The sequence below is a fragment of the Anopheles moucheti genome, chromosome 2, assembly GCF_943734755.1.
Source record: "Anopheles moucheti chromosome 2, idAnoMoucSN_F20_07, whole genome shotgun sequence".
Lineage (NCBI taxonomy): Eukaryota > Metazoa > Arthropoda > Insecta > Diptera > Culicidae > Anopheles > Anopheles moucheti.
In genome coordinates, this window is record NC_069140.1 from 103,220,644 (window position 1) to 103,364,822 (window position 144,179).

Here is a 144,179-nt window from a genome sequence, read left to right on the forward strand (position 1 = left end):
TGGTGTGTTCGCCAGTGTGCGCAAAATCATCATATACATACACACCACAAAACCCGACAGGTGCAGCACACTGGGTTCGTTAAGAATGGTGGCCATCCTTTGTGTGTATTACCTGATGCTCTGTTGCGTTGCAGTGTTTTATTAGATTTCTTTACGACTACATGTGCTCAGAAGTTGTTTAGCATATAATTTTATTTCCCTGAGCAAATCAGGCTTCTACTAAAGAAAACTTCACCGCAATATGAACTACTTTTTAAAGATCCCGCGACACCAGCTTGATATCAAATTCAAGACTGTAGCATAATAAATATTATTAAATAACGTTGACATACAAGTGAGTTCTGATATCATAATTTAAATTTGACTACTCTTTTGCAGTAGTTAAAAAAGCAACCAATAATACGGCCTGGCTGTTGCTTTCGAATGAAAAAAACAACCCACTGTTCTACATATTTGTATAGTAAAATGTTAAGATTTTTTACTTTAAATGACTGATATTAAAATCAAGTAACCTAAAGAATATTAATAATACGTTGGCTTCTTTCATTTCTACCAGCGGTGTTACTGCGTACGTCGGATACTCTCTGTACAGTACCAAAAGCGGCATTCTCTCTCAATGTTCCTCTCAGAGATATGCAATACTCGACAGACCTATAGCTCTGTCTACATGAAAACAACCAAGCCAAAAATTACAGGCACTTTTATGCTTTATCGATTTAATTTTTCCGACTTAAGCGATAACATATCTTTACACAGTAGTCAGTTTTAGACATATACAGAATTATCTGTTTTTGCCCAACAGAAATAAAATCGTCACATTGCTAACTGCCATGACGTTCGTGTAACGGGGCCCTAAGAGGCCGGAGCACGCCGAGAAAGCAAGGCCTCTGTGGTGGATACTTTTGTCGTTCGTTAAGTTGGTTTTGAACAGCCGCGGCAAGTGAACCGTTTGCTTTTCTCTCGTTGGCTCGCGCGTTGCAAGTGCTCGGTTCCGAGAAAGGAAGGAAAACAACAAAAACACGCAGTTCGTGCGTGTTTTATGTGCGTATTTATGTGTCTCAAGGTGCAATGAGCGATAAAATGAAATTGAATAAAATCGCATAGTGCAACAGTTTGGTTTTGTGTGTTTACCAATAGCCAGCAGTTTTAATCGCGTGAATTGAGTGGTCAGAAAGTTTGTCTCAAAAAAGGAAAACGAATCGAGACCAAAGAATTGCTTCAACCATTTTGTTGCCGAAAGATTTGGATCGAAAAAAGAGGAAATTGTTAATTATGATCAACAGTGCATGATCACAACCTTGCCTCTTTGTGGTTGGTGAGAGTGATTGCTTGTACAGAGTTGCATGAAATAAATTAATCTACTATATGAGACACGATCTTCCTGTTCATAGCCCCAAAGGCTTATCAAAAAGGCAAAGGTTGCAGAAACATTCTGCTGCCACACACAAGGAGGAGGGATCTGCCAGTTTTCATGGTAGTAGTGAGCGTAGTTTCCTTGCAAATCGCCTTTAAAGCCAGCCCCCCTTTGGACAAGGTGTTAAGTGTCAATAAAAAGCAAAAGAGCAAAAGTGAGAGGTTGCTGCGCGAAGTAACCGCATCCAGTTTTCTGATATCTTCCCTTTACTTTTGTAAAGTTTGATGCTGTTTATAATGTATTTTCGTCTGCCAAACGTAAGATAAGTGGGGTGACGTTTCGATGTATGCAACAGTAAAAGGTTACTAAAAATTATATGTGTGTCCTGTAAAATACCGAGATTTACTGAACAGCGATAAAAAGGAAATAATATTGTTTTGTAAAAAAATATGATGTCTCTTTACGCCCTACGACATAGCTGGTGAAACGTGTGTGCATATGTGTTTTGGTGTAAAATTGTGTGCGACAGTGCTGTACATCTGTGACCTACTTCAGGGGCAATATTAACTGAAGGGATTAGTTTGAGCTTGCTGTCCCCCAAGGAGCGATCACCAATAATGTGTTTGATCTGTTAGAACGAGAAATGTTGGTTTGAAGGTAAAAATAAACTTAAACCTATTCGTTATGAATACGACATTTCGGGAGTGTGTTTCAAAGTATGTTGCAAAACAAAAAGCACAAATAACCTGAAATCGTTTATAGTACCCAGCAACAAGTAGGAAACAATAAAAGAGGATCAAATGTCCATATCAAATAAACAACACGGAAAGCGCATATCTGCGAAACTAAATCGGCTGACACACAAGAAACGATTGCATCTTTCGGAGGTGAAAAGAAAACCAGCGAGGTTTATAACGAAAAAAAAGAAATCAATCGAATAAAACGTAAACGAAGGCATAAAAACGCCAAAACGAATCATTATAAAACAAAATCAATTCCAAAAAGAAGCAGTTTTGTCTCCAATCATGAGGCTTAAGGTGGACATGAAGTGTAGACGATTTAAAACAACTTATAAATAAATGAGAACATTGGCTAGCGAAATATTAAACAGCAGATAATAAACCCAACAGGCAAAGGTAAAAATGGACACATTTTGAGATAGTCTTTGAAACATTCGTTAAAACTACTGTTTTATTTATACAACTATTTTTTCCCGATTATTTGTTCTTGTATGCATTTCGGGTTTTGCAGCATTACAACGTATTGTTTTGTCTACAAATCAACCCTCCCTTTCTGGGGTTGTTTTTGTCAATAACCGTGACTCAAGGATTTTTGAAAAGCTTTTAAACTTTTTCCTGTAGCAATCATTGTGGAGTACGAATTTTGCGGCGAACTGTTTTCCATCTTCTTATCAGTACAGCCGCAGTTTGCCTTGCCGAATAGATTCATTTGTTTACTCCATTTCAATGGAATGGTTATTCTGGGTTCTTTTTTGTGTCGGCACAGACTAAAAAAATGCGAAAGGAAGATTTTTTTTGGTTGAAAAATATTGTGGTTTAGCTCTCAAGAGGGAGAGGGACTGTGGTTAAGAGGATAATGAGCTTAAATATCCTAAGGGGACATCCCTTTACGCTTTGGTGGATGTTATTCTATTGAAAGGATGTAAACAAAAACGAAGCAGTTTTGAATTTGCACCAAATGTATCTTTGGCATCTCTGCGCGTTTAAAACTAAACAAAAACTCCTTGCGATATGTTAAAAGAGAACAAGAAATCTGGATTTTTTTTTTCATATTTTTAGTTTCTGAGGGCTATTTAATCTCATCCGTTGTGTTAAATTGGAATAAACACGATCCTTATGAGAATTATTTTTATAGTTAAGATTATGACTGAAATAATGACATGAATAGCAACAAACCCGTTACAGACGTCACTTTGCGCGAGTTAACTCGATTCGCATGTGTGCGTGGTCATCACCGTTTGGCGGAGGTTAAATTTTATGATCCATGAAGAATGTTTCCCTGCCTGAGTTTCGATACTGGGCCAGTATGCTGTAAACAAACCAAACCAATGGTATGTGGTTTGTGATAAAATGTTTAATACGTAACAGTTGAATATCCGCGAACCATCAGACCCGACCTGTACAGACCAGAAAATTACTGGAAGAAAGCGACAGGATCAGAAAGGTTCTTCGGACATCTTGCTTGTTTGTCCGGTTAGGAGTTTAATGTCCCCGCTGGTGTATGAGGAACCAGTGGAAGCATTATGAGAGGAATGGTGAATGTTTCTCTCCGTTTAAAACCCTGAGGTCATGTACGCATTATAGTATAGACATGCAATTTGATTTACAAATGGACGACATGGATTGTGTAGATTTATTTACAAAAATACCACGTACGCTGAAACACCGAAACCATAAAATGGCACATAACAAAAGGAGCAAGCGAAATTTCGCTATTAAGAAAAAAACATCTGTTTGTTTTGCAATATAAAATTGACGATACGTAGTTGGAGCCTTTTACGTATCGAGCATCAGCTAGTGGATTTGGATGTTGATTTGGAACATTCGAAAAATGTTATTTACTCAATATACACATTCGAGGTTGGTTTGAGGTTTGAGGTTGAGGTTGAGGTTGAGGTTGGTACATGATATTGAGTATGTATAGGTAAGTCGAAATATATTCTATTCGAGCAGCAATTGTTTTCTAAGGATTGTTTTACTCTCAGCGCTTTCAAATAAGCACACAAATCGGTATGTAATGCATTTAAATTTTCTTTGTCATGTTTGTTCTCGTCAATTCAGATTCATTAAAGAGACAGTTTCCATCCTCATGGAAAATTTTTGGCGTTTTCCGTCGTTGTTCATTCTCTGTTGTCAACGGGTGCAAAACGCATGTACGACTTGTGGCAAACTACAGAAAAAACACAATATTCCACGTACAGTAGTTCCCAGGCGAAGGCGAAACACTCCCCTATTCCAATTGCTGCGTGTCGAGTTCACAGCAGAGTGCACTTGACCGTGGGCTCTGTTTCTCGGTCTGATGGACTTGAAGGTACGCTGTATGGTATCTCCCTGGTTTCATTTCACTTCCTTCCCAGATTAAAGCAAACTGCCCGAGCCCGCCAAAGATAGTCAATCGCTGAAATATGGCCATACCATTCTCTCGAACCACACCACACATCCCAATCTAGTATTTGATGAACGACGGCCTCGGTTATGAGGTCACTCGAGCCCTCGAGGGCGATGGCATACAAACAAACCAATGAAACATTATACAAAAAAACTAGACCCACTGTCGGTTCCGCGAGACACAAGCCCACCTGTCGCGTAAAGGTGGAGAAATAGGGCTCCGCGGTTGAACATCGATTAAATCTCGCACGAAAGCGAGAATTTTACGTGTTTGAAAGTGAAAGAAGGCGCCCGGTTCATGGGCTTCTGGCTGGGATGCGTTCAAAGGGAGGGGGAAAACTGAAACCGGACGCTTTCTCTCCACGTCCCGAGCCGGGCTATCCAGGAAGGGAAAGTGAACCTCTGGCGACTACAGGCAAAAAAGAAGAAAGATGTTCGTTATTGTTTTTATTTCTTTCGTCGCAAATCACTCGCAAACGTCTTGGGAGTCCATGTCGGTTTAATCATTTGGCCACTTCCTGGGGTCGAGAAAAAAGGGAAGTGGAAATTTCCTCGCAATGCAAATAGCTACATGCAAAAGGAAATAGGGAATCGAAAATTTCTACCTTTTTATGATAAACTGGCACATTTAAAGTCTTCGATTATAAAATTGGTCTTCAGCTCACAGTCCAGCGTTCCCATTCGCATCAATTTATCGTTCTAATCTATTGCTCGAATCGAAATGTATCCCTCCTGAGCATTATGTAGACGTCGTATTGCAAATAAGTAGGTAAATATGAAACTTTGACATAGGTTTCAGAAAACTTAAGTTTAACGTTTTGTGATGTTTGCAAAAAAAATTAACAACTTGAAACAATTTAGAGTTTTATTACTTTTCTTTTTCACGCTAATGTGTATAAAAGTTGTATCGTGCGTCTAAAAGTAAGTATAGTCACAAAAAGAGTGACATGAAATGCCAATAACTAAATAGACATAAAAAATCATGCGAGTTATAACAATTATTGTTATAAAAATGATTGGTATAGTGCAGCGCATATCTTGCTAAAACTTTTCCACTGTATAAATTTCGTAAATTTCCAGATGTACCGTTTGTACATATTATCCGTGGACTTCATGTGTGTGTGTCCTTCCTTCATGTGTGTATCTGTTTCAATAATCAATTGTGTCTATTGGGCACATCTTGCACTGGAATATTTTGCATAACCAGCCTTTGTATCACTTTCTAAACGGTATTTGCGTGTGAAGCGATCCAGCCCGATTTGTAGTAATAGTCTACGTTCATCATTATGAGCTTGAAAATTGGGGCTTTAACCTATTTACAATCGAATTCATTCAATTTCAGCTCTTTTTGCCTGCGCCATGCGTCTACATATCAGCATGACGTATTAGTTTGTGATGGAATGCATCCGAAAGCCTTGAAACAGAAGAAAAATCGGCTGACATCATGTGCATCCGGATTTAACCATCTCGAGGTAATGATAGGCATCCGTTTCTACTGGAGCACCATCATGTTCTTCTGGATTAAAATTCCCCTATTGTACTGTAAAATGTCCTCCTTGTCAACTTCAACGATGCCGTCCACCACCAATCTCTTCCCTTGAACCAATCGATTGAACACTATGGCTGAGTCATTTGTTATAAAACTTGGCACCTCTTGCTCTTCTACTCTCGTTGCGATCTGCTGGGATGAGTGGTTGGAGAAGAATTTCCGGCATAACCGGATTATCAATAGGAGCATGGAAGAAAATGGTATTGATAGGGCAATGCCACACTATGGTCAGCGATCGATTCTGGATGGTTAATATCTTAAAAAATAATACTACATTTTTTTAATATCTTTGATCTTTTTGATCTCAAGGCCAATAATTTGTACGCTTTTGTTAGCATGTATTTAAGCAAATTGAATTCTGCCCGGAAGAAATCGGTGGTACAACTTTTCATTGGCTAAAAGTTTATGATTTTTGCGAATAAATCCTTTGTTTTTAATGAGAGTTTAAACTTCAACACTTGAAAGTGATAATTTTCCACAATCACAGATTTGCTGTCTTGCATAAATTATGGATTTGATATGAAGATCACTTAGCGTATGCTTTCGAAGCTACGCGAGGAGTTTTTCACACTGTTTCGCATAACAAACATTGAACAATTATTGTGTTTGTGCGAGAGTTATCGAGGTTGCTTTATCTTTTAGAATATTCATCAACGGTTACAAACAGTCTTCTATGTTTAGTTTGTACTATTTATTGTCTAATAGCTATGGACGTGTTTGGTATGGTATAAGCCAATGTCATATCATAATTATAAAACATGTTAAAATATTGTTTGTATTCATTTATTTTTGAGTATGACGGCGTATATAACTGCGTATAATACCTGACTGATGAGTCAGTATGAAATGGATGATGTGCACATGTGTGTGTCTCTATCCCTTAGTGCAATTAAAACCGACAGGTAACATGTTTCGGTACATCCCAGTACCACCCAAGCGTTTCAGCATTCATCCAAACGCATCAGACAACAACATGTGTAAATTGATAATTACAAATGAAGTTAAACCCATAGGGATCTGTGCCGCTTTGATGAATGTGGTTTACCGCTGTTGTACAGGTCAGCAAAAAGGATCGATGAGTTTTGCAAAACCCTTGTCGGCCATTTGGAATCATTAATAACATCATGCAGCTGGAACTCATTAGATGTTGGGAGCCGTCAGTCTTTCAAGTAATGAAACATTTGATAAAATCATTAAAGGTAGGCTTATGTGATGCCTAATGGAAGTTCGAAGGGTTTCAGAAGAAAAATAAATGACTTGTTCAACTCGTGATCTTTTATGAAATGACAGATTGTTTATCACAACAGGTACACAGTGGCGATCGAAAAAAAGTATATACACCTAAACGAAGGATTGTTTAGAATTTATCAGAATTCTTCAGAAGATTGTTTAGAATTGTTGTTCAGCAATTTGACATCAACACGGCAGCAAATACAGTACAGGTACAGGCACACACACGTAACTGGCTTAAGCATATTCGAAAACTTACCCATTGCCAGTACCTGCAGTCCGAAAAGATTTTTAATTTACTCTTGATATCTTAGCGGGTAAATGTCAATTGTGGACATTTGCATAAACACCAGGAGAAGACGATCATAAAATATTCATTTGTCTAAAAAATACTTGGGCACTCATTTTTGCCAGCATCATCAACGTCTTGCAGAATCTTAAACTTGCCTGACGTTCCTTCGCTCCGTCCCATGTCTGATTGAGCCTGCTAAGCGAGCAAGAAGAATGGAGGAAGAGGGAACAAGCCGTGAGAAGATATGCATGCATAATTACTGAATTTAAACCGCCCTGGCTAAAGCCGCAACTTTTTATTCTTTCGTCATTATATTTACGATGGATGATGATGGTTAAACGCACTACCCCTTTTCAGGCGGAAGATACGAAAAACGATCTTTTTAAAAGCTTTAGGGCAAACACAATTACTGAATCTAATTAGTCACATTTAATGCGGCTCCAATCCCAAAACAACAGTTGTCTTCTGCTTCAACGTCGATTATGTTGGGCAGAGGCAGTGCAACATCGCTCTAAAAATTCATTTAAATGGTGTGAACCTACCCAGTCCGATTGGTTAGAATTCTTTTGCTCTGTAATTTATAACCATGCACAATCTCTTATTTTGTCTAATGAATGCCTGATGAATTTGTGTGTCAGTTAAACTACCACCATGGTCACTGCTAGAGCAATCTTCCGGTTTTGTTCGCGATGATCAAAGGCACCTCGGGAATTCAGATATTTTTTTGGATGTGACCTGATGTTTATATTCTAAAATGATTCATTTAGCAGATTCGTTGAAGTAGAAGTGATTTCTGATTTGATTTTGGAAAACCTTGAACAGAAATTAGAGGCATCGTATGTTCCGTATGCTATGTTTTTGAGTGTGAAGAAATGCGTTGTCTGAGGGAAACACATGTCTGTTAATAGAGGAATAGCATTAAATATTCCAAGTTATTTACATCATTTTTGGAAGCTGAGAAGCGTGGAATGAACGCTAACGCATAGAACCAACGGCTAGTACTCTCTATGCGGTATATACTATCAACGGGCAACGAATTCCATCTTCACAATAAAGAACATTCAAATGTTACAATCATCAATCTATTATTTCTCGGCATAAGGTCATTTTCTTTCACTATATTCTATTCGTATCGAGTTTAATCAGGTACATTGTCTGAAAATTCTCAACGGGTCATCAAATACGGCTTTGTAATGATGTAATATACTGCTTGATGCATCTTAAAATATCGATGAAAGGGCTTTGGTAAGGCAAACCGAGTGTTAACGACGCAGTGATGATGTATTTCTTTTTCCTACATAATCCACCAACGCCATCATAATAGGTTAGAAATTTTAATAACCTATAATAAGGCAATTAAATGATATTAAGAAAAGTGGAAGCTTTTCAAAGCTTGACAGAGAGAAGCTTGAGCTTTGGTTCGGTTTTAAGTTCAAGAGGGCAAAAAAGATCAAAACTGAAAGAAGTTTCATTTAACGAGAGACTGCCTTTTGAGCAGTATTAACAGTAGGTTAATCACCTAACTTCTCTCGTCTGCCTCGTTAAAAAAAAACACCAACAGTTTAAGCGATCGCTTTCGCATGATTGATAATCATAACATGGTCTCTAATTATAATGATAATAAATTGAATCCAACGATTTGATTAGCCTCATTCAACTTTCAATGCCGTGCTATTGTGCCCATTTAAAAATATGGGCAAAAACTAAGTGCTTTACATTTCCAAGCACTTACCCAGAATGCTTGGCTTTTGGAATGCATTGCAGCGCAGCACAGTTTACATACCGCAGCAAAGCAAAATCTCTTTTGGTAACCTCCGATTAACCATAAGCGCGTCGTCACAACACATGCATAGGTTAGTTTCGCGTTCCGTTTGGGAACCGGGTGCAACAGCAAACTTGACCGTAATTTTGCTTGACCAGGCCACCCTGAATCGCCTTCAACGTGCGAAGGAGAATGATGGGAAGGGGGGACTCAATGCTTGGGGATGTCGTCAGTTTGAAGCCACACATCGTTATGCACGCAGTTTTCACTTTCAATTCTCACTTTCAGCTGAAACCGGTTTGTGACAATCATCATTTCGAAGGGGTAGTGGTGGTTGATGATCACCCCTTGTTTTGATGCTCCTATTAAAGATCTGAATACAGCAAAAGATCCTGATTGATATGTAAATTGTGAGAGTGTGAAATAAACAGTTAATCTACCGTACCATTTGGAACATTTAAAAACAATTGCAATAATTTAAGATCGATTATTTCTATGGTTCGATGGTAGTTCATCGATTTGAATAATTTTCTGGAATGTTTATATCACAGATTCTATGGTAATTTAATTGTACACATCTTAATACTATCGGCCACGAGTGTAAACATGAAAAACAACCAGTACTGCTCATCTCCAAATGGATGAGACAGCATTTGAGTTTATAGTTTTGCTATCGGCCCATGCCGGACTTACATTACGCACTTACGATACACTCCCACCACACTGAAGTGGTCACTGTGTTTCATAACCGCATATATACAAGGGCCCACAAGATGCCAGTTTTGCGCACACACAAACTTATGTGTACCGGTGCGGTTAATGTTTGTCGTGTGAGTCCCAGGTTTTTGTTGTGCGATGGTGCTAAGTGCACTGTTGTCCCCAATATTGTATCTCAATCGGAGTGAGGATCGTGCGTGGCAAACTTCCCGGAGGCAATGTCAATGAAACTTTCGTGTTACGAAAGTATGACTTGGGGTTTTTTGATGAATATGTTCAGTAATTGCATCAATTGGGCTGAGCGCTGTACTGAGTTTCCAAATGCATGTAGGCGATGCATAGTCATAGCAGTTGGTTGATGCCGTCGTGAACGTTAGGTGGTATGACCGGTTAGAAGGAAATGAGTTTCTGGATGAATGGGAAAATGACAGGTCTGGGTAAGTAGCGCAGTAAAGTGAGAGTGTATAAAACGCGTATGGACCCGAGACGGAAAAGAGTTAGATAATAGTTTTGTGATTGTGGTGATAATTGCTCGTCATATGATGTTTCGCATCGTGATGATGGGTGAGTATACATTGATGAGATTTTTTGCTTAGCTTTTGGAAGGACGATTAGTTGATGTAACAGTGTTCTACAGCACAACTGTACTGATTGTAATAATCGCGTCTTATATGATAATCAAAGCAACTGATTATGCTAAACACCAGCTACTTGTCTGAGTTGGACAGTTTCTAAAATCCGATTGTGTTTTTATATTTTTTTTTGCGTTTGAACTTTAGATTCTAGAATCAGAATCAAATACAGCCATTATTATATTCGACTTATTGTGTATCTCGTACATGTATGTGATTATCGTTGTCTTAAAATTTGTTGAAAAAAAAACCATCACAGATGAGGTTAAGTTTATTGCTTTCAGCATGTTAGACCTAGCACATTGGTTAGACGGTCGAATTTTTGGCCTTCATGTTCAACAAACTTACACTACTTGGATAAAATATAATCTGTAGGTAAAGCTTATGCCTACGAAAATAAACTTTTTTATATTGCAAATTTCGCCACCAATATCGGGCATTGCGCTATAATTCGCAACAAAACACTCAAGGGGTTATAGATTTATAATTTAACAACTTCGTCCGTTAGGGTCATAGAAAACTGAAAAATGTTACACGATGTTAGACGAGCTCGCATACACATACCTTAGAAAGACCAGTTTCACCCATTTTCGCGGAAGGTCATAAAGCAACTGGCTCTTAGGATAGTAGGCGTCGTCGGCAATAATTATAAATCAATCTTCTACATGCGGGGAAACAAAAATGAAATCGACGGATGAAATTTGGCACGCTGGCTAAAGCGCGAATGTACGTACTTCGCTGGTGGAGAAAGGATGGGATTAATTTTGAGCGAAAAAGAGGTGGATTGTAGTTCCTCCCCAATGAAACCATCCCAATTTATTGCCGTGTTGAGTGAGTTTTTGTATCGTTCTACTGAATCGGGATCAGGAATTTTGAAGGCATTAAACAAAGGAATAACAATCATGCAACAACAACAGGAAAGATGGACCCTTTTCTGTTGTCGTTGCATGATTGTTACTCCTTTCTTTAATGCCTTAAAAATTCCCGATACGCATAGGAATAAAAAGTTGAGTAGTAAAAGGGTATAAATAAAACATTACTTCGTAAAGCAACGACAATCGTTTAAGTTGGTTCCGTTGCTTATAAACACATCAATTCATGGAAGCAATAACAACGATTTTGAAACAAAAGAAAAGTTACTGATATCTCCTTCACGTCATCTCTTAGCATTGGCATAAAAAAATATGTTTTCACCGTCTTGCTCGATTTGTTTCTACATCCTGAAGCTCAAACTGAGAGGCAATGTAACATCAGTAGGATGTGTACATTAATCAAACATGAATCAACTCACTGTCACGCGATGTTTTTCAATGTGTTCCAGCTATACGAGATGTTGTTACTGTTGGATGTGGTTGAAAGTCGTTGAACCGTGAGCGGTTTACAAGGTTCTCCTCCGTACTTCGTCGAAGCGCGTAGAGTTTGTGCCACTGTGGATTAGATGCAACAGGTACTAGCATTGAAGCCGGTTTTGTATTAGACATTTCAACGAGGCTCATTTCTCTGTAACCCGCTGCTGACCGTCTGATCACCGTGGTGAAGCATCTAGTGCTTTCATTTCGATTTGATTTTTGATCTTTCATTTACGTTCCGCATGGTTTATTCCATTATCGGACCACCTAGCTGCAACTATTGCGTATTATTCATGTGTTCAATACCGGAGCTTAAAGCTGCATGCAATGTGTATATTTATTCTGTTTTACTCATACGCTTTCTTCTACCTTCTCTACGTTTCAGGATCCCTTTATTGCCTTTTGAATTTAACATTCGTGAGCAGTACCAACTGCACTGTAACCAGTTGATAAGGCTTATTACACGTCCGTCCTAAAGTGTATTAAATTTCTTGTGGATAACTCGTGGAGTGCTTGGAGAAATAAACAGATTACTCAACGACGACCCAACGGTTCAGTGCCAAGTTCGACACTTTAGTGACAGCAAGCGATCGTCATTCGACACGGACACAGAGTGACACACAAGGCAAAACAAAAACAAGCGCGTGTGACAAAAACAGCGTTCGCCACGATCCCCTGCAGCATTGCTTTGGGATGAGAATGATAGTCCATGACCTCCAGCGCAACGGGAGCACTACTAGCAGCGGCCCTGCATTCAAGCATCCACCACACATAACGACGGCTATTTCGAACGGACACCCTGGGGAATGAGCCACGAGAAAACTGGAATCTGATCCATAAATCACCAAATCCGAAGGAAAGAGAAAACATACCGGCACGAGTTAAGGGTGGAAAATAAATAATGCTACAAAAAACGGTGAAATAAAAGAACAAACGACAAACGGTACAAGAGCAAACGAGCAAAGAGAGAAAAGAGAATCGGGAATCAAGATAAGCTTCACGAAAGAGGAGCATGGGTAAAGGTGAAACCCGAACGAGCTATGAACAGTAGAACGAAAAACGAAAAAACGGAATTGATAGTAATTAGACGCGATTTCGACGATCATCGAGCTTCAAGTTTAAGGAAGGGAAAAATATTTCCTTACCAAAACATCACCCGAAGGCACCGGACATCCGGAGCGTAATTGTGTTTAGCAATTGTGTAAAGGGATAAGTGCAGTGTGTGTTTTATCGTACGTGAGGTGTTTAAACACCTGTACAGTGCGTGCTGGAGAGTGTTTGTCGATTGACAGCAATAATTAAAATATCCATACGACCAGATCGTGTGTGCGAGTGAATAATTGTGTATATAACTGTGACGCGAGAGTGCTGGAAAACCTATCAAAGATCTTACTACTGCCCATCCACTTATTCGTATTGAACATCGTTATTGTATAAAGCTGGCTGGAACTCTCTGTCTACTGAAATTTTATTCAAGAGGTAAGTAAAAAATGTTTCAATTTATTTGTTTGTTCATTATTTGTAGATTGAAATCCTATTAAACTGAAAATACCTACAAAGGTTTCAATAATTTTATGCAATGGCTCTCATCGGCTCTAACCAAAACTTATGTGTAAGCATTTTACGTAATTATATGATCACTCAGTGTTACAAATATTTTGTTCGATTTAATTATTCTCTTATGTACGCTAGCGATGATTTTTGAATCACCGATAAGCGTCAGAGTGATTATGTGAAGATGTTCCTGTAGATGAAGAGTGAAGATGCCTGCTTGTTCCTTATGCTTAAGCAACAACATATATTATACAATTCGTAGATCTTAGATTTATGATCTTCCACCGGATGTTGTCATGTATGTATATTTTGATAATTGGTAATTAATGACAATCATGATTTGGTACTACCCTACACTCTTCTGTTACTCCAAATTAACTGAAGAAAGCGATGATTTTTGCTGCCATCTCCCCCATCACTCCAGATCACCACAGCTAATCTTACTGTCCTTTCGTCGCCAATTGTATGTTCGAATCGATGATCATTTCGATAAGTTTGGTTGATTCATTAGCATTGCAAACTCCTATCGTGAGTTGTGTGAAGTGCTCTGTTGTACCGCGAAGTTCCGTGCAAAATTGACCATCGACCTTCGGAGACGTTCGTGCTGAGTCGATGGTTACCCGGTCGATGCGTCAGCTTCGTTGTGACCCATTCGTTGTGTAGAAAATGGATCCCATTATTCGCGTGTGACAGCATGTACGCGTTCTATCGAGATGCTATCGATGAGTCGGGAAGAAGGGTGCACAATGTCTGACCGGGTCGAATTTACAAGGACTCGGTATGCACAAAAAATAACGTACTCGTGTTCGCACATATCGAACGTACGTTCTCGGATCGTTGTGGATACGCCCGTTGGGGAAGGGTCTTTGGTTTCAATTTGTTGAATTCAGTTGTCGTGTGTAAGCCGTGCTGAAAACACTTGAGCAATTCGTCGTGTGTCGTGTGAACAGCGTTGAGTGTTCCATATAAAGTACATTTGACAGTGGGTGAAAAGATTCGTGAAAAATGTAAAAGCTAAATAATCTTAAACAGGAGTTTACAATCGTAACCGTTTACGAAGTATTTGTATGACTGTGAACTGTAACCTATCTATCAGTTTATATTCTTGAAAATAATATAACAGTTGTCTCACTGGATATTTTGTTATGTCAAACAATACAATAGTTGTCGTTTATAGTAATTACTAATGTTATGGGTTCTGTTTTTGTTAAGTATGATAAAAGGTTTGATTGAAACATTATCATGTTACTTTAAAACCTGAAAATGGATTATAATTGCATTTTATGTTGCTTTCGTGATTAATCTCCATTTAGTATTGAATCTACCCGCACAAAATTATTTCAAGGTAACTCTAGAAAATTATCGCATTATCTACATCATCTCTAGTGAAATAAATCAAGTGTAAAATTGTCCTCTCATATCGTATCAACTTGTAGTCTAGACGAACACCCCTCGGATAACATATTCATACCTCTAGCGCCCAACTTTCCGGAGTGCGTTGTTATGTGTATGGTGGTGTTTTTTTTTAATTTTTACCAGCTAACCGTAGCTAACAATCCCTGTCTCGCGTGCATGAGTTGGGGAAAAGTCAAGCATCATCCAATGTCGGCGCGTTCTAATGAATTCTTCACGCTTCGATTACCGAACGTATCGGAACGACATGGCCCATGGGGTTGCCCAGACCGTGCCCATTACATCGTGTCAGTTGATTGATGCATGCATTTTAATCTAATTTCAAGTTAATAGATAACTGTACCCATGCCTTGTGTGGTTGCAATCATACGGGGTTAGTGAACCGCTTTTCCTGCTCGCATCCGCCAAGGATAAGGATGCTGCGTTTTGTTGCCGGTTCCACAAAAGTCAATCATGGGCGGTGCAAAATAAAGGGGATTGAATAATTTTATCATCACGGGGTTCCATTAATATGCATGGTGTGATCGGTAAATAAGATATTCAATTTGTCGATATTGAAAGAAAGAGTAAAAATCTGCTTAAAAACTGTATGAAAATAATGGGGATTCCCTCCAATGCATATAGCAAATGCTTGAAATTGATCAGGAGGTATCTGTGAAGCTCCACACCTGAGCCTGGATGATCCATATTCGGTTGTAAATCAAAAAGCGTGTTGCATAAAATTGTAGAAAAAGATATGCATAAAACTACTACCCATTGCATGTTGGCAGCTGAGCGACGAGCTGTTCGTCGTCGCGCGGTAGTTAAATATAAATTAATGCAATTGCATTGACTCTTGTATGGAGACATGGGCATAAATGCACAGATGAACTTTATGGATTTTTTGTTTGAACGGGTGAATAATAATTGCTTTATTCTTTTCATCGTTAGCATACATTGTAAAAAGAGCAGATTTGAAATCTGGTATTGTAAAGGTTAGCTATGTATAGTTAGGGCAGGAGATGCAAACGGGCTCACATGTGCACGGCTGCAACAATAAGTTAAGTATTTCAGGTTTTATTTAATACATTTCAAATTTTTCCGTTACCATCGGCAGAAATACATGACATTTTTTAATACAAAATTCCTTCAATTTTACAAGGCAACCAGTACATCCTTCTTTTATCCTTTCGTTATAATAACACTTCATCTGCACTGCGCTGATACATGTTTTCAACTACTGTCTAACTCCCCTGCAGAGTAGAAAAGCAGCAGTAAATGACATTACATCCCACTTACATTGAAAACATCCAGAGATACCTCCACTTCCACTTTGGATAACGATCATAGTTTGATCGCTTGTTAAAAAGTTTCTATGCTTATGCCAACTTGTTCATGTGGCTTGGGCCGGAAACGTCGGAAAGTTTACGAGTTGTGTTTGTTTGGCAGCCGAGTTTCCTTCGAATATTTTATTTCGCTTGATTATTTATTCGAGCTCTGGCTTTTGGTGTATGAGATGCGAGTTATTAAATTTAAACCACCGCTTCGAATCTAACCGGTGGACATAGATAGATGCACATCGATTGCAGTGCAGTGCAGTTGAGTGTGACTGGTGTTATTGACGAGAAGATTTCCGTGAAAATGGATTATCTAGGGATGACAGGATAGCGAATAATTTGATTGTAAATATTTGATAAGCTTTGAAAGTTTGCAGGGAAGCTCTTGGGTGTCGTTTTGTGATAGTTTCTGGAGATGATGGGCTTGGTCTTGTGCGCCGTTCTATTGATTTCTAGAGTCACCATCTATTTGATGAGGACCGAGAAATGATTCGCCCGTTGTTGCCGAAGACGATTTTCAACATTGTCGTATTAACTTAACACGATTATTAATCCATTTGGATTTTACGCTAGACATTTTGCAAGCTATGCACTGTGAGCCTTTAATACAATTAGTTTTAAAATCCATCCCTAGGGCTAGTCGTCAATGCATTTTAGATGTCAACAGTCCACCACAGAACTGTTAGGATTCATGTTGCGTTATTCATATTTCATGTTATGCCTTTGGAGAAGTAAAATCACGGGTCGTAGTACCAGTACCAGAGATGGCCAAAAACGTAAGAAAACGCAAGAACAATGCGTAAATTTATCATATCCATCTTCTCTTTGTCTCACCGTTATTTGTGCGGTGAAACATGTGCCAAACAAACATATCATAAATAACGAATATTTCCTGCAAGTACCCTGTGAATCCATCGTGTACTCTACTATATTCGTTTTCCGTACGAACATTGGCAGCAGGGCAGTTCATCTCAGTGACTGACTCTCGCCTACTTTGTGGACGGAAGGAAGCCACCCATTAAAATACAAATGGCGAACAGCTATCGGCGTGGTGTCCGCAATGGAAGACAAACGGGCGACGATTCCGCACGAAATCCTCCGCTTATCGTGCTCTTCCTTATTTCATTTATCATGCTTTTTCGCATGCGCTGTGTATGTCGTCTGTGTTAGTATACGAGTTATTTTTGCACATTACGTTTTCGATTCGATTTCTTCCAGTTTATGATGGGGCCATTCTTTCCAATTTACTGAAAGTTGTATTATTCGATTTTTTCTCGAATCATCTCTTATTTTCTGCGACCCTTTACTTTTTTCCAACGAATTTAATCTTCTCTTTGCTGCTTGAGCTTGCTCAGTTATAACGTGTGGTTTTATTTTTATGATGAGTTTTTTTACTCACTTTTGTATCATTTAATTACAATAAACCGGCCTTTAGCTGATCAATTCTCACTCTCCAGCCTGATTTGACCTTGTTTGTTGGCTTTATGGGATATTGATGCGATGTGTTTCAGTGAGAGGAGAACTTGCTCTATGCTGGCCCATTAAAATATAGATGCTCTCTCAAGAACTCAGTGCCATATTTGTGATAACCATCATGAAACCGTGGTTCCAAATGCGCTCACCAGACATCAATTATCAATTTCCATTTACGTGTTTTCATGTTCGATTTAAAAGAATCGCTTTTGCCAATGTGTAACGCATCCCAGTATTGGTGATAAGTCTGATCTCATGCGCATAGTTTTGCATCTGTTGTGCGTACCCGTTTTGTTTGCTACGGTCACTCATAATTGTCTGCAGCCCTGTAGTATAAAGCGGCATCTTATACGTACGGTTATTTATTATGACCATATCGGAGGGAAGTTGGCAATCGTTGCTGGTGTGCTTTCGTAGGTTCCAGATCATCTTGTTTGACTTGTACAATCAGCATAACAGGAAGGTAGAACCAGAACCCTCCTGAAGGAGCTCATTGCAGATGGTTATGGTATGCGCAAGGCAATGATTTGTGTCTCCTGAAATGATTATTCGTAAACACGTTGTAGCTACTCAACGATCTAGGCAAAGCTCGAACAACCTAAATATTATAAAATCTGTATAAGATTTTCTTTCCGTAAAACTTGTACGTCATTTGTTCCATCAACTTGTTTAAGGTGTATTCGTCTGTTTTCATCGTGAACATGAATCCTATCGGCAAGTTATACTCGTGTTCAATACTTTTTTACCAACAATTGCATCTCAGAAAGCCAACCGAAAAACATGGTCGGACAATAATCACTACTGCAGAAAGTTTCCAATAATTCTAGGCAGCGACCATAAATTAGAGATTTTGTGTGGAAGCAACAAAAGTAAAGACGTTGGAATTGTGGTAACAATTTCACATCTTGAACGATGTACGTCAGTGTTGGGGCTTAAGAGTCTGGGTTTCCCTTGCATCTTACTTTCGGTACACAAAGTACATTGACATTTTGATTGATTTATAGGCTTCAGATAACATTTACACCTGTACCTTGCGTACATGCAACTATTGGTTCTGTTGTTCATTAGCAAAACAACATTAGCAAGATTTCCTTGGAGATTTTGCGTTTGTTGATTTTTTATTATATCAAATAGAGAAAGTGAAAATTTTTAAAAAGCGGAACGATTCTAAAATAATTTTATTAGACTTTCCATACACATATACTGAAAGCCCACTGGAAGAAAGAACAGAGTCATTGTTTTAGATATGACTATATTAGATTAAATCTAGAAAGTAGTCAATCTTGTGCAAGAATTTCTTGTTTTACATACGCTAGTTAGCAATTGAAATATTTCTAGATAAAGCAATCCTTTTAAAGTGCATAATATTTAACCCATCACTTATCTACAGCACATTGCAAAACGTACGCAATGTTTTTCCAATTGTGGTAGTCCGATTTAAAATCAATCGATTTTTAATTTATCATTCCCCTTGCATCTTTCGTTTCATAATGACAGCCATGGAGTGTCAACTGGACAAGATACATCCACGGCCGACATTGGTCCACCATAAATAAACTAGGACGTGGCCTCTTTTTCCTCACGCACTTGTTACAAAATACAATCTAAAACATAACAGAACTATCACTACCATTGGGAGAGAAGGAGAATGCTTTTAAAGAATGCCCTTTCATGTGGTGCACCAATTAGCTGTAAACTGACAAGCAATCAGGCACGTTTCTGGAGTGCTGGGTAGTGATGCTTTGAAAGAATTTGATTGAATAAATTTTGCAGCCTTCAAAAAGTTTCTTCAATCTTTAGTTTGGACCTTCAATGTTTTGCATTTATTGGTGACATTGGTTGGATTTACAATATTTCATTTTAAAAAAATTTGAAATTCAATATGATGAATGGAAGGGTATTGCAAATTAATTTTTCACGTATTCAAGTTTTCACCAATCATCAATCAAGCCAAAACAATCATCATCATCAATCAGCAATTCGTTAAAAATTCCATTTGCCTTATTACTGTAGATATAGCATTTCTTGAAGTGATGTGACAGTCATGAAGCTAGATAGATATGTTTGCTACTTCTCGGCTTCAGTTTGCGACATTAAGGTGCTCGTATTACCAACTAAAATTAAAAACTTTTACCTTGGTACAAACACCTGAGGTACTTTTTTGACACCAGGTATATAATCGGAAGTTTGCTTTCGCTTACGGCATGTTTCTTTAAATGTTGTTTTGTCGCTTTTTCTTTTAGGATTTTTGATAAACACTCTGCGGCAATGAGCCTTTATCCCAGGGCGTTTCGTTCATGATGTTAGTTTGAGGGAATTTTACCTTTGCAAGAAATATGTATGATATTAAGCGATGGAACAGGTTGTACCATTTTAATGGAAAACATTAGTTATAGCACGTAACCAACATGCACTAACATAATGTGAATTAAATAGTATAATGAGGTAGAATTTAGAAACGTTATCAATGGAGTTAGAATCTCTCAAAGGAAGTAAAAAAAGGAAATCAATCCCATTTGTATGAGGGTGCTGGTACAAGTTTCAACACTTTTACCAAACCCATTTAAGAGCCGTATCAAATGAAATGTAAACCAGCATTACTCCCCACACGTTTGGTCACAGCACTTCCAAATTTTCAAAAGTGTAATGACTGGCAAGCATCTGAATCATCGCTCGTTCAAATGGAATTAAAATTGACTATCTCCTTGAACCCTTTCCCAGGTTAATAACATCCCAAAGAGTGTCGTATAAAAGGGCATACAAGCCCGTCGACAGATTCCCCTTACTAGATGATCTTTGCGCCTGTCAACTCGCAATTTGCTTTTGTCTTGTTCGTTTCTCCTTCTGTTGTTGTGCTCTGGTGATCGTTGATGCCGGTGAAGACTAATGTATCGGTGAAGATTCATCCCAAAATGGAACTAAGCAGACTGCCACTTCTGTTAGTGTGCGCGGTATTAAGAGCAAGATTTCGTTACGATCGTTGAGTGTTTTATTTTCTTACTTTTTCAACACGACATACGTCACGGGAAGAAAGATGAGGAGTAGACGAAGTTTGCCATGCATTAGAACACCGGGTTTTACCGTTAGAACTACGACCCTACGTTGTTGGATTCTTGTTGCTAGGATTGATGATTCTTCTTGGTGCAGATGGGTAAAAGGTCGTGTCGATACTTCTTTTTCAGCTCATTTTTTTTAATTCCCTTTGGGGTATAGCAATCCATTGCATACAGCAAGTCGACAGAGTATATTTGCAACTCGAGTACCTTTTACGTGTAATAGTATTAATATTTTGATCATCACCACTCTGAACACCACTCAATGGTGTAATGGTTGGCAAAAATGCCTTGCTTGCCAACCAGTACGTAGACATCGGTACTATACGAAATTTCTAGGCCTATGTTTCTCACGCTTGCAATTTAGATACAAACTCACGTTCTCGACAAAAAATCGAGAAACATGCATAGGAGTATGAGGACAGTTTCGATATGTTTTTTTGCGATCTCAGATTTGCGTTAATTACTCTTCGTATATGAATGGGCTACAATACGAAACGAATGGAAACAAGCCAATGGATCGAATCCTCAGGGAATACAAACAAGCAGTAAGAAATTTCCTTTTGGCGTGGATGTATATATATGCCCGAGATTTTCTATATCGTGTAATGTGATCCGAAGTTTGGCATTAAATCTCACTTTAGGAACGTCGTTCACATACGGAACCAGTTACTTGATATAGAAGACGGACCGTTGTGCTTCCCAGATGCATCTTTATTGCAACGATGCATTTACCGTCAAGGTGATGTCACGTTCAGATGTTAGATCTCGAAGAGGTGCTGTGATCTTCGTCGATCTCCGTGGAAAGTGTTGGGTTACACATCCTATTTTTCGTGTCAATTGATGTAAACGACGACATCTTAGAGTTATGTCTTAAGGCCATCATGTATTTTGTATATATTAAAACATGTATATATTTATATATATATACCGTACCGTAAAAAAAGAAAGGCCTCTTAAATCAATTTGCGCTTGCGAATATCTCCTAAAGTTCGTCCTGTACCATCGAATAATGCAATAACGAAATATGGCTGCACAATATGTTTCGTTCGATTGGAAATGGTTATTAATTACAAGTAAGTCAAGAGCGTTCAAACGCGATTTGTTGTAATAGTTTGCTTACATCGCGCATCATCATCTCGAGGATCATGCTCCGAGAAGGAAGACGCGTTTCGAGATTGCGTAGCTCATGTTTTTCAACACAAGTATGCTAGACCAGTTGCCAATGAGTTGCCACTTTCGCGCCATTCCCTTGAGGTCATCAGCACCGGTTATGAGGTTATCTTTGATGTGTATGAACCCACGTTCCAATAAAATTCAACTCGCGCACATTAGCAGTGTGGTGCGGTGCGTGATTTATCGGTGCGGATGAATGCGAGTGTCCGGGATCGATTTGGTACCGTACCCTACCTCATGGTATTTTGTTACACTCTTTTGTCTCCAGTGGCCGGTGTGAAATTGGTGAAGAAAGAAAGAGGAAGGTAACGGTACGGTCAACCAAGTTCATCGTGGTGCGGAGATCATTGACTTGCAAGTTCCTCGAACTTCTTCTGGAAGTTGTCGTAGGGAGCCGTATAACTAATGAGTTCGTTTCAATCCTTCATTTCCTTTCAACTACACTAAAAATACTCTGATCTTCCAAGGGCTCATTCGATACTGTGGCGACGACATAATCATAGGCCGGGGCCAGAGACCCCTTCATTTTACTAGTTGAAATTGCGTAAAAATGATTGACGCTTGTGTCACGCCAGGTGCACCAGACACGGATGCCAGTTTGCAATCCATTGTAGATCACCCTATCCAGGAGCATTTAGGTGGTCGGCTACACACCTTTTACATGATACCTGACTTTTACAATATCCCTAACAGTTTCTTTAACGGAGTTCCGGTTTCAAAGCTGTTGTAAAGTTATACGTACAGACACACACTGCTTATGTCCATACAGTACTGTTAGTAGTCACAAGAAGAAACAATAAGTGCCGGTGTATGAGAATCACAATTGAGAAACCGTCAACGAAAAGGCAAATGAGTACATGGATCTGTGACTTAGATTTGTTCGTAATCTCGATCAGTTTTTGTGCCACTATAAAACCGTTGGTTGTGGGGAGGACCTGAGAAAAGGCAATGAAGAAGTAGTATAAATTTGAAAATAGACAGACAGGAAACAAAACAAAACTGAAATGGAATGCAGAACGTGGAACCGAACCTCCTCTATGATGGTGTGCCTACAGGGTTGAGTCGCATCAAGAACGATCTTGATTAAAAGTGATCAACGTGAATGGAGTGGTTAATTTTTTCTTCCCAACATTATTCTGTCTCTCGAGGGATTATAAGTGCCTCAATCGCAAGTACACATACAAACACAAGGTTGATGAATATAATTTCGCAATTCATTATCTTATGCGACGGATGAGGATTGGAGAGAACGGGAGTGAGCGAAAGGTGAGCTAACCCACAGTGTGTAACTGTTTCAAAGTGGCTTAGAATAAATAGTCGACTTTAATCGTCGCTTCCGCGTTTCTGCTATGGATCAACGATCGAGGGGCCGTTAGAACAAATGAAACAGTTACAGTTTCAGATCTTGACGAGGCCCAAAAATCCGCTATAAATTATAGATGTAGTTGATTACAATGTTTTGCATATAAAAAATAAAACGCATGCATACTGTAGCATAATCGCATCGCAATATTGTTGATGATCTCGTTTAAAATGTTGTAGAAAATAAATTCAATTCTAAAACAAATTTGAACATACGTTTTTATCATCGGGTGCAAATTCGATTTCTTCGTTTGAAAGTTCAATCAACCTGCTTCCAGCATGATCCAGAATCGGATTGTATTTTTAGACTTCTGTTGAATTTATGTTTCTTTATTGCTATGATATTTGGAGCATTGGTGTTGCCCGTGAGTAGTTTTTCACGCAGAGCGCGTTTCGCAGAGTTTCTTTTGCAGAAGTATCGAATTGCAAATGCGTGTTGTCCTCTGTTGGGGTCTCCCTGTCTCGCATCTTCGGTGTGGCGAGGGATGCGCATCTGAAATAGTTTGTATTTGCACTTCGCTGTACCATTTCCGTAAGATGGATGTATTTTACGACGTTAAATCACCAACGCTTGGAGACCGATCGGTGTCTTATGTCCTTCTGCTCTTGCAGAATGGTTTAGAACATGGAGAGCAATTTCTCTTTCATGTTTGAGTACGTAACACCTACTTTGGTCACGTCGTCTTCCGCGGTAGTGCAAAATTATTCCAATTGGAGCATGGTACGTCGGTATAGTTAAATTTAAAAGTGTTGTAATTTTTATTTTTTGAGTGCTGGTACGATTTACGATAATGACCTCAATGTTTGCACGATGCTGTGGTTTGTCACCGTGATGGATGATACCGTGAAAGCAAATCGAGAAAGATAAGTGGCAAACAGTGATAGTATATTTTTATACGGAAAACATGTAAAAAATAGTGTATAACTTTTGTACAGTGAGTTCGGTTCAGTAATGAGATTCAAATGAAATGGGAAATGATGAAAAAACTAATCTTTGAAATTTGAGAATTTTTAGATACCTTTTGATACTGAGCCGTTTTAAACACACCAGTTTTTTTTGTTTCGTTAGAACGGCCTGGCCGTATCGAACACACACAAGTTCTTACGGATAGAATCTTACGATGAAAGGATGAAAAATTTAATTAACAGTCCGTATTTACTTTGGAAGTTTTTTTTGTAACTTTGTACCTTTTTTAATATATTTACCACAGATTCTTGTATGGAAAATTATCGTCCAAATTATGTTTCTACTTGTAAAAGACACCTATGTAACAAAGGTAACCAGATTCACTGACTGATGTTTTATGCTTAGACGATTTAAATGTATTTGTTTCTAAACTATCATTACGAAGTAAGTCTCTTTGTTTAGTTTACCCTAAATTTTAAATTAAATCAATTACAATTATAAAATCATTATGTCAGCGTGCTGATAACGCCAAAATAATTCATTCATCGCTTGCGTTTCTCTTTTCACCGTGCTTTACTGACTTTTGCTAGCAGTTCCAACTTTTTTTTATCATACCAAGCGTTCGTTCTTCAAGCGGATCCGTAAACGAATTCCGTGCTATATCCACGGCTATTGGGTTACATGTGCGGTGCCATTCGCATGGCTGGCAAGGTTGAATTGTTTTTTTATGCCTCTTCCTCTATTTAATCAGGTCGTTCATATGTTCCAGACGGTCACCAAACGCATTGCGAAACGCATGACATACGCAGATAATTTACATTTGGTCAGTTTTTCATCGTGCAGTGGGAAAAGGGAACAAAACACAAGCTGGTAAAAAATGTTTATCGTAATTTTGGCTACGATACTAAAAAAGTAATGTTGTTATAATGGAGAATGCTTTAAAAATGGAAATTATACATATGGTAGTCGATTGGAAAGGTCATTACAACCAAACAAAATCAAGCAAATGGGAAAAAAAATAATTTCCGGAACAATAGCAACTACAAAATAAGCGATTACACATCTGCATGGCCATTATTCGGAATAAAATAATCTATAATTCCCTCATCAAAATACAATTTAGTATAAAAAACACTTACGATGAGTCTGGCATTTTATAATTACTTGCGCGTAAGAAGGTTTATAATGGTGTATGAAAAATTGATTTGTTGTAAGAACTGAAATTCCGAACGTTTTACGCAAGGTAAACAACAAGCTCATGAAGTGTAACATTCAATCGCTATAGTATACACGAAGACTGCCAGTTATCCATAAAAAGAAAACCAAATCATGCTTCAGCATCCTACCATTATAAAACGTCAGAATGAGAGCATCCGCATTTATATTATTCATAATTCGGTGCAAATTCAATGACGACCCGCACTCGAACAAAAGAGACTAAAATTAAAAAGCCATACCCCAAAAGAGAATCCCAAATGACCAAAATACGTCAAGGGACATCATCAACATCGTTTACATACATTTCAATCACACTAACCGACCCAATTCTCAGGCGCCTTGGATTCAGGTCGTGGTGCATCAATCAGCCAAATGAGAAGTGCCCCACCGGTCGGGAATCAAATTGGGATCCGCCGAACTGCGATCAAACACTTCTGTGCGTTCCTTTTTCTCGTGCGCTTTGTTTCTTCTCCCATTTTAACCTTTTCTGTAGGTTGCATTCCGAATTAGCTTTCACCTTGCCCTAGTAGGGTGTGTACCTTCGTTGTGTTACATATTTTCGCTGTCAATCTTTGCAAAGGAATCTTATCCTCTCCCATCATCGAAATAAACGTAAACCCCTAGTGAAAGGAAACATGGTTGGCAAAAGAATTCTGGAATTAACAAATTAACCCAATTAGTGAGGTATAGCAGAAACGCGGCGAACAAACTATGGCTATGAGGCAGTGAAGACAGAACATGATGATTGAGTCGAACGTAGCATTCAAGCAACATTTATCATTTTTCTGCGCTTGTTTGCGATGGTTCAAATTCACGACGAAGTAGCCTTTTACGTAATCCAAATCTTACTTGGGCCACCACATGTCCAATGATTTGATGGAAGATAGACGGAAAAAGTAGTTATTGATTCCTTAAGTCAATCGTGTGCAAATAATTGAAATAATTGATTAATTCAAATAACCTATAAATGCGACACTCAACAGTAAGCGACAAACGGTTATTTTTGTTTTATCACACGTACTCAAAAACTTCACATCCAACAATCGTTCATGTAAGCATGGGGCAAATTCGTGTATTTTTATGGCTTGATTATATAACGATTTTATCATGTTACCGCAATTTAGAACCTCAAGAAACGTTTCATCTTGTATCGTCGAGTTGTTTTATTATGGGACGGCTTACGCGGACCTCAGTGAGCGAGGAGGTGAGCTTTAAAAATAATTATTTATAATATTTCTTTCTCTCCCTTCGCTGAATGGTGCAGACAACTGGGGTCGGATGAAATTTTCACTGCATTTGGTCCGGTTCGCTGTTTTACATGCATCAGTCGCTGTAAAAGGCACAACCGGGTTAACTGATTAATGACGGATGCAAGGTGCCACGATGGGTTATTGGTGATGCTTTTTCGCTTTAGTTGGTCCGGTTCCCCATTCAGACGGAGTTGAGGTAGAAGTGCTTGTAAGGGTTAATATCTTTGCGTGTTTCTACTTGATACGGTAAAACATCATTTTTGGAGTGTTGATTACGCATAACGTGTTCAAAAACATAGTAATTGAGAACCATAGTTAATCGTAGCGATCGGATAGGAGAGTGTACAGCAAGGACTGGTCATAATAAACAGGCCGTAATGCATTTAAATTTAAGATAAGTTAGATGCATCTTGTTTCATGGTGTACATTCACTAAATAATTCTAATTACAGGGTATGGAACGAGCTACCGTGTGAAGACCAGCTGGACTTGGAACCTAAGGGTTCATATGCAACCTGGTTTTTTTTTATTCTTGTCATTTTCATTTTTATCTGTGAAATTCATTTACAAGGTATTGAAAGAAGATATGCTTTAACATAATAGTGTAATTATTACTATGTATTCATGCAGAAGATTCATACCAACATTTTTAGAAGTTATCTAAAACGAATTTATCAATTCGAGTCATATAAGACGAGAATGATGAAGACATGGTACTTTTTATGAGAATCAAAAGAGCTTAAGCTTAGCACTAATCTAGACTAGATCATTTCCAGTCTAACTGCACTTACAGTTGAATTATTGTGTTAATCTCATCGTGCGTACACAGAATGAGGAGATTGTATTCCGAACTATTCCTTCTTCTTTACACTCTTCCAGTTTATTAGCACTTGATCGCAGTTATTCGGCAAGTTTACGCAAGGCAGAACGAAATACTATTAAATAATTGCATTCATTCGAACAACGAAGCACTTGGCGCCTAGTGAAGTAATGTTTGCATTCTTACGTTCCACAGTAGAAAGAATTAAATAAGAACAGACAGACAACCCACGCAACGATACGTTACATAAACTGCATTCGTGCGTCGTTGTTGGTTGTGGACACAGTGATTGCAAACTTGCACTTGCAGTTTAACCTCGGAACCCTGCTTACATCGTCTATCCTTTTCTACGAGACATTATTATTTAAGTAATGTTTAATGCTTTTCCTTTTTTTTGAAGACTCCAGCTTCTGTCCCTCGCTGTATTCGCTCTACCTCATTTAAGTTAGGTTGAACACCTCGATTAATATTCGTTTCCATGCGCTGACATTCAGAAATGGTGAATTGATCTTATTTTCAATCGGCTATTTTCAATAAGGCTGCGAGCATTGAACACATTCTGTTTTTTTGTCTTTCGTTGTGATCTCAGGCGGGGTATCCACCTCAAACTTGTTTGAAAACAGGTTAACATTTAACAGACAGGTATCGAAAATAAATCTTATTGTTCTCTGCCGGGCCCCTTTCGTTATTTGCGAGAGAAGGCAGACACAGCTGCTCACTATAAAACTCTGAAACCAAAAACTTGACAATCTCTTTTAGAAGCGAAATGCGAAACCTTGTAGCAGCTTGATATGAGAGAATCAAATGAGAAATAGATCGAAATAACAGGTGGATTATGGGTACACATCATCAATGTAGAAAGTATTATACTTATATCATCACATCAATAGAAAAGATACAGCGCATCATACAGATTGCGATGTTTTAGATTCGTTTTCTTAATACATGTCACAGTTTGAAAGTTAGTTTGGTATTATAGGTTTACCTTGCTCATTACTTTACTTAATGGCAGAGATGGTTGTTATGTCAAGAAAGAGAAAAAGTTGTATAGATGGAGGATGGATGCATTTCATGCGCATTTGTTAAGGCTTTTGATATTTGTATATCTGTTAAAGTATTTGTTGCGCTTGTTGCTCAACTTTTGCCTTTCCTTTGCATACAAATATTAGTGCGAAACTCGACGTGCAGCAGTGCATGACTTAGTGGAGAAAAAGTGCTACAACGACAGAATGCTAGATGTTTACATTTTGTTAGCAAACATCAAGTGCACGGCTGTTGTGTAGAAGACGAATAGAATGCTCGTTTGAAGTTGACTTCCGTCGATCATTACCCGATTGCTGACGTAGACCCCGACATTGAGTACATTTGATTTCGTTATGTGTTAACGAGTTGATTCTAGAAAGAGAACGAAACGAAATTATGTAAATGCAGTACTTCATTACGAAAGTTATGTATATTAATTGTTTTCGGTAAATTCGGTAAATTAGTAAATTCCTCTATCAAAGTAATCCGATACTTTCACTGATACTGATATGTTTTAATGTAATTTAAGTAATGGAAGTTCTCTTTTCTCCCTTTAAAATGATGATAAGAGCAGTTCCAATATTGTTGCTAAATAATAAATTAAATTTCTTTTACAGTCAACTTGATGTAGTAAAGTATAACATCTGTGAAGATAATGCCTGTTAGGGAATAGCTTACGATAAACTTTTTTGGAACGTAATTTTTAGTTTTATAATTTTAAATTGCGAATTCTAGCGAAGTAAATAAAAACCGCACATAATTTGTCGTGTAGTATAACTTAAACACATTGATGATACAATTGACTGAACACGTTGTAACTAAATTTTACCAACTTCATTATTATATTCTCGAAGATTACTTTGTATCGATGCCATCTCTTCGATGCATTTCGCTTTATCTATGAAAATAAACTACCAATCACACTTCCAGCCAATAAAATAATCGCTTTTTATGGTCGAACCATACTTTTTCGCAGTCATGTCTCCTTCTGTTATAGCGTCAGCTGATCGTCTATTCTTCTTTGATGCAAATGCCGCACAGGTTGCTTTCCATCATTCCTAACTCACCACGTCTCGCCCGCTGGTTAAATGTCATTAAAACAGGCTTTGATGAACCTAGCTGTTCGTTTGATGTTCCTTGATGCAAGGGAGCATCTTAGTGAAAAGAAGTCATGATAAATTCTGATATAAGTTAAGGTAAGAAAAAAAATAAAAGCTTTAAAGCTTTTATTACCATGATGTGTATGATTCGTAAATTAAAATAGGATTGCAATTGGTAATATCATATGCATATAAGTGATGATTTGCAAAATCAATCAGTCACTTGATTATAGTATTTTTCGATTGAGTTTTACTTAGTAATTGCACTCCCATTACAATCAGTAACAAATAATTTTACGAAGTTAGTGTACTGGTAGCTAACAAACTTTTCAAGTGTTAGATAACTGTGTGTTTAGGCGGAGAATTAACTTGATTGCAAACTCAAACGGAAATGCTGTCATTGCTGCGAGTTTCCGTAACAAATACTGATCCATCGAATTTTACGTAAAATCACTTTCATCCAGCAGCGCCAAAATGCGCAAAAGGCAACATGTTCAAAAAGCAACATGAAGCGATGAAAATAAGAAATGAATTTTGAATTTGAATTTGAAAATTTTGTTTTGTCAAAATCGTTCTTTTTGCTAATATGTCATAAAGCGATTTATGACACGCACGATAGCAGGTAGGTTAAAACGGTATACACAAAATGAAGATTAAAGAAAGAAAGCATGCAAGGCACAGTTAGAATAAAGGGACAGTGATGAGCTGATTAGCATCACAAAAGAAACGTCATTCACCCAGCCGTAGAAATGTTAGAAGTTTAAAACAATAGTTATAAAAAAACGTAAAAACCTCCACGTAGTACTATTCTTCCAGCAATAATAATATTGGCTAAAATTCAGAAACTTTAATCATATCATTTAAACTCCTACAGACTTTTTATAAAACAGCAAGTTTTGCAAACCAGCACTAACGCACTAGACATTTTTGCTTTTCGTTTTTGTCGTCACTTAGGGAACTTATTCCATCGTTAAATTTTCACTAAACAGATTCAACACTGAGTGCCACCAGGAAGAAACTCCAACGTCTGAAAACTCCTGCTTTAAAAAAAATGAAGAAAAGAAATTCCACCCGCAATTGCCTCGTGTCAACCTAGTCTGCCATGGATATCGTTTCTGGAATGAGGAAGTAAATGCATCGATCAGAATCGTTTCGCTCGTCTTTTTGTTGGAGATACCGAGGTGGTTAGATGAATTCAAGACAAACGCAAAAACTAGAACTATTTAGCAAGCAAAGTCCCCGAGCATTCATGCACATGCGAGGCGCGGGTGTTTCAGAATGATGGAAATATTGTTTGCAGCTTTCCATTTTGTATCTGATGAAGTTCGAGACAGAAAATGGAGACATACGCACGAGGTGAGCGGCGTAAACTTTAGAAAAACATGAAAAGTGCATTTGCGCTTCTTTGTGCAGCTGGGACTAAGTGGCGCTCGTAACTCTGCCTCCCTAAGGGGTCTTTCAATGTCTTGATCTGCTTCCTATTCGTTTTCACACGAAGATCAGCCATTCTCGACACCGAAGATTATCTAGGAATGCTGGCAGATTTTAACCGCTGGCACAACCACGAACGACAAACTAAGATACCGTTTGTCAAGTCGTAGAAGCAAACCTTTTTTCCTCTGCGCACACAAACACTCACACACAAATATGGCACAATTGCGGAGTTATTTGTGTTCCAGAAGACAGCAAAATTCAGTGTCCTGGTGAAGGTGTATGTTACGATTTGCTCTAGGAGTTTAACTGGTGCTACTGGTGTGGTGTGGCGTTGTTTTATGATTTCAACATTACGATTACGACCAACAACCCTCGGTAACTTACGGGTTACGTTTTTGTGCGGGTTCTGCTCTTGTGGAGGATCTCGCAAAAAATATGTTGTACCTCTTATCTCGTGGTGTGGCTTTTGCTTGGATGATGAAGCACAACACAAGAACCTCGGGAGAGCACCCCATGACGTCGGTTTTCGAAGATTGGGCAAAGAAAAGAGGGGATTCTTCATTTATGCTCGATCCTTCTCCATCCCGGCAGAAAGCAGGAAGTAAATAGCCTGGACACTTAGGATGAATTATTTACACTCTACCGAAATGTAATGAAGATATAAGTATCTCTTAACCACCATCCGTCGGTTTCCTGTGGGTTTATCTCTTGCAGTGTAGCAGTACGTACAATAGAATAACATTATTTAAGAACATTTCACAACTGCTTTGCATTATTTTTTCGTTTTAAATTTCATTCTTTTGTTGTGTTGAACAATAACTTTATTTGCCAAAGCAATACATACTTTTTTGGTATATAAAAACACAATAAAGTTTTGAAATAAAACTGCGTCTAAAGAACAGCTGAATGAGAGCAATATATAGAACATTTACCCTCGGAGGTGGTGAAGTAATAAAGAGTAATTTTGCTCACTTTCACTATCTGGTATCGCCCACGGCAATGAACGGCTGTTTGCAGCAATCTCCCTTGAGCCGGATAGCATTATCGTGTTATGTACAGTTCGCTTTGAGGTTAAAACGAACCAGTGTGATGATTGTGGAAAGAAGAAGGAGGGTTTGAGTATGAGGAAGTCTGTTTCAAACAATACCCATAATGTTCGATAGTCTAATAAAACGCAGACTCTAATACAGCATAATACCAATCAAGTGGTTTTACTAACCAATGGAAAAATAACCAATTCTGCTGTTATAACAGAACATATCAGCATTACTCTTTTTTTTGTAAGTAAATGATTGTTATCTTTTATGGTTATGTATTGAATTGATTCAATTAACACATTCAATTTTTGTGTGTTTCAACTGTAGAACTATTTAGCGGGCCTCGCAATCAGCAATGCGAAACACATCGTTATTGTGGAGCACATTTTCTTATCTTTCAATAAGAGACTGCTTGCCTGCTAAGTAAGTGCACAACGAAGGGTGAAAAGGCATTTACCCAACAACTATGATAAGAGCAGTGCAGTATTGTGGAATCGCAAACTTAACGAAACAACGGCGTACAGCGGGAAAGTATGAAACAATGATAAGATCCTTTTTTACGCGAGAACTGGTCACCATCAGTATCATCATCCACGTCACGGCACCGGATGAAGTTTGGTTATGGAACACTGGAACTGTTACGCTCAAGTGCCCATGGTGGTGTACGACACAAGAAATATGGCGGTCCAAAATCGCCGAACAACAACACCTGCTTCCACTCAGGTTCAATGGCGCCAAAATGGATCGGAAATAGAAACCTGCTCGACAAAACCAGAGATCTAATGGACCATAATGAGAAAAAGTAAATAAATAAATGAAACAAAACACTTGGGTTATCAATTCGTGGTAGCACCGTGAGCAAGTTACCAGCTAGTTGAAAGGTAGCAGTTGCCAGAGTCACCATGCCTCGCCGCCGCCATCATGCCACGAATGTTCTCTAATTTGCATAAATTTACACATTTTACAGTCGATCGATGCTGGCGGCTTTGGCACCGATTGCATCAAATGTTCGCCAGCCATGATCTCCGGTCTGGTTCGGAAGTGTTCTAGACTTTCAGGGGGCTTTTTCTTTGGTACCATTATAGGTTGTGTTCATTGGTACAACCATGTTGTAACGTTTGTTGACTGCACTGAATTCGCTTGGGAGTAGTATGTGCACGCTATCTGTACATTGAAAGGCTTCGACGAACCACGACACCAATATGAAAGTAGAAATGATTCACTTTTGAGCCTTGTGAATAGGCAATAACTTATCGTATTTTCACCATTGGATTGACTTTCAGAAAGAATTTGATTATTCGTGTGTATATCCTAGATCGCTTTGAAATGAGTACAATATGTAAACAAACATATAAGGGCATATATGGCAATATTTAAGGGAGGAACATAGATAATGTCTTACAGCTTAAAGGTAATTTTAAGTTGAACTTCGATTTGTTTGAGTTGCATGTAACTTTCGATTGAAAACTAGTCAGTTTCACGAGTACAATTCCATCACTGTACCTTTTAGATAATTAACGTAGTTTTAGGTTTTATTTCTATTAAGTTCTATTGCAATAAAATGAGACGGTGTTACTTTTTATACCGAGAATGGAACATTTAAACTTCATCAGCTGCAAAAGCTTAGCGTGTTTCCCTCCTTTATAATATCATCATAACAATCAACCAACGTGCACAACTATCCATACCATTTTGAGCATCCATACAGACAAAACTCAATTTGTGTTTGTGAGCTTGTCCTGGTAGCAGCCTTACTTACTTTGTCCACCTTGTGTAGCCAATAGCACACAATTTACATATCCTGGCTCTATCCGGCTTTCGTTCTACAGCACACTAGAGAAATGATGCGCATGAGAACCCAAACACATGATACACAAGTCAGTATTTCTCTTACTACGTTGATCAGCTGTATTCAAAAAGGGTTGACGTATAACCGGCCACCGCTCGGAGGACATTATGGCAACTAACTGGCAACAAATATTTGCGAGTGGGGAGAAGTAGTGGTAAGAAAATTATCAAATTGTTCATCTTTCATTTAAATTTTTAATTAACGTTCAACTCCCGTAAAACGAAACCGAGACACAGACCAAATACTAGTCAAAAATAAAATATACAGATGACAAAGCATGAAGGATCATAGGCTGTAGGGTTTTCTTCTAATTTTGGATTGTTTTTGAATTTTTTATATTGGATATATTTTATAACCAAAGAAATTAAGTCGAACCATATTAAGTCTTAAAACTATATCTTACACAATCAAACATTTGAGGAATATGCTGTGTGGTATGTTACTATCAAACTTGCCTTATACTTCAGAGGAGCCAACCGAGTTTTATACAAATCCTATGGAACAGCTACGATCCCGTAATATTTAGTTTTATACCGTAATATTTACTAAGAGAGAAAGAAAGAGAGAATATATTTAGTTTTCTAACAAAATCTAACAGGTTCACTATTTATATTTGATTTGTTGTTTTGCACACATATTTAGTGGCATTGAGGGACGGACTCAACATTTAATCAACTTCAGTACATATTTCATCATGTATTTTATTCCACAATTTTACCCCTTCAACAACACAATATCACACCGATGTCACGGAATTGAACAATTAAAAATCGTATCAACTCATTCTTTTCCAATATGTACTATCTAGTTGGTATCGGCAACACTTCTTCGTCGTTTATTTTGCCGTAACTCTGCACATAAATTGAATTGTAATTAAATATCCTACTTTACCCCATCCCCAAGGTAAAAATGAAGTAAAACTGACCGAATCGATTACCCTTCGGAGAGAACTTGTTCAATGTTCGTTCACACTTTGTCGTAGTAGGAACGTGTACTACTCGCTCTGTATGATTCGTACATAGAAAAGGATGTCAGTTCCCTGGCCTGGTGGAGTTATTGGGATGGATATTTGTATTTCCATGTTAATATAACGACAGGACTGTTTGTGGCTTTTTATGTAGTATACACATCTACCGTACCAACCTCCACGCATAGGACAGCAACAACACAAACGAGATAAATTATTTACTGTCGCAATACGGTGATGGTAATGATGTTTGCTAGTAATTTTGTTTATTCATTCCTTATAGATAGTGGGCCAAATAGAGATGTAAAAAATGATAAAAATAGTAGCGTAAAAATTTTTAAAATATCTACAAACGTCTATACAAGTTGTAGTGATATGTGTATAAGGAAGTTAATCACAAAATGTGTTTACAATAAATTGTACATATTGCGTAAAACTCAACATATGAAATTTATCTTCCAACTCTAGTTGGTTTCACTGTAAAAATGTTTAAATATAACATTCTGCCTAAATTTAACCATCTTTATTACAAGTGTGTATTTTGTGCCACTTTGAAGCATATACTCTGATATTAACCATTACCACTTGTAAAAATGGGGATAATCATTGTAATATCGTTAAAATGCGTATGACTCTGACGGACGTGGTTATCTGAAGATTTAACAAATTTTGTTGAATAGGAAGAGCTGCAGGCTATTCCTCTTAGCAGCATCCGTACTGACATAAACCGTTCGATTACTTGTTACAGGCGACGTTTTGCACTTACATGGATATACGGAAGACACTTTTCTAATCTCTAGATTTCCTGTGCACATAAATGAACGTCCTTCTGGATTGTTACAAAACTCGTACCATTGACCCTATTGATTTGCAAATCCGTACAAAAATGCAGAAGATGATTCGATCATCATCAGTTACGAATTTTCAACTTTTGACGATTCTGCATTTTGTTCATTCTTTGCAGTGTCTCTTTTGGTAGAAACGTGTTTTATTAGAAAGTGTTTTGTGAATTGGTATTTAGTTTTGTAAATTAAAGAAAAAAACAATAAAAGGTAGATCATCATTTGATCATTCATATGCTAAATTGATGAATAATGAATGACGGATTTAGTGTCGACCAGGAAACATCGAATGGGTAATGGAATTTACCCGTAGCTAGAAAGTCATTCTTGCATAAGGGGTATTGGTCGAGATGGGGATATGTCCCGGTACTGTCGTGTGAAGACCGGCGCCGTTACCAATTACACTCCCGGGCAGCCTTAGTGGGAACTATTCAATCAGCGGTGGAAATACTATTTCAATTATATTTTGAGCTACAACCCTATTGAAACGGGTTTTTCTTTGAAGATCGAAGTAGTTGTCTTCCAAGGTATTTAGATGAAATAATCGGAGGGAAAGGAAAAAGGAATGAACGATGTTTTTACATCATCATCGTGTTTCGTCACTTCCTTACCGTCTGAACATCCATCTGAGAACACCTACGAAGATACCACCAGTTTATTTAATTTTTTGTTTTTGAGCTAACAGCGATGCATCGGTGCCCGGTTTCGGTAAACCTCCATGAACAGGCAGTACGCAGAGTGAGTGTATCATATGCTTTAAGAAGCAGTTAACGAAGATCAGCAGAAATTTCAAAATTACTTTACCGTCTATTCGTTAGTTTACAAGTATCAAGTAAAGAACAAAAAACGATCGACTAAAATAGCAGCGTCTCTATGAAGTGTGGTTGAATTTTGTTAATTTTTAAATCTTGTTCGTTTTCCAAATTTAAGCATATAACAATATTAAATGATTTTTAAAGGTTTTATTTTATTTGTCTATTCTGATGCGCTATATTGCCTGTTACCAATAATTCATTTTTAAAATCGCTTCCCCTAACAATCCATTTCGATTATAGCAAATATTCATTTTCTCATTGCTGTGATGAATCTAGAAAAAACGCTTTTAGTTTCGAGTTTAATAAGGGGAAAAAATGGAATGTGCTGCCAAAAGTTAACACTTGCGATGGGATATTCTTTAATGGATCTTGGCCAAATAACGATAGATTTTCTGCTCTGATTGTCCAGAAAAAAATTGGCAAACAGCCGTCAGAAATATTTTAACTTTCTTTTATACACGACAAAATTAATTCATTCTTCTCAATGCAAAATTATAAATGACTTGAAAGAATTGTTAATTAAATTGCTAAGGAATTTTTAAGGAAGCAATACGAGCTTTTTCGTTTTTTATGAATACGAAAATAAGGAAATTCATATCAATTTTTTAAATATACATTACGATTGATTTGTTATGATGATTACGCCATGAATTGAGAAATCACTGTAAAATATTGCTGATGAAATGTAAATAAAAGAGACAATAAAGAACAATAAAGAAGAATGAAATATGTGAACACGATGTGAAATGAAATCATAACCTACCAATTGCTTTATCTGCTTGGTTTTGTGCCTATACTTATATGTCAGAAGCATGCACGTGCTAAAAATAAATATCCCATACCACATTAAATTACAGTGAATGCTTCATCATTCAGGATTTGTATCGAAACAGAGAAGCATATAAATGCGATATGGCCGTTCTGACCTTTCAACGTTTATCTCCTAGGACCTGGCGAAGGTCATGTACTGGTAAACCAGCATTGTACCGCATGCAGGAACTACAACGAAATTCAATCACAATCACGTAAAAGAAACGTTGGCAATCCCACCTTCGCGGATCGCATAATTGTATGCCTGAAGTGAGTGCGCTAATTACGGTTGGCACATCCGGAAAACCGTTTCGAACAACCAGAATGTGGTGCTGGCTTGCAACGGCACACACACGAGCTGTGTATTCTTATAAAGCAGTGTACGAGGTGCGATAAAATAAATATTAATACCAGTGCAATTGTTGACTCTACTCCAACGGTTGCGGTCGTCCACAACCGGATCTGAGAAGATGTTATGACAAGTGAATAACTCTCACAGTTGGTGGCTCGATGTATTCGCATTGTGGTCATTTACTACGATCTGACAGGGTTTTACGATTGTATTCCTTTGCTTTGTCCCTCCTATAAAGACGCTCGAATCTCTTACTTCCTGAAAGCGTATTTTCCATGCAGAACGAAGAATGGCCAAGTATGTGACATTCCACGTCAAATATCACAAAAGTATCGTGATGGTTATTAAAACCACCCACGGAATGCGCAATTATCACGATAGTTTCCCTCATCATGGCAAAAAATAGAAATGTAAAGATGAAGAACGCAATCCGTTATATAGCTTGTTGCAAACATTTTATCGAATGTGCATCATGTAAATTTTTGAAACACGTTTATTTTTTATTGCCACATACTTACTTACTTACTTACTTACTTACTTACTTACTTACTTACTTACTTACTTACTTACTTACTTACTTACTTACTTACTTACTTACTTACTTACTTACTTACTTACTTACTTACTTACTTACTTACTTACTTACTTACTTACTTACATACATACTTACTTACTTACTTACTTACTTACTTACTTACTTACTTACTTACTTACTTACTTACTTACTTACTTACTTACTTACTTACTTACTTACTTACTTACTTACTTACTTACTTACTTACTTACTTACTTACTTACTTACTTACTTACTTACTTACTTACTTACTTACTTACTTACTTACTTACTTACTTACTTACTTACTTACTTACTTACTTACTTACTTACTTACTTACTTACTTACTTACTTACTTACTTACTTACTTACTTACTTACTTACTTACTTACTTACTTACTTACTTACTTACTTACTTACTTACTTACTTACTTACTTACTTACTTACTTACTTACTTACGCTATACGCTTACTTACGCCGACAGTACGACTAAATAAAATAAATAAAACAATGTGTAAATTTCTGCTGTTGTTCTGTGTTTTTGTTCTGCTGGGCGTTTTTTGAAATTGTTCGAGCGACGATGTTTTCTTTCAAATTGTTTTATATATTTTATATCAAGAAACATAGACTAATTTTCCATACAAGTTAGAGTAGAATAAAAGCACCCCACTAATCTCAGCGTTTTTATTATTTCTGATTTTCATTTTTTGCAGATACACCTGCGGCAGTAACTATTGAGGTATGGATAATGTAATGTAATATGCCTGTAGCTTAAACCCTCTTCATTCCCATTACAAGATTCCATTATACATACAAAAGAAGCTATAAAATGCAGTACCTAACACGATTTTTTATCTTGTTTTGATCTTGGTGATTTTTGTTCGCATTTTGTTGGACTAACATCAAACTATCTGGACAATTCTTATTTATCCGTAGCAAGTATATTAAGTATATTCTAGTCTGTAGCAAAAATTAAACCATTGACACCAGACCAAAACCATTGCAAATCCACCATTTGTCAGTACCATAAGATCTGAGAACATACATGTTCTCATCTGAGACTACATGTTATATTTCAATTTGTTTTATTTCTGTCCCAACCAACCGCATCTGAATTATTTCTGGAAACATGTAATGTCCAAAAAAACGTTTGTTTCAATCACTTCTTTGGGTGCTGAAACCCATAACCTGGTACATATTTTCACAGCCCTTGCTGGGAAACCGCCTAAAACATGGTTTATTTTCCATCCTCCCGGGATGTGTCACTCATACGTTTTCGTTAGAGTGCGGAACGGCGCCTCGTTCTGTCCGGAAAACACATTCGCTTACAAGTATGGAACAAACCACCAAGGTCTACCATGTATTACATCGTACATTAAGTTTATCATTTATCATAGTTCTCATGTTTACCCGGACGTGCTCATATTTCGAACGTCAGTTCACACCAAGAACTTTTTTTCTTGTGTTTGTTGAACTATGTAGTGATAGGATAATGGGTTTTTGTCACCGATTTATGACACATTAAATGTTACTGTACCGTGAATAGAGTTATAAAAGATGGCTAGAAATTAATGGAAGATTTGCTGTCGTGGAGTAGAGATGTTAACTATCATGCTTCCAATGAATCGGGTGCTTTAGCATTTAAATACCAACACGAGCCGCATGAGGCGTGAAATGTATTATTATTACGTTAATCTTTACTTGCTTAAATGCATTATGTCTTGAACTTATGTTTCGACTGGAAACGGGAAAATAAGTTTATAGATTTGAGTGGATAACATTTCATACTGATATTAATTCTGTAACTCGCTTTAACTTTGGGTAAATTACATTCGCATATCACGTACTATATGCAGCTTCAACAACCGACTTCAAGGATGAATTGATTATGGCTTACGTTGGTCTTTTATTGCGCATCGAGCAAACAGTTGACTGCTGAAACAGTTATTTCTTTGAACTCTGCGCATTCTACCAATTTTTCAAGTGCTACTGGTAGATTCTCCTTAGCTTTTGGCACCTCATCTTTTGGAAAGTGTCACGTACGGAAGACACAAACGGAAGAGCAACAGGGTCTTCTCGTGCCCCGAAGGTTTTACTTTCAGCTCGACTCAGTAGACACACGGAAACCACGTACGGGTTTCGCGTGTCTGTGAATTTAGGCTCAACACTAGCATGCTGACTATCGTCACAAACACCGCAACCTTGCGCTTGAACGTGCACTTTCAATGGCAAGTTCAATGGGTACCAAACTGTCCATGTATAATGTTTCAACTGTTTTGGAACTCCGAAACCCAAGCCAACCAACAGCAAATACGTAAGAATTCTTCACACAATTATTTCATTCCCTTACCACAGGTGATGATTTGCAAAATGACACGAAAAAACATACTCGACGCACCCTGGTCTAAAATTGCAGAAGACCTGCAGAACTGCATTGTGGCCTTCTCTGTGGTTGAAACACAATACATTCGCTCCTGTAACGTTCCATCTAACCTGCCGGTGCTTATATCTGAACCGGTAGACTATTTGTGGGATGTTTTATAGTATTTTTTTTTATAAAAAATCCGAACCGTTGTTTTCTTGAAACTTAGATCTTTGGTTTTTTTACACCTAAGGTCTGAAACTTTAATTTCTTTTTATAACTTCTTTCATAAAGATATGAATCAATCGATTTATTTCCTATTTTAAAGCTGGTTAGGCTCATTCTATCACTGAACATAGTTGCACATTGATTTATACCCATACTACCCGCCAAATTAATCAGACACTCAACCAACTAGTTAATGATAGACTGTAAGTCTGACTGCATCCATGTGCTAATGCACTATGGATTGCATCATTTCGTTCCTCTCCTCTTGTGATCACTTTCTTTCCCTCTTGCATTGCGGTAAAGATAGAGATGATGGTCGACCAAAGACCATGATGATTGTTTGTTATGGCTAATAATTTTCATTCCTATCCACTTTCCGCTGTTGCGGAACCCTTCATTTCTCCATCAAGTTGACAACTTGTTGTGAAAAGTCGTAAGCAAGTGATTTCTCTTAGCAGATCATTAGCACCAATAGTGAAGCACGATGGATTTTCAAACAGTGGGTGGATGGTAGGTTAGATAGCCATGAGGTCGCGGTTTTCCTTTTCCTCGCTTAGTATAGTTTGTAATTAATGTTTTTTTTTTTCAATATGAAAGGGAAAGATAAAGGAGAAAAACTCGATTTGAACAAAATTGCGCTACATAATGAAAATATACATTTGTTACAATGAAAATGTGTTCGTCATTACTGTTCATTATTTTATTTATTTATTTGGTAACTTCTCAATCTTCTCAACCCATTCATTTTTTGTGGCCAATAATTCTCATCAGAAACTGTTCTCCCCTTTTTGAAAATGAGAAACGTGATGAAATCGCAAAGAATTTAAAGTGATCCTCGACCTATAATAGAAAAGGCGATCTTGCTTTCAATCGACTAACTGTGATCGTAAATTTTCCCCTCCGTGGCCAATGTAAATCAATAAAAAAATCTCCAGGCTGGACTTTGGAAAAGGGTTATAGCATATATTTGCTACTATTTCCACCCTGCTCTGGCTTCTTTGTGACAGGAATGGAACCAACGAAACGAATAAAACGGAAGCTACAGCTCTCAGATCGTACAGCAATGCGAGATACTTATTAGGTCAAAATATTAAACTCTAAACTTAACACGATCGTTTAGTGGTTTAACCATTCTTGTGCATGATTGCATGGTGTGGCTAGTGGGAGATAAAAGAGAACCCAAACAGAAGAATGACTCGGAAACGTATTTATGCTGCTTGATCGGTGCCACAATTTGCCATGTTCCGTTTCAGCGGTTTTCTGTTGTGATCTGCGCGAGCTGTTCGCGTTGTTTATCTTTCCCTTCTCAGTTTCAATCATCTGTAGTCCATTAGCCCAGTTCAGTGAGCACCAAAGTGTGCGGCGGCTGATAGAAGCAGACCTTTTCAGTAGCGATGGTGCTAGCCTGCTATTCTAGATTTGCCCTTCTGCAAACATTTATTGTCTCTGCGATGATTTTGAAAAAACGAGACAGCAAACCGAACCCACCGATCGCTTGAGAATGTAAATTAGTATGTGGCTTGATTGTGCAATAGTAAACATTGTTTGTTCTTTCGCTTCACAACACTGTAAGGCTAACTAGCTCGCGTAAAAAAAAGACTAAAATGCTCGACTGCCAGTAGACCGGGTGACTAACGTTGAGGGCGGAAATAGCGTACATTAGCATCTTGTTTTTATTTTTGTAATATGTTTTTTTTTCTGTTTGCCTTAATTTCCAACGAGACATTGTATAAAACTACATGAATGAATATATTTATTAATGTTTACTATTACTTGCATTAATAGCACTGTTTGTGCTGTGATTGTGATGAGCTAGCATTACTAACAATTATTCTCTTTGGTGATGTTTTCTTTGCTGAAAATAATAGTTTAAAGCAAAGTGTAAGCATTCCTATTTAGTGAATCACAACCTTCTTTGAACTTGATCTTATTTCTGGTAAAAATATGTTTCCTGCAACGAGCAGTCACTCGCTTAATATAATATGCTCAATCGAATCAACATGTTATAAACGCATGCAATTCGTTTATTGTAATGTTTGCCAATTATTTTGAATTATTCTTTAATTATTCTATTTTTTTAATTATTAAAAAAACAAAAACGTCCTCCAATAATACTGTCTATCCATCTATCGTGATGACATGTAGATATGTCTGTCCTTTTTCAGAAGCCTATGTATGCTACAGAGTTGTTTATGACGGCCTACAAATATTATATGAGCAATGATTCCTTACTCAACAGTATATGCTACACATATCAAAATCTTAATTATCTCAATATTATGAATGCGTAGTTCGCAATATTATCGCAAGGCGTGATTATTCGAATCATACGATCCATTAAGGATTTTTCTCAGACGGTTGACCATCAAGTTTGGTGTATAAATTACCTTCGCCCTATTATGTGTTGTGTGATGTATAGCGTAATTTTCATTTAACAAATGGTTCTGGGATGTAGTCCTTCTTGCAACGATTGTTGAATGCTAAATAAAATTTTAAGCTAAATAATGATATTAATATACTCTTCCATGTTAATCGTTGAATAAAACATAACACTTCTTTAAATCTCACCAAACTCAATACCCTTAATGCGCGTACTAATCCTACAAACAAGCACTGCCAACGGACACACTATACAAAATCAAATCCAATACATATTAAATGAAAACAACAGCATACTATACGGCATTATTCTGGAGAAAAACCGGCTTACTTTCATGTGGGCATCTGCTTGACTTGCTGCCGGCTATAAGCGAATAATAACTTTACAGACACTTACCCCACAGCTCTTAAAACGGGCTTGATTTGCGAGCTAGAATGGCAGTACATACAGTGGTGAAGAATAATATTCGCACCGGCTTCCCGTCCATGCGATTAGCATAAATGTTTTCAGCACGTCACTACTGTAGTACCGAAACCAACAGTCGGAAGGGAAATTTTGTGTTAATGTCCAAGATGGCATGAAATTATGATTACATTGACCGTTGCCGAGGTTATCCTTCACAAAACGCGAAATATGTTCGTACGGTGCACACGTACAGTTCAGGTGTTCCGTACGGTGTTCAAATTTGAGAGTGTCATTACTATACCTTGTTGATGTTTGTTGTTAAGCGTACACACAGTTCAGAATCGCCGTTTACTTTCCTGTTATACATACATAACGTGAGGAGTACGATTCGGCACACTTTTTAATCATTCAATCATTGCTATCTATTAGAACAATTTCACTGGTATGAAAGTGTTCCAAAACCACATATATAATACGGTGAATATTGATAAATGGCACACATAAATGAAGACACATCACTAGGTGGTGGATGTAACGCGAACTGCATGGGAAACGCATTATTTATCGCTTAACAGCTGCCACTCCTCGCCACGTGAGTAGCACCGTGTTTTTTGTTTTGTTTTTTACATAATTGAGTTGAGAGACATTTGGTTTAGCAACTGTTCCTTCGGGCAATCGACTCGATACAATGGATTAAATGTGTTATGCACATCGAAAGAGAGGAATGATAGATGAGACGATGGTTTAGTCATTCTGCTCATGCAATGCGGTCAAATCGTATAGTGGTGCGCTGAATGAATGGAATTCTGCTGGCAATGCACGTGTTTGTGTTGGAAATATTGGCCAACACCTACATCGCAATATTTGCTCCTCCTGTTTTCTAGATTATGAAAAGTATTATGATATTTGTATGCTACTGATTTTCTCAATTGAGTTAAATGAGTTTTATAAATCTTTTGTTTATATAAAAATAGTTATTCTTCCATTTGTTCCAACTAAATCAAACTAGAAGAAATCTAAATAAAAATTCTAAATTTTGATTAATTATTTATTATTAACATTTGAATGGCACAATTTATTAAGTTGTCTTCGTTTTTTGGAATGAATTAAAAGATTTTGAATAAAAAAGAGTTATATTTTTTCAATCATTTACTCATATTGGTATTGTTGTTTCCACTCATGTTTTTTTATTGTTGTGGCAGTTATTTTTAATAATCTCGCCTTTTGTCATACACTTCTAACGAAGCGATACACACTCCATCTGTAGTGATTTATCATCTTATAATTTGAAAGATAGATATAAACCTCCAGCATATAAAAGTAGACCCAATCCCATTAAACAGTGGGTGTATGTTTCACACCGAATTCCATCACTGGTGAATCAAACTCAAACGCGCAAAGTACAAAAACAAAAATCTGATACCATTTTCTAGCATCGTTCTCAACCGTATAACGCACGAATCCTTGACGTGTGCTGGCCTCGCATATTTCAACGTGTTTTGTTCCCTGATGACGCCATAAGTGTAATATTTATAAATGCCTATGATGCATCTTCCTTTTCTAGTACACATCCGACAACAAGTACTAACTTGTTTGGTTGTAATAATTAACATGCACACACAAAGACACTTGTATATAGCTGCTTAAACTATTCGATTATATTTGTTACATAATTGGAGGGTAATTCTGTTACTCCGACATAAAATAAAGCATTTTAATGCATTTCCCTACGCATTACATGACAACATTTCCTGTAGTGATAAATGCCAATTGATGCGACCATAAATACCGCCACCTCTGATAAGAAAGAAAGCGCAGGGAGACAAAGAGGTCTATTGAACTTTTAACAGACCACCAGGTATTTACAGTATGTCGACATCCTCGGGTGTCATTATTTTCAGATGCATTTTAATGGCTCCCGCGTAGATACGAGTGGTGATGAAAATTGAACCATACCTAAAGCCAACTTAAGATAAAAATTATGGTAGTTTAGGTTTGTTGCTAGAAACGAAGTTTTTCATACAAACAAACGAACAAGCTTGTTTACGGTCACGAGTGGTCTGTAACCGATAACAACCAGTGAACTTTTGTCCGAGATATTTCATCTGTTTCTCCATTGTTTCTGAGTTTGATCCGAATTTTACAGGTCACCCTAGCGTAATGAGCAGCATTTAGTTTCATATTCTGAGAGCCATTTCAATTCCAATTATTATTTTTTTGTAACTAATCGTCTTATTTTACTTCTAGACATAATTTAAAAACGCACAAAGAAGTTTGCTCTGTAACTGATAATGGGTTACTGAAATGAAAAATCAATATTTCATTATACGGCTCTTAGTCGTATAGCTTAACGATTTGTTCAATAGCGGAATGCTTCTTCAATTATCTGACCCAAGCCTGCTTGAGAAACACACTGGCATGAATCTTGTCACGCGCTTCACTAAAAGCCAAGGTTACTGAAGCAGTAACGTTGGCGTTTAGTTGATTAATAGTTTATTAGTAGTTTCGTATTCTCGCATTTCTGCTTCACATTATGCCGATGTGAGATTTGCCAGACTTGAAGACATTTGCATTAGCTCGGAGATGTGTTTTGATTGATGATCCATTCACTAGATCCGTTTGATGTTAGGAGGGTTCTTATGGTTAAAGATGGTAGCCAGTCAGACAGCGCTCTGTTTATTTACCCATTCGAGCAGTTTTCTTCATCTGGCTACCATTCGCTCGAGAGTTCTGGAGAAATTTACGATTGCTAATTTTCCCTTAATTTACCCATAATTTTTGGTTTTGTGTTTTTTATCACGGAGCATTTTTATTGCTGTGTACCATTTCATAAACATGTTCGCTACCTGGAACATTGCTTCCTGCTTAATCCTAAACCTTAATCTGATTATTAGTATCATAGTGTTTTGTACTTCAATAGTATACTTCTGGTGACGTTAATTTCATACGAAATTAGCATGACAAATTACACGTAACTTACATGCATTTTGTCTGTGCTGATCTATACAAGTGCAACATCATCAACACGTCACTTTTTAAAAATTATGGACATTAATGTTTAGAAAGCTACGCTTTCCAATTGCTATTTCGTACCACATTTAAAATCTGACCCAAACGTGGTCGTCAGTAAGCAAAATAAACAAGCCGATAAGCTTCTTCGAGAAAATCCAGGATGACAGTAACAACATTAGGCTATCAGCAGGAGATTTGCAAGTCGGGAGAAGAACGAAAAGGTTTAACTGTGCGCGCATGTAAGAAAAATGTCTAACTCATGCTCACGTCCTTGACACCATTGTGGGAATGGTTTTTTACGATACTTTTTCCTGTTTTCTATTGCATCCCTTCGTGTGTCTAGTAAGTTAAGAAGTGAGGTTGCATTATGCCCAAAAGCCGATTTTGATTTGTTTTATTGAGCATACAAGACACCGTTATTGACAGAAAAATAAAGATTCGGAAAAAGAAAAAAAAATGTTTCCAAAAAAAAGGGTCAATATGTGTACCATTGAATCATGGCATAGCTGTACGACTGACATCCAGCTGAGCAAAATCCTGATAGAACAATGGAAACATTCGTACATGACGCAAGAAAAGTTTTCCGTGCGCTATTGTTTTTTGGTTGGACAATGTGCAGAAAGTTTCGTGTAAGGGGCGCTCAAAATTGGGCATTTTTCAAACAATCATTTCGGATTTGCTTCACTATTTCATAGCCATCAATTCCAATGGCATTGCCGTGTTTGGGCATTTGAAAAAAAGTAACGGGGATGTTTTAAGATTTCATCTTCTTTTTTCGACATGCATAAATACTCCTTGAAAATTGGCATCGGAGAGCAGTTCACCTTTCGGGTTGTGCCAGTGAACATCGGCATACAATCCCAACTAGGATCATCTGAATGTACCGAGCTTGCGTTTTTTTCGAAAAGTGATCTTCCGTTAACAGTAGTGCACTATGCTGAAATAGTTGTCAAAAATAGACAAATTTAATAATCTCGTTCGATTGGTGTGTACATGTGTGTTTCTCATTTGATATCAGTAGACTAAACTAGACACAAACTCTTAAAAGAAGAGTGAAGTGTATGATACTATGTGGATACTATGTGGATAGCGTTTTAAAGCGATTAGTCTTGAAACTCATGGCACGTTTATCACGTTCAAACGGATTATGTATAATCCGGTTGATTTTATGATGCTGAGTGGATTGTGACTAAATTAACAGGAGACGTGTTAACACAACAATAGTCACGTAGCTAAATAGTCTTCGGCGATGCGGAAAATGGCTGGTTTGAGGAGGTGCTAATAATTACGACAAAAATCACATTGCTTTTAGCCATGCTAAACTGTGTGTTATTCCTAATTATTCCTGTTGTTTATATATGTTGTAATAGCTATCTTGATCATGAAAACTGATCAAATTAATTAATAACAAATCTATGTTTGATTTATGAGTGAGTTGCACAGTAGCATCGTCATACGGTACAACATAGGCAAGTTTAAGTTTTTGATAAACTTTCTCTTCTGCAATAATCTCATTCGTACCAAGGGGTGTTTTGACCACCTGGACATCCTGAACTTTTACTATCAGCTATTATCCTAATAGTACGATAAATAGAAATTAAATTAAAAGCATTGATCATAACCGATTTTTCGATATTATGTCAAACGCACAATCCCTTCTATTCAAATGGCATGAAGACTGCAAGAAAAAATGAAATAGCATGTTTCTTTTTCATGGGAGAGGAATGGTTCATAATTACCCTCTACCCTCTACCACTACTCTATATCGAAATGAAATATTGATTTCCGCACACTAAAGAGCTTCGCATTTACGACGTCGTTTATCATTTACGTTCAAAATTAATTTTCCCATTGAAACGCCGTTCGATGATATGATCGCCAATTTGGATAAAAGTGATGCCACAAATAAAATTACAAGTGCCAATATTTGCATGCCGGCGATCGAGTGTTTGCTGGCAGATGGCTCGTTCGGCGTTTCAAACCTCGTCGAATGCGAAAGATGTTGATTTATTTGCAAGTCAGGAACCAGATGAAAATTATGTTCAGGCATCAATATAAGAAGAAAAAACGGTGGTGAAAGCATGTTGCGAAAATAAATGTTCGATTTCCAACGTTTACAGAATCATCAATTCTGTGTAGAAATATGCCAAGCAATTGATCAAACGTTGAACTACAACAGTTTTTTCAAGTGTTTTGTATCCTGTCGCGATCCGGTGTTGTATTGGTAGTGGTGCTAGCCTTTACATGGCAGGACCGAGACAAAATCCCATTCGAACCATTCTCCCGTTTGCTAGTCGATAAGGCCTGGTCGTTCTAACTCTATTTTATAATTGAACTGACGCCTACCTTTAAAATGATTTATACATTAACGAATATCTTCGATTAGAAACTCCATCATCAAAGTTAACAGTATTATCCGCACTACCTTCTCCTTCAACAATAACAGTTGCGTTTGGATCTGTATACGGTCGTTTAAACAATGTTGGTGACAAAACCGATCATTTTTAATATTGTAGATGCATCTGTATATAGATTATTGCGTGTTTTGTATGTTCCCGTTCTACATCGCCATAAAATAGCTACTTGGAGTCAATTACAATAGCACGCTGGACGCGTTTTGACGAAAATAAGGTTTTACCACACCCTCGTGATGGCATAAGTTTATTTCTCATTACTAGTCGTTATCATACAGCGTTTGTACATTGGTACAAACGTATTCACTTCAATGAAAAATCGGCTTGAAGAGCGGTTCACAAACAGAGATGAACCGGTTTTATGGTGACCCTGGAACACATTTTGCACAGCCAACCGTGCTTCGACCGAACCACACAAATTACTTAAAACAGGTTAAGAAAACGTCCATACTATCTGTTTTCCGTTTTCCAAGTACTTGAAACATACCATAAGATCAAAGTTGAATTCCCTTTCATACTTTCTGTGAATATGTTTTTTTTTTCATTTAGAAACACAAATATTCTGCCACCGTAGTTAATGTATTTTAGTCATCTGGATTACATCTTGGCTTTGAAGAAAAACAAAAGTTCGCGAAGCATCAAGTTTAAAATTACCAGCTTGCATCTTTTCATATTTCACGTTTTGCTGGGTTTGATTTTTTTTTTTGGTATTTTCAGAGGAATCATAAAATCATAAATCATAAAACTATAAAAAACTTCTCCAGTATGCCAACACCAGTACCCAAAATATGTTTGGAACATGTAGGCTTCTTCATTTCGTTATATTTATTGTATACAACGATTAATATGATTATCTATTTCGTCTCTCTTTTAATTTCACAGATTGTCCAATCAAGTCATGCGCCAGTGGCTGCAGTTAGGGCGGGAAATTTGAACCAACTATAAAAACGAGGAATCGAACGAACATAACGACTTTAACGTTATCAATGAAACATAAAACGATAACCCTGACCAGGAGGAAGATGGAGTTATGCTGTTGGTGTCTGCTGCTAGCAGTTTTAGCAACGGACGCATTACCAATCACTTCAAAACCTCTGGACAACAATCCGGACCATCTGACGTGGGAGGCTGCATGGCTATCCGAGGACAACCGAGCATCGATGCCTCTCGGAGGAAAGTCCAAAAAAATCACTCCCAAATCGATCTTTATCACACCGTTCCTCAACAGTTACAACACGTCTTCGTGCCCACCAGATTACAAGGTGGACTACAACGGCAAATGTATTCAGGTGGTGAGCATCAACACGGCGGACATCCTGGTGACGAAGCTTCAAAGTCTTTTCTCACAGCATGGGGACGGTGGCAACAACGGTGGAGGTACTGGAGAAGATGACTACGATTATGATTATGATTCTACGGGACCGTTCCACGTTAATCTTCCACTCAGCATTGATTTACCGCCGGAACCACCACAACCACCCATCGGTCAAGCAACATCCAACCTGACATACCAAGATATCCCCCAACCAAGTTTCTACGATAGTGCCATGGTAGAGATTGCAACAGTTGATCAGGATAAAGCAAAAATAACAACCGTATCGGTTAGTGATCCAGAAAACCCATCCTCCTCCGTAAAGCCCTTTCTTGCCACGTCCACCCCCAGTACACCAGAACCGGCACAGGTGGACCATAGACTCGCCGACAGTACGCACTCCAACATTTCCTTTCTCGCGTTTGAAACCCTTCCCAACGGAACACTGGTTGGTCAGGTCGAACTGGAAGGAAAAAATAGTACGATGGTGCAGAGTATTTTTGTTTCATCCACTACAACTGCTATACCGATGGCCGACAGTGGCAGCACAGCGGAGTCTACAGTCATTGAGCTCGCTAGTAACACCGGTACAACAACTAATCGTGATGCTGATACAACTTTTGCGGATGGTGATGCAGTAACGAGCACAGTGCTATTCACACAGGATATGTTAACGACTACGACAGTGCAAGGTGACGGTATTGGAAACAACCACACAGAAAAGGAAGAAGATGATTCAATAATCACTACTACAGACGTCAGTAGTATGAATGCGACGACTACTACCGAACAGAATGAATTGGACTTGGAGCGGATGAATCTGGAGATGGAAGAGGAGTTATTGTTAGTAGACAGTCATCGTAGTTCACCAAGTCCATCAGCTCTATCCACTACGAACGTTTTTGAGATAGAACCGAACATACTTCCAACAGTTGAAATGGTTCCAAGCGACGAACCAAAAATCGTCAGCAAAGATCCGGAACCTGTTACAGTGAGCACAACATTCCCTCCTCCTATACATGCATATGTGGCAATACCTACAAATCCTTCAGTTCAGATCATTACACCGATCAAGGGTAATTGGGATCTGGGAATCAAAAGTGGATCAGCACACCCGATTGCTGCTAGCCATCCTATTCTACACGATCGTACAACACGTGCCACACCGGAAACAACCACACTAGCGATTAATGTGGAGAGATCGACCCAGAAACCGACCGACCAGACGGTACAACAAGACTCTCTGGATGATAGGGAAAACAATGAAGGAGTTGGCCGTCAGGAGGCTCAGCATGCAATGCGTGGAGTAAGCGGGGCTAGTAATAGTGTTGTGCATTATCATTTTCCTGTATCAACGCTCGCTTCTACTAATGAGCTGAGTGTATCCTCCCTCGAATTTGAAATCACAACTGCCAATAGCATTCTGCAGGTTCTGCCAATCGCCTCAACTCCGCCTGGTAGTAATAATAAGAATTATCTAGAGCAGTTACGTAAAATAAATGAAATCGTAGCTGAAAAGCGACGTCACCAGCAGCTACAAGAGCATCATTTCGGTGCAGGTTCTTCTAGTACGCGCATACGATTCCCATCGCAAGATGAAGAACAAATGTCTAGTGCCGCGAGTAACAATTTTCCACAAAAAGCAAGCGGTGTTCGTTTTCCCGGTACGGCTACAAACCGTTTTACACCATCTAGCAGCATTCGTCTTCCGGATATCTTCCCCAAGAAGTCACCGGACACTACGACGCAACGTCCCGCCTTCTGGTGGCTCCCATCTGGGTGGGAGGTTGACCAAACTGGCAACAAACCGATGTTACTGCGTTTTTGGTCCCGAATGCCACTAGTACGGGACAGCGCACTGCAGTCAACATCGTCTTCAAACACGGGAAATGTCAACCACGATCCTATTGATACTTCTACTGAAACTAGCAACAATCGATGGCGTTCGGCAACAGGCTTTTATCAGCAACAGCAGGCAACAGGTACATCACACCCGCTAGCAACAGCGCGAGGCAACTCGAAGAGTCCAACCGAAAATTTTTACAAGGAGGTTTCCGCTCAGGAGGTTTATAAGGTGATGAACGCACGACAGTTGAACCACAATCATCAGAGATAAGTCAGTAAGTTTTCTCTTTTGTCTCCAAACTCCACAAATCCCCAAAAGCCTTTTTCTTTGCCAGTGCGTCAAACGTCCTCAGGCTTGGGGACGCAGCACGCACGGGGAAAGGAACAAGGCAACCTTTACCAAAGTCCATACCAGCAGGCTTCGCAAGTCCAGCTTTAAGTATTACGTAATATGTCCATGTCTATCAGGCGCTACTCCCACGGGATGCTAAAAGATTTTCAGTGTAAGTTAGGGCACGTGTGCGTATGTGTGTCTGTACAGGTTGGAAATGAGATCAGATTGTCGTTGTTGTTCAGGTTTGCCGTTGCTGCAATGAGGTTAAGGGAAGATAGTAATCTAACCATTACGACGTGTAATTTTCCCGTCTCATTTGATCTTTCAGCACCACTCTGCTAACAGATCGTCCTCCATAGCTTCCTACATGACAAATCAGACAATCTGTGATATTGCGTTGCAAAGTTGCTGTCTTATCTAACGTAAGAACTTGTGGTAAACTTTTTGCATTTTCTTCTTTACATCCCCTTAATGTTATGTTACATTTACGAGCTTCCTGCGATTTTCGATAGTGTTGTTTTTACAATATCTAAACCGTATTTCTAATAAAAGTAGTATTTTCGTATCTTGAAAGTACTAACTTTTCTAAAGAAAAGTCCCGTTACGGTAGGAAGGTGCGATCCTGCAGCGTAAGTGGAATGAAAGATCAGATTACTTCAGTTCAGAATGTTTGATGTTCGATTGTTACTCCCCAAAATATATCCCACGAGTGTTTGATATTAGTAAGCAGCATAAATCACATACAGTAGTTTTCCAACAAACGCAAACAAAATTTTGAAACATCGCAACAAATCATTAACTTCTGCGGCAGAAAAGGGAATTAGCTTAATTTTTTGTAGCTGTATCTAGTATCTTTCGTTCAACCTGGCCAGACGCTGACTAATTGTACATATATTGCTAATACTAGTAGCTAACAATATACCATTGTATTAGAACGAGTTATGAAGTAGCTAACCTAGCCGTTAAGATTTGTATTATCTATTAAACTTTTAGCTGACTCAGTACTCACCAACACGCACACATACACACACAGACGCTTGCACCCTTCTTTTTATGATGATACATAAGAATAAGCATAGTATTTTATGGAGAAAGAATGAGAAGTAGAACAACCCCTTATGAGCATACCCATACTGCAAGGTTTATGTTTGCGATATGTTTGTGTAAACCAGTTACTTTTATGTTACTATACTACACGCATCGTGTGATGTTTAGACGCATGTTAGAAAATGTGTATTAGAAACAGAAATTTGGTGCATATACCTGCCTTTACAATCCGTCGGTTATTTTTATTTTACCATCTCGTGACTTCCTGCCTCCAAACCCCTAAATTCTCATTTATTAAGTGCTGCTAGTACTATTAGTTGCTAGTGCATCAAAATTTATGTGTACGAATGTATGTGCCAAATATGTGTTATTGATATTTGCGCGTGTGTGTGCGTGTGTGTTTATGTTAAACGGTAGGAAATGTGACCTAATTGTCATAAGTAATAATATATAACACGGTTTAGTGTGCTCTACCGAACTTTTGTAAAACTTCGAATCATGTTAAAACTATGTCGTCACACATCACAGAGCTAACTATTTCTTGAACATGATGCTTTTTAGGTTTTTTGTCAAATTGTTCAATTTTTAATCGATGTTCTCTGTTTACTAAGGGAGTGATAGCGTCATTTGATTTTTGAACCAATATTAGGTCTAGATGGTAGCAAACAAAAACAAAACATCATTGTTAGCCGGTATCCCTTCTTCTCTTTTGATTAGTAGTGATGATTTTTGATGATGAAACGTCTGTAAATATTATTGACGGTCGAATAACCGTCTGATCGACCCAAAAATAAGCATAGGAACAAAACGGTTATTATGCTAATTGTACTATACGTTGTTTTTCGTGTTTACCTTTCTAATCATTTTTTGATTTTGATTTGATGACGTTGCGTTGCGTTGTAGAGGATTTTCCTTAGGAGATTGCAGAAGATATTTCTCTACACATGGTACAGGATCAAAGTTAGGGACGTATATGCATCGCATCACAATTGCTATGTATGAAGTATTCAATGAAAATGAAATGCGACAATCGATAATCGCAGAAATGATCCCGCTCTTGCAACCGTTAAACGCACAAAAGAATAAGCTAATAGATGTAAAGGGTTTCGCCAATAAGCAACTAACACTCTTGCTTCTGTAAATGTAACCGACACGCGTAAATATATAGCAAGACTATTTAACACAAAATAAAAAATTACACTTTGATAGTTCCGTGCAGTAAATTTCGGATAACCAGAATAAAATGTCAATAATAATGCTCGCCGGGCTAGCGAAAATAAAAAGGAAAACAAAACTCATTTAATAGCTCCTAGAAGGAACGAACAGTAGACATGACTACATATATCTTACAGCCGTGATTAAAAAAAAAAACAAACAACAAACGAAGAAAATTATTGTAAACATGTCATTGCTACTATTTCCCTTCTTATTGGTTTATAAATTGATGACAAAAATGACACATTCAATTAAATACTATGAATCATTTGATGACCTATTGCGGACCCTTAAATTGATTGATAAGTTTGAAGTTCTCTGCATTATTCTGTTAATCCTCTCTTTGGTACTTGGTAAAAGCTAAGAACACCTGCTCCAGGCTTGTTTGTCCGATCGAGTAGTCCTCAATGTTTAGTTGTTGCTTTGCTCGTTCCATCACACCAAATATCTGTGACCATTTCATACTATTGGAGCGGATGTAGTACGTCAGCAGATCCTGGTATTCCTCCCTGAAAAAAAAATCCAAATAGATTGAGCGAAATTGAACGATTGAGGAACGGTTAGTGTCACATAGTGTATTGTTCTTACTTGAGATGCGAATCCGGAAACTGTATGATAATGTGATCCTTAATGTTCTGTAGATCGAGCGTATCACTTTCTTTTATTTTTCCTCCACTGTCAACACGCTTTGCTTTGATCGTCAGCACAAAACCTTGCGAGAACTTGTTCTTTAAATGCTGCGTCGAACCAATACATTTGAATTCGCCATTTACCATGATGGCCAACCGTGTGCAGAGTGCCTCACACTCTTCCATGCTATGCGAAGTGAGTACGATTGTTTTGCCACTGTCACGCACTCGACACACACCGTTCCAGAGGTTACGTTTCGCTCCCGGATCCATACCGGAGGTCGGTTCATCCAGGTACACCACCGACGGGTTACCGAGCATGGCAAGGGCAGTGCTTAATTTGCGTTTATTACCCCCGCTGTATGCCTTTACCTGTTTGTCGAGATGCTTCTCGAAACCAAACTCACGCGCGAGGTACATGGTCACGAGCGGTATGTGCAACCTGGGCACACCGCGCAACAGTGAGAACAGTTTCAAAGTCTCCCGCCCAGTAAGATCCTCGATCAGTGCATCAAACTGTGGACAGTAACCTATATGTTGGTGAACTTTCTTCAGCTCACTCTTCAAACTGTGACCCTTAATCCAGGCGTCACCAAACGAGATCGTTTCATCGCCGGATAACATCTTAAAGCTAGTTGTCTTGCCGGCTCCATTTGCACCAAGTAAACCGAAGCATTCAGAGCTAAAACAGAAAACACAGGGATATGATTTTTTTACAAACATTATCGAATGTCTTACCTGTTTATGCCCACGCTCAGTTGATTAACAGCAAGGAATCGATTGTAATACTTTGTCATCTCGTGCGCTACTAAGTTGGTGCGTGATCGTTCTTCCATTGACATAGAAGCTATCCGTTCATTCTCTCTCCGCACATCAGAATCGATTTCAATCGTATCCGAATCGGTTTTCATCGTGTAATTCTTACGATAGTACCATTCACGTATTTTCTGAACGATCAACTTCAGCACCTTGAAATCGAGCACAAATAATATCAGGAAGTACACAACCGTCATAGTAAGGCAGTAGAGCAGATGTCGTCCAATTCCGGGACGTTCCCATTGGTAGTATTGCAATCCATCCTCACAAATTGGTAGCGGAGTTACACCCGGTGGTCGCACTGCATCGCATGTTCCGATCGTAACGGACATGTGGCTCAGATTAACGATCGCGTCACACAGAGCAAAGTGTGGAAAAATTAGAAACACGTTAGACAGGACCTCAGACAGTTCTTCCAGCTCGAACATATCAGTTCCGAGTAGATACACGAAGATGAACAGTGCCGTCCCTGTGACGATGTACGCTACACTGATTCTGATAAAGGCGGCAGGGGCCACATTATAATATAGCGTCACGATGTACGTCAGCGGTAAAGCAGGAACTCCCACAAACAAGAATACTGAATAGAGACGAAACACTTCACCAGCAGTGCTAAATCCGGGCTCCTGGAAAATGGCTACGGTTATGATGATGAAGATACACACGAACGCGTATGTCAGATAGTCCCAAATGAATCCCGTAAACCAGTAGGAAAGTCGGCTCACACCGCTTACGAGTTGGAGCAGCTTGGCTTTCGTGACACGTTCTCGAATGTAAAAGATAACGTAAAATCCAACAACGAACGACATTGCGAAGCCGGTGTAATATGCCAGCTGAAATCCTAGATTATTGAAGGTTCGCATCAATTGGAGCTGCAAAACGGAGCCGATTGAATATTATTATTAACTTTTAAAATGTAAACGGCTTGACTCTTATATCAATGGTTCTTACTCTCGTCTCATCGGTGTATGGCAATGGAAAGTTGGTCTGGGAAATATTGTATTCTTGCGAATCGGTAAACGTCGCCAGCAATGCATTGTGCATCATTTGTAAAGCGGCAGGAGGAGAATGAAGAGCCTCATTGTTGAACCAAGCGGTCAAGTTGTCGTTCAAGATACCAGCTCCAACAATAAACTGGCGATTTACCAGCATTAGATTCGCATCAGCAAATTGCAAAAATGCATCTTCCATCCACTCTATACCGCGTAACGGTATGCTTGGTATACTGCGAAAGAGCTGCATGTAGTTTTCTAGAATCCTAGAAGGTGATTGATACAAAAACAACTTTAATATGTGTCTATTTCCTTGGTAGATCGCGCAGTTTGGACACTTACCTTTCCTTTAGCGTACCAATCTGATTCTCCGGCTCCATCTGTATCAGCGTTACTGATGGGTTGTAAAAACGTATTCCTATTGCCCGAGGTGGCATATCTCCGGATCCTCCCCAATTTCGAACGACTGCAATTGTTACTGCTACGAACAGTACCGGTATCAGCACCTGCACCACCAGCAGGAACCAATTCCGATAGGTCTGGTAGATTTTTTTCAGAAACAATGCCCATATGTGATAGAAGAACAACCGGGATCCATCCAGTAGTTCGTAATCATCGATCGTTGTGCGTGACTCTATGTCTGTGCCGGTGCTGTAGGAATGCAAACTGTGCAAACTTCCTTCTTCACATACCTGTGACGGCTCTGTTGAGTCAGAACCAACCTTCATGAACACTTCCTCGAGGGTAGTAAGTGATATACCAAAGTCGCAGATCTTCAACTCATCGCCACGCTTTTCCAAATCTTCTAGCAATGCCTGGAAATCTCGCGAGTGATCCTCTTGGAGCAGATATGACAACTCCGAACCAACATTCGATTCCACCTGGATGGAGGGAATGTGTTTACGCAGTACATCCGTCACCTGTTCCACATCACATTCTGCCCTTTTCACGCAGATCAACCGGTAACCAACACCATACTTTTTCTTCAAAAAAAACGATGATCCAACCGCTTTCAGTTTACCGTCCGCCATAATCGCAATACGATCGCCAAGCATGTCCGCTTCATCCATGAAGTGCGTCGATAGGATCATGGTACGGCGCGTTTTCTCAGCGATTAGTAAATCCCATAAGGCTCTTCGTGCCGCCGGATCCATCCCTGATGTGGGCTCGTCACATAGCACTACCCGAGATCCGGCACACAGCGCAATTCCGACGCAAAGCTTACGCTTCATACCACCGGACAGACTGGACGAGCGAACGTTCGCTTTATCTACCAACTCAAGAGCTTTGATGTATCGATCGATCTCATACTGGGCTTGTAGCTTTGAAAGCCCTTTCAAACGTCCATAAAAGTACAGATGTTCACTCACCGTTAGCCCATCGAAGAGGATATTGTGCTGTGGGCAGTACCCCAGCGACAAACGGACCGATTTCATCTCCGTTCTTATATCGTGACCCCAAATGATGGCAGTGCCGGAACTGGGGCGTTTCATACCGGTCAGCATCGACATGGTGGTGGTCTTACCGGCACCATTATGCCCAAGCAGTGCAGTGATTTGTCCTTCAAACATGTTGAACGTGAGTCCCTCGACGGCAACTTTCCGGTTGGAGTATACTTTCCGAAGTTCTCGAATCTGAATCCGCGGAATGCGGCCCTTCGGTTCAGTTTCGATGTTATCATCCGTTTCATTGTTTGCATTTTGACTTCTTGGCTCTATTAAATAAGAAAAATTAATGTGTGTATTTACAGAAACAGAATTTGCGCTACGGCTTATTCCCAGTACTTACCATCAGAGGAGGGTCGTTCACCGCACCAGAACCGTTTTGTTACGAAGAAATACCATGGTTGCGCTAATCCAAAATCTCCTGGAAACACCTGCTCGATGTAGAGGGCAATCAGCATGTAGATGGCAGCGTCACCGAGTAGCATTAGCAGCATCTGTCCGATGTTGATGTCATCCACATCACTGTCATGAAATAGTGTAGACCACTGTACGCCCTGTGTTGTGCCCTCGTACACTCCAACTAGTCGCATCGCAAACCCAATGGCCGAGTTGAGAAGTAAAGCTGAGCCAAGCTTCTGGGAGGCGTTAAGATTCCGGTAGTCCTGCACCATGATGATGTACGGTGCGAACGCAAGGAACCATATGATCGCCGCAACAGCACCACCAGAGTTAGCCTTTGAAAACAGTGTGCTCAGCATGAAGGAAAACGTAATGATTGCAATGCCGTAGATGAAAAATATCAACCAGATGACACTCCAATCGGAATAAGTCAGCACAGACACGTTCGGAGTCGTGTACCAGGGCACTTTTAAGAAAAGTACCACCAAAATGATCGAAATCTGCGTAAATATAAAACATTTCACGAACCAGGAACTCCATAGTACCCAGTTCTGCAGGCCCATAATCTTCATAGCTTCTTTGATTTGTTTCTCCTTCTCGAACAGAATGTTCTTAACGATGCTAATACATGGGTAAATAAATGCCAACATTACGGAAATCGGCAGGAAAGTGGTCAGGCTAGAAGGAAAGCTATCCTCCCGAAACGGTGGATAAGGGAAACGCTGGATATATACATTCGGAACCGGGTCCGGGATTGTTTTAATCAGCTCCAAAAACGCTTTAAAGATGTAGTGCTGCAGTGTGAGAAAACCTTCCCTGAAATAACCCGGTGATGGTCCTCCATCACTGTCTTCAGCAAACCGGGCCCCACCGTCAGGTCGCGAGCCCCAGCGACGATCCGTCTGCCAACTATGGCCAACTGTGAATTGAGCGCGCTGTTCACCTGGAAACCGCAACCGGTAGTTTAGCCGTTGGGGTAGCATACTTGTTGCATTGAGCCGAATGTCGAACTCGACACCTGCGAAGGCATTCGTGCCGAGTAGGAAGTCCTGCAGTGCTGACCCATTCGGTAGTCCATGTACCTCCAGATTCATCCACTCACCGACTGAGCCCATAAGCGTGCGCAATGCAGGTCCATTGGGTGAGTAGGCGATAGTCTCTTGGAAAGGTACGACTAAATTCCTCCTGTGGAACAGAAAATTGTGTAGTAATATGCTGTGCACCTTTCGGATAGAGCCTCCAAGAGGCTTGATCCACCACTGGATACAATGGAACAATGGATCTTCGTTGAACCAGCGTCTTATCGAGCGGTGATCATCTATAACTATTTTTTCTTCCCTTTTGCCGATACGGCGAGTAAAGCATGTTTTGCAAACCCGATAAAACCTCCACACAATGACTCTTGGAAGTCGTCAATGGATTGCGATATCTTGCTCGGTCGATGCTTCACCCACGACCTAATGTTAACCTAATCCGTCGCTTACCTGATAGCGCTAAAGTTGGCGACATCCAACGGCTGATACACTGAATCGTGAGGAACATGTTCGATTTCAGTCAAACTGCGCAGTCCCACCATTAACAGCATGAACAACGGTGGAATGAAAATCTCGACCATGCTGGAAATTTTACTTCTCCAGTGCAGTAGGAAGTTTTTCCAAAGGAGCAATGAAAACTTTGCCCTGCCAGATGTTCCGGTAGGTTGCGTAAGCGTTGTAACCGCTGCCGTGCTTGTTGATTGCGCGGTTAGAATAGCCATTTTGTTTCACGTAAACTGTACGATCGAATTAAGTAGAACCATCCTCTTGTGCTAGTAGAGAAATCAATAGGATGCACTTTGTGCATGAATGCATGTGCATGTGCAACAATACTATAAAATGAAAAATGTAGTATAACACTGATACTGACACTTCACTTTGTAAAACCCGCTCTGTCGACTGGTGTTTTAATTAATTACTGTTTGTTTTATCATTACACATCATGTACACAAATTTTACACAATGTACACAAATACCAACATACACATACTCACATACATTTGATTTCTGATTTTTTTTTAATTTCTGTCAAACTCGATTTACTTAATCACGCACACCTCACTATGCGCAAAGGCGCATGCGGTGCTAGCACCGGATTCGGCCTTAAGGAAGACCGTGCAGTTTCTACAATGGTCAGTTTCAAACTAACCAGTCACGGCTGGCACAATTTCCGGAAAAATAGCTTCAAACCCCTCTTTATCCACGATATCAGATAAGCTGTAAGTCCTTCGTTTGTGATAATTTTTCGCTTCGATTTGAACCAACATTTGCCCATTGAAAATATGACAAGTATACGAAATAGCAATGTGGATAAATTGATAAAGTTAGTGGTACATGATAAGATATCACGATAAAGTGGTCGACCGGTAACAAACACTGGTTCTAGAACTAACACCGTCTCTAGACAGGCACATCGTCCACGACTCAGTCACCATCGATAGTGCCCTTTTTTGAAGAGTATGGAATTTACGACTTTAAAATAACTGATTTATGAGACAAGACAGCAAGTGTCATGCAAACAGAAGCACATGTAAAACGATACAAATTAGTGAGAACCATCTCGCGCGGCAGTACATGCTAGGTAAGTTATATGATCGTACACGTTGGACAAGTATTATCGCTATCTTTCATCTTTTCATTTTTTTTACCAATTCGTTCTGTTGTAATCCGGGTATCTTTTTCCCAGTGAATATAAATAATTATTTTGTAGCATTGTAGATTGTAGGTTTGTTTAATTTTAATGTTTTTAATGAAAAAAATAAATTTTGTAGAAGTTTAAATTTCCATAACAATCAATGTGAACTCCACGTGCTCATGATTTCGATAGCATAGATACAATCTTATAATTCATGCTTGACGTTTCATAAGTTGTTCTTAAGTTTAAGAATCAAACCCCTTGAACTTATTTCAACCTAGACAGATTAATAACTAGATAATAGTAGTTCTAACATAAATCTTGCATAAAGTTAAGAGATTTTAGCCATTTTGACAAATCAAGAATCGCGCATCTTCTTCTCACGCTACAGTGCACGTCCATACACTAGTACCGTTAATTTTTGCAGTGCTTCTCCTACTCGCGCGAAGCATACATCGTCTGAGTTCCTGACAGATAGGACAATTTGAAGAACGACTGTCGACCGAAAAGTTTGGAGCTGAAAACGCTACTCAAGGTCAAAGAGAAAGCTATGCCATCTCCTTGGCGGAACCCCTTTTTTGTCAACGGGGAGGGAACCCTCAAGATATCCATTTAGAAGGGCTAATCGCGGATAGACACCGCTCTTGGAACACCACATGGTCCGGAGGAAACCATGTCCCGTAAGGACCTGAGTAAGATAAAAATTTCCCCGTGCTGGCAGCCTACCCATTACATGATGTCCGGGATCAGCCTCCTCGTCTTCAAACCCGAACTCTGCTGCTCTACACCGGCTCTTCACTAATGTGTTACCAGCGCTCCATGGCTTCCTCGTGTTGCCGCTTCCGTATGTCTGGTGCTGTAAAGCACCCCTCGCTGCCTGTTCGTCGTGGCAACGGATGTCCTCCTCTAGAAGAATAGCTATCGGCATGGTGCTTGCAACCACACAGGCGGCGTGGTAGAATACCGTTTGGAAGGCGCTAGCCACTTGAAGCTCTCCAGTGCGGTGCTTCCCCTGGACTGTGGTACGATGGATGTCCCTCTAAAAAAGCTTCCGTCTCCACGCTGGCGCGGCGTAGCGGAAAATGCTATTCCCAACGTTTACCAGGGGTCTCCTTCTGCTGCTTTTTGGGCCACACTTGTTCGGCATAAGGGCGATCAAGGCATTCGTGATTCGAGATGCCGGTACGACGACGGTTTCCGTCGTTTCATAGCGAGAAAGCATGTTCTTTTGGCTAGTTGGGCTATGTTGCATGGAACATGCGGCTCGCACATCTTTCTCTATACAGCTTGTGAAATATTCATAAACGTCAATAATGACGGTCGCTTTGTTTTGGTTTTTATTTTTCATTCTTTCTTTGTGGATTACTCAGCTAAAACCAAAACCGGCAGCATAACAGTTTTGTATTTCCGGTGTAGTTTTCCTAGATTATTTCTGAGCTACTAAACATTATATTAAAGCGTGTTAGGAGAACTTTGAAATTGAATCAATTGTTTTATCTACTCACGGTGAATTGTTAAATTCACCTCATCGTGTCAATGGAGTTGTTACAGCTGGAAAATCGTTTGATTCAACTGCGCGCTAAATTGAACGATCGTAAAATAAAGCTATGGGAGATGCCATATTTAACAGCTGAACGTAATATCGATGAAGCGGAAGTGCTTAGACTGGCTGAACAGCTCGGTCCAGAGCTTGGTATACCGACGGGCCTGTGCATGCAGGGACTAAAGGCACTGCAACGAAATGCTCTGGAGAAGCTGCAATCGAAGGATGAATTTCAAAGAATGGGTATTGCAACGGTAAAGATACGAGCACCGACACAAGCTGGTTCTAACCGGGAATTTGATTTGAAGGTGAAGATCACAGAACTGGGCAGTCATCTATGTGAATTGATTGGTCAGCGTCTTTCTTTGGATCCACGAAAGTATGTAACAATTTTCAAGTGATATGGAGAGCATTTAAAAGGATTTTCCCTTGAATGTCCTAGGCTAAAGCTGGTTTGCGCGGGGAAAATTATTACCAATGGGCATTCGCTTCAGGAGCAGAAGGTAACAAATGGTTCGACGATAATGGCGCTGGTAATGACACATAGTGCGGTAGAAGCGAAACGGGAATGTTCGACGTACGATCGTGTATACAAAATACGTGCTGATGCTGAAATATTAATTAACGAAAATGATAGCTCGAATTTCTTGAGTGTAAGCTAGTGTAGTTGAAATGTGGTGAATTTTAACGCTTTATATGTTTATCAATTTTATTGCATGTATTTCAAGGTTGAGGATCAATCGGGCAATGCGATTTTTCTACCGAAAGAAGAAAAAAAGTCCCTCCTAATGGGGCTTACCCTGTACGAGAAAGGTAAAGCTGCTATGATGGTACGAAATTTCGAAGAAGCGCTTCTCTTGTTCTTAGAAGCGGATCATGACTTTCGTGCCTGCAAATCAGAGCTGCTGGACGTTATTGACAATAATGCTCTGCTCAATCTAGACATTGTGTGGTGCTACTTGTGTTTGAAGGTAACAACACGCTCGTACATTCATTAATATATTAATGTTTTTATTGCATTGCTTAAATATTACAGAATCTAAACCAGCTGCCGGATGCGGAACAGAGGCTAAAGTTGTGCGAACTCAAGTTCCAACAGAGTTATGGCAAGAACATGCAGCGTGTGACTGCGATACGAGGGGAACAATCGAATGAAAAGATACCGCTGGTACGACTCCATCTACTGAAGGCGATCCTTTATTTTTACCAGAACAAACGCGATGATGCACGAACCATGTTCCGTGTGGTGGAAACTGAGCTGCTGAAGCTTCGGATCGATGATGACTGCCTCAGCCGGCTGATGGAGTGTGGTTATTCAATGAAGGAGTGCCGTGTAGCTTTACGTGCCTGTACGAACGATGTAGAAGCTTCCATCGAATTTATCCACAACCGTAGACAAACACGTGAAGCTAATGAAGTTCGTTCCGAGCGCGAAAGAAAATTGTATAAAACGATCGGTCACGATGTGTCGTCAGGAGAATTTCAGCGAATCAAGCTAGAGCTTGTTGATCAGTTAATGGAGATGGGCTATCCGGAGGAGTTGGCAGCGTTGGCGTTGAAAAAAAATCCCAAAGACATAAACGCTGCGCTGAATGAGTTAGAAACAAATAAGGAAGGATTGCAAAACAGATTGCTTCGTACAGTATCCGTGAATGAGGAGCTGGAGAGGCAGCTTGAGGCGGTCGGCTTCCACTCGCAAATAGTGCAAGTAGCCCTAAAGCTGACTGCAAATGATTATGATCGTGCTACAAACTATCTCCTGGCAAACGTTAAGGATGGTATATACAGCGAGGCACTGCAGCGAGCTGTTGCTGAGTTGAATCGTGAGAGAACTTCTTCCGATTTCATTTCAACTGAAGAAGGAACGCCACCAACCAGTAATATTTCAAGCGAAAAACCATCATCGAGCAAACGTGCCGCTAGAAGCACCAATCCTGCCGATGAAGCAAAGATGCAAGAAAACAAGCGCAAAAAAGAAATGCTTGACATTCTCTTCAAAAGCTTCTCACAGGATATACGGACGACGGACGAGGATTCACATTTGGATTTGCAGCTCGACGAAGAGTCAAAATTACTTGAGCAGTACAAGCAGTTACTCGACATGGATTGACCGATGTGGCCATCGCTAAACGATGCCAACCAAAATCAGCAAAGTTGTTAAAATGTAAGTAACGAGAAAAAGTGTACAACATCGGAAGGTGATGTCCAACATTTTTCTTATTATAAACTTATCACTTGTTTGTAATAAACACTAACATAATGTTTACATCGACATTATTTGTAAACATGGAAATACAGCACATTTATTATTTTGATTGTGGATGACATTTATAGCCTCTACCCTCATCTGTAGAAAGACCAGTTTGCCAGACAGAGGTTCTGTACATAATTTACAGTAGGAGAACAGCATCGTAAATTCAACAGAAGATGAAATAATCGGCCAAAAAACAAAGAAAAGCAATCACATTTTCCTGAAAGATTATTAAACATAGGATTCAAGTGAACTTTATTGCAATCCAATTATCATTAACAGGTTTTTCCATAGTCGTTCAAAATGTGTCCCTTTTTTAACCTTCAAGTAGGCTGGTTGTTTTTTTTCAACTGAAAACTGCAATTACTTTTGATTTATTGCTTGTATTGACCTGAAATTTTCAGTAGCCTCCCAACTTTTTATTTCCGAATTTTTGGCGTGTACGTTGTACAACAAGCAGTAAGTATTTTATTTTGATTTATTTTAAACTTTACCACGTAAGTTGCCAACCAGCTTCCCCGGGCATTCCATACATTTCGTAATCGGCATGACGTTTCTCTTCTGCTTCTTTCATATTGTGCTTGTTTTGGAGTCAAATTCAATGGAATTAAAAATTTAAAACGAATCGTTACTTTTATCATAACATAAAAAACATAATTAATGAATCAAATATATTCAATCAAACCCGTGAGAGCGATCGCTAGTGTAAGGAAGATGGAAGAAACGGAAAGCATCCTTCCTATCGCTCAAACTTTCCGTCGGCTGGTACGAAATTCCATACAAACCAGCTGTTTTCAGATTTCCGATACCAGGAGAGCATAATTTCAGCATCACCAGCGTGCATATTCTGGTACATGGGCCATCAACTCATGACCGAAAGTTTAGACACGTGTGATGAACCATGTATATAACTTTGCATTATAGTTTTATATTCATTCAACATTCCGATTTACAAAGATTTGCAACAGTATAAATAGATAGAAAGCATTGTTTAGCTACGAAAACCGTTAATTGTATACATCAAAACGTATGGAATACCCGGGTATGCCGGTTGCCAACTTACGTGTGTAAATTTGGTTGACAACTCTACGGTTAATGCATACGTAGTTGGAAACTTTATTTCATTACAAAGAGCTTTTGGTCTACCAATTTTGTTATAACCGGTGCAGTCCAGCATTTCCTTATGCATAGACCAACGGATACCAACGTTGTTAAGAACACCATAATTTGAATGATGATTGTTCTGAAAACCCGCAATTTTCTACTTCATTGAAAGAAACACGCCTTCCTCATCTTCCACATCCGAATCTATATCCTGTTCATTGCCAGACTGTAAACTATCCGCTGAACTATCTAGATGTGCTTGTACCAAACCTTTCCATCGATTTTTTTTAATGCTTTCGTCTGAACTGGAATCACTATCATTACTGATGGTTGTTGCTGCTTTTATCCATGCCAACTTTCGCCCGTGCTTGTGCAGCTTAGGCCAGCGTGTGTATGGTACCAATTTTCGCAGCCGTACGACTATAGATAGACCCCGTATTTCATGTTCCGTGTGCCGTGGGTCAATTCTACTATGCAAGTTGAGTGGTGCTATATACCGTTGCTCGTCGTCTGCTTTAAAAAATTCAAGCATGAACCAGTTGTAATTATTCTTAACATCGTATCGCTCCATATCCGGTGCATGAACTCGTAGAACAATATCATAATTATCCTGGTGCCAAACGATCTTCGCAAAACGTTCATTCGAAACGAGTGATTTCGTTAGTTGAAGCTTACGATCGCTTTGTAACCGTCTGTTCGATTCTTTCTCTTTGTCCGATTTTGGTAGTAATTTTGTGTTTGGCAAGCGTGAAACAGCAGGAGATGGTTCAGAAATCTCAGAAATACGTTGAGGCTCTTCATTGGGTTTCTTTTTGTTAATCTCATTCCGTGGTTCTGTAATTTCTTTCATCATGTTCATTAGCTCCTGTTGTGTAAAATTCACATGCGTAAACTCATCGTCAGTATCGACCACAGTACTTCTATCGTCCTCGATATCCTCTTGCAGTAAGATAGCTAGCTTGTCGAACACAATATCCTTAATTATTGAAAACTCATCCGAAGAATTCCCGTCGCCCAAGACCATCTCGTACCGGTGACATCCTTCGATGCGTTCTGCACTTCCCCACGGTAGAACTCTTGTGACGGTGGCAAACATCATGCCTTGATTGTATTTTTCCAACCATTTATCGTAGATTGCATCAGCTATCTTTTCGCTCCATTCAATAGCACCATCCGGGGGAAGAATGTGTGCTAGCGAACCCTTAATGGCCTAAAAATGTAGAGGAAATGTAAATCGAAATGGGACACACATCAATAAGCAGGAACAGGAACTTATCCTACCAAAAACGAAACCGAGCGTAGAAGTTTGTCTGAGATTTTAAAAATGTTACTGCATTTAAATGTGCCGCCAAAGTCAAGTAGAAACACCTCAGCCTCAATTCCAGCATTAACCTCCGACAATTTCATTATACGTGCGCGATGGTAGAAGTTCTCGTACAACACCAGGCAGTGCTGATTGATTGTTGGATTCTTAAGCGGAATTAATTTACTTCCGTCTTTGACGAATTCTCTAATCGCGGTATCAATTTCCGATATTCTACTAAAATGAAGATAATTGTTATAACAGAATAACATGAAAACCATCAGAAATGTGAAAAAATTGCTTACCTATCACATCGATATACGTAAAAATTGTCCGGTGCAAGATAATGTCCAATAATAACGTTATACGCTTTGTTTACCAACAGCGTGTCAAATTGATAGTGTTCCACGCTACAACTGAGCGAGGGCTCCTCGAACGAGCTAGAAGAACACGTACCATCCAATTCGGCCGGAACCAAGCTTGGCTGGTCCGTTTTAACATCTTGTTCGTATCCAACCAATGCTTTCGCTCGTTCTGCGCTATCCTCCAATTCACCAAAGACACTATGTACAGAATTTGTGGGAATATGTTCCAATTTTAAGTTAGTTTGTGTAAGCTCCATTGTTTGATCTCTATTCTGATTATAAAAAAACGGCGTTCTCTTCTGGTTTTCCATTACAGGTTCCTCTATATTATCTGGTTCATCCAGTTCATTCCGGCATTCTTCATTGTTCTGGTTTTCCTTTTCTTGTACCTCATGTCGCAGCAATTGCATGGCTAATTTTTCACAGTCATGTACAATTTGTCGGATTTGCTCAAACGATTTCTTGTTGCCAATGCCAAACTGTTTGGAAATGACAGTCGCACCGATCCGCTTAGTCGTTACCGTGGCTTTCACGCCTTTCAACTGTTCCACGAGATACAGATCATCGACCCAAATGGTGTCTTTTAGCGCCAACAGCACATGGCCCTCAATGTAACAATTCGATCGGTGCACATGTTCTTCGATCCATTTTCTTACGGCTAGTGTTGACGTTTTGTCCCAGTCCTGTTCGTAATCGTGTGGCACTAGTGAGGCAATGCGAACGTTTAATGCATGCCCAGGCAGCTCACGGAACTGCTCAGGAAGAAATAACAAGGCCGATGATTTCACGTGAATTATCCGACCGGTGTCTATGAGCTGCAGTTGAACTTCGCAGTTATCCATACTGAAAGCAACACAAGCGGAATTGTTAATTTTGAAACGCATCTAAATGTATGGCACATACTTAGTTTCGTCATAATTGATGATGCGACAACGCGAATAGTTTTGCTCGTGATACACGGCACACAGCTCTTTCCGTCGGAGCTCACCATGCATCCGATGGCGTTCTTCGTTGGCATAGTGTGCCTGCACAGCAATATCCTGTATCATGTAACGCCTGCTATCGTTTAGAACTGTCCAATCACTGGTATTCGTAGGCTGATGTGCATCCAGATGCACAGCATAGTGCGCCGGTGAGAAAACGTGACAAATTTTCAGTCTTATTTTACCATTTATGGGCACGGTTTCAGTTGCCACATCGTCCGGCGTAAGCGCATGACGAAACACACAGTTTCGAATGCTACGACAGACTGCAAGACCTAAAACATGTGTGCAAAGCATAGACACCGCGCGCCCGTCGCTAATTCTGGTACTCTCATGAATGCTTCGAATTCGCTATAATTGAATAGAACCGTAAAGATATATATTAACTTTAAAAGTGGTTACCATGTGTCAGCTGATGAAATAATACCACATCGGTTAAGCATTGATTATTTATAGAGTAACATAAATACGGCTCTGATAAATTGTGATTACCTTGGCATAATTAAGCAGTTTTTCGGAAACCTTCGATAAGTGCAGCTCTAGAAAGTCGACCAATCTCGGTAGCTCCTGATTATTATTTTCATTCAGCAGTACCAGTGAAGACGGTTTTCCCTTCGCTTCTTTGCTTTCGCACGATAAATATGGAGATTCGTAGTACTCGAACGAGCAAGCATAGCGTCTCGTAAACGTTGACCACGTTGATGGCAGAGAGTAGTGTATAATGTGTTGCGCTTTGGTTATCTTCAAATCTCCCAATACTTCATCACTGCATACAAAAACCACCATATCCCCTTGAAGTTGCTCGTCCCAGTTGCTGAAACCGGCATGCTGCTGCAAAACCGTCCGTTCATTGCACACAATGTGATTGATCGAATTTTGTTTCAGTACGTTCACGATCGGTAACAAATCGTTACTGTCTTTGCCAAACACGATCGTTCGTTCGTTCCGATAATCGTGTTGTCGAAGCTGTCTGATCAATTCGATCTCCTTATGTTCATCGCTGGCAAATAGTCGAAAACTAAACTCCGCCTTCGCGTACACAGCAGCTTCGATGAATGCACCGATGCAGATGATCATGTTGTGATAACGCTGAAGAAAGATACCAAGCACCGGCATCCAATAACCGGCTGTGACGATCATCTGCAAACCCTCCTTTTCACAGTTTTTGCAAAGCAAACGAAGCTCTGGTGCGAAATGAGGCCAAATTTCTTCAATATTATCAATCACCACAGTTTGAATGCGTTTTCGGTTGAAGGCCTCAGGGACGCGTTCGTATAAACGTCGGTAACCGGAGGCCGTAGTTATGAGGATCGCACATCCATTAAAGAGCAGATTCTAATAGAAAGAAGAACAGACAAAAAACTATAATACTGTGCACTTGGTAGATACAACAAGCCAAAACTAGCCAACTACAGCGTATAATAGAACGTACGCAATTTTTAGTCACATTCCGTATGCCGTAACATTCGAGCACGGTTAGCTCAGGATGTGCTGCGGAATTTAGCATCTTCCGACAGAAGAACGCAATCCGTTGCGCTTCTCGCGACGAGTAGCATACGATGAGGGCAACTGGGCCGGCTCCAGAAGGTACCAACGATTCCTCTATTTGTCTCTGCAACAAGAAACGGATGATTAGTGAAACAAAGTAAACGATCTAACGAAGTAGGTACAAACATACCTGTACGACTGAACAAACGGCTGGCAGGTAGGCAAACGTTTTGCCCGTGGTGGCCCCATTAACGCAAATGAACGAATTATCACGTAGTATGTGTGGCCAAGAGTAAGCCTGCAGCCGATGTATTTTGGTGATGCCCAGTTGTTCTAAATTTTGATGGACTCTGGGACTAAAGTTGGCTGCCTCTATACGATCGATCGGATTTGGAAGTTTGGAACCATGTACCAGTACGCGATAGTGACTTCTGCGAGAAAATAAACTTCAAAAAGAGGAACACGAAATGTTAAGGACGTCCTATATGCAATGAATGGCCTACAGAATTTGTTGCCCTAGCAGTGACTCTTCGATACTTAGTGAGATGGAAAAAAGTACCCGTAGAAGGAACATACTCAATGTGCAAATAGTTATATTTCTTTTTATTATTATACCTTCTGTCAATAAGGAACGCATCATTTCAAACAGTTTATACTCCAGAAAATACATTTATGATAACGATCACCTGTAAGATGTTTGTAACGTTGTAAAAAAAGAAAAACTGGATGAAAGCCAAAATTGTTTTCTAAGCTCTACAAACTTGATAACACAAACAGTTGACCTTATACTTGCAGGGGAATTAAAACGATTCGGACAACACATTCAAAAATGGACATGTTCGAACCATTTCGTTTACGGAAAGTGAAGAATATATTGATGCTCTTACCATTTTTCGTCCTGTATTACTTTTTCAAACCGCTTCAACGCACCATTACTTTCACTCGTAGGCATTTTCTCGGGTGTAAGAAGAGAGCTAATCTGTACACCAGCGGGAGCAAACACCATTTTGCGAGGAGGCGATTGAGCAGCGACAGGAGCGATGTGTTTTTGTTGGTTCAGATTTGCTTTGACTTTGGTGATTTTTCGCATAAACTTTGGAGCTGTTCCACTTCCTGCTGATGTTTGATTGTTATTTATCTTCACTAATGGTGGTGTGTCATGTTCGCTCGCCGTATAACTCTGCGGCAGAGCCGGTTTTTTCGATTCCGTGTGCATTAGGTCATATTCGGCTTGTGTCGATTGGGCAACGTCGATTGTCAATGACTGAGGACTCATACGGATTCGCGACAGTGGATCAAGAATATGATTGTCTTCTTGTAGATGCTTCGTGGTTGTTTTGCATAGCATTGTGGATGAAATTGTTGATTGCACAACTGGTTTCACAGGTGTTTGCTCTTCACTACCCTTTACAGGAGTGTATTTCATTTTTTGCGCCATTTGTAGTTGCATTTTTTGTCTCAATCTAGACATCTTCGTGTCAGTCTCACTAACTTCGGCATCGGTTTTTCCTGCACTTTGAGACGTTGTAGTGAATAAGTTACTATTGGCCTCAGATTTATCCCGCATTGCATCAACTACGGCTGGTTGCTTCATCATCACTCCCACCATACTGGCCGATTCGTCAAAGAGTCGCTCATTCACTTCATTTGTACAAAAATATTGTTTCGGTGTCTTCACTGTTATTTCCAAAGACCCGGAGTCGTTCAGTGGCTCGCTACACAACGATGACGTTTGGCTACATAACATCGCTTTACGTTCGAAAATAACTGCAAGAAAGCAATTCATTTTAAAACTTTCATTACTACATTAACAAGCATTAACAATAAATTAATACACTTACGATTCATATAAGTCTCAAAGTCCACAATCAATCCTAGGGTCCATTGCGACAGAACGTCTGCAGCGTTAAATGTTTTACTATTAGTGTAGATCAGCAAATCGCCAAAATCGATCAATCGATTGCCCATCGGGTACGGAGACACATTTGTGAAACAAATCTTTTGGGTTTCCTTAATGAGCGATTGAATCATGGTGTTTGCATTTTCATTCCACGATAAACATATTGCTTTTCGAAATTCTTCCCGTTGCGGATCGTACACCTAAAAAAGGACGATAAACCAAAAACTTAGACCTAAACAAAATAAGGTTGAGAGTGCTTGCTTACGCAGTGTGCTGGTAAAATATTCTTTAGCGCTGCCTGCTTCACGGTCGAGGTTGACATGTCCTGAAATTCTTCCGGCAAAGGTTTCAAGTGCTCCATATCTACAACCTTCGGATAGCCTTCATCGATCAACCAAAGCCGGTACGAGCGCATTCTTTTATCCTCTTCCTTAATGCCAACAACACTGCAACGGGTCCAGCGTGCAAGCGACGGCTCGAAATACGCTACAACCTATACGTTTTCATGGAAGCACCACGCGGAAAACAATTTACAATCGCTGCATTTCGTCGTGACGTTATGTCTTACCTCTCCATAGATCGGTTCGTAGTCCACAATATCCTGCGCCATGTAATGTTGCTCACAGTACTCATCGATTGCATCCTGCATTTGTTTAAACTGTCTTGTCTTGCTTCCCGGGTAAAACGGTTTGTACCAAAATTTGTGTGGATTTGAAAAATGTGTAATATAAATTTGGTTCTCCATCGTAAAACAATCAGGGAGTTAATCAATATTTTTCCTAGTGCAATCTAAACACCGTATGGGTAAAAATAATGCCGCCGTGCGTGCTCGTTGTGAACGCTGCTGGTTTCCAAGAAATGTTGCACGTTTGCGTCATTCGGAACGTCATTTATGACAGGTTGTTTTGAAAGGGGAGAAATAAAAAGGATGTTCTTTTCGTACGATTTCCGGCATTTTTCTATATTTCGTATAATATACAGTAATTTCTTAGGAATTTATCCTACTATCCAGACACGTTTTTAGTCATAGCAATGAATGGGACACTCGATTTTAATATCTTTAAATATTCATAATATCCATGTTTGTCAGGCAAACGGAAGAACCAAAACAACCCCTGCCACATGATTTTACCCAGTTTGCACCTGTTGGTTGCAGGATGTCACTTTTGACAGTTGGCCAACGGGCCTTTGTCAAAACTGAGAGATTTTTTACTGCATCGTTTCGTACACGTTTGGAGGGCAACAGCGGAATTATTTGCCAGTAGAAGAGTGCCATTAGTGGAACAAAACTTAATTTCTCAGTTAGTTAGAAGCAGCTGGTGCACCGGAACGCTTAATAAGTTGTGTGATAGGAACGCTTGCGTCTTCCCAACGCACGCTAAATTATGCCGCGAGGTAGTTTTGTTTGCTTTGCTGCAGAAAAGATGGTTGCAATAGAGAGGGAGAGAGCAAGAAAAGCAAAACAAATGCACTGAGATGCTGCATGCACAATACACGCACACACATAGCTTTTCTTTAATCGATCAACAACTAAGCTTGGATTGATCCTCTTGTCTCTTTGTAGGAAAGTACGTTAACCATAAGGGGCGCAATCGCAACTTTACCAATCCGGAAGAGCTAGAGGCACAACGGAAGAAGGACGAGGAGGAAAAAAAATGGCGCAAGACGCGAGAGCAGGGTTCGGGCGATGATGATGATGAAGACGACGGAGACAATGAGGACGAGGACGAAGATGATTCGGACGCATCGGAATCCGATGATGAAAATGCTAAGGGCGCACAGTCAGTGATACAGATTCAAAACCCAAACCGTGTGGCAAAGAAGTCACACCGAAAGGTGAACGAGGTGGACGAGGACGAAGAGCCACAGTTGACACGTCGAGAGAAGGAGGAGCTGGAAAAGCAGCGGGCAGCGGCGGCGTACCAAAAACGGCACGCAGAAGGCAAAACCGCACAAGCGAAAGCTGATCTAGCACGATTGGCAATCATCAAACAGCACCGTGCAGAAGCAGCGGCAAGACGTGAGGCTGAGAAGAAAGGTAACAGTAATCGGGGGACGGCGTATTAAACCGATTGTTATAATTAACTTCTATCGTGCCTTTTCTTCACCACCAGACAAAGAAGCTAAAATGAAGAGCGCCGATTCTTAGAGTTTCCCCGTCGGCCGCAGATGTAGGTTTTCCACGTTCAAAATGAATTTTCACACGCACCTTTAGATCCACAACGATCTTTATCGAAAATATTCTACTGTCCCGATTTTATTATCTTCTGCGTGTGAATGCAACGTGTTTCCCGTCCTGGAGCTATGTCAGCTGACCGTAAACCCTAAACTCCTTCTAGTAGCTAATATGAAAATGACGTAAAAACTTTATTTTCATCATTTTTTTCTGCTAGAGTGTGGTACATCGATGGGCAGTAAATTTAATTGTACAATAAATATAAAACTCTAATCGGCCAACTCTCTATGTAATGTTCTTTAATATTTTTTGCGAAAAGAAGTTTGCCAAAAATGACAGATACATACAGTAATAATAATTTGAATGCATTCGACAATCTTGTTTTGCACTTTTATTTACTTGCATACGGAAGCAGTTAAATTAACCTTCCAGAATCAAATATTTTCACAGTAGATGGTATTATGTGCATCAGTTGTTCTATCATAATTGCCTATTCAATATCAAAATTAAACCGAAACAAGTTACCCGTCGGAACGATTTTGTTTGCATTCGTATGTATTACTTTCACTTCAACGTGCTTCTCATCTGAAGAAACATTAGCTGCTCCCACGTTTTCCGAGTTACTAACGTTCATTGGGAAGTTAAACTTAAAGTTGTTATCTCCAGTTAAAATTGCCGATTTCTTCACGAAGTGGTACTTTGTGGCCTTCTCTTTCGGCTTTTCGAACCGTACGTTGTCCGGATTTACAGACATCGTTTGCTCTTCAGAGGCCATCTTACTTCGGTAATCACCAAAGGTGGTTCTCATAATTTGCCTTTTACGGATGATTGGTTGCGAGCCACTTTTCAGTTTGTTGATCAGTTTGGAAGTTTCCTCCACTAGAAGCAATAGTTGGTAATGATGACATCAAACATTGGAATAGAAATAAGAAATACCTTTTTTGCCGTTTTCACGAACATTTAGCAGATTAAGCGATGACTCTAGTTGTTGGATGCACCAGTACAGCTCAAGTTCGAATTGCCGATCGGCTTCAGATGGAGGTGCATCCGGTGCATCACCGGGAGAAGATCCGTGTTCCGGTGACGGGATGGTGCTGGGACGTGGGATAGACTTAAGCTTTCCAGTATTCTTGTGTAACTTTAATTTCGGTGGTGCCATTTGTAACAAAATGTGTAAAGCGGTCGTGAAGCCGCACAGAAGGATGTTTTGGAGTTTTGTTGTTTTTTTTTATTATTGTCTATCGAGCTGAAACGTCAACCTATCATGACGTTTGTTTCTAAAATTCGAAATACTTGTGTCGAATATTGTCGGATATCGACATTACCCAGATGACCACATTGGCAGCGGGCTGCGAAGAGCCAAACAAACACGACAAACACGACACTGATCGAGAGGTACACTCTCAACAGTCATGCCGAACTGTCTCTCTACTAAACAGACCACAGTGGACGAAAACCGGGTTAATTTTTTTTATTTTTTAGATATCGATACTCTCAGTATGTTTGTGTCAAAGAGGATGCTTGTACATGCAAGTTTGTAATGCTTGCACATTTTATCCCGAAAATCGAAAAAGTAACAAGAGCGAAGCACACGCCTGGTGGTAACATTTTATTAATTTTTCAAAGCATCTTTAGAATGTTTATCACCCGTGATCGGACACTTCGATCGGACGGAAATTTTATCCCAAAAATCGTAAAAGGAACAGGAGCGAAGAACACGTATGGAGGTAACCATAGAGCTTAACAAATTGGTCATTTTTGGCGTGTTTTCTGTCTCGATCGACACGGAAAAAAGCATCCTCCTGCATTGGATGCTCTCCTGGTATCAACGCTTGACGAACTGGTAATTTTTGGTGAGTTCTCGGTCTCGATCGACACGGTAAAAAGCATCTTCCTGCATTAACACAGCGAACAGCATTAAAATTTGAGGACGTGCAATACGCTCATGCATTATATTATCAAGGGTTTTATTTTTAACAGCAAAACATGTTCCATCACAGCAAATTTGTTGTTCATATAGATCCCATATTCTCAAGAGCATTCCTAGCTGCCTCTGCTATGCTATGCTCGGGTGATCCTTCAGGCTCGACGGACAAAATCTTATCACTCTCTTTTAAAAGGCGTTGCACCTCCTTTAGTCGATGACGTAGCTCGGTTCGTTGAATTACACCACTCTGAAACAGTTGACCCGCTTCTATCAACAATGGGACATGCATCTCGTACATTATGGTACCCCTTAGTCTACTTAATCCCGGCTCCAACAGATCGACTACTTCCAGTAAATCGCGACAGAGCGTTTCTTTTTGTTTTAACTGGTCCGGGTTCAATTGCGGTATCAGATATCTCTCGATCTTCCCATACAACTCGCATAGAGAATGTTTAACCGATAGTAGCAGATAGTGGTTATCGTGTAGAATAGTCCTCTGAAGGCGAAGAAATGATTCCAGTCCGCACACATCGTTACCACGGATGCATTCGAGCTGTTGGGATAGTTTTTGTAACAGCAATATGACTGATTCACTGGACATTGATGTTGGGCATTGCTGACAATGCCAATCTGAATCCTGCTCGAGTGGATTCACTGGTAGGATGAGCCCTCTTTGGCACTTGGTGCATCGTAATGCACTACAGTACGTGCCGAGTTCAGTAGGATCGGAACAGCGGCGACAGCTACAATAGAAGAATTTTTCCTCTTTTAAATGCTGGCGTCGCTTTAACGTACCTTGCAAAATGTGTGCGTAGGTAAGTGTAAGCGATTCACCCGCCTTAACATCTCGCAGCACCCTTACGGTTAGATAATGTGTTCGAAGTGCATCCGTGTGGCCCGTGTTGGGTGTACAGTCGTGCATGAGAAGATACGCTTCTGGGAAAAGCGCACGAGCCTTGATCGGTTCTTGCCCCACCTCAAACGCATTGACCTCAATGATACCGCAAATGGTGTGTAGTTCCTGTTCGGTAAATTCCGCTGCAAACCCCCAACCGTTACGAATTCGTTGTACAATCTCTTTTTGATTACGGTTCCAGAGTTTAGGAATCTTTTGTCGAACGTCATTCAAAGGGTCCATATCTAATAATCGATCGTAGCTCGCGATATCTACGGTTTTCAGTAGCATACAACGTAAAGTAAGTATGGCTTCATACATTAGCTTCACCTGGGCAGGATTGGACGTCTCGAGCAGCTTGTGAACGGCCTTATCCCGCAGAGGAATACATTCGAGCTGATAGTGAGCACTTGGTGCGTTTAGACCGCGACAGTTTGGAGAACATATTCGCCAGCTACATCTTTCACATCTACAAAGAATTCGTTTAAGAAGAGCAATAGAAATAATGCGCCTGAAGAACCATACCTGTGGATAACACTGTCGGGAGTGAAGATACTATGGCATGCCAAACATACTGGTTCAGTTTCTGCACATGGGCCCACAATAAGTGGTAGCGTTTCTATAATGACATCGCCCGCTTTAAGGTCTCGTGAAGCCACGAGGTATCTGCCGGGATGAGAGAAACAGACAGGCTGAAGGTATGTTTTACTATGTTGAAAAATGTGTGAACTCAAGCAATACCTTCCAATTCTCTCGGTACGTTTTACAAAGTAAGGAGCGCTGGATTCCAATTGGATATGAACTGAATGATCCCGTTCTGAAGTTGAGTTGACATTTTCTTTGGAATTTCCAGATGATAAGTTTTGTTTTTTATGTTTCTGCGAAGAAAAAAATATCGATAAGTGATAAAGGTATGTTCAAAAGTGCTTAAAAAAGAATGAAATGTATAGCTACAATAAAACATAGATTCATTTCTGTTGCAGCCTGACGTTGCAGCCGCGACACAGCTTATCCGCACGCTCGATGTTGTCTGGGAACTGACAGCATCCGATGCGTAGCGGATATAGTCGTCTCTGTCGCTAGCTGTGATTTAGCTCTCTCCCTACCGGTACAATTACGTCCTGTGATGCGGCGGGAGAAGATTCGGTTCGTGATCGACAGGCTGCAAGGACGTGGATCTAGCGCGCGGCACAATCGCTAATCGTTGTACGCGTTTTTAATAAGTGTTTTTATGTACGTATTTGTTAAGTGTTAATAAATAAGTTTTTACCCACAAAAAGACACAAAAGTGGCGACGAGGTTTAGTGAAAACGTGCAACGAAAAGCAGTGAAACGCCGCAGAATGTCCAGCCCTGAAGAGACGCAAATCATCGAGGAGCAACGCCGTCTCTCTCAAAATGGGGTCCTGAACGCCGGGTTCATCCACCTCCAGCCAACGGACGCTCCGTCGACGCTGCAACAAACGCTGCAGCTTTTGCAACAGCAATTGGCACAGCAACAGCAACTACTATCGCAGCTCGTGCAACAGCATCAACAGCAGCCGCAGCCACCGAACCCTGATCAGCAGCTTGTTCCGAAACCGAGCAATCCGGAGCTAATACTGGAAGCCCTTGCGGGCAATATAAGTGAATTCCGTTACGATCCAGAAGCAGGATTGACCTTCGAATCGTGGTACGCACGGTACATTGACCTGTTCCAGGAGGATGCATCACGTTTAGACGACGCCGCCAAAGTTCGGCTCCTGGGACGCAAACTGGGAACCGCCGAGCACGCCCGGTTTAGTAACTTCATTTTGCCTCGTGTACCGCGTGATTTCAGTTTTAGCGAAATGGTGGAAAAGTTAACTGTCCTTTTCGGCAAAATGGAATCCGTGTTAAGTAAGCGCTTCAAATGCTTTAATATTTCAAAAACGCGCACCGAGGACCTGCTAGCATTTACATGCCGTGTTAACAAAGCGTGCGTCGAAGCGGAATTTTCTTCGATGACGGAGGAAGATTTCAAATGTCTCATCCTTGTATGTGGGTTGAAGGACGAAAGCGTACGGGACATACGAATGAAATTGCTAGCCGCCATCGAAGACAAGAAATACGCCACCCTGGAGCAGCTAGCAGCGGAATGTCAACGGTTAGTGCGTGTGAAAGCTGATAGTGCCATGATCGCCACGGATACCAGTGAACGAGTGCATGCAATGCACGCCAGAAGCAGCCGCCAGTGGCACCGGAACAGCAACGGCAACGAGCGCCATACCAAGTCAGCCCCCCGTAGTGAAGCCTCCAAACCACATACTCCGTGCTGGCTTTGTGGTGCCCTGCATTGGACCCGTGACTGCACTTATAAAACCAACAAGTGTCGAGATTGTGGACGTATGGGTCATCGAGAGGGTTTCTGCAACTCGTCTCAGCGACGCAAAGGACGACCGCGGTTCGATCATCGTCGGGCAGTAGCATCTCGAGTAGTACGAGTCAACGTGTGTAGCATACAACAGAAGCGGAAGTTTGTCAACATTTTTATCGAAGGAAAGCCGGCTCGACTACAACTTGACACCGGGTCAGACATCACTGTGATCAGCCAGCGGTTATGGAAGCAGCTGGGTAAGCCTCATCTTAACCCACCGAAGGTAAGAGCGAAAGCAGCTTCCGGCGAAGTTTTCGGCCTTGTAGGTGAGTTTGAAGCCAACGTGCGTATGCATAATATCACCAAGCAGACGACAATTCGCGTTTCAAAGGCGGATCTGTCATTATTCGGGGCAGACTCCATACATCTTTTCGGCTTGGGGACGATCCCAATGGATAACTTTTGCAACCACATAGGAACAGCGGAAACATGTTCCTGGGAAGAGAAATTTCCAACGGTTTTTAGCGGAACGGGCCTGTGCACCAAGGCACAAATACATCTACAGCTGCGACAGGAAAGCAGACCAGTTTTTCGACCGAAACGTCCGGTCGCATACGCCATGGAAGATGCTGTCAACAACGAATTAGATCGACTTGAAAAGCTGGGGATCATTACTCCCTGCGACTATTCGGATTGGGCAGCACCAGTCGTAGTAGTGCGCAAAGCGAACGGCAAAATACGACTATGCGGAGACTATAGCACCGGACTCAACGCAGCATTACATCCACATGAGTATCCGCTCCCGTTACCGCAAGATATTTTTTCGAAACTAGCCCGTTGCGTCACATTTACACAAATTGATCTGTCCGATGCATTTTTGCAGGTGAAAATAGAAGAAAAGAGCCGACCCCTGCTTACCATCAACACGCATCGAGGCCTTTACTATTATAACAGGCTACCTCCAGGCATCAAAGTAGCCCCTGGTTCTTTTCAACAGATCATGGATAAAATGCTCGCTGGTGTAAATGGAGTCTCCGCCTACATGGATGATGTGATTGTCGGCGGAAAGACACAGGAAGAGCACGATGCCGCCCTAAAAGAAACCCTGCAGCGAATAAAGGACTATGGGTTTACCATCCGCAAAGAAAAGTGCTCATTCAACAAGCCGGAGATTCGATACCTAGGGCATATCATCGACAGCCGAGGCCTACGACCCGACCCTGCCAAGATCGACGCCATCAAGAAGTTACCTTCTCCAACAGATGTCACAGGCGTTCGATCGTTCATCGGTGCTATAAACTTTTATGCGAAGTTCATTCCTAACATGCGTAAATTACGCTACCCGCTGGATAAGTTGCTGCTAACCGGAAGTGCGTTCCAGTGGACTACCGAATGCCAAAAAGTCTTCGAACAATTTAAAGCCCTATTATCCACGGAACTGTTACTCACGCATTACGACCCAAAGCGCGACATAGTTGTGTCCGCCGATGCATCTTCGGTTGGTTTAGGAGCAACGCTATGCCACAAGTACCCGGACGGATCTATGAAAGTGGTTCAGCACGCATCCAGAGCGCTCAGCAAAGCAGAATTTGGTTACAGCCAAATCGATAGAGAAGGGCTAGCAATAGTTTTTGCTGTGACCAAATTTCACCGCATGATTTACGGTCGTCATTTCACGCTGCAGACTGACCACCGACCACTAGTCCGCATATTCGGCAGTAAGAAGGGTATTCCTACATACACAGCAAATCGGCTGCAAAGGTTTGCGCTAACCCTTCAGCTGTACGACATGGACATTGAGTACGTACCAACTGGCTCATTCGGAAATGCCGATATATTATCTCGTCTGATACAACACCACGCGAAACCTGAAGCCGAATACGTGATCGCCAGCTTGGAGCTAGAGCAGGATTTAAGGTCAGTTACTGTTAACGCGCTGAGCTCATTTCCAATTTGTTTCAGAGACGTTGAAACAGCTACGCAGGCTGACCCCTTGCTCCGGAAGGTCCATAAGTACGTGCAAAACGGATGGCCTCATGACGGTAACTTCGGAGCAGATTTGGCACGGTACCACAATAGGAAGGAATCTCTCTCAACCGTTGAGGGTTGCATACTTTTCGGGGAGAGAGTGGTCATCCCGGAGAAGCTGCGTTCCCGTTGTTTGCTCCAGCTGCACAAGGGACATCCGGGAATGCAGAGAATGAAGGCAATCGCGCGTAGCTACTTGTACTGGCCGATGATCGACGACGACATTGTACACTACGTGGCCTCTTGTGGATCCTGTTCGGCAGCCGCAAAAGCACCCCCTCGAGCTACGCCAGCGGCATGGCCAACACCTACGGGCGTCTGGCGTAGAGTTCACATCGACTACGCTGGGCCATTTGAAGGGTTTTATTTTTTAGTCGTGGTTGACGCTTTTTCCAAGTGGCCGGAAGTCTACAAATCATCAGGTACAACCACTTCTGCCACCATCGCCATGCTGCGTAATATATTTGCCCGCTTCGGTATGCCGGAAACACTGGTTAGTGACAATGGTCCCCAATTTACAAGTGGCCTCTTTGCGGAATTCTGCAACAGTAACGGGATCGAGCACATTACCACAGCACCATTTCATCCGCAATCGAACGGACAGGCAGAGCGTTTCGTTGATACGCTGAAACGAGCACTGCGGAAGATCCAGAGTGATGAAACATCCCTTGATGAGGCGCTGGAGCTTTTCCTTATATCGTACCGATCGACTCCAAATGCTCAGTTGAGCCAGCAGAAAACTCCAGCAGAGGAAATGTTCGGTCGCCCCATCAGGACAGCATTGGAGCTGTTGCGGCCCCCTTCATCACACTCACTATCTTCTTCCTCATCAATTTTAGTTCGAAGCTTTCAGCCAGGCGAGCCAGTTTCAACAAAATCCTTCCACGGTAACTCGTGGAAGTGGATACCCGGAAGGATCGTTCGCAGCCGCGGACGAGTTATGTACGACGTGATTGCACAAGATGGACGTACACTCAGGCGCCATGTAAACCAAATTCGGCGACGTGTGGTTGACCGCGCATGTGAAAGACATCAGCTGCCGCTCGATCTGTTGTTAGAGGATTGGTCCTCGGGTTCCCCTCCAGAGCCAACCCAGCCGATTCCGGAACCCAGCACAAGTGAATCAGCAGCACATCCATCATCATTGCCCGATCGTTCATCACCAGCAGCGAGTGCCCGGAACGACATTCCGGTGGCGAAATCGGTACATCCTTATGTTAGTAGTAACCGTCATGATGGTAGCACCACCCAGAGCCTGATGGATTTGCCACGCAGGTCTTCTCGTGTGAGAAGACTCCCGCGTCGGCTCGGAGCCTATCAGCTCAATTAGCCGGGGGAGATGTTGCAGCCTGACGTTGCAGCCGCGACACAGCTTATCCGCACGCTCGATGTTGTCTGGGAACTGACAGCATCCGATGCGTAGCGGATATAGTCGTCTCTGTCGCTAGCTGTGATTTAGCTCTCTCCCTACCGGTACAATTACGTCCTGTGATGCGGCGGGAGAAGATTCGGTTCGTGATCGACAGGCTGCAAGGACGTGGATCTAGCGCGCGGCACAATCGCTAATCGTTGTACGCGTTTTTAATAAGTGTTTTTATGTACGTATTTGTTAAGTGTTAATAAATAAGTTTTTACCCACAAAAAGACACAAAAATTTCCATGTCCATAAACCGAGGGCATTAAATGCTATGGAACACCATGACAATTCACATCTTTATAAATTGTTGTCTAGGTGAATTAATCCACCTAGCATTTACCAAACTAGCTGAAATGTACCCAATTATAAATGTACTTTGCTGTTTACAGTGTTAACTAATTAGCCGGTAGTTGTGTGTGTGTGAAAGCAAAAAGTTCCCAATGGGAAATCGTGCTATACATTTTTGCACACTTGGCCTTCATTGATTATTAACGAATGCTATTTTATAGCGAAAGGATTGCATTTGCATTCATTTATGCAACAGTATCATGCATGTTTCCTTTATTGCTCGTTTCATTGTATTTTTCGTTCTTTGGTAAATGACGACATGTACATAAGTGTTGAAACGCCGACTTCGTGAAGGGCTTTTATCGGACATTGAATTCATAGAGATGTACATTGGAGAGTTTAATGGATTGGCCTTGTCTTTTGCTCTTTTAATGTTTAATGATAAAAAAGCAATATGTAGAGACATATTCCAATGCAATCATGAGGAAATCCTTTTTTGTTGCTGATTAATCATTAATCATTAGCTGTTTGTTATGTCAAAAGCATCCTTTTTGCTCCTTATTATGTTCCTTATGTTCCTTATTAATAAATGTTTTAAAATGATTTATTTTATTATTTAAAAATTTTATCCAGCAGAGTACTTTTTTCATCAAGAACGATTTGGGCATTTTGCTATATGCAAGCGCCCGATACTACTGTTGATGTTGGATTCTTCTTGGGTGCTTGTGTTTATGAAAATAGTGGACCAATTTTTTTTTTTTTTTTTTTTTATTCAGAGACGGCCAGGCCGTATTGCTTACAACTAAGAGTAACTTAATCTATTGTACAATTCACATTCGTTTGAAGACATTTCCTTCTCCAAACGGTGAAAGGTCACCTTATCCCGGGTGTACTCGGTCGTTTTGCTGCGTATATTCCGTCATCCTAAAGAGTGGAGTGGACCAATTTTAGAAGCATATCAAAACAAATGAAAGTTATTTTCTTTAGACTTTAATACATAACTGCATACAATGCCGCAACTTGAGGTTCTCACGATTGACACAAATAAAATAATATTTTCACCAGCTTGATTCATCCTTGTGTTTATAAAAATTAATAATTCAAAAAGCACACCTGTTAGCATGTTCTTCCCAGCTTAGTAATATGACGTTGGACATCAAAACAACACCGAGGGATAAAAAGTATGTTTCATGCCATTAGAGTCCAACACAAGGGGAAGGGGAAGATATTATTATCTCAACCGTATGCACATTACGTGCGTGTATGTTGGTGTATGAGAATATGCATAATACAAAATAAACTACCTTTAGGTAGGTACGTAGAATAAAGAAAAAGACTCGGATCAGAACTCGCGCGTGTGCCCATCCGCACCGTGTTATCGTTGGAAGGAATGATCAGTTTTGGTGAAAATGCCACTAAATAGCTGTCTTGCGAACAATTAGCCTAGGGGCAAAGGTGGTACGCTGAGAGCAGATATTTTATAATTAACTTAATAGTTGTAGGCGTGTGCATCGCACGAACCACACGAAACAGCATGGTGGCAACTACCTAGCTTCTTCGTCCCCAGGCGATTGTAGAGAATGGCAAATTTCGTCTTCCAAGCATTGTACTGTGACAGGGAGGAATATCAAATGGATGTTAGGCAACTATGCATTTGCGATTCACGTAGCAAACGAAAGAATGTTTATCAACACTATTACAGCGGTTTGTTGTGTTGTTTGTGCAGCTTTCAAGGAATGTTGAAATGGAATATTTCCTTAGATGTTTTGGTAAGTGATCGTAAGGCTCCAGACAGAATACATCAAGTTTGAGACAACTGTGTATTGTGTCGATAGTAGAGTAATTTGACAATTCAATGATGCAACGATGTTGTACACGGCCGCGCCATGTTGCTTTATGGTATGTATTTATTAAGCATTAATTTGATGAATTGTCAAGTTCTGATTAACTACCGGGCGCCTCCATATTGTTTCTATAATCTGTCAACCTTACTAGTTGATAATTTGTAGGTGCCTTAAATGCTAAAAATGTTATATGCATTAGGAATAATGCACGGTTCAGGATTTGATTCAATTTACGCCCTCCAATTATTACGACATTAACTTGAATATGGAAGCAAAGTTTCTTCGTATGTAAAGGGAAGAGATGATGATCGAATAAATTGATCGATGAGAATAAGGAAAGGAAATCAATGGTGTTGAGGAGAAAGACAGGAGCATGAGAATGAATGTGTAATTCATGTTTCTGTTCTTACCTTCTTCTTATAATGATGAGGCGCCATACTTTTCGTTTACTCCGGAACACTGCACCAAGTATAGTAAAGACTGCTCTTGAAACGAAACTTAAAACAGTTCCACCTCGATTGGTTACGAACTCTTCACTATTGCGGATGTAACCCAACCAACCAGTTTCACGGAAACCTCACACGGCGCTGTATATGTGTGTGTGTTGTGTTTCACGACAAATTTCACTCTTCTGTCACTAGACACCAACGTCCAAACGTCGCACCATAGCTTCTGATTGCAAACGAAGCCAAGGAATTCGTTCGTTGGAATACGGTATTCTTATTTTTAGAACTACAAATCAACGGTCCCACAAAGTTACAGAGATGCTGGTCTCTTCACTTTCCTTCGCGTTGTGGACTGGTTGACTGGTCGGGTGGTTTTGTTTCACTCGCCGTTCGTTTTAGTAGTTCGGTTCGCGCTTGATTGAGCGTGAGACCACGAATCGCTTTCACATGAAAATGCATGAAATTTGAGTGGGAACCAGCACGAGCTCGCGATATAGTTATTCATTTATTTATTTATTTACCATGGTCTCGCACCAGGAGCAAAATGCAGCCACCTGGCCCGGGAGTGACGGCGACGGTTAACACCGTACCAGATGCTAGCGATCAAAAATATAGTTTGGCATCGTTTCACGGTCACATTGCCCGATGGCTGGTGCAACTTGTTGCTTCAAACAATTCGAATTTTGACACATCGACACACGAATTGCCCCGGCGGTACTCCTGTCCGTCGAGTGTCGCCGAACGCGTGATGTACGGTCAAATTCACCGTGACAAATGATGGACCGATTGCACAGAACCGTTTCGCTGAGATGGTGAACATGTGATGTAAATGTGGAGTGACTTCTGTGCGTGATCATGCGTGTGTGTATGTGACACCCCCCGTTGAAGGTTCTGGTAACTTGAGATGCGTCTGTCAAACAGTCAATTAAACGTTGCCTGGGGAGAGCGTGTGGCCCGCGAAGAACACACTTTTTCATGCTAATTTTACTCTCAATCAAAACGATTCCTTAACTTGTTGAAGGAAAAAACGACACAGAAATGAAAGTCATGTACCAGTTGTCTCTATTCTCGTTTGAAATACGTTCACGGTGACATATGTCAGATGCATTGTTTCCGTTTTTCACTCTATCCACCACTCTAACAAGTAACCCTTTTGCCCTGTTATAGTAATATTTCTCCTAAAAACACACCAAACAGCTGTCCTACATACCACCGGTTTTAACGCATGTTTCGTACTGACGGTGTTCGTGTCGAGTTGCATCTTACACGGCGGACGAACTACTATTTCTACACCTATCGGTCCCTACCGTTACTCTCTTTTGTATGCCACTAATTAGTCACACAGGATTACAATTTTTCATAAGCGCCCATTCTAAGTCAATTTGGCGTCTATCTGTCATTTGGTTTAACCGTTCCAACTACCGGCACGGTTGCAAATAATTAATGAATGTTGTATGTTATTTTGACGCTGTGCCTATCCTCCATCATTACCGTGTGACGTCATCATTTGACGTACTAAAAATCTTGTGTGTATTCTGAAATTCGAGCGTTTTTCGACTGCTTTTGCTGAATAGTCACTGCAGCTTAAGTGCAAAAATTAAAGCCAACCAAGGGCGAAAGTGTGGAGACCAGTGCAGTGGAGTGGTAAGGGAAAAATAATATTTTTGGACCTGCGCCATTACATGACATTACATACGTCCTGGGAATGGTTTAAGTTGAAAGTAGTCAACACAGCTGCAGTGCCTGTCGCTAATTCAAGCAAGCGCTACGAAATGCTTTAATGTCGTGCTAGCAGGCGTAGGAGAATTAGCAATCCGAGGGTAACATGCACCGTGCAAATTTCTGGCAATGCAATGTGTTAATATATGACACGAACGAATAATATATTAGCACGATAACGTTATCGAACGAAACAGTGCACACCACAAAGGAGTAATAGTGTTTGGCATTGCTTTCTCCACTTGATTTCCAAAAGTCAACATTGCCGGGGCAAATGGACATGGTTTAAAGGAGCAAGAGAAGAATTGCAACTATATTTAGCCGTAGGCCATATAAAAACAAAACTTGTCAGAAATGGACAAAATATAAAACCAACATTTCGATTGGAATTACCGTTTGTATTCTGCAGTGCTTTGCCTTTGGCAATTCATCGATGATGTAAATTATCCTCATATTCTTGACCGCCAAAACATTGACACCTTATGTAAATGGAAACGCATTTCGCGGCTAATGAGCTAACGGCTCTAAACATACAAGGTTGATGTTGTTATGTTATGATTGTATATGATATTAACGATGATGATGAGCTTCCCAATGTCAATATTTGTCGTCCTCAATGAGATAATTTAAATGCAACACCACGTTTGGATGGTAAATGAACGGCGATGGATGTATGTGTTTGTTTGTTGTATTCCACAAGCAATTGATGATGGTTGTGTTGAAGTTTTGGCTAAGAATAATGTAGTTTGTTTCCTAAAGTTTACTTGTTTGGTATTAGTAGTTAAATACGCACGAATGACGTTAGGCGTCCGCTTCTAAGTGTGGAAAGTAATTAATGTACATTATATATTAAACATCGCTAACCGCAAAAACACATAATGAAAACGCCTAACCCTCTGTAAAAATATAAAACAAAATAAAAAGCTAGAAAAAGGAAAAATATCCATTACACCCGCTATACATCGTTATAACGTCAACTATGATCATTAGTTCATTTCGTTGCCTTCCCAAGGCCGAGATTCTGTAAGACATTATTAAAATATATGACGCTCGGAGGGGTAATAGACGGTGGAAAATGAATTTTAATTCATCATTTTAAATCAATCCTTCCGGGGTTTGGGTTCGTGCTTGATATCGCCTTACCTTATTCAAGCCCACTTTTGCTCATTTTACACCAACCGCAGGAACCGTTGGTGCAGTGAAGCGTTGGTCGGGTGGCCGCAACAATATTTTAAATTTAATTACTGTTCGGCACGTAATCGTGGTAACCTGGCAGACCCGGGACAGTTTTATGACTTCCGTAAGGTGCTGTCGGCCTGTGGGTACATTAAATGTTAAAAATGGAAGAAATGATTCGATATTGTAATTATACCGCATCCTGGAAGAGTAAATGTTGCTTCGCTGCACAAAGTTTAATTAGTTTGAGGCTAATACCAGATTGTAATCGTATTAATAAGGAATAGTTCTACGACAAATCACAGTGTTTCACAAATGTCCATGTCATAAAAATAGAACGCATAAGAGGTATTGATTAAAGTCGCTGTATTTAGATTTTAGTGCTCACAGTGGGAAAATTAATTTGAATAATGAGAACATGCTTCGTTACTAAAAAATAGTAATCTGACTGACCCGGTCAATACGAGTTTGCAAATTTGTTTTCTAACAAATTAATACGTTTGGAAATTTGTTTTTTTCTCGTAATTAACCCTTTATTTAAAAAAATATGGACGGTAATCCTTGCAACGTTGGAATTACTTGAATTACTAAATTATATCAACAACTCTCAATTCGGCCACCGTATCCTATGCGTTGTCAGAGGCGTTATCGCTAGCTGCATTCATTACCCGTCGCCGCTCACCATCCTATGCTCATGTGTAGCCTGAAGCAAACAATCAAAAACAGTTTATATGAAATTTTATACATCATAATTTGATAAAAACATTATATAGTTTTATCAATCTGAAAGTCTGTAAATTCCATCATACAGGAAAAACCAACCCTTGTGAGTCGGTTCTGTTCCGAACATTACTATATCATTCGTGTCATATGATTTTTCGGTCCAATTACAGTTACGGTCCAAAATACAGTGCAATTAGTGGTGGTTGATTGAATTTTCCTTAACGATTCGAAATCTGTTTAACTTTACGAGATTTCTACAATTCTTTCGTCATCTCGCAAAATCAACAGCACTGGTATTCTGTTCAGTCAAACCTACAATGCATCATTGTTCGTTTCACGGAACATAGCACAGCAGAATGCGATATGCTGGCTTGGTTTGAGCTAGATTAAGCGAAACTCGGTCGTATTCGGCGTAGTAGGCGGTAAATTTATTTACTGTCCCGATATCTCTTCGACAGATAGAGGATTCGGGATGATGTTTTTATCGCTCCCGTCATATATAAAACGTGAAACACCCATGGTATACCACGCTACTTGTGACGAATCGAATATCAACTGGTGTATGATCTGGCACCAATTTCGAATTGGAATCGCTTTCATGGATGTTTTTTGGAACCACGAATCTAACCACAGTTGATTACGAGAACGAGATTATAAATGACGTCCAGTTTTGGAGAACGATTCAGCTTAGGATCGCTTAGGTTGTTCCGGGATAAACAAAGCATGTGCATTGGACGATGAATAAATTCAGAAGATTACACAATAAAGGTTTCGAATGGTTGCTTTAAAGGTATGGTATTTAAAGGTTTAAAGGTATTCGAAAAGGTATGCTTTACAGCGAACGGCAATATTATGATTCGTTACCATTGCAAAGCATTGAAAAGATATTTTGCCATCAATCGCTTCGATTCGTTTTGCAAAGAATCCACATCGATGTAAATTCAAAAAGGTGGTTCAAATGGACCTGTAAAATGTAAATAAAAAAGACATTTTTGTGGTGTGTGTTGTGTGATTAAACGTTTCAGTCGTTTATCATAAATATTAGTAACAATAAATAATTATCTCTCTCTCTCTCTCTCTCTCTCTCTCTCTCTCTCTCTCTCTCTCTCTTTCTCTCTCTTTATATATATAGCTAGAGCTCTGGACCCAAGCTAACTAGAATTGAACTTTTCATATTACACTCCATCCAAAATCATGATACCCGAACAGGCCTGATGATTTTTCCCACTATTAATTACAGTGATTCAGAAGAATAATTGAACAAGAAGAAGAATCAGCTTTCAATAACAATTGGAAGGTGGAAATTAATTTGCTGTCTTGGTGGGTTTCGTCATGCTTTCGGTAGTGGGAGAATATTATTCGGTAGTCTACAGTGGCTGTGTCGTGTATTAAGAAGTTAGCAAGCAATCAATAAAGCATATAAGCTTCGTATTAGCTTTGTATTGTGAGTATGGCCTTTGCCGTAGTGAAGATCAGGTAAAACTAGGTTCAGTACGATTAATTTTACATGAGCACGACTGAGTTCTATTAGGCAATATATTTAATATGTATAAATTTATATTCAGATAAAGTGTCTTACATGAACCACACAGCAAACTATAACATTTCCTTTCCTAGCGAGCAGTGCTCTTCTTGCCTTTCTTTCCTGTCCTGGCTTTGACAACTCACCACGATTGTTTGTAACGAACAGTTGCAGTTCATCCACATCTAAACATTGCATCACATCGAGCAGTTGCAACGTGTCAGCCATATTCACTCAGGCATGTACTTGATGAGTTGAGGTACTCTTGAATCGGTCAGGACTAACTTTTCCTATTACTATGGGTAATGCTCTAAATTGACAGTATCGGCAATGTTACCGTTGCATCCCGACTGGTAAGGGAGACTTTCACCTATTTGTGTGAGAAACGAAAACATTGGGTTAGGAAATTTCATTTGAAACAAAGTCAACGGCTACCGTATGATGCACCACCTGAATGTGTCAGGCATTTCTGCGAAATACAAGGATGGGCCTCAAAGATTTTTTTAACCTGTCAGTATGTTGCAGAATTCGGGTGATGGAAAAGAACCTACGGAAGTAACAGTCCGCATAGAATCAGAAAAGATGAATTCACCAAAGGAAGATGTTGCTGGCTGGATGGAAAAACATTCTTGTTTGTTCCGCTTCGTAATGGAACGAGATAAACACTTTACAGTTGATATGTCAGATGACATGCAACGTCGACAAAAGCGAGCCTGATATAGTATTTGGCTCAGTGGATATGCAGCACCGAGAAAAGGTTCGACTTACTTTCACCGGTCAAGTCCACATACTATTATATTACGTTACCAACATTAACAAGGGAAGATGATACACACTATCCTTTAATACTTGAGAATTGAATTATAATTCCATGTAATGCTTTGAGAATTGAAGTTTCCAGTGCCTTTCACAAAAGTTGAAATTATTATTATTATTATTTTATTGGCGCAACTGTCCGGCAAAAGTGGCTTATCGAAAAAAAAACAAGTAGTTACCTTAAATAACTAAAGGCTACAGGGTTATTTTCAGGACAAAAATCTATACATTTTGCATGGTGCACCAATCCCGTAGTTCGTTTTAATTGAAAAGTTGCTCTAACTTTTTTAGGATTGTTCTCAGTATTTTGTATGCGTGTATCTGTGTGAATTAATCTGAATTCAAAAGGAAAAAAGTAAAAAGTTCGAAAGGAAGCAATTGAGAAAAGAGTAAAATCGTAATTCATAGCCTAGAATTCATAGTGCGAAAACGTTTAAATCCATTTTTTGGACTTTCTGCTTGGTGCTAACGGGACAACATAACAATGTAGCTTCTGTAATTTTACGGTCCCGTGTCAGTCCGGTACGCTATCTTATCAAGAACCCAAACCGACCTAAGCTACACGACGAGCTAGGATAACTGAGGAAAAAAGGTTCATGCATCTGTGGAGAAATGGACCTTTTGGGCTAAAGTAAAAGGTCTAGGAATTAAGCCGTCAAAGTGGGTTTACCGATTAGGTGAAAATTGGCTGATAGTATATAAAAGCAACATAGAAAATGGGAAAACAAACGGGGCTTGTGAACACATCTGTAAAATCACTTACCCGTTATTGTCACGTTTGAGGCTGCGAAATCACGGTTTTGCTGTATATTCTGTAAGAAGCTTTCGCCAAGCAATCTAATAGATTCTTGACTATCCGCATGCAAATTAAACTGAGTTTCTGTTTGACGTTTTAGAAGAAGTCTTGAAATGCTTTCTGAAGCTTAAAATATTATGTCTTCTTTCGTGTTTAATGTACACTTAGATTTTGAATAACTCAAACTGGCAATTTATATTCTTCTTAACGCCTAATCTAATTATCAACAAATTACAAATAACAGAAAATTTACTCAATTTGTTTCAATGAAAAATTGCATCAATTAAATTATTTTCATTCAGTGCACATTATCCGTATTAGACTTTTTATTTTCCGATCGAATATTTTCCCGTCGAATCGATCCGATGCGACCAACTAGCATTTAGCGGAGGCCCGATTATATACGTTGTGGAATTATTCATTATTAACACGTTTTGCATTACTTTAACTTTAGTGGGTTGTTCACTTATCATACTACCCTTTAATTGTATTTTCCCTTGCAATCTAACTTGAAATGTGCGACATACTAAGAGTGTTTAAATTTGGGTTGATTTGCCCGTGAAGAACGAATCCTTTTCCAACACCCAACGTGCTTTATCGCATAGAAACACATATATTTATCCTTCCCCAATTTGCCTCCCCATTCGACTTGAGCGTACAAACGTTGATCGTAGTATGTCGCTTGACGAGGCGAGAAATGCGCCGGTAAGTGTGTGAGAGTGCTAATGAAAAATAATAGTGTAATAAAGAGATAATTATGGTGATGGCATAATTTTGGTTGCACGAACTAGTACCGGAATTATTTTGTGCTAACGGTTTTGCAGCTGTACCGCTGTAAGTTACGTGTTTGAATTCCCTTTACTTCATTTTAGTTTATTTTTAAGAAACAGATCACTTAGGTCTACACGATTACGTTTAGTTTCCAAAACATACAAAGCGTATCGAGGCGACAGTGTTGCTCTTCTGTTTAGGCATAGCATAAACATAAACTGGATAATGATTTCGGTAACACCCTCTTCGTGAACTGCTTAGCCCGAGTTATCCCTGGCGAATTAGTAAGGCAAAATACTGTTCGTGTGAGACTCAAACAGGTGCAATACGTTCAATGTAGCTTAGACACTGATTTAACTTCATTCTTACACGAGAGCACAATGGGAGCACACTTGTTTGCAGTACCATGAAATGGCTCACGGTAGAGCTTCGAATGTTGTCAAGGGATGAAATGGAAAGGTTTTTATGAAACCTCTTTCCGTGGGTCGATGGAAATGGTCTTACAATACACGAGGAGGTCGTTTAGGTTAAAGAAAATGGGTTTAGGCATAGAAAGTGGAGAAAAGGAAAAAAAAGCGCGGTAGCAGTATTTTATATGCTAAGTAGAATTGGCTCCAGCCTCCGGATTATTTGCATAATTGTCGTACTGATTTGATTAGGATTTACACGCTTGTTTTAGTTCTTGCTTAATGTTTGGCTGACTGGAGCACCCTCTCCTTTGCACGCTGTTACTCAAATTTAAAAGAGAAACAATTTTGCATTGTAATGTAATAAATGGATGTGGATGTGGTATTACATGGATGGATGGAGAACATAATTTGTTCTCAGGTTGTAAAGTTTTACTCACGTTGTTCTCACGTAACAAAAAAGGGATTATCCATCAATTTAGTATAAGCAATTGAGGAAGTCCATAGGTCACCCTAAACATGTGATGAAAAATTTATGCCATTCTTGTTAAATGTGTCAATATTTTCAACTACTTCCTTTTCAAATTAAAGATATTTAATATAAACAGCCGTGATAGTAGCAAACAATCTGTTGGCGAGGTATGAAACACAATGCAGTATGGAATCGTTGGGAAGCTGAGTAATCATATCATATACAACTAATTAAATCTTTCGAATCGATTATGGAAGCGGTGTACGATATCTGTTGATCACACTTGTCACATTAGAGGTTTTTAGTTTATTTTTTCTACTACTCTCTATTGATCGTATAGATTACCTTTATACAAGCCCACTTTAGGGCTTCTTTATGATAAAGTTTCAGAGCACGAAAGTGACAGGCTCCTCTATACGAGCGTATGATCTAATTCCTGAGTGTTAGAATAAAGTCATACAACATAAAAGCTCTTTCCCATTGTATTCTATTGGGTTGAGGAGGGTCAACATCGCATGGTTCACAATTCTCATTATTTGTTTTACACTACTGCCCCAGAAATAACCGGTTGCCAAGCCCGAGATTGAAGATAGGTCAGTTCTAAAGGGCTTCTATTTTTGATTGATAGATGACTATTGAAAGAGAAAAGTGGTGTAAAGCAAACAAAAAATTATCAACCAGGCCGTACATGCATGTAGTGGAAGTGGTGATGATTTATTTTCGTTTTCAACATATCGGAAATATAATTTATCACAAGTGGGTCACTCGCTCAACAATCGCAATTCCGATCGGGAGCAATGTCATCCGATGGTAGTTTACTATTTGTGTTCGAATCTAATAGGTCCTGGGCACATAAGTGGGGTGAAACTACGTCCCATCAGTCCTGTTGTTAGTTCGACAATTTTACTGAATTTGACCCATATCAGGCTGAATCATCGAGAAACACGTGGAATTGCCGATGAAAGCATTGGAGAAATGACCTAGCACACTCAAAAGCTAACAGCTGTATAGCATTTGATGAATGGTTACGGACCGCCGGATATGTTTTTTTTTCAATTATTGTTCCACTTCAGCTGAAATTAGTTTGATTGAACATCGCCTTACACTCGAGAATATTTCAGCAACAAGCTGGTAAATGAATCATCCTGTAGATTGACTAAGCAGTAAAAGCTGTCATTACACTCGAAGATTGAACAATTGAATGGGATTATTTCGTTCTTGATTCGTCGATACAAAATGGAATACAAATAATGTCGGCATGCACTTTATTTGACTAATTATTAACTCTTATCTCTCTTGAGGTATCGAAAATGCAGTGATTATGTGTAGGTGTATTTTGCAAGAATATTCTTGGTATCAAATTGGTATTTATTTGTTTTTATTAAAGTATGAATTATTGCAGTATTACTGGAATTTCTAACCTTAGTCACTAAAATAATCAATCCCGAAACATATATCCACAATGCACTTGCTCAGTCAGTTTGGCTATGGAGATTCGTCTCGTATTCAAATCCGTACAAAACCTCAATTTTTTCTATGAACTTTGTTTGGTTGTTTTGTTTTGAACTTTGTCTACCATTCCAATAGTTAAAATAATACTGAAGACACCATCTTTTTGAACAATTCTGACACCGAGTAAAACCAGGTAAAACAGGGCTAACAGGGCTAAAACAGGGTAAACAGATGGTAAAATGTTTTTTACTTAATTACAGTTTTTTACCGAGTTACGCTAATAATGCGTGACAACGAAATTCTCGTAACAGGAACTTTCGTGTAACTCGAGTGTCGCATTACTCGAAAAAAACTGTATTGCGTTTTCATAATGAATTAGTTTGTTAAAAAGTTTATTGCTCGAGCCTAGTTCAATTCGTTCAACTGCATAGTATGCACTCGTCATTATGACTATTTTAAATGCACTTTGTATTATGGTACTTAGAACACATAAATTAATCTACGTGATTAACAATACATTTACAACCCGTGCATTTACAAAACATTTACAATTGTGATGGCAATTGCATAATTATCTTATTACAAAGATAATATGATGATTGGCAAATACAGATTAGAGAGAACAAATAAAATACAATCATTTTATTTCATGCAAGCAACAATCGACAGCATGAGAAAACAATTAATTTTAATTCAGCGTGAATTTATATTCTGCATGGGATTATATCGATAGCATAGGAGTGGACACCACAGATTGATTCTTAGATACGGGTGAAAAAAAATTTTGTACCATAGTCTAAAGTTAAGAGCACGTAAAAAAAGCAATCAAGACTTCCTCTCGATGGTGTTGAAATTTAGCACCGTTACGTGCTGTGGTTTAATAAGGATCTGTCCGTCGAAACGTCGTCTCGTACTGATGATGACGAACATTTACACCGCATCGTGCGTTAGAAGCGATTTCGTTGATAATTATACAAGATTTTGGTGAAACTGAAAGCATGTATGCAGTTTAGTTCTATATTTTAATATTACACATTGACTACATGAATTGGACTATCGTGCAGTCTCTCATTATTTGTCACATCATGTATGTAGGGAATGAATCACTCTGTGCTTGGTGCAGTGGAGAATCAATCCCCTTGGAGGCCCAGGGCGGAAATATAGTTGGGGCCTCTAATTTTAAAAACGTTGAAGGAGGGGGGGGGGGTGCATTAAGGCCCTTGAAATGTAACAAAGCGAAAAGCGCAAGAAGGGGCCTACTCCGTCTACCGTTTGATCTGCGGCCCAGTGCGCCTAATCATCTTCTTCAAATGGTCCGCCAGGGCCATCATCATCTTCGAATACAATATCGGAACCGGCTATATCACCATCAACACCATTGATTGTTTAACATTGTGTATCCCATTAAGCAAACAACGCAAATTTTATATAATAATAAAAATTTGTGTTATGCACAGCCGAGGTAAGTATGAGAAACAATACAGAAAAGCGAGAAACGCGTGAGTGCTTTTAGATTTTTGTTACTATAAGTAGAGTTATTCTTTAATTGTTGTTATTTTGAAATTACGTCTATTTAAAAATAAGTATGGTTGGTATGGAGCGCAAGTATGGATATATCGCGTTCAATTCACTTTATGTTAACTAGCTGTTTCCTATGTGTGATGATCTCGCAATAGTGCTACTCGCTTTTAAAAGATGATTAATTTCGATGCACATTTGCCGACTACAGGTCGTGCCACTCAATTATCTTTCAATGGAGAATGGGAGTAGAAATTTACATCAATCTCATTCCTACCATATATGGCGAACCACGCTTCCAGGAAAGCACTTAGCATGCCTTTATTTTAGAAAGAAAATCCCATTTTCTGGGTTGGGAGAATTTAATTTCTCCGTTTTTAATTCGTTACGAACAGTTCGCGCGGTAAAGATCGACGCCGAACGAACCAGCGTGTTCGTGTTCGGGTCGACCCGAATAGTGGAAATTGAGTGAGCTAATCACTTTTTGCCACTTACCTACTAACTGATTTTCTCTTTTGCTGGTATGCGAGCGCTTCTTATTCACATGGCTTCAAGGATAAGAAAACAGTTGGGAAGGTGCAACACAGATGTAGATGTTGGAACTTGAAAAGATTTAATAGAGTCTCGTGCGTGGAGTGCCATGATCGTTTAGTGAGAGTTAAATGTTTTTGGTTTACCTATGCTTGGTTAGACAAGGTTTTTTAGGAACTATTGGATAGAGTTTGAAAAAATTGTAGTACGTTTTAGTTTTGAGCAATAAATTGCAGATTATGCATAAATTTGGAGTAGTTCACTATTATTCAAGGTCAGTATACAATACATTTCAACATATTTCATGCTGACCGATTTCATTTCATGCAGTCATGAGTGTTTCAATCGCGGCTTGTACGTAACCTATCCTGGTCATTTCGTACGCCATTATGATTCTTTGACCGGTTTTCAAAAGATTTTTACTGGTTTACGAAGTCAGCTAACAGTAAGTGAATATTGTGAATAAGTCTAATAAGTAAAATAATAAAGACTGAATCAATGGTCATTCTTATGTTAAATTTATTATGTACCAGCTTGTATTGACTGCAGCGATCAATGCAGCGGCGGATCAAACGGTAGGCGGAGTAGGCGGTCGCCTAGGGCCTCGCCGTGTTGGGGGCCCCAAAAAATTTGTGCCGATTGTGCGATTTTTGAAAATTTTACAACAAGTTAATTTATAGCAAAAAAATTAATTTACAAGGTAAAAAATTTATCAAAAATATCTTCCTTGGTTATATAAAACATTTGTTTCTATGTGATAAATTAAATACAGAGAAGAATATCGACTTAGTGACTTCAAAGTATAAACGAAATTGTACCAAACTTGCATTGCAAGTTGGTTGCAAGGTTAGTGTATAAACATTGCATACCTTACGGCGCATTGCATTGCAAGTTGGTTGCAAGGTTAGTGTATAAACATTGCATACCTTACGGCGCAGTACCAGGAGCTACCTCTTCCGTGCATGCTCTCCTGGTACTTTAAATTCGGAAACTGGTAGTTTTCGAAGAAATTTTTCACGACCAACGGGAAAGTTAGTGTTTAAATATTGCATACCTTTCGGCAGTTTTCGACCAAAATTGCTGTACTAGGTGCTACCTCTTCCGTGGATGCTCTCCTGGTATCGGCAATCTGAAAACAACTGGTTTTGTATGGAATTTCGTACCAGCCGACGGGAAGTTTGAGCGAGATGAAAGATGCTTTCCGTTTCATCCATCTTCCTCACACTAGCGATCGCTCTCACGGGTTTGATAGTATGCAATGCAATAGTGATGGGCAAATTTATTCCACACTGCAGGTGTCACCTCTTGAAATACATGCTTTCCTGGTTTCGCAAATCTGAAAACAATTGTGTTGTTCATCGCCTAAAACATCAACATGATCGAAACAGGTTTCTAAGAAATTTCTCTGATTGTTTCCGTAAAGTAAACCGATTGAAAACTGTACCTTAGGCGAAAAATCGTAGCAGGCGCTGGACTAATCAGGAATCGTAAATGTACGTAAATCGTAGAAAATGTGATCCAAGTAGTGGCGTTATGGTTCTCCTTAGCGCATGCAAACAATTATATATAGAATAGCTTACTAGGCCCGTTTACAGGGCTACGCAACAGAACTCTGAGATGTACGCAAGGGAGCTTTCTTTCCGAGACTTTGCTGGTGTTGTTAAATCATGTTTGAAGTACATCTCCCTAACACCGATAATGCCGTAGCAAAATTATGGGCCCCCCTTTAAAAATTCCGCCCTGGGCCTCCAAAAGGATTGATCCTCCACTGGATCAATGCAATAAATCAATAGCCAGTGTGTATTGACTGCACTAGTTAGACGCGCAAAGATGAACATGACAAAAATTGTCAACAAACAAATTAATAAGACACTATGGGATATTCTACGTATAGTAAATTTGATTTATTGTATAAAATGAAATAGAAAAACAAAACGAATATTGTACATTTTACTTTTATGTTCCTTTGCATGATACAACTTGTAAAGCATTATAATTCATTTTGAAGAGTAAAACTGCTTAGTGTCAATTGCACAAGTAACCTTACTCTACGTATGGCAAATGCATTTTTCATAAACATTGTAACTGGTGTTTAATTTTTACCTTTGAACGGTAAAACTGGTAAAGAATGAAGTGCAGCTATGAACAATTTCACAATGACATTTTCTATCTTAATTTTTGGTAGTACGCACTATTACGAAATCGCTCGGCAATATTTATGTGAATTTCTGAACAAACAAATCGCGTCAACATGTTCGGTGACATTGGTGGTCTCCAAACAGAGGCATTGGCAAAACGATGTATCCATCGTGCGAAAACGTTGCGTTTTTCGGGCGAACTACCGTTTTCTTTCAGTGAAAAACGGATTTTTCGAATATTGTTGATTTTTTTCATTCTTCGGTGTTGAATGTTTACTATTTACCAATTTCAATTGGGTGTTCGATCTAGCAGTTCATCTGAAAGTGCCTGGAGAGTGGGAAAACCTGCGCTTGTTAGGTGATGTTTATTTGTATTTTTTTTATATTTCGGTCCTCATCCTCCTCAGAGCCTCATCTCAATCGTCGTACTACGGGAATCGCATCAAATATTCTGATGAAGTCGGTCTGAAGCTTTTGATCGAAACGAAAAGACGATGTTTGGCCGGAAATGATTGGTTGGATGGGAAGTGCTGCTGGCGTGCGTAAAGAGTGTATGCTATACAAACGAGAAAATGAGAGCTGGACTGCTTGAAAAGAACAAATCAAATTGGACCGCTAACGAACTGGGTAGTGGTACAACGCTCAGAACGCAAGAAATGCATCGTCGAAAAGGCAGTTGTTTGCAGTGGGAAAGCCAGTTTAGAGCGCTTTTCATTTCAAGTTAGAAAATGAAGTGCAGTCGAAAAATTTGTTTGTTTGTGTTTGGTTTGTAGATTAGGTATGTGGTCAGTAGTAGCTACCGTTTTGCCGGACTGCTATGAATGTGACATCCGTTTAAACTGCCTAATGTAAAGTTTTTCAACGCAATAAGGGAAATATGTTCTCAATTTTCGGTTGCTTTCAAAACAATTGAAGGTTGCTCAATTTGAAGGTTGCTTGCTTGCGTCATTGTTAGACTATAGCGTACAGACACCAATTAACATGTACGCGGTTTTAATGTTTTGTTTAATTCCTTTAATTCTTATCATTTTTTTTTGCTTAAATCTATTGGAATATTAATCTAAAGTACAATTCACTTTATTTTGTAGATATTTCCTTTTTATAAAAAAGCAACTCCCGAACCTTTAAAATTTCCCTAATTCGGCTATCAGCATGCTTTCTATTTCTCTATCTCTCTTTCTATCTTTCTATCCTTGTTGTTCGGTTATGGTGGAAAGTATTTTTTTAGGGAAAACTATGTGCCTCCTTTTGCATTGGGGAAGAAGTTATTTATGACAGGTAAGAAATTTTATTTTCAACTCTGACTGTCTCTCTTTCTCTCTTTCCGTCCTTTTCTCTTTGTGTTTGTATGTTTCATTACAACCCTTCGCAGCTTAAGTGTATGCTCTCATTGATAGAATTATTTTTCATTAATATATATGTCGAATGTTATGTCATGTAGCAGTCGACCGTATGCCTTTTTTTTACGGTGTTTCCAAGCCCAATGCGGAAAAGTTTTCTCAGAGGACAGTTTAACTAAAGAAGCATGATCACGTCGACCTCATAAATTCAATAGAAGAAAACTAACTTCCTATCCCAAAATTGAACCTAAAACCAAGGATGTTTTGAGTATACGTACGAGTACATGTTGGGGTGGATTATTGGTTAACTTTCTGAGTAAGTATTTGTCAGGATATTCAGTGTCACGTAATGTATTTGCAGCTGACCACAGCACAGCTAAGAAAGAAATCAACATAAAGTAGTTGCAAAGCTGATACGAATTATTGCACAGGTGATGAAGAATAGGACACACCTGAACCAGTTTCATTAAATGAATATAAACGATCGTTGAATAATGTTATTTTTTTACTAAATGTTTGAAGTGATAAAATTAGGAATTAAATTTAAGTAATTGTGATAATTGATTCGAATATACCCGTCTATTTTCGTGTTTATGTTTCAGCATCGCTGTTAACGTAAAAGTCCTGTTATTTCGTCCGCACTAATGGAGGAGGTATGGTAGGACCAAATTGAAAAGCAATGACTTTAAAATTTTTACATACAAATAAAATTGGGCAAAGCAAAGGTTGTCTAAACTAGCTAGTACTAATATATATTTCTATAATAATTGTTCATACCTCGAAACTCTATTTTGGCTTCACTTTTTTATTTATTACTATTTGTTTTATATTTTCATTACAACGGCCATACATTATCGATTTATTTTTACCACGTAGCCAGATAGTCAATCCTTGCTACGGGGGTTTGATCCGGATGGGATTTTACCTCGGTCCTATCGTGTGTAGTCTGGCACCGCTACCATTACACCACAGGACCGCGCCACGTTAGGTCTACTAGTTATGATACATTCTGGCTCATTTATCATCAGTTGTAAAGTTGAATTAATCCAAAGAAAATTGATTGTACCAAACGCAAAATAATATTTAGCATTCTGTCTTATTTAAATTCACCGTAGTCATTTTGCGATATGTTAAAATATGCACACAACTATCATAAATGTATAAGCTTATATGTTCTTTCTCCTCGTAAACGTGATTGAAGTGCACTGCGGCTGCATGCGCTGCATGTCTAAATTACATTCGCTTTATGATCTCAAAAAACCGCCCAAACGCACGAAACACACCACTAATTACCTTTAATTTGGTGTAGTGTAAATTGTAAATGCAATTGCAAATGAATCTTGCTTCGGAAAAGTCAGTAGCATTGCAAAACTGTATGTCGCTTTTTCGTATGGTGAAATGAATGAGCCGGAAAGAAAAATCTTCACTGCAATTTGTTGAATGAACAATTGTTGTCTTTCATTATTCAGTCATCAATTGCAAAGTTTTAAATTTAAAATTCCCCTTTGGCTCGTTGGATACCCTATTGTAGGGATGCTTTTCATACAGTCAGTATTATTATGTGTATGTGTCTGTTATTTGCATTCAGAACTGCGATACGAATAAAACTACCCCAGAGCTTTTGTAGTCTCTTGTTGAATTATAATGCTGCGAGATCCAACAATTAAGCATACCAAGGCATCGCTATAGGTTAGTTCAGTTAGGTATTGTATAACATATCGATTCAGATTCAGTTTCGAGTCGGAGGTGAAAAATGTTATTGAAATGTTAATGTTTCAAAGACTTCAAATGTGGGCTTTAATTTTTTTCATTTCGATGCTTATCAGCATGCATGTCACTGTCACCAGTGACAGCGACTGTGACACATTTGTACAATCCAATGCTACCTGTTCGTAACGCAATTAATATTTTCCTTAACTGTCCTTAATGTATGCAACTTCTATGATATTTTAAAATAACGGGAAGACTCTTTTCTAATCAAGGATCTATGAACTATGAATAATTAAAATACATTTTACAGTTATTGATTGATTTTACCCAGCGAACAGCGCACGTGATTGCTTGTTATCGCTTCTCTTCAATTCTGCTTGGGTGACTATCGATACAGCTGGAATAGAAACAACCAATTCATTCGACCGTTCAGATTAAGCTATCGCATGTTCCTCGAGGATTGTTTACGGGTTCAGTTTGATTCGTCCTTTTCTGTGCTGTACTATGCAAAGTGATTATGATTGATCAGTCTATGCATTGCACAGAAACTAACTATCTCTTGCTGTTAATCAAGGATGTTGTTAGACCCAAGGATTCTCGCGTTAGCTGTTTACTCCACACGGCACTCTTTGGAGTTGAAGAATTTTTATCAAACTAGACCATCTTACACTGGACCCAGCTCTGGTCGTTCTCTGGATAGTGTTAGTCGGTTCACAGAGGTGAATCCGAGTTTAGGATGAGTATGGTTTCGACTAGTACGGCGAACGAAAGATTTATAGCATATTGGCCTTACATGTAGGTCTTGGCCAGAGCCCGAACCTTTAATAGTACAGCAAAAATGATTTTCCGAACGAGATAAAGTGGAAAGTCATTATAACCCAACTGATGCTTGCGGCCATAACTAGCATAGTAAGTATAGTTTTTTTAAACCGAGTGCTCGGGCAATTTTCAGCGTGCAAAAGGTGAATAAACGATAGAAGAATATGTTTCATTACACAGTAAAAATTGTATATGTTATGCCTTTTTTTAATTTTAACATACACACAATACAATCATTCTACAAACACATCTCAACAATCCTGCAGTATTTGCCAGGATTTACATTGAATGAATACGAAAGGATTTAAAAAGCTATGAAAAATGTTGTGGAAGCTGTAAAACTCTCTGTTCATAATAGTTCTTATATGCTTTGAATTGTTTAGTTTTGTTTTGCTGAAAAAATATACCCAAACAATAAGCAGAAACATTTGTAAATCATTCCATATTCGTTTGGATTGCTTTGGTATTGAAACTGAACAAAAGAGATTGTATGAATTAGTTGACATTGATTGACAACAATTATGTTTAGGCCCTTCGTTGGGTAAACCATAAACAATAGAGTGGGAATAATTCAAACGGAATTTAAACTGTTATGTCTGCACAATGTGTTCAACTGTGTGCCGCTCTAAATTGAAGGAATACAATTGAAATATATTCATAATCGTTCAGAAATAATAAACATTAAAAAAAATAAACCATTTAATAAACAATTAAGCAATAAATACGCGATCATAAACACAATCGATAGCAGTAATAAATAAAGAAACCAGACGGTACGTCAAATGCCGTTAACATGGAAATAAAAATAAACATAACAATCAAACGCTCTCTTTTATACCAAATCCAGCATCATCCCGGATTCGTGTAGGAACTTTCGTTTCGTCATCAGGAACTTTTTCGTGTCGTCTTGTTGTAATCACGATATGGCTTTAAGCACAGCATATTGTGGGATAAAATTATGCTGTTGAAACTCGACCATAGCTTCAAGAGATTAGCGTAGAACACGATTAATTCTTGAAAGTCATCACCATGATAGAGAATACGAGCGGCTGTAGAAGTTACCAAAATGCGTTTCTTAATGCCCGACAAAAGTATTACTAATGCCGAGCGAACGATTAATTTGGCTTTCTGCAGATGTTGTAGATTCTGCAAAATGCACTCAGCTTTTTCTGTGCTTAGCTACATCCAGTATTTTGCACGAGCATAATTGGCAGGAGAATGCCTTTTAACAAGTCTTTTGCTAATAAATTTGTGCACATTGTTTGTTAAGGGAATGTTCTGACATTTGATTCATTTCGGTGTAAGGATTTGTGAGATCCATGGGAATCATGCAATACATTAACTAATGGCCAAAATGTTTCAAAAGGTGGAAGGGAAAAATTTGAAGATGGAAGTGAAGTAAAGCAATAAATCATGCATTATTTTGGTCTTTACATTAACATTTGCTGACCACATTGAGCGCTAAGAATAAATCATAAGTGGACTAGCATTATTCCTCGTATTGTTAAGCATGACAAAAAGTTCTACAAATACAATTCCTTCAATACAAAAACTCTGAATGTTGAATCAGTTGCTACTTTGCGATCAAGAGTAAAACTATTGGAAATTGCGTGTTGGGTTCCTGAAGGTACAATTTGTACGAATTTGAATTGAAATACAATACATGTCAGCAATACGGTCTGGCCATCTCTTCAGAATAAAAAAAAAACAATACATGTCAAACGGTCAACAATTTTAATTAGCATGTTACTGTTTTATTGTTTAACTGTACTATCTGTAGGTGCTGCGATGAGTAGTAGAAAATGAATAAAATAAAATAAAATGAATTAATATATGAAAAGCGATTAGAATTCACTATTTCAAAATAGTTTCAAAAAGCTTACTATCATACAGCAATTTAAATAAACCAGACTCCGATGAGTTGGTCACGTAATTAGAATGACACCGGATGATGCAGTGCACATAGAGAGAGGAGGCTTGTTAGATGCAAATGGAGATGGAGGGATGGCGTTATTGTTTCCCCCTAAAGGACCAGTACCAAAATCCCCTCCAAGTTTCAGGTAAATAATAGAGTTAAAGTTATGGTGTTTTGAAGGTACGTTTACTTTATTGAATTGCCGTTGAAGAGTTCATGTATAATTGATCGAGTTTATCGTTAGCATGGTGTACAGAATTTAGTTAACACTTATCCAAGCCTCCAAAAGATGCACTTGCCAAAAAATAGCTTGGCAGGCTGACATCCACTTCAGCTGTCAATGCCACAAAAGAAGACGAGTGGTAAACATCGTAACTTAGCAAAACGGTCCTGCCATTCTTCGTCAATAAGAAAAAAATGTTTAACCGAACATGTCTATTGTCCGTTTGCGTGAGGAGTTTCGAGCTCGATTTGGTAAAGTTGGCATTCCGGAGATCTTCTATTCGTTGAGGCCATGTTGCATTCACAATGCAATCGTTCACTTCTACAGTTCTTATCCACGCGGTGGAAGAAAGTTTACCTACTCATCAGGGAACATATTTCGAAGCCGAAGTATGTTTAAGATCGATAGAACGCAAACCTAGATCATGGGCCAAAATGTTTCAAAAGGTGGAAGGGAAAAATTTCAATGAACTACACAAAGATCAAGCGTAAGTCGTAATGGTGAAGAATTAGACAAATAAAGTGGGAGGAAGAACACACGGAAAAGTTGGCGTCTACACTCGAGTGATTTTGGTGAGCTTAAAAGTTTAACTTACTAGTTGGGTTAGGGAAAAGTTTATGAAAATATTCCATGTGTTCGTTTTATTGTTGAGAGTTCACTTGCTTGCGTACGAGTAAAAACAGTGTTGAGTTGCTTGATCAAATATTGCCTTATGAACAATGGTTACGTAATGTGTTTTGGAGGAGTTTTAGAGCAAAAGTTATCTGATGAACAAAGGGGGTAAGAGGGGCTAAGTGTTGCTTAATTAGTTGTCATAAAAATGCTGATTGTTTCATTAAATAATCTATAATTCCTTTTACTCCATTTTAATTACGGCCTGAGTTGGATTTGCAACAATTCGTACAAGGTATTTCCTGTTTGCATTTTGCCTTTTAACGGGCATGATTTTATCTTAGTATGTTTCCAAAAATCATCATTCCATGTACTTTTAATTGAATCTTTTAAAGAAGTTGAAGCAGAAATGCTAATTATTCTATTTTTAAAAAATCTATACACAGTGAGGGCAAAAAGCAATACGACTACTTGTACAAATTTTTATTCATGAATTGGTCAACAGTAGCAATATGTCAAGGCCATCTCTGATGGAATAAACAAAAAATGAGATGATAGTTAACGCAAAGTGTATTCACTCCTGCGTGGAGGGCACTATCAACTGCGTATGATGTATAAGTTCCCGAATCAGGTTTAACGATTTAAAAGAAGGACTAATGAGAATGCTTATGATTTGGCGAAACTGTAATCAACAGATTAAGTCAAGTGTTTAAATATAAACTTCGTCATGCTTGATCTGCATGAACGCAGAGTCATAAATAAATAAAGAAAGAATTTAGCACAAACAGTGCGACGGATTGAGGCAAAAACTTTCCCCAACGAAACCCACCATTCACAACGCAAATTGCCTAAAACAATCGGCCGCGAAATTCACACTGTAATCCACCACACCGCAACTTCAGGTACATAAAGAAGGCCTGATGGCATGCAAACTTTGTCCATTACGTGATATTTTAATTAATTGATGACCATGGAAAGCAAATGGAAGCGTTGGGCAAATGAAAAAGTTTACGATTTAAGGCAAATGTTAGCCCACCTTGGTTTTACCACAAAATAGGAAATTTTCAAAATTAGCACGAAGAAAATTAGCAAACACGGAACCTCGTCAGCCAAGAAGTTGAAGTTGATGTTAACGAAGTCGCAGTGATGATTTTAATTATTCAGCCTTGTAGATATAGATTAATTTTGCAGGGAGGGAAATTGAATTTAAGCACCTTTAAGGACCTTAATCCATTAGACAAACTTAAAACCCTTCGACATGTGAGCAGAAATTGAAACGGTAGTTATTTATTATTCGGGCAGAAAGTAGTAGGTAATAAGTTGCTTCTAGCATGGATGGGTATTTGGGTAAATATATATTAGAAAATGATTCAATTTTGCAGTCTTACATTAAATTCACGCTTCAAAACATCGTCCCGGTTAATTTTGCTATATTTACTCATGTTACAGTCATAACGGCTCTTTGCCGTATAATCATCGCCGGGTTCATAATAGATATAATAATTTCTATATTTATAAGATGCTCCGTCTTAACTTAGTGGGACAAGTTTTTCATCAATCCAAATTGTAGGATCGAAATATTTCTTGCTAGTCAAACCACTGGAATTTATATTTTTTCCTGCCATACGAATCACTTTCATCAACGGAGACTTTACTCTCTTCATAAACAGAGTCTTCGTCTATTCAAATTTGTATTTCATGTCTAGAAAAAATAGTGACACCCGTACACGCCTGTATTTGATAGCAAAGATACTACAGTAAAGTGCGTATTACAACCTTGGAACAAATAAGCCATCACTGTATTGTGTTAAATATATCATTTGAATGGAACGGGTAACCAACTGTCCAAAGTTAGTTTGCTTTGTGGATAATGAAAATCGTGGTAGGTCCTTACCTTGGAGAACACTCAAAACTCTCAAAATGAGAGGATCTAAGGTTTCTTGGTTTGAATAACTATTTTTATTATCTCCCTGGAAAACAGATAATCCTACACATAACAGAACAGAATGGAATCCTATTTCAAAGATTCAATTGAATTAAAGAACGACCGTTATCAACAAAAAAACTGGCACACAACTGAATGAAATAAATCTAAAGATTGTATCAGTATAGAACCTTAGTAGTACTGTAGAATTGTTTTCAAATGATACTGTTGGTCAATCTCTGAGATAAAATAACAGTAATTGGACCGTAAACTTTGGATAAAGTAAGATGACATGAAACATCCGTGCCCTATTTCCACCACTATATGGGCTTCTTACATATTGGATGTGCGATAAAAGAAGATTTAAATTGTTTTTCCCATGGTGTATTTTTTTAAACATCTTCTTACTTAAACATAAATTTCAATCCTTTTATCTCTTTCCCCTTTATATTCCACATTCAGAATGATATCTTCTTTATCGCGAGTAGCATATAACGGAAAGCTACATGCGGAAGTCATAAACTTGTTTGGTCCGGGAGTATTCCATCGTGCTTGACGTAGCACGCGTCCTGGTCAACGGAACATAGCCATCGGTATTGTACGGAAAGGTAATTTAATTTAAAATATTGTTGCGGTTTTTCTCATACCTTCCCTCCGTTAAGTATTGTGGAGTTACCGACATCCGGGGCCTCTCTAGGACACTTACCTTCGTTTAGCCGAAAAATTCACAGGAAATTTATTCAGTAATCACTTCTCCTAGTGCAAGCCAAGAACGATGTACATTTTCCCATCGTTTCGCACCCTATTTTGTGATCAGACGAAAGTGTATGTGTGTCTGTCTACTAAGTTGAATAGAGCGTGGATAGAGAAAAACAAAAGCTGTGTTGCGTCCTCCCTGGAGACTGGAGAATAAAATTAACATTCATTACCCGTTGCCGTGATAATGAGTTTTTCCTTCAAAAATGTCATCACTAACTGGCTATTCGTGTGAATGTGAATTCGGAAAGGAGTTAAAAAAAGAAAAAATCGAATCCACTTCGGGTTGACTGAAATCGATGTGGAAAATAGTTTGCGTTTTTTGGTATTGCGAGAGTTTTTCGAAAGACAAATTGTACCTCACAAACTAACAAGCTGTTGATCGGGTGCGTTGAATTGAGCAAACCATTTGTATGCAATCTATTCGCCGCATCTCTTTCACTTCTTTAATTTAGTATTTCTTTCGTTGAAAGCTGTATCTTATTATGCGTTGAATGTTACTCATTTTCGCCTACAGTGATCACATTTATAACACTGACCGACCATTGATACAATCTGAAATTCAGAATGCAGTATAATCAGAGGCTGTTCTTCCTATAAGCGGAATGAGCAACCGCGGGGGCCGACATTAAAGGGGCCCTGAATTGTAGCTGCAAGACGTGCTTAAATTACACATATTGTTTTTTTTTAAGTTTTTTTTCTGCACGTACCAACAGTATCCACATATTTCAAAGAAACTTCGATGATTGTATTTGGCATGTTAGTGAAAAGTTAGTCTTTGTTTGCAATTAAAATATCAGAAATATTAGAGAGCTTTAGCTACATTAAGTTAAGTAATACAGCATATTTTGAAGAATCTTTTTTGCATAGAAAATTTTATGGTTGAATTAATGGTTTGCGCGCCGGGGTCAAAGGTCAGGGAGATCTATTTTCGAATATTACTGATATTAGATTGCATATATTATGGAAGGCGGATAGGGGCCCCATTAGGTACAGTTGCTTGGGCCCTGAAAAGGGTATGTCAGCCTCTGAGTATAATACAGTTAATGAAATTGTTGTTTGCATTCGATACGATTATCTACTTGCATGGCACAGTCAGATTGGATGAGTGGCATTTGTTTAAATTGGTTATTTGACAATTTGAAGAACGTAATTTATAGTTAACTAATTATCATTTTAATCAACAATCGAACCGGCACAACGGAAATATCATGACTTAGAAGGAACAACATAAGATGTGCATTGAGCATATTGAGCGGGAGCAGCAACCGTTGTTAATGTTTGTTATTGGCAAATCTCTCTTTGAATTATTCTGATCCCAGCTTCGATATGGGTCCAGATGCCTGTTGATTGATCTCACAGTGTCGTTATTTTGGATGCGAGGCCTACGCCTAAAATGCGGAAATACGCCTAAATATATGCACTAAGAATACACCATACTGCATGCATATCGCTTTTCTTTGCGCGCTGTCAGTTATGTTTCGCCAACTAAGATAAATTTATGAAAAACTTGTTAGCACTCAAGACAGACTCTACAAATTATCAATAACTTAAAAATGCCTATGTTTTTCCTTTGGATAAACAAGAGAGTTAAAAAGGAAGAATAACTATAGCCGCAATACGATAGACGCGACCGTCAGTGCAACAGAATATAAAAAATGTGATTCATGCGTTACATTGTTTTGCCCTTTATTTACAAATTTTGAAGCTTCTACAATCGTTTGGTAGAATTGAGTACACATTTTCATCTCCAGTAACACAGAAACAACAACGCTAATGTTCGAAAATGTGTTAAATGGATAAAGCATTTTATTTACATACGTATTGTTATGCATTTTTTACGAATGACGATTGATGCCGAAGATTTTTGCCAAAAAGTGGAATGAATAATTTTAATGTGCCTTACGACGAACGTAACAGATGGCGGGTTATCTCTTGATAGAGGAAATTAATTAAAAATCTTTTACTAGCTATTCTTTGCGATACAACAATCTTGCTCAAAATCAATGAAGTTTACCAACAGACAAATATAAGAGTGTGGCAGAAGTGCTAGAGCCGTTGTTACATATCTTTTGAACCAACTGTTCTAACTGTGCCTAAAGTCAAGCATGTGCTGCAAGTTGAAACATATAATCAAAATATATAATCACATTTTGGATTTCGTGTTGCCAGTCCCTATATAAAAATCAATTTCAAACAAAGCTTCCTAATGTATTTGATATCTTCCTAATGTAATTTTAACATAAGCTTATCGATCAATCATTGTCTCTCCATCAGAAATAATAACATTATTTTATACAATATGTTAATAAATATTTTTTTTATGTGGGATGTTATTGCCGTTTTCAAGTAGGCATATTAAACATTTAGTAAAAGTCCCAGAATTCAAAAGACATACATTATTACATTATTCAAGAACAAGAAGTTTTCGTCTAATTTTTTATGTTTGAAATATCATTATACATTCAATAACGTAAATCTTACTCCAAATAGAATATTTATCACATTTCTAACATGTGGATGTAGGAACATGTTTTGGAACATGGAACAATGTATTCTTGTATTGAAATACAAAAGGAAACACAACTTTATGTATGTCTGAGGAAACCATTGGAGGCCTGGTGGGGCATTGGTAGCGGCGTCAATCTTCACACAACACGAACGCCCAAACGGAAAAAATCCCATCCGAACCAATCCCCTGTACATAGGACTGACTCTCCAGCTGGGGTAAATAACTTTTTGTATACCTAAGAAATTAATTGGCGGGTGGCCCAGTGGTGTATTGTTAACGGCGCCGGTCTTCGCACGACAAGGTCGGTCCAAATTCCCCTCCAGACCCACAACCGGTATGTAAAATTTACTATCCGACTATGAGTAAATAAAGTACGTTTCAAAACAAGACCATGACGAGCCAAGACCTCTTGAGTTTGTTGTACCGATAAAGAAGAAGCATAAGAAGTACTTAATTGAATACAACTAAAAGCAACATCGCTTGCTTTGTATATTTAATTCACGTTGTCATTATTCAGTTCGATCACTATTAAATAATTACATTGGAGCACCGATTAGCCGTGCTCATCGGAACTCGACAGTTGCCGGATAATCAGATCACACGGATAACAGGCGCTTTGCTATTTTTGACTACATTAGCCTATAATGTGTCATAGGTAGGACTTTTCTAGAGTAAGCATTCGCTAGTATATTTTCTGAGTGTTTTATTGTGGCAAAAGAAGCTATTTTCTTTAAGAGTTAGAGTTAATGTTATCATATAAAATTTGGTATTTCAATATTTCATCAATGGTGTTGCCCGGAATGTGTCAAAATTCCTTTAGAGATTTCCGAGTTGCACGGATAATCAGACACCCTGTTAACTGGCACCTGGATAATCCGCGCTCCACTGTAATAAAAATGCACATGCACAACAAAAATGTAGATGATTTCATTGCTTTATCATTATCCATTATTCATTTTATCCATTTTTTCTAATGATGACCACTGATAAAATTGAAACAAAATTACCAATTACAAAAGTCAACAAGGTCTATGTACAAAAATCGGTACAACACCATTTTCCGCCGAAGAGAAATTTTTCAGCCGCAGATAAGAGAATTTAGCCGAAGAGAGAAATACAAAAAAGAGAATGAGAGATTTAGAAAGAGAAAGAGAGAAAGAGAGAGAGTAAGGGGACAGTTTAAAAAAAATCATACACATTCGTTAATATACATAATCTAGAAGAGATACGCGTTTGAACGGAAGTGTACGACCTTTACCGGAGTTTAGCGAATGAATTCTCTCCCAATTCATTTGCTTCATTCGCTCTCGCAGCGATACGCAATCTCCCTGCTCTCGAACTATGCTGCTCCGTGCTCCACATTTTTGGTATCCAATGCACAGTCATTTGTTGTGCGGTTTAGTTTTCCGAAGAGCGCCAACCGGGAAGGGGCTTTGATTTCTGTCTGCAGTGTATGTGAGTGCGTGCGTGTGCCTCAAACGGCGCATTTGCCTCATACATCGTCAAAATTGCGCGCGCGTGTGAGTGTATGTGTTTAGGCATCCGTAAGGTGAAATCAACTGGAGCGTCGGTATGTGAAAGAGTGTGTTGTTCGAAACAGAAATAGCGTGATATGCCAAAGTTAGTAATATTGATTCCGTGGCAACGTAAAGGCAATCAACGCACTAAAGAAGCGTCTGCGACGCAAACCGGGAAAATAAAGGAATTTGTTTTTGTGTTGAAAAGGAAAAGCAAAAATCAATGAATAGATAAGCATTTGCATTGCCGGCAGGAGAAATAATGTGAACAGTGAAACATCTACCGCTTTCTTTGCCTGTGTGTGTGTGTGTGTGTGTGTGTGTGTGTGTGTGTGTGTGTGTGTTTTCATCACAATCAAACGTCATTTATGCTGTAACACAAGTAACGAAAAAATCTAATGCTTTTTAGGCTGTTTTCCATGTGAGTGCTGCGAAATGCAGCTAACGCCGACCTAATTGATAATTATCTTCGTGTGTGTGATTTGCTAACAACACAAAACCGGATAGATCCCTGACGGTGGGGCAAGTTCTCGTTATTGTCGTGTACGTCAAGAGTATTCGTGTACTACACTGCAAATAGTTAAGTTCCTCGTGCATCGAACCCGAACGTATTCGGATTCATTTATGTCTTCATTGCGGAGTGATTGTGATGTTGTTGGTGGTTGTTGTATAGAGACTTTGAGCTACATAAACAGCTTGAGCTTCTATAACACCTGCGAAAGAAACCAAAGTGTATTAAAGCAATTTTCGGTGCGACTACGAGCGTTTATTTTAAATCGATGTGGCAAATTAGTATCATTGTCTTTATTTAATTTTTTGTTTAATCCAATCATATTCGTTACGAAGAATACGAATTGCCGACGGCGAATAAGGGCAAGTAAAAATCGAAAAATCGATGAACCAATGGAACATTGGGTATAAAGGTCATTTGTGTAATTCAGAAAAAAACATATGTTTCGAAGGATGGTGTGTTTTTGTTCCTACGTGACAAGTTTGAAATATTTTCTTCGGTTGAAGCAAACGAAAAACGACACCCAAACATTCACGACCATTTACAGTCATCTCTACAAGGTAGAACATCTCTTTAAGATTTCCCAATCTATTTGGAAAGCCAATGTTGACCTAAAATAAATCCTTTTTTATGCAACAAAATTAGGCATCGTTAACTGAATGCTGTATTTGAAGCAGGAATAAAAAGGGTATTATTAATAATAAGAATCAAATACTCTACTAACCTAACCTATTTAGTTGCATTTAGGATATGTACAAACATTAAAAACCTGATTTATGGATTGAATTGTTATAATATGCCAATCCGGAAAGAATATTGTCTTAAATTTATTTTTTTATCCAATCCTCTTTCAGGAAGCCGCATGAACGTTATCGCAAGAAATGTATAGTCGTTTGAAATAAATTTGTGTGTAGAATCAGTTTGTTGTGCAAAAATGAAAATTGAGTAATAAATCGGAGAAGTAAATAATCGTTTTTATTTGAAAAAGTGTGCTGAAGGTGATGTTAGTGATGTGTTACCCTTCCGATGTGAACAAGTGAGGATAGTGTTTCATGTGTTGTTATTCCAATTAAATGCTGGATTGGCAAATGATTGTTATTGCAAAGCAGTGCAAAAAATCTTGATCTAAAAGATTGTTTGTTTGATTTGTGATTGATTGTTTGAAGAAATTTTTGTTTTGTTTTTTTTTTTTGGTTTTCATCTGTGTATCTATATGTGTGTGTGTGTCACGTTTTACAACTGTGCATCATGTTTGCTTCTTGTGTTTATGCATTACCAATAATGTTGTTCGAGTTTTCGGTAGTTTCGAGGAAATTGAAGGCACAAAAGCGTCCAAAGTAGAAGAAACGAGAAAAGTTGAGTGATTTGTAAAATAAATCAAATTTACGCAAAGGAAAGAAAGTGAAAGTTAGGAATCACGCGGGTTTTGGAAATTGCGTGTAGTGGATATTAATATCTTCTAATATCTCCATCATTGGGAAAGTGCAGAGTTGTAGAATTAAAGAAGGAGCACAAGTTTTCGTCAACCATCAATTTAAGTTAAGGCTCACTCGGTTTTTGGATCTGGCGTGTAGTGGATGTAGTGTATTCATATCTTCAAATGTACATGGATATATCATAAATGTGAAGATACAGACGGAGTAAAAGTTTTCGTCAATCATCAATTTACGGTAGGTAAATATTACAAGAGATATCGTTATGCCCGTTTCGGGTAACACTATCCAAATGTATACATTTGTGTTTATCATAGATAATTCATCATAGATAATAGGAGAATTTCCCTGTTAATATAATCTATGCTTTGCCGAATTTCATTACGTAAAATTCTCTTTGCACTGTACCACGTTTATGTTATTCCGACGGGAATCACTCTATTTTGATGGGCAGCCATTCGCTAAATAAAGTTTTTATATATCTCTAGGCTAATACGGACTGGTTTTAATGAAAATCTACAAACGAATCCCACGACGTCATTGATTCTTATCCGAGCACAGTAAATGCATGTTTTGGGTAAATGTTAAACAGATCAGTGATCTAAAATATGCTCAACCATCGATAACTAGCCTTCTGTTATCACTATTCACAAAACAGAAATAATGAAATGGATGCATTTTGGCGTTATTGTAAAAATGCCTTGCGTCGAATTTTTTTTTCCGAAAACTATCCACCTGTAATGAATATATAAAAAAACTCTTTGGTTAGTTACTTAAGTATATATTTTCAAGCCGTTTCGGCAAACAATAACAATATTAAAAATAATAATAATAATTTATTTATTTTATATGTCCATGATGACGGCTTTCGCCGTATTCGTAGTGTCGAGCTCGACATCGTAGTGTCGAGTGGTGTACAATTTTGCAAGGCATTTCCTTCTTACAATTTGACCCGGCATGCCTTATCCCTGGCATGCTCGGTTAATAATAACAATAGTAATAGTAATAGTAATAATAATTGTAAATAGTAATAATAATAATAATAATAATAATAATAATAATAATAATAATAATAATAATAATAATAATAATAATAATCTCTAAACAATCAAAATGTATGCCCCACATGTATTTCGCATATGAGGTGCCGATTGCAAACTTTGACAAAAAGTAATGAGATTAATTATATGCTCGATTTGTGCACCATTCCATTCGTACAGGGTGATGTTAACATTTAATATAAGCTGTTTTTCCCATGTGGATTTTATATTCTCATATGGTTAAATGAGTTTGTTAATTTTTTATTCATGACGAACCTCTTGTATTCATGTAGAACGTGCCTGAATATGAGGTATTGCTTAAAGCTATGGAAATCTAAATCTAACATTTAATTCATAACAGTTTGGAAATATTTTCTGGGCAATGGGAATCCTATGCCGGGTGTACCCAACCAGTTCTGTATATTTGGGGTATGTGTCAATTGTACTCGATGCACTGTAAACATCATTCACACAATCCCTTATCATTGTGGCCACAATCACTCAAATAATATACATTATTCGGGAATAATTATAATTCCAGATAATCTATCTTTTGAACATTACTAGCTATATCGAACCGGTTACATGACTACGCAAGAGAGCTATGTAATGTTCTGAAACTTCTAGGTGTACTCAACGGGATTTTTATTTTAAAATTTTCCTATCTTTTCATCTTGTTGAAAACCATCCTACCGCTAGATGCTAGAATAAAACCCAGGTCTTCCGATATAGTCTGATTTTCTAATAAAGTTAAACAAAACAAAATCTATTTGAAATCTCTTTGGTGTACTTGGTAGCGGTATCGGTTAGACACCACAAGAATCATTCCATACCAATCCCATCTGGATCGTTCTCTCGTAGTAAGGACTGACTGTCTGGCTATACGAGCTGTTCTCACAATTTAAAAGCTTTGAGCGATTTTTTTACTCGCTGCGCATCTATTAATTCTGGGCTCAGCGATCCGACATTCTAGGATCGATAGATCGTTTCTAAGATCCTCAGGAGTCTTGGAATAACATTTCGGACTTACCTTATTTTTGACATATACGCAATTTCATAGTAGCTCTATCTTACGGAATTTGGCAATGTTCTTTTTTTTTTTGTTTCGTTAGAACGGCCTGGCCGTATCGACTTATTTTACCACGTAGCAGGATAGTCAGTCCTTGCTACGGGGGATTGGTCCGGATGGGATTTTGGTCCGGTCCGTTCGTGTGAAGACCGGCTCCGCTACCATCATGCCACCGGGCCTCCCCGTTTGGCAATGTTCTTATTATGAGAGAAATAGGCATGAGGAAGTCCAAAATAAATAGATACTAAATTATTCGAAATGTCTTTGGAAAACTGATGAGAAATACGTTGTTTTTTTCGTAAGAATGGCAAAACCGTATCGACTTATTTTGCCACGTAGCCGGCTAGTTATACCTTCTACTATAACAAATAAAGTTATAACGAAAACTTTACGGCAACTCCGAGTAGAAAGCTACTCAAACTACATTACTGTAACCCCGGTAACATTTGTAACATTGGCGACTGAAATTGTTGTAATAATCCAAACGATTTGATGAAATCGTCATATCGAAATGACTAAACACTTTGTGAAGACTTTAAATATAGATAATATAGTTAATATAGATAAATATAGATAAGACACTTTAAATATAGATTGATTGAAAAACGACGTGTTCGGTAAAGAAACAATCTTAGCAGCCATGCATAAACAATAATGGCAATTTCGTGCGTGTTAAAAGTAGTCTCTTTTTTAAATTGTTAAATTAGTTCATTTGAAAAAAATACTTCAAACATGTTTTGTGCCGTTTTTTTCTTTTTAATTTGCTCCTCTACATATTAAAAGAAAAGGCTTGTATGATAATGAATCCCCAAAGTACCCTCTAATATGACTTCCTAATTTGTTGGGTAGCAATGAGTAGAGCAGTTACTACTGTTAAGCCGGTTGCGGAAAAGTATCCCTTTATCGCCATTATGAGAAAATGTGACGGACGATTGTTTCCGTGAATTCTGTGATGAACTAAGTTCATTTGAATAGGCGGATATTTTGGATCAAGTTTAGTAAAATCAGCCACTATTCTCCTGAGATGATTTATTTCGTCCAGAATAAGTTTCACATCAATGTATTCAACGATATTACTATTCGCTCGCTATGTTGTTTGTGACTGTTTGATATGATAGCAAATAGTCATAAACATTCGCATTGTCCCTTATTATCTGCAGCGTGTTATTGATGATTACCGTTTCAAGGATATTTGCTATGTGGTAAGAGCATTCAACTTAAGAGTAAAATCATTTGTTGTCCGTCATTATTATTTATGATTTGCAAAATACACGCCCTTTCTATGATTGTTGGTCAATCATAAAGAAAAGGATAAATATAGCATACAAATAGTCGATTAAACTCAGCATATTGCACTGAGATATAAATATATCAGGATTGGAGGTTGGTTTGCAGTGCAATGTTGTCAATAATCGAACCCGTGTCTTGAATGACGTTTATTGCCATTCGAAATTTTTTTTTTATCATTTATTACCGCCAATGCCAGCCGCTTTAGAGACCACAAAGAATTATTGTGTTAAATCCAATTGGTGGTATAAATCAGGTGATGCCATAGTCGATATGATTTCTTTTGTTTCATCTACTATAAAATAGCAATACGACTTGTCGCCCATCATTGACAATGATAGTGTAAGTGTAATCGGAAGATCGTAAAATAGTTCACCGTACCTGTAGCTAACAGGCGTTTATATCGATTGTTCCAGCGGTCGACTAAGTTGCGTAACAATCAATATTTTTTCTACCATGGTTGGACATTTATATTTGTTTACAAGTAAATGAACTGTCATCAGTCTCACCTTGGCCGTTCGTGTCTCTATTATTTCTAATTTATTCATTCCCTTACTCATTGATTGTGTAACAAATGCAGTAAGAGCGCCTTATAAAGTGTAAACATCACGCCATGTTACCGATACTATTAAAGCTACTTTTGCTTACGTTTGAATTCGAAGCTAGTAATTCATGTATATGCAAGCTCTATATAAGTACTTCTCAGATGTAACAAATAATGCATCTTAAAAAGTAATCAACCCTAGACCTTCTTTAACGGGAAGGAAACATTTAAAAGAAGAACATGTAAGAAGAGAGTAGATGCGGTTGCCTTCAGCGTTTGAAGAAACACTACACATTTAAGGGTCTGACACGCCATTTCTGGCTTTCTTTACCTTTGTTGTATAGTCTGTCCGGCATTAGTAGGATCTCGTCTGAAAACCGGTGCCGCTACCAATATACCATCCGGCTATGCAAAATCTCTTAAGAACATAACAAAGCTATGATAAAATTCGGCTGAGTATAATTCGGCCGAAATAAGTTGTAGTTTCGCCGTAGGCTGTCTGTGTATAGGACGAATTGTTCATGCGAAGTTTTTTTTTCACCAAGTAACCCCGTTTACAATCCGTACGTGCTTCAGCCACTTGTGAACAATGTCGATAGAGGTTTGTTGATAGGTTGGTTCCGTTTGGGACTAGGTAGGAAGTTACGCAAAACTTGTGCTAAACGAACAATTTTGTTCTTTGGAACAAAACTTCCAATGGTCGCTTTTTCAAAGGAAGTATTGTTCCGTGATGTTGCTTCGTTTAAATATTTAAAACACGAAATGTTTCTTGATTCCGCCACAAAGTTGTCCATAAGGAATCGAAAAAGCAAATTGGTTTAATGATTTTTTAGTGTTTCTAATAAAAGGTTTTAGCTTAATAGCTATTGTTTGCAAGCAGTCAAAGTTTGATAATGTGTTAAAGCGTTTTGTATTTTGGAAAGATATTCCCCGTAATTGGCTTTTGCAATGCTTAAATGATAATCCACCAAGACGAAGAACAATTTTGTCAGCTGTTATCGATATAATGATCATTATTGTATAGACGAAAATAATATACAACGCGCCTGCGTCGTCTTTCATTAGTTTATCGACATATATACACCCAACAAGGGTTTTCACACAAAATGCCAACAAATTACAGCTACGAAGAAAAACATCATTTTGAACACTTTTGGCTACCAATATTCGGTTCCACTGCGAGACCCCACAAAATGCCATTCCCAGATACATAATATAATTTAAATAATTTATCGATCGTCATCGTTCCTTCGTCGCAGTTCACAAAACTCAGTCCAATAGTGTAATTATAGTTCCCATACTGAAGTTCCGCTTCCGCTTTTTTGATTTCTATTATTATTTGATATTGAAAGCCAGTTACATAATGGTAAAATTTGTCCGACATTAAGTTCACGATTCCGCCGTTGTAATGGACAACAGTTTACGCTTAAGCATTAATTGTTTCTGTGATAATCTTTCACAATAAAAAAAAACTTCTAAAATTGGGAAAAGTGAAAAAGTTTACAGTCAAAGTAAGCATATATATGAACGATACACTGCGCTGTACTAAAACTTATTCTACTTATTGCCCATTTTGTGGCATCTCAAATACTGAATAATCGGCGGTCGAGATAACTCGTACAACTGTGTTGAAACTTTGCCAACAGCGTTTACTAATTCAGTTTCAGTCTGTAACATAGCCATGACCAACGTTGAACATATTGCAAGTTATACAATATCATGATGGTGCCCATTGTACACATGATAATGTTCCGTAATTCAATAATTAGTGTTCCCTTCAGCAATAGGAGTTCGTTAATAATTCCCTTCAGCAATAGGAGTTTCAACCATTTTTAGCTTAGTTTTATCGGGCGTTAGTGCATCCGATGTTTTTAGGTGAACTTATATATTTCGTTCGAATATGCTACTAACACAAGAAGGTGATTAAAACAATAGATTACAGTATTAAGAAACAAATTGTTTTTGTTAATTGTATTTTGGGACAATATTAAAATCAACTATGCAGGGGACCTTTTCTTTGGTAAAATGCTAACCAAATCGTTTAGACAATTCTATGCTACCCGGTGATCCAAGTAAAAATAGAGTGGATTGTAGCTGCAAGATTGGCGGATGTATCAGATGCAGGGATGATGGTAAAATGTCTAATACGCCTTCAGATAGTTTACTCCTCTGGGAGGTCAAATGAGTGGCACTAAATTGTTCCTTTTGTCTGTTCATAAATTGCACTATACTTTTAATAGCTGTTTGGAATAATTGATTAGATGCTTCCTGTTTCCGCATTCTAGATGCATTCTTTTAGATGCTTCCTGTTTCCGAATTGGAATTAGAAAGGAAGTAGTTTCTTTCATATACATGTTATTTGGTGTTTTATTTTTTATCTCGTTTCTTTTTTTATAACTTTTCATATTCACCAGCGCACTGTGATGCCGGTAAAATGATAATTTTTGTCCAGTGATCAAACACCTTCCATCAGGAGAGTTTAAATTCATGTTTATATTTGTTTAACGCTTTTTGCGACGATAAATTATCAGCAGTTGTAAATCCTGAATGAGTCAAAGTTTGACTGTGTTATTGATTTTCATTTCATTTTTAGTTCCTTGGGATTTAAACGGCCTGTACCTTTTGGTATGGAACATTTAATGATATAACATGTTGGATCTCTTCGCATGAAGAACTGAGAGAAAACAAACCATAAGGGAAGGTGTATGATGTAACATAACGAATCGAAAAGGTTTACACAACTGCCATAAAAAATCACGCCTGAAATCAAGAAGCATAAAGCAAAATCATCTATTTTGTCTACACCTGATCCGATAAGTTATAGTCGGTTTCTCGTGATTAGAAGGTGCTATGTGGGAGGAAAGGTAAATAAAAAAAAAACCTCGAACGAAAATCCTGCTGTGTAATTGGGTGTGTCTGTTGTTGAGTTTGAATGTTGCTGGTTGTTGGGAAAAATAATAAAATAAAAGCATTTGTTTCAATGTGAATAATTTAGTTTTTTCACTAATTTCATTTTTTCATTCAGTTTATGCTTCGGTCAATTTTTAAATCAATATGATAAACGTTTAATGATGCATTTTTTATATTTTTTAGATCTGCATTTTTTATTTTTAATGGAACCTGGCGGGTCTATTCGTTGTAGAGTTCATCATTGTAAAGGCTCCTCCATTGTCCTTTCACACATACGGCAAAAATCCATTTGGGCAGATGTTCTCAAACGCAGCTAAGAGAGTTTCGTCGAAGTTTGTACCTCGGAGTCGCGGAAAGCCCTTTTTAGCTCATTACTTACCCCCCTTAAAATTGAATTGAATTAAATTAGAAGCTGCAACTTGTGCTTGTTGTAGATGGTTTGCAATAAGATACAGGATGAAGGTTTTGCAATCATTTAATTGCATCCATGCAACATGCTCTCGAAAGAGTGGCAAATTTGTTACTCTGGGTAGCTCTTTATGCCCATCCGTGTTCGAGATAACCACATACTGGTCACACGAGCAGCAAGTCAATTCGGATTGATTTTTGGCAACGGGACCCATAGTGCGTTGTCGCTGATAGCATCCGCTTTATCCTGGACCTGCATCCAGATCCTGGACTGGATCCAGGGTCTGTTCATATATGAGTAAACGTGTGGCATGGTATGCATAATTGTGCTGTCTGTATTCATTCTCTTGTGATAGCATCGTAACCATCGCTCAAAGTTGCATTTTTTGTGCAACGAGAATCTGAAATGTTGAAATGTTCATTTGCATACATTATCAAATTTAAATTGCATCCTTTGCAGTATCCTGCAGCACGACGTGACGCGTCCTTTCTAGAATCGATTCGAAGTGGCAAGCTTCTAAACTCATTTGCAAATCTATGTGCATCGTTTGTTTACATTACTGATCGTAGTGTTCTATAATTATGGTTATAATGATGACGACAAGTATGCGGAGAACATCACAATATCTGCAAATTTTGGGAAGTGTTGCCGTCTCAGGTTCACAATGCACCTGTGTTATGTGTGTGAAGTGGTAATTGTTTTTATATGAATTTAATTCATATCTGAATTCTAACATTTGAATTTAACTATACGAAGAATAAACGTCATGGCACGACCTGAAACCAGGGTTAACTAACAATTATATTTTAAAAATTTAAATTAAATTAAGTTTGAATCTTTAGTGTTATGCCTATTGTTAGTGTAATTTACAGCAGTCAGAACCAATACACACGACCGAATCGACACCAAATCCTATTTTGATTAAAATATGTCCAGAAATGACAGGCAAGCCTTCGCAGATCGTTAGAGGACAATGATTGAAAATTGAACTACATAAATTTCTGATGATAAGCAAATTATTATCTAATCATTATTTATTTAATGACAATTTTTAAGAATGAATGGCTACGATTTAGATTGTTTCTGTACTATGCATCTTTTACCTTGCCTATTTAAAAAAAATCATTTTTCAATCAACACTTTATTTGTGATATTTATTAGTGCTAAAAATCTTCCGTGTAAATCCTCTTTAAATATTTTTCGTGTGTCTCTGTTATTGCTACAAGTTTTTCTTTATTTACACAATAAGCACAGAACACAGCAAAATCGAAAGAAAAAAACCTTAGTAAATCCCAGCAAAAGGTATATTAAAAACAGCACGCTTCGAGTATCGAAATCAGTAACGGTTGATTAGCATTCGTTGAGTGTGCTTTATTTTTTGGGTTGCACTTTTTCTACAGTTCATTTCACATTTCTTTCAATGGGGAGTTTTTTGCGTCGAAGTTGCCTTTACATTGGACAATTATTTAGTTATTTATCGTTTTATTTTCCAACTGGTATCGGTTTCGCTCTGGTGCCTGGCAAAGTATTGGACAAAATGTTCTGCTCAAGATCGATAAATCTGATGGAAGCGATGCTTTCAACGTTCGTCTCATTTGTTTGTCTTCCATTGTGCGAGTGTGTACTGTTGGAGTTAGCGAATTGCCACGGTCGCGAATATCTCGCGAAGGAAGTTTGAGCACTGCTCTTTGGAAAGTCGAAAGCAAATTGATCTCAGGTTTTATTTACTTACCGACTTTCGGAGGATTGGATCGATTAGAGGAACGTGTCTGGGGTTGATTGTTGGAATGGTTTCGTCTGGAAGCATTGTAGTTGCAGCGGAGCGATGCTTTATACAGATTTCGTTTTTTTCGGTTTCGTTTCGAGTTAGTATAGGAGCACTGTAAATATCATCTTTCGTAGTGATGCCAAACTCTTTTCGGCATGCGGATTGGTTTGCTTCGAAACACCTTCTTTCAGGCCACGATACACTTGGTTTTCTGGACATGTGAACTGTGAATGCTCGTCACATTGAATTACTTTAAGCACTCACTTAAACATAGCTCCATGGATATCCATTATAATTGTTTTGTTAAATGCTAATTCTCACACTAAAATGTTATCAATTTTGCTTAGGTATACAATATCTATAAATTAAGTTATGCATAAACGTTCTCTCATACAGATTCTTATTGTTACAAAATTTATGACAGTTTTTGACAATTGGTTTGTATTGGTTAAAATAATTAAAACAACTTCAGATTTTGCTTTGATCAGTGACAAAAACTGTTTCCCATCACCAGTACCGGAAATTTGAACAGGTAGCGTTGTGACTCAAACAAAGGATGCTAACGGCAACGGTGACGAAATTGGTTACCTGTCATTGGCTGCGAAAGTCAAATGTAACCAGAAAACAGTATTTTATAATTAATTATGCTACCGTATAAAAAACGCGAATGCCAAAAATGTTTAAAACAAATAATAAAAGCGAAATAGTTACACCATTCCTTCGCAGGGCATTAAAATGGTTTAGAAATTTTGTTTACAAAGATGCCCTGACAAAATTCATTGAATCAGCTAGAGAAGTATTGTTTTGTAAAGTGATAAGAAATATAGATCATAAAAAATAAATGAATAATTTTAGCAACATGATGTTCTGGTGGTTTTACATAAATATGATAGGATTAATCCCAATATATGATGGACATGACTCTTTATCTATTTTTTTTTTATTTTGAACACTAACGGAACCACTTATTAATTTGCAAATATCGCTTTGTATCGTGTCAGTCTTTCGACCCTTTGGTCAGAGATTGATTCAATGATTGAGACATCTAAATGTAGACAATGGATAATACAATTTATGTAATGATTCATATTTACAGAATAATTAATCCATTTAGCGGCAATTCATTACGACCAACTAAATTATTTGTGCGCAAAATACTGAAAAGTGTGGCTGACACAATACTGACTGAATACTGACTGTGGCTAACACAAATAAATGCCAATTGCACGAAAAACGCGCACATGCTTTAATGTGTTGTCATTTATATTGCGAATCTCGAATTAAATCAAGTCAAAGATGTAAGAGCGACAAGTGAAATAAGGGGAATAAATAAGTGCAAGAAATTTCTACAACATTTGCTTAGCTCTATTGTCGGTCTCGGAAGCGTATGGATAATATATTTTTCCTTGACTGATGTGCTGCCAGTTGCTTGAGCTCTCTAGGTAATTCAATACAAGCCTGTGCTATGTAAGTATATTTTTCCGTACAAATATGCTCTCATGTGCTTCAAAATATAATGCATATGCATGTGTATGAGGTACAGAAAACTTTTCCTTCATCGTTGTACACCAAAGTTTCCACGAGATGGTTCATAACTTTCAACAGTGTATCAACAGTGCTCCAAGAAAGGAAAAGTAAATAAATTTTAATTAATTTTACTTCCCTTCTATATTTATCCTCTTCTGGAAAAATAAATTTATTCCCCACGCAACATACGGAATGATTCCGCTGTATTCGTTCTGCATAGCCCCGTAATTTGGAGCAAATTTGTTTCTCCATTTCGACTTGTTACTGTGTTGTTGCATGTGTGCCTTCGTTCGTATTTGCATTTCATTTACAGGATATCGGCTCAACTACGATGATAAGTTATAGCGTGTTTCCCGGTGTTTTCGAACAGTGGTATAGTTTTGCTACTGTAACAAGCCTGTATGTGAACATCTGGGCGATGCCAAATGTGTGCGGCATTCATTCAAATAACAGAGTTTGTGGTCTGAACGGTATTACGTTCTGCGATTTTTATGGTTTCTATATACTAATGAGTTTGTATGTCGTAGTAATGTAATGTAATTAACTCTACGTATGATTCAGAAATACTGAATACTGACAATGCTCCAACGATGTGCGAAAACCAATAACATCTACGTTCTTATTGTTTGCTGCCACGAGATTTCTCAAGTTTCTCACCTTCACATTGACGATCATCAACATTCAGCTGGTGTACGCTCTACACGAATTTTTTGTCTGTGTCTCCCATCAGGCGCCAAGAGCTCCATTTTCTTTTGTTGTTTATTTTTGTTATTTGACATAAGTACAATTCTACCACACTTCGTCATACATTGATGATTAATTTCCCATTTGACGAAACGTATATTAATATATTACGAAAATGTATATTAATGACGCTAAAACGTGGTTCGGAATTTTTGTTTTTTCACATGTAGTAACATGTAGCTACCCTTGCCTGGCCGTTGTACCAATAAAAAAAATGTAGAAGAATAATCATTTGACACGTGAGCATTGGTAGAGGCAACGATGCAAAAGAAACCATAAGAAAATATGGGCCTTTCTTCCTGCTTGTCCCATTCAGTTTCTCTTCCAACCAAACTTCTTCCTATAATTACTGTATAATTAGGCATCGAGCTACTTTGTCCTATACGGTCCGGGGCAAATATTTGTTACGTTGTAACTTTCTGCTGCTCCCTGCTTGATTGTAACCCCGCTACATTTGCCTTTGGCGAGACTTGATGTTTGTGAAAAACCTTCATTGTTCAGTTTTCATTCAGTTAAACGACCGTTAAGTTTACTCCTTTTTTGTTTGCATTGTCTTCGTGGCGTTGCTGTCTACTTGTGGTCATGACTAGACTTGTTTTCCTACATAGCTGAATAGTCAGAGAGGAAAGGTCCAGTTGGGATTTGGAACTGGTCCTGTTGTGTGCAACCGGCGCCGCAACCAGATATACAGCCGGGTTGTCCATTTATAGGTATTGTTGCATACAATTTAAAACTATGTAGTGGCTTCATTAAAAAATGGGACACCTTTTCACCGGATATTACAGACATCTATCCTACTAAAAATTCACACCTTCAATTCATACAGTGCTTGCTGGTTTAAAAAGCTCTTGTCGTCCTGCATTAGGTTGGGGTATGGAAATTGTAATTATTTATAAATATTATGCTTGCAAACAATACCCCGAGAGCTACCGGTCGTGTTGTGAAAATGGGCATCATGCTCGAATGTATCATTCCGTTGCTTGCAAAGCGGTTGTATCAAAGTTTTTTTTTTGTGCGTATACCAAGCGCCACATTTGAAAGCACACGTGTTAAGCAAAAAAAAACATCTCCGTCTCGTTTTTCCTTCCAAAAGGATACGTAAATGGAAGTGTTAAAATATTAGTACCCTGGCATATGCTATCTCGCTCACTAGAGAAATGTTTCTTTAAAATTCTCCATAGCTTCATTACATTTTAACAGCATTTCGTGTGTGAGCAAGGGTGTGTATGAATCGCCTGTTTGCTCTTTATTCTTGTTTAATTTTTTAGAATTTTTTTTGGAAAATGAAAACAAGCCATATAATTTGCAAGCCAGCTATGTGAAGCCATACAGCTTGTCATCATAATATATATAATTATTATGTTACAATTTGTTATTCAGTTATTCTCTGTTAGAATTTCAGCTCTGGCTTTAGAAGTTAATGCTTAAGACGGTCTATATGTCATAGTTGCAGGAAGGTAGAAAAAAGCAGGTTCCTTTATTTTATTTTTTGCAACCTTCATCGCGCAGTTCCCGAACCTGCCTTCCTAATCAGCCCACCTTGCTAGCTACCTTCAGACAACCAATAATTTATCAAAGTTTAATAAAATAAGTATATAGGTTTAGGTATTGCAAAAAATATATGAAGATTTAAAAAATGTAGTATGAACAGTACAATTTAGTAAACTCAGGCTTAACGTAGTATTAGGAATTCGTGTAATTTATTTCAAAATTCAAATACATGATCGGATTCAACGAATTGGTTTATCTTATATGACTTTGGCTTTGCGGAGTACAATGCTACAAGACTCTTCTTGTTTGACGAAGGTCTTTATGAATGAATTGATACGTTGATTCGTCATCTGCTGGGAATTCAGATTTAGCTTATCTCGGACTGATGAGCTTACCCCAGAGTTTGAAATTAAATTAAAATTAAACGTGCGGGGTGGGGGTTCGGTATCGTAAGGTGTAGCTATAAGGTACGTTGTAAAATCGCCAGACCGACCGTATCGACAGACAATAAGTCACAAAAAGATGGATTATTAAGGACGACACTACACCTTGCCTCAATATCGATAGCTATCAGTGATGTTAGTCAGATGATTCGGCTTTAAACACCGATATTAACCACTACTTTGACCCTTACTAGAAAAAATTATTTCATTGAATGACGAAATAATATGCAGCAACACGATCACAATACAGCAGAAGTCGGCAGCCATGTTCAGTCTTATTCAACAGAGTTTTTCGCAGACTGTATTCGGTAAACAATATAGAATAAATATATGCAATAAATAGTATATTGAAATATTGCTTTGATACTGAGTCTTAACTTATTATGTTCATAATTCATAATTTCTATTGCTAAATTCTACAAAATTCTTAGCAGCCGATTTTTTTTTATCAAGTTTTATAGCGAACGTACTGATGCCGCAATGCATATAATTTTCCAACTTTAAAAGCCTTTTGCTTTACTAAACATTGTTTCTTAAATAGTTTCGAATAATTATGGATATAGTATTGTCATGCTATACTAAAGCTGTTTTAAATAAACATGATAACGTTAGAACAATGAGGTGAGGAGAGGTGGTACCAGTGAAATGGTAGTTGAACACTGTGGCAATACCGTGGCACGATTTTGTGAACCTTTGAGGGAGCGACTGAGGGAGTGAAGATACCCTCGAAGGAGGGTATCTAGCTCATTTCGAATTATGTTCGATATCCTGCAGATACAAACAATTTTATACATCGATCGAAATTATGGTTGGATAGTAACTAGACTTAACTCGTCTTTAAATGCTGCCTCTGTTTTTGGGGTCGCTTTAGGTAATCACCGCTGTATCATCAGTGGAAACAATTCCAGGGTATTGATTGTTGGTAATCCAGAAACTTATAGCCTAATAATTGCGATACAAAATGTAAGCAAATGTAAGCTGTCTAGGTGTAAGATCACGCGAAAGGATAATTTTATTGTATGCTTTCACATACGGCTCTACCTGCGTAAGTATCACAGCATTATTCTGCGTACAGTACCCATCACCACTCCGCCAATTCCGTCATTGGTAAGTTAATCCTACTTCAAAGAAATTTCTCCAAACTGGACGTCATATGAAAATTTGGTAGCATGCGATGTAATTAGCATATTAGTCAAAAGTCGCGTGTATGGTTCGTGCGAAATATGCATCAATTCGTAGATCACACGTGCAAGCCATTCACATGTTGTAAATAGTATATTAAGAATTGGCCAAACAAAAGATCTCCAAAACAGGTCTTGTGAGTACGTGAAAATGGTTGTGATGCTTCACATCGCGTGTTCCGATTTCCAAAACCAAAACTCGGAAGTTTAGTAGCTAACATCTGAGATTTTGAATGACATGGACATTTCTAAATCGCATTGGGCTAGAGTATCACTAGTAGTTCTATATAGTATACGTTTGTTTGAACCTCTTTCTCCTTTCGTATTGTATTGGACTCTAAAACCAAATGCGTTTCCACGGGGATTAAAATTTTTCGATCAACTTAATTAGATTTTTCCATCAAATGTCATACTATCGTTTCGGTCTCATTTGTGAATCGCAACAGTATGCGGTCAGTATCCGGTTGGAACCGTTCCAAAAAGCCTGAGGAAATCCGACATTGGCAGTGTGCAGGTGTCACTAAAACTTATGGCTTCAATTTCACAGTCAAGCTGCCGTTCACAGGCAAAGGTGTGTTGGCGTTTGCGCTTCGAACTGCTACCGTTTATCTAATGCCCAGCCAATACGGTAAGATTCTAACGACTAACATCGTAATTATGCTCACGATTACTATCGGAACAATTCTAGGACCGACATAATCTTGTGTTAGTCAACACATCCGAATTGGCAACGGAAATAAGGGTTTTAAACGAAATTAATACTTGTTGTCTTGTTAAGTTTGTACATTAATTGAAGCTCCCAGGATATCTAAATAATCTAATTGATGTAGCGACAGACGAAGTAGAGCTGCTTGAGGCTCCTTGGAAAATGAAAGACAGCAGTTTATTTTGGAGAAAAGAGCCGTATAAAGTTAGGTGATTCTAAAATTGTGCTAAAATTATTCGAAGCATACAATATTCCTTGACACATCCAAAATATATGAAAAACAATTGGTTTAAAGTTAAAAATAAAACTAAATTTAAAAAAACCTGGTCTCTACAATAATGCATGTAATGAGGAAACATCAGTGTAAATTCACCTTTCCCACAATCCCGCATTTTGTGGACGCTTTCCATTTGCCTTAATATTTCACAAAGGCCACAAACCGGCAGTCTGACCTCTGACAATTACTTAAATCTCCGAGGCAATTAATTTCAACTTTCTTCACTCTTGCGTCGACAACAGCACGATTACATGAGGACAAAGACTGGAAGTTTGTTTGCATCGTCTATCATCCCAATTTCTACATCTGCACCTCGAAACCTTGACACATTCCGATTCTTCTCCAGAAAAACGTGCGTAAAACACTGACTGATTTATGTCATCGCAATGAAAATAGAGCATGAATAACGCGGAGGTCGCCTGGTAAATCGTCGATTTTGTTGGATGCATTGTATCTGTTTGTGGTATCCTACTTTTCTTTCTTTGGAAGAATAGACAATACAAATCTCTACGTTTATCCGGTTCTTTATGGTGTTGATGTTACGAAAACTGCAGAGATATGGTTTATGTGTTGGTGTTAAGGCCGCAGACCGCGAGTGAGAACATTTTGCATGTACTGGGTGATGTTCCTATTGAATTTTATACTTGGATGAAAAGTTTGTGTTTTACGAAGCAAAATGTAATTCTTTTAAATATTTCGTCTAACCATTAAAAAATAATGTTTAATTTACTGGCACACACTTATTCAAAAATAAGTACAGTAAATATGTAAATAGCAATTAAACATATTATTATTACGTTTTATTAATAAAAAAGAGCCTGGCAATTTGTTTTGCTTATCGTCTAAGCTAGACTAGCCATTGCTGTTGTTTTTTATTTACACGGAGCTTCTGCCAGTCCAGTAGCAAAAAAATAAATAAAACATCAAAACCGTGTTCTTCTCTCTTCAACAAAATTACTTCTCAAACATACTTGAATTGCGTTAGAATAATGTTTTGATATTTCGATATTTCTATTGTACGGGGGATTTGGCCGAATGGGATTCTGGGTGGGTCCTTTTATATGTTTCTGTTGTAGCGACCAGAGTCTCTTTCAATACACCAATACCATTTGAGTTGGTATTCATTTTTATGAAAAAATTGTAGTAAAGTATAATATCATAATGTGGCTGCTGTTTGAAAATTTCGTTTTACGAAAATTCGAAAAAAACGATTTCAACCTCATTGCAAAATTTTATTAACACACACGCTACGGAATACGATGCAAACAAACATGTGCATATAGTGAATTTAATGAAATGAAATAATTAGTGACCGCTCACGGGGCTATGGATATGGAGCGCAATTGTTTCGTAATTTATCAGCCTAAAGGAGTGGGCCGGTCAGACAATAAGCGGATATGAAACACATTTATTCTTAACGCGCTATGGGAGCATGACAGGGCAATAAAAACATACAAGCCATAGCATAGTGCGCAAGGACACTTTCGCTTAATTCGGTTGTGTCTGAAAAACGAATAAATCGTGCAGTGAAATAGGTACAATTTTAATTAAAACCGAGTAACAAGCAAAACAGGTTCAATTTAAACGTGCTCTATGTTCTTCTATTGTATTATCTATTCTCACCGGGTGTATCATAATCACTGTCATCGTTGGGATGATGAGCTAGCGAAAGTGACATCTGAAAATAGCCAGCTGTTATGTCCATTTCACACATCTCTCCAAATCTGTCTTTAAAGGCATATTTTATCGATTATCGTTATCGATTTTATACTTTGGTAAATTGTTTCATAAAGAGTAATAGTTGAGATTTAGCGATCACTAATACAATTGTTTGTTTTTTTGTTTCGCAAATTCTGCAATTGAACTTGTGATTTGCATGTGTGACGTACATGGAAGACAAATAAAAAATAAAACCAAAGCATGCTAATGATCTACTGAAGACGGATGGAGTAATTTCACCTTGAAAATACCATTCAATTGAGGAACTTTCCATATCGTTTTATGCTATGTAAAAATGTTTAGGTCGTTGGAATGCCTTTCCGTAGGCCATGAAGATGACAAAAAGACGACCCAGCCCGTAACGTCCTTTTAGATTGTCCACATGGACAGAGGAGGCGTGGCTGTACCCTAATTGAGATGGAGTGTTAGCTTTGATGCGTCCGCCAGAAAGACCGGTGAGCGCTTTAGGAAACTTCTGCAGCAGACTTAGACCGCGAAGCTATTGTTTTTACATTAAATAAAAAGAATAATATCAAAATAAATGGTTACACGGTTAGGTAGTCTATTGGTAGTGGCGTTGATCTTCACGCGACAGTCTATCCGAACTGCTGTTGTTGTTGTTGCTAGGATTGACTTACCGGCAACGTGGTAAGACAAGTCGATACGGTAATTACAATAAATAATTATTACAATAAGCAATAAGTGTAAGTAATTACAATAAATAATTATTTGTACGTTTACAGCAGATCTATGCAATTTTTCCCCTTTGCTTTCGTTTCAAACAAGGTTTAAAGTCTAAAGTCCAAGCAGTTCGAAGACGTTTCAGCTGTTATACTTTAGTAAATCTTGTTAGGCTTTTCGTCTGTTCTGTCTGTCTTTCGTCTGTTTGCTAGTTTTTACATGGTCAAGTTCACAGAGGTTGATTTTTTTTTTTATTTTAGATGAACAGTCAAAGTTCCGTTTTGCATTCTCCCAATTAAAATCAATTGACATTTTCGTTTTGGTATCTTCGGGGTTGAATTTCAAAATTAATTCATCGAGACAGATGGATCGACGAGCTCGGTTCAACAACAAAGGCAACGGAAACATTAAATTAATTTAATAACCGTTTTGGTGACACGACTTGTACAAACCAAAGCACAACAGTGTTTGTGCATAACATGTTCATGAGACATGCGATTTTGGACAACTGTGTAGTCATCTACAATGCAGCTGACAAAATTCTAGTGAACTTGAAAATTGTTTATCCTTTAGGGATTATGATTTCGTTACTGTACGAGCTAAACAACACTGCACACAACGGCTGTAGCAATGCGTTTTGATGGAATGACGCCATGACTTGAAAACGTAAATGTTTTCAATATATATATTTAATTACTTGCTGTGAAATGTGATCGAGACCAAATCCAAAAATTGTTATCACAACAAATCCAACACTTTGTGGTTGATTTGAGTTATCAGTAATGAGTTTTTATCAGATTAAAAATATTGTATTGAATAGTTATGTAATTATAGAAATCAAACGTTATATGTACTAAGCATAAGCATTTGCAAAGCGTAGTGTCATACAACTGGTGTAATTAAATTAACTAAACAGGTTGCAAAATAAAAAATGGTCAAATGATTGCTCTGCTCCAATTGTTGTGACTTGTACTTTTATTTGAAATGTAGTAATGCGCTTTACGATTTGCGGGGCCGCGATTCTTTTTGGAGATCTCCTTGCTATTCATGTGAAGATGGGAATAACGAATATTTTGCTTGTAATCAATTGGAATGTCGTGTATAGTCTGCGGTAATGCGAATAAGTGTTGAACTACTAAAAACTAAAACTAAAAGGCTTCCAACTTAGTGTTGGAATGTAGAAGCAATTGGAAGAATGGTTTCATTTGAAAGCATAAAGATTGACCAATCTTTATCAGTAGCTGTTGATCAAAGCGTGCGTAAGGTTTGTTATCAACGGATCGTATCATCTAGGAGCCCCTAATGAATGTTTTGCTTTGTGCATCGGTTAATCATGCAAAACACGATATGTTCTACATATAATCGTCCTCCGGCAATTGAGGTCAAAGAAGATAAAATATCAAACGTACTCAACTATGATTTTGAGTTGTTCAACTAAGCTGGTAATTATTAGAATGTCATTTCTTAAATATTTTTTTGTGCTATTTACCTTTCCTAACCTTGAAAAAAGTACTTAATCTGAATTATTATGAAATTGCTTATTGACATAATCAATTCATTGTTGGCATTATTAGATTTTTGCTGTTTGCTGTCGGTTCATCTTAATCATCTATGTAACATTGTTGGGTTCTGTTACAGGTTACAGGGGATTTTTAATAAAAATATACACGAAATGTTCCTTTTCATATCTGATTTCTAAAAGAGTTTAGAGCAAAAGACAACAAAATGTTGTGGTAGTTGTTTATGCCGGGTGTTTGGACCACAAGAAGCTTAAAAGGGTTGCCTAATTGATACAGATCCTTTGGAAATTTTGGAAAAAAATAAAAACTTGGTGCTCTGTGTTTCACGTATTTTAAAGAGATAATTTTGTTTTTGACTTTTCTTCCGACTTTTCTTTTATGAAATATTGTTTTAAGGCACAAAATACTAAAAAGAGTGTAGAATAAAAACTATGTCCTCTTCTCCAAATGGATGTTTACTGATTGTCCATGAAGAAACATATGGGGAAAGAAGATAAAACTTCTTAGGTAGAAAAGAAGATACCTATCGTTCCCAAGAAACTTAATGGCCCATCCAAAGCCGGTAATGACTTTGTTTATAGAGCTGGAAATAAATTTGTTTCTTATTTTATGATTATTTGAATGTTTTTTCTCCCTTTTGGTGTTTTTTTTTCATGGGGCAATTTGAATTTGCGTGGATTACCAAAGGCTGAAAAAATGGAGGGATTAATCTCTCATTTTCTCTCATACACACTTTCTCACAAAATTATCTTGTTCTTTTATTTTCATCCCTCTATAAAAGGTAGTGTTTATTATTTTCTTTACAGTTCCGTTCGGTGTTTTATTAATCCCAAAACGGCACCTCCCATTTTGCGTAATTATAGAACCATTTAAAGATGACTTAATTGATTCTAATAATTTTTTTAAAATCTATTTCAACATAGCCTTTTCTGAAAAATTGGTACAGGTTTGAAAAAACATTGAAAATATTGATATAAAATGTATAGTAGGTACATATAACCAAATACTAATAGAAACGCCTAGCGCATTTGTGGCATGACCAAATTTGAGATGTAATTTAATTGTGTAATTTAATTGGCACCTGTTGAGGATGCTCACGTTTTTGGGTTACCATTTAATATTATGATTGAGTTATCTTAACCGAATTCAATAATCTTTTAGTTCATAGTGCATGCAAAATGTTTCCTTGTTTAATTTTAATAGCATTGTCTGTGAAATTAATAACGCTCCTAGTGCACCTCCCCATTGTGCTAGGACCTTGTTTTCTACATTATGAAAGCATATTATCCATGCTTCGTGTCACATGTTGTCTTTTAGTAGGCATACAAACAGCCAGCTCGAAAGATGATGATTGCTTGTTTCACAAATTACGTCCCATAAAACCCTGACGATAACTTTTAAAATGTAGAAAAAATATTACATTCATTACCGAGAATATTTCATCTGTTGCAAGTTCTGTTTTTCAGATGTTGCAAGTAAGCGAAATTAATAATGATGGCATTTTTTACGGCAAGCTTGAGTTCGTTGACTTTTTTTACTACATTTTTCTGTTTTCGACAGCCCGAGTTCGATATTTAATAGGGCGTGTTCGACTCTTTTATTCAATTCCCTACATTCGCTGCCCATTAGTTAGATGACGGGTCTCGGTGATGCTTTATTTCTACGGAATCATTCATGTATTACGATGTCTAGAAATACAAGTGCATGCTATTACAATGGCTTTACGAACGTGTTCATTATTTTCTGCACTGTTTCATAAAAGCGACAAATTCGTAATATTGAATATTAGAGATCTTAATAAAACTACCAATTCATCAATCTCAACTTATCAAATCAATTTATGAAACTTCTACAATTATCAAATATTACCATCGCTGATGGTAAGAATCAGTAACAGGTTGCGGGAAAGATCGGAAGAGGAAAGACACAATACGCTCTTAGTACCGCACTTGAACCTGTACACTCGTACACGCAGCGGTACAACCCACAAGATTACACACAAGATTTTAAGCCAGTCCTGTCGTGTGAAGACCGGCGCCGCTACCAATACACCATCGAACCGCTCCAAGAAGAAGTCGCCGGAAAAAAAGCAACACGGGAAAAATACATAACGTAACCAGATTAGAGAGAGGTTTATCGTTCGGTTCCCCCGAATCGAAGACACGATGCTCGGTGATTCTTCAAGGGAAACTACACTATTTGTTCATGCACGTACGAGAATGTGGTTGGTCTCCCTGGATGTTCAACGCAACCGCACGTACGTGTAAGCATCTGCAAGAAATTAATCGAGTATTAGATACATTTACCTTTAATAAATCGAGATTACTTTCGCTCCTGCTAGTAAGTGAAGAACTCAGGAAGACTGAGGCACTGAGCGTGTGACATGAATATCCGTTGAATGAGATAATATTAGTTCTAATGAATGCGCTGCGAGTGGGATTTATGAGCATGAGCACTAAGCAGTATACTTAACAGTCATAACCAGAGCGTTAGCCGGAACAGAAACACTGTTTTCTTTCGGAATTTAGTAATCTTGCCAACGATGAGGAGTTTTGGCTTAGAAACGCAACGAAATCGGTAATAAATTCTAGCGTACTGATACTGAATTTCAGGCGAGACATGACTGGGATCAGTTAGAAAATCATTCCAAGGATTGTTAATTACAGGAACAATTACTCATGATAGATTTCGATTAGATGCAATGATTCATGATTTGCCTGTTAATGCACACGTGAAGAAAATTAATAAATGATGCAAACATGAATAAAGTAGTCGTAGAAAGAATCGTGCTGATGATAATGTGCAGTATGTATGACTGAGTTGAATTAAAGAACTATCACGCATGGATTTGCACCATAGAGAGTCAGTTTTTGAAGAAGTCAAATGTATTACACAATCACACATTTTTAATAGTAAACCAATATCGATTTTTTTATTGCTATATGATCTTAATGAGGCGGGCTGGTAGGGTATCTGTAGCGGCAGTTGTCTATACTCGACAAGACCGGTAAAAATTCCCATTTCTGCGGGTAAATAAAGTCAAAGATAGTTAGGCCTTGACCCCTTTTGGTTGTTATTTCCCATAAGATTTGACAGTTCATGCTCAATGTTCTAACACTCCTGTTACTGACGGGAACAAATCGGAACACTGGTTCCGCCGTTTGTTGGATGATCACGCGAAGGTATGATCACCCAGGAGAGACTCTCGCGTAAATCTCAAGTAGAAGTGAAAGCGATCAAATCGTTTGGGTCGGGCGAGTAGGCTTTTATCCTGGCAAGCAGAATCAGTTCCCAAAGCGGACCTTTTTCCAATTCGATGGCAAACACAGCGACTCGAATAAGCACCAATTACGGTAAAGTTGCAAATACAAGTGAGTTTATTTAACAAATTTTCCAGCTTTTATAGCAACATTGTGTCTTGGAAGTTTTTAAGTGCAAATGAGATGGAAGAATTAGAATGCGATAGAAACTTTCATCTCGTTATTTATCACTATTGCCTTTTTACCTAAACGAGGTTTACATGAAATCAGGTATGCCATTTTATTGCACCTCGCTAGTCCGAGTGCATCTCGATTCGTATTATTTGCATAGGATATTTTGGTTACCCGCGCATGGCGCGCTCGCTAAGCCCTATTTCGCTTATTAGTTCAGGTGTTGCCTGATTACCCTTATCCGGTACGCTATCTGACCTACGAATCCTTGGGCACATTACCCTAATGGCGGTTAATGTTTACATGTTTCTCATAAGGCGTGTTTGTTATGAAGTTTAGTTCTTTTGGTTTTAGCCGAGGCGGCGATCTATAATTTGCTTAGGATTTTCCTATCCTTTATTACCTGTCCGTTGGGCGTGTACCTTGTATGCTTTACTTGTAACGTATCCTTACGTGTGTTATTCCACACCTTACGCCCACGCTTGGGCGTCGGACCTTATTGGTTTTTCTTTATCTATTTTCGTCTACGCGTTAGTCCTTTCCTGTTCTCTACGTTTCTTTACGTTCACCTTCTCCGATGCAGGTACGCTCGCTCGATTTACATTCGCGTTCGTAACAACTCCAGACCACCGGGTTAGTCAACAAAGGCAAAAAAAATGACAAGAAAAATAACTCCAAAACGACAATTTTACAGTACCAGAAAACACCTCCTCGATTATGACGTACAACAAATCGCTGCTGTCATATAATGATAAAGACAAGAAAAATGGTTTCAGTTTGCGCCTGCTTGTATGATTGAAGATCTTTACTATTTTGTAGTAGAATCAGTTTTGGGTAAATTTCGTATAATACTTTTTGATTTTGTTTACACGCATGCTGCAAAAATTGGAAGGAATAACTGTTCGATTATAAATCTTGAAATGTTTGTGGCATTTTATCGATTGGTTCGCTTTTAACCATGCCATACCACCAACAATGAGATAATCTATTCGGAAAGTTACCATTAAAACCATCCAGGAAATTAAGCTTTAATAGCGGAAACATTATTCTTCACTGTCCAGTCACAGGTCCCAACAAAGACTTCCGTACTCAGTGGTCGAGGGTAAAAATGAAAAGCGTGTTTAAAACGATTCAACAGAAGGTCGAAAAGTTTTCTGAAACTTTGCCAAACCACTGGTTTGAATACTGAGGAACTGTAAGATCGTGTTGTACAACGTAGATGGTTTTACCGGAATGTGGGTTGCTTTGTTGCTTGTTATTACACTATTTTCATATGCAATATATACACAATCTTTTTTGACTTCTTATCAACTAATACATGCTTTAGTGGTATGGAGAAGGACGGTAAAGCTAATCCGGCGACAGTTCCATTTCCCAGAAAAGCTTGTTTGTGTTCGGCAAAAGCTAGTAAATGTCATTTACAATCAGGTGTTGATATCGTCAGTGCTGATAACCGGGCTATTGTGAGTACAAGAAAGATCAATAATCGAACAACGATGTTCGGCAGTTGGTAGTGGTGTTGAACATATCACAACATCATACTTCTGATGCTATACGAGATACAGTGGAGTACCATATCCAATTTTGTAACCATGCCTTCACGTTTTCCTTGTGTATGCCGAAGTTACTGACATTCTCAGGTACCATGTATACCAAGTACTCCAATGGAAAGGAAAATATGGTTTGTTCTTGTCAGGATAGTACCGAGGTGAGCTTATATTTACACATTCCCATATATATTCCCTCCTTAATCAACCCTAAACACTGCGTGAGTTTACACCCGAAGACCAATTCTCTTGAGAGAAATTAATGTCACAATTTGATGTCATGCAGACCCAGCGTTACTGCTTCGATTTTCACACTCTCACATCCTATTGTTTCCTGTGGTATTGCTATTTCTCTCTCTCTCTCTCTCTCTCTCTCTCTCTCTCTCTCTCTCTCTCTCTCTATCTCTGTCACACTCTATCTCTATTTTTATATCTCTTGGACTGTTCTCGTAACTTTACTTGGGACGTCTAGTGCACGCTCTACGTTGTGCACCATCATAAACAGCGTACATTACACACAAGATGCATTTTGCTTCTTTCTATCTCAGTCGGCAGCTTATTTAGGCTTGTCGTTCTGCTATCAATTTCCACGGAAGAAGAACAAAAAACGCTAGAAGATGCTCACTGAAATGCACTCGTTTCGCCAGTACAGTCACATTGTAAGAACACATCCGAGAGATGGTTTTGCCGCAAATTGAAGGAAGTACAGGAAGTTTTGCGAACGAAAACACATCATCTGTTGTTTCTATGCCCGGACGCTAAATTGATGCCATTGGGTAGGAATGGAGGCTATTTGCGCAATACCTACCAAGAATACAATTACGAGTTTTGTTTATCTTCATTATTGTTTTAGCTATTATTACTGCAGAAGCGGTACGTATGCATATTAGTATTTTAAGATGATGGTTAGAGAGGGTTTACTTTATTGTTAATTTTCCTAATCATAACGTGAGGAATAACAGATTCCCTCGTCTTCAAGAACTTTCTCTAGTATTTAGTTTTCGTTGAAGGCGGGTTTGAAAAAGATAGACTGTTCACTTGTTCCACTCACCGAAAATGGGGAAAACCTTCTACTTTACTTAGAACTTCCGTTCGGTAAGGGAATGCTTGAGACTGTCTCTGCTCTTTATCACATCTAAATAGCACTCATCGAAAGGCAGCACGGTAAGGTGTTTAGCACAAATTTTGAATTATCATAATATTGTTTAGCCATCGGGCCAACTGGCCACTGATGACGCGCGTGGTCACGTTTTAGCATGATAGCGGTTCGGAAGCACACTTTTTTTTAAACCGTAAGTTGTGCTGCAAAATGAGATGAACGCATCCCACTAACGGGCTGTTAATAAGTGTATTCCGCTAGATATCAGTTTCTAAGTGGAGCACGGTAAAATATAGCTCTCGTTAATATAAACACTGAGCATGCCGCTAGGATGACATAATTGATGTTGAAATTCATATCAAGTTCGACTGGGAAGATATAGATGCTTTAAAATTTACGTTGCGAGCGAATAGTTTCCATGTGGGTGTATGTAAAGCACAGCATTGGACGGCTTTTTTTTTGTTAACGGGGAGGGAACCTTCAAAAGGTACCCACCTAGAGGGGCATATCGCGGTTTGACACCGCCCCTCGAGATGGGTTATGTGGGATTCATCATGAAGCTTGACCCGTGAAGCGAGTCAAGCAACCGATGCAACCGCACTAAACCACTCCTCGACCTGATCCGAACCCTGCCGATGCGCCAGCATTGGACGGCTTTGAGAGACACAGAATAAACTAAGCGCGAGTTCTGAATTACGTCCTCAATGTTAACCTTTTTTTTGCTTACTTGCGGTTTAAAATCACATGAGATTGATTGGTCAGAAGACATCTACTACAGTTTCTTAATCACCAACAATTGTAAATCTTGCTAAGGAATTACAAAGGCAAAGCTCAATTATACAAAAGGATTAGTAATTACCTAGAATTACCACCTATAGTGGGAAGTGTTTCTAGTGTTAAATGGCTACTGGAAATATGTTATCTTGGTTAGTAGATGTTCGAAGAACTACTCAAAATTGTCTTAAGAGTAGACACATTTTAGCAGGTAGCATTAATCTGTTTCAAATTCATCGCCTTTGTACAAGCGGTAGATTGGTTCTGCAGAACTCAACTCAAGTACACATTGGGAGATTAACGTTTAAAAAATTATGCATAGCCACAGCGTTTGCCATCATGTGATGACACCGGGTCTCGGTTTTCCTTTCCGCTTGCGACGTTGTGCGTACACTTTTACATTTTTTTACTGGTTTGGTGCAATGTCGGTTGTATGGTTCGTCAAGAAATTCTAATTTTGTACACGGTCCTAGGATAACAGATTGGATTATTATTTTCATTTTTGAACAGAGTACGAGAAGTACGTTGAAATTACTGTGTCTCATCCGATTTCTCGTGGTTCGGTTCTTATATATCCTAAGTTATGCTGGTAAAGTATGTTTAGCATTTTTCCGTCAAACGACTCCAAACGATCGAATTCTGTGTAAAAACTCGTTGTTGAACCCAAAGTCGTTCTACACAGTTGTCACCGAGCTGCAGCTGAGGTGTCGGAATTACTCGGCTCCAAATTCCTACAAGCTTACATTACCACCACCTGTACAGTTTGGATATAGGTGAATGAAGTCGTGGTGAGAGGCCATTTTGCTTCTGAAAATACTTGATTGCAGACACACTGCAGCCCGCAGATGGGACTTAATTTACAAAGTTTGGTAAATATTGTTAAAAGTTTATGATGTTGAAAAACACAAAACGAGAAACCATCACGTCTGGGGTTTTGGCATTTCAAAAGCAATTTAACCTAGGGATACTGAAAGGTAAAACTTTATCACGTCAAAGTGTTCTTCCAGTGGGAAGAAGAGGATGGATGCTTGATGTTGGATAGGTCGTTTGCAATACACAGTGAAGAATTCAGCTTTGGTATCCAATTTTTGCGCCAACGGACGAGTGTGTCTGTTATACATTAGCAGTGTAAAACAGGTACGCTCTAGCAAAACTACTTGGTTTATACTACAAAACTACTACGACGTACAAGGTCTAGCAAAATTATATTTTTCAGGAAAAACACGGTGGACAAATTGTGTACGTTAGTGTAAAGTGCCTGTTAGCACTAACCACTCGTACATACGCCTGTAAACGCAGGATGGATGGCAAAATGTCAGGATCCACATCCGGCGAAAGGATTATGCGTTCGTTACGTCATGAGATCGCTCTCTTTTCCATCTAACCACCGCGGAGACAGGACGAGTTTTAGTGCTCGCATCACCACACTCGCACTGTTTTATTATAAAACAGGTGCTTTGAACCTGTTTTATAATAAACGTAACAGTGCCAATTATGTTTGTCGTGTGTGTATAGTTTATAAGCAGTAAATATCGACGCAATTACAAATCTTGAAGCTAGTAAATTGGTCTCGTAATATTACGCTATTTTTTGTTCACACCATTTTGTTACAGCAAATGGGAAGTTGTTTCCTAAATTTTACACGGAATATTATTTTCTAATGTGTTAGCGAACATCATTCTCATTATACAGCGATTTAAGTGATAACGTGCATAAGGCAAAGGCTATTTACCACTTTCATTTAACACTATATTATACTATTATTTGCAATGATCAAGTTTTAAATTAAGACAACATGTTTCATCCAATTTAGGTCATTTTTCTATTGTATTCGAGTAGGAACTGTATCATCCTATGGCTAACTGCACTATGCTCATCCGTTCATGCTCAGAGGCTTACCTGTACTCTATTTTTGCCTCTCGACTTCAAAGAGTAATATTGGCGTTTGAAAATCAACTTATGCTAACCTATGTTGTATGAATATATTGAATACTGAACTATATATAACTATAGATTCAATATATTTAGTATATTGAATATTTCTCTACTTCCTCACTAGCCTGTTCCAACTCACTCACTCACTCTTACTCAATTTGCCCATCCTTACTTTGCTAGTATCGAACCTCTAGAATGAGATAGAAATAGTGGGGTTTAAGGAGATTTTTTTTAATTATAGATATTTTAGACATATAAATAATAGATCTTCGATATATACAGTCTTCGAAACCGGGTTCTATGTTTTTTTTCATTTCTCTACACCTTTTCGCTTTCATACAGACATTTGTAAAATACGTTCTTAAAGACGTGAGTGTTTAATGTATTTTTTCATCATTTTCGTTACAGGTACGATGTCACAGAGCTTTGCAAATTGGGTAACGTAAGCAATGAAGGAGTTTTTACTTAGAGTAAGACCACGACCATTACATGTATGTCAAGATATAAGTAGACCATTTTTCAGCGTCAGCGACCCAGCCTCAACCAATTAGAGGTTTTATATATGTGCGTACATATCTCGGAGAGGACGTATTTTAAAACAGAGCAACACACTGAAAACGACTTCCTTA

General features: G+C 38.6%; 7 protein-coding genes across 8 annotated transcripts; 3 read left to right on the forward strand and 4 right to left on the reverse strand.

Moving 5' to 3' along the window:
• The first annotated feature begins 12,590 nt into the window (after positions 1-12,590).
• Positions 12,591-53,079, forward strand: LOC128309589 (protein folded gastrulation). Of its 2 annotated transcripts, XM_053046022.1 has the most exons (3): positions 12,591-13,492; positions 39,052-39,077; positions 50,022-53,079. In XM_053046022.1, exon 3 carries the CDS (start codon positions 50,126-50,128, stop codon positions 52,565-52,567), a length of 2,442 nt encoding a protein of 813 aa, XP_052901982.1. In that variant the 5' UTR covers positions 12,591-13,492; positions 39,052-39,077; positions 50,022-50,125; the 3' UTR covers positions 52,568-53,079. The 2 variants fall into 2 exon arrangements, with proteins under 2 accessions (XP_052901982.1, XP_052901983.1); XM_053046023.1 differs by lacking the exon at positions 39,052-39,077.
• Positions 53,080-55,043: 1,964 nt separating this feature from the next.
• Positions 55,044-60,929, reverse strand: LOC128309588 (phospholipid-transporting ATPase ABCA3-like). Its single transcript, XM_053046021.1, has 7 exons — positions 60,658-60,929; positions 59,118-60,358; positions 57,672-59,043; positions 57,289-57,595; positions 56,260-57,209; positions 55,481-56,203; positions 55,044-55,401 (listed from the first exon to the last, which is right to left on the reverse strand). Exons 1-7 carry the CDS (start codon positions 60,927-60,929, stop codon positions 55,224-55,226), a joined length of 5,043 nt encoding a protein of 1,680 aa, XP_052901981.1. The 3' UTR covers positions 55,044-55,223.
• Positions 60,930-63,216: 2,287 nt separating this feature from the next.
• LOC128296805 (NEDD8 ultimate buster 1-like) lies at positions 63,217-65,653 on the forward strand. The gene is made up of 4 exons (XM_053032291.1): positions 63,217-63,765; positions 63,829-64,039; positions 64,115-64,357; positions 64,423-65,653. The coding sequence occupies exons 1-4, from the start codon at positions 63,380-63,382 to the stop codon at positions 65,494-65,496; spliced, it is 1,914 nt and encodes a 637-aa protein (XP_052888251.1). The 5' UTR covers positions 63,217-63,379; the 3' UTR covers positions 65,497-65,653.
• A 1,027-nt stretch (positions 65,654-66,680) lies between these two features.
• Positions 66,681-73,617, reverse strand: LOC128297618 (putative ATP-dependent RNA helicase TDRD12). Its single transcript, XM_053033296.1, has 11 exons — positions 73,349-73,617; positions 73,046-73,273; positions 72,722-72,980; positions 71,768-72,647; positions 71,071-71,326; positions 70,825-71,004; positions 69,885-70,727; positions 69,313-69,743; positions 68,350-69,252; positions 68,023-68,281; positions 66,681-67,951 (listed from the first exon to the last, which is right to left on the reverse strand). The coding sequence occupies exons 1-11, from the start codon at positions 73,523-73,525 to the stop codon at positions 66,899-66,901; spliced, it is 5,469 nt and encodes a 1,822-aa protein (XP_052889256.1). The 5' UTR covers positions 73,526-73,617; the 3' UTR covers positions 66,681-66,898.
• A 361-nt stretch (positions 73,618-73,978) lies between these two features.
• LOC128309899 (28 kDa heat- and acid-stable phosphoprotein-like) lies at positions 73,979-75,262 on the forward strand. Its single transcript, XM_053046397.1, has 3 exons — positions 73,979-74,175; positions 74,345-74,818; positions 74,895-75,262. The coding sequence occupies exons 1-3, from the start codon at positions 74,166-74,168 to the stop codon at positions 74,927-74,929; spliced, it is 519 nt and encodes a 172-aa protein (XP_052902357.1). The 5' UTR covers positions 73,979-74,165; the 3' UTR covers positions 74,930-75,262.
• Positions 75,263-75,331: 69 nt separating this feature from the next.
• LOC128309898 (UPF0488 protein CG14286) lies at positions 75,332-76,168 on the reverse strand. The gene is made up of 2 exons (XM_053046396.1): positions 75,893-76,168; positions 75,332-75,835 (listed from the first exon to the last, which is right to left on the reverse strand). The coding sequence occupies exons 1-2, from the start codon at positions 76,113-76,115 to the stop codon at positions 75,447-75,449; spliced, it is 612 nt and encodes a 203-aa protein (XP_052902356.1). The 5' UTR covers positions 76,116-76,168; the 3' UTR covers positions 75,332-75,446.
• A 447-nt stretch (positions 76,169-76,615) lies between these two features.
• LOC128310484 (SET domain-containing protein SmydA-8) lies at positions 76,616-86,221 on the reverse strand. Its single transcript, XM_053047133.1, has 4 exons — positions 86,100-86,221; positions 78,520-78,656; positions 78,304-78,444; positions 76,616-78,247 (listed from the first exon to the last, which is right to left on the reverse strand). Exons 1-4 carry the CDS (start codon positions 86,124-86,126, stop codon positions 76,969-76,971), a joined length of 1,584 nt encoding a protein of 527 aa, XP_052903093.1. The 5' UTR covers positions 86,127-86,221; the 3' UTR covers positions 76,616-76,968.
• Between the last annotated feature and the right edge of the window lie 57,958 nt (positions 86,222-144,179).

Bases quoted from the DNA above. Each gene is read 5' to 3' on its own strand.
- LOC128309589 (XM_053046022.1), top strand. From the start codon at position 50,126: ATGAAACATAAAACGATAACCCTGACCAGGAGGAAGATGGAGTTATGC.
- LOC128309588 (XM_053046021.1), bottom strand. From the start codon at position 60,929: ATGGCTATTCTAACCGCGCAATCAACAAGCACGGCAGCGGTTACAACG. The intron at 56,204-56,259 runs GTAAGACATTCG...TTTCTGTTTTAG, and splicing joins CTGAGCGTGGGCATAAACAG to CTCTGAATGCTTCGGTTTAC. The intron at 55,402-55,480 runs GTAAGAACAATA...TTTTTTTTTCAG, and splicing joins TTTCCGGATTCGCATCTCAA to GGAGGAATACCAGGATCTGC.
- LOC128296805 (XM_053032291.1), top strand. From the start codon at position 63,380: ATGGAGTTGTTACAGCTGGAAAATCGTTTGATTCAACTGCGCGCTAAA. The intron at 64,040-64,114 runs GTAAGCTAGTGT...ATGTATTTCAAG, and splicing joins ATAGCTCGAATTTCTTGAGT to GTTGAGGATCAATCGGGCAA. The intron at 64,358-64,422 runs GTAACAACACGC...TAAATATTACAG, and splicing joins GGTGCTACTTGTGTTTGAAG to AATCTAAACCAGCTGCCGGA.
- LOC128297618 (XM_053033296.1), bottom strand. From the start codon at position 73,525: ATGGAGAACCAAATTTATATTACACATTTTTCAAATCCACACAAATTT. The intron at 73,274-73,348 runs GTAAGACATAAC...GAAAACGTATAG, and splicing joins ACGAACCGATCTATGGAGAG to GTTGTAGCGTATTTCGAGCC. The intron at 69,253-69,312 runs GTATGTGCCATA...TGTTGCTTTCAG, and splicing joins ATCAATTATGACGAAACTAA to TATGGATAACTGCGAAGTTC.
- LOC128309899 (XM_053046397.1), top strand. The intron at 74,819-74,894 runs GTAACAGTAATC...CTTCACCACCAG, and splicing joins ACGTGAGGCTGAGAAGAAAG to ACAAAGAAGCTAAAATGAAG.
- LOC128309898 (XM_053046396.1), bottom strand. From the start codon at position 76,115: ATGGCACCACCGAAATTAAAGTTACACAAGAATACTGGAAAGCTTAAG. The intron at 75,836-75,892 runs GTATTTCTTATT...TATTGCTTCTAG, and splicing joins TCGTGAAAACGGCAAAAAAG to TGGAGGAAACTTCCAAACTG.
- LOC128310484 (XM_053047133.1), bottom strand. From the start codon at position 86,126: ATGGCGCCTCATCATTATAAGAAGAAG. The intron at 78,657-86,099 runs GTAAGAACAGAA...TTTTCTTCGCAG, and splicing joins CTCATCATTATAAGAAGAAG to AAACATAAAAAACAAAACTT. The intron at 78,248-78,303 runs GTATGGTTCTTC...AATTCTTTGTAG, and splicing joins CCCGACAGTGTTATCCACAG to ATGTGAAAGATGTAGCTGGC.